The sequence below is a fragment of the Arvicanthis niloticus genome, chromosome 13 (genome assembly GCF_011762505.2).
Source record: "Arvicanthis niloticus isolate mArvNil1 chromosome 13, mArvNil1.pat.X, whole genome shotgun sequence".
Classification (NCBI taxonomy): Eukaryota; Metazoa; Chordata; class Mammalia; order Rodentia; family Muridae; genus Arvicanthis; species Arvicanthis niloticus.
Window position 1 is genome coordinate 59,399,624 of NC_047670.1, and position 121,896 is coordinate 59,521,519.

General features: G+C 51.1%; 2 protein-coding genes and 1 non-coding gene across 10 annotated transcripts; all 3 read left to right on the forward strand.

Moving 5' to 3' along the window:
- The first annotated feature begins 12,272 nt into the window (after positions 1-12,272).
- On the forward strand, positions 12,273-51,894 carry Prr5 (proline rich 5). 4 transcript variants are annotated; one of them, XM_076911787.1, is made up of 9 exons: positions 12,273-12,317; positions 30,098-30,217; positions 36,586-36,666; positions 41,730-41,778; positions 42,024-42,081; positions 47,335-47,426; positions 47,800-47,940; positions 49,574-49,709; positions 50,974-51,894. In XM_076911787.1, exons 2-9 carry the CDS (start codon positions 30,108-30,110, stop codon positions 51,441-51,443), a joined length of 1,137 nt encoding a protein of 378 aa, XP_076767902.1. In that variant the 5' UTR covers positions 12,273-12,317; positions 30,098-30,107; the 3' UTR covers positions 51,444-51,894. The 4 variants fall into 4 exon arrangements, with proteins under 4 accessions (XP_076767902.1, XP_076767903.1, XP_034373230.1 ...); XM_076911788.1 differs by lacking the exon at positions 12,273-12,317 and adding an exon at positions 18,490-18,700; XM_034517339.2 differs by lacking the exon at positions 12,273-12,317 and having other exon boundaries at positions 29,873-30,217; positions 47,800-47,931.
- Positions 51,895-58,428: 6,534 nt separating this feature from the next.
- On the forward strand, positions 58,429-58,575 carry LOC117719416 (small nucleolar RNA SNORA48). The gene has a single exon (XR_004608152.1). It is a non-coding gene; the product is annotated as a small nucleolar RNA SNORA48 (small nucleolar RNA).
- Positions 58,576-66,261: 7,686 nt separating this feature from the next.
- Positions 66,262-112,621, forward strand: Arhgap8 (Rho GTPase activating protein 8). Of its 5 annotated transcripts, none has more exons than XR_013103398.1 (12): positions 66,262-66,409; positions 79,638-79,779; positions 89,378-89,465; positions 89,774-89,905; positions 92,200-92,286; positions 97,227-97,325; positions 97,915-98,025; positions 106,626-106,699; positions 107,252-107,329; positions 108,070-108,198; positions 110,304-110,540; positions 112,191-112,236. XR_013103398.1 is itself a non-coding variant. In XM_076911783.1 (12 exons), the coding sequence occupies exons 1-12, from the start codon at positions 66,404-66,406 to the stop codon at positions 112,485-112,487; spliced, it is 1,347 nt and encodes a 448-aa protein (XP_076767898.1). In that variant the 5' UTR covers positions 66,264-66,403; the 3' UTR covers positions 112,488-112,621. The 5 variants fall into 5 exon arrangements, 4 of the variants coding, with proteins under 4 accessions (XP_076767898.1, XP_076767899.1, XP_034373228.1 ...); XM_076911783.1 differs by having other exon boundaries at positions 66,264-66,409; positions 110,437-110,540; positions 112,191-112,621; XM_076911784.1 differs by lacking the exon at positions 66,262-66,409 and adding an exon at positions 66,543-66,587 and having other exon boundaries at positions 110,437-110,540; positions 112,191-112,621.
- The last annotated feature ends 9,275 nt before the right edge of the window (positions 112,622-121,896 follow it).

The window sequence follows — 121,896 nt, forward strand, 5'->3', positions numbered from 1 at the left end:
CTGTAATGCTAAATCCCATTTCCCAAGGTCTGGTTGCCTCAAGATGAGTGAATTCCCACATATGTCAGCTTTTGTGGTACAAACCTTGCTCGTTAATTTAAAACTATTGGTTATGAAGATGCCTACAGCCTGTAGCTGGGCAGAAGAGAGGTAGGCAGCACTTCGCTTCCCAGGCTTGGTGGCTGAGGCAGAGACCATGAGGAAAGGGAAGAGAAGAAGGAAGAAGGCATCATGAGGTAGGTAGATTGTGAGCACATGGCCATGAGGCCAGCCTGGAGTAGGAACAGTTCAGGCAGAACATGACAAGTGATATCTTGGGATTATTTACAGAGAAGTAGAGAAAAATAACACAGAGGGTTGCTATCTGCTCAGCTCTAATGCTTTAAGACTTACTGTAAACATAAAGAAAGGTTTTGAGTCTTTTGAGATCAGAGTTGGGTTAGAAACTCCCAAATATACCACAACAGACAGACACCCAACATAGGCACAGTTATCAATAAGGAGAACCCTGGAGTGTCATCTTGAAGGAAACAGCTGGAATCCTCAAGTGAGGACAGCAATAAAGACATCTTCAGACCACCTCTCAGGACCAGAGCCAAGGAAGTGGTGCTAGAACTGCCCCTTCCCTGGGATATTTCACTGTGCAAACATCCTGGGCCTACTTTGATTCTTCCTCTGTTTAAATCTAGACCTGTTTCAGAACTCCAAAGACTGGGAATCCTCTTCATTCCTCTTCCCAGTGTGGCCACAATGAATAAACCTCTCTGCTTTTTAGGACTGTTGGTCTCTTTAATTGGTAATTTGAAAAGGAAAGGGCAGGTCTAGCCTGTAGCACTAGAGCTCAGGATTTTTCCCTAAAAACTTCAGTTATATTAGGTAGTTCGTTAAACATTAGTAAGCTTGTAAATCATTAAGAATTGGGGCTGGGGAGGTGGCTCAGAGGTTAAGAGCACTTGCTGCTCCCGTAGAAGACACACATTTAGTTCTCATTATCCATAATGGGTACCTGACAAATGCATATAACTCCAGCTTCATGGGAATTGACACTATCATCTGGATTCTTAGAGTCCTACACATGTGTAGGCACATTTAATTAAAAATAATAAAGATGAAAGTAAATCATTAAAAGAACATACAGAAAAGATTGCTGTCTAAACACAAGCTTTCTGGTAAAGAAGCAGGATGTACCTTCCTGCCCCCTCCTTTAAGAGTTCCATCCCCAAGCAGTGCATAAACCAAGTGTGGGGTTCACACCAGTAATCTTCGGCCTTGGGAAGCTGGAGGTAAGAAGATCTGGAGTTCAGGATCATCCTTGGCTCCCCAAGGAGTTCTAGACCAGTCTTGGATACATAAGACTCTTCTCAAAAGGAGTTAGAGGCACAGGAGAGGTGGGTTTATGTTTAAGAGCACTGACTGCTCTTGCAAAAGACTGGGGTTTAGGTCATAGCACCACATAACAGCTCACAATTTTCTCTAACTCCAGTTCCAGGGGATCTGACACCCTCTTCTGTCCGCCACAGGCACCAGACACACATGTGGTACAGACATACATGCAGGCAAAACACTCATACACATAAAATTTTATATATACATACACATACAAACACATGTACACACACACACACACATGCACACATATTTTTAAATGAAAATGGCAGAGCATGGGGATGTACACCTTTGAACCCAGAACTTAGGAGATAGAAACAGACAGATCGGGCTAGAGAGATAGCTTAGTGGTTAAGAGCACTGGCTGCTCTTCCAGGGGTCCTGAGTTCAATTCCCAGCAACCACATGGTGGCTCACAACCATCTGTAATGGGATCGGATGCCCTCTTCTGATGTGTCTGAAGACAGTTACAGTGTACTCATATAAATAAAATAAATCTTAAAAAGAAAGAAAGAGCCGGGTGGTGGTGGCACACGCCTTTAATCCCAGCACTTGGGAGGCAGAGGCAGGCAGATTTCTTAGTTTGAGGTCAGCCTGGTCTACAGAGTGAGTTCCAGGACAGCCAGGACTACACAGAGAAACCCTGTCTTGAAAACAAACAAACAAACAAACAAAAAAACAAAAAAAAACAAAAAAAAAAAAAAAAAGGAAGGAAGGAAGGAAGGAAGGAAGGAGACAGACAGATCCCTATGAGTTTGTGGCCAGCCTGATCTATCTAGTGAGTTCTAGGTCACCCAAGCTTACCTAGTAAGATCCTGTCTCAGAAAATAAACAAACAAACAAACAACATTTAAATGCCACATTTCTTTGGGACCTCTAAGACAATGAGTGCTAAGAAATGGTACAAGGAACAAGGATGAAGTTCCAAAGAAGATCAGGCAAAGCCCCAGGAACTCCAGATCTGGGCAAGACTCATCCATCTAGGAGACCAAGCAAAGGCTTTGGATGAAGAGCTAACCAGCTGTGAAGACACACAGGCTGTCAAGGTAGATGGAGGTCTGGGGGTTTCCTCGTGGGGCATCTCCTTCCCCATCCCCGAGTTTTAAACAGTGCAGTGGCGGAGGGTAAGCTGGGATCTGGGGTTAAGAAACAGAGCTTTCTTACAGGGCTATGAGTTTTCATGCTCTTAGATTCCAGGAATCTGCTCAGTCTAAAGGTGAAGAATCCAGTGTAGTGACCTCCTTGATCACATGGCCAGCTCAGCCCTTTTGTGGCAGGGCTGGGGAGGGCTGACTGAGGAGAGGAAGCTCCACTCAGAGGAGAGCCCAGGCTGATCAAAGTCTTTATCTGGCTCAACTTGGCTCACCTAACCCTGACCATCAAGTGGACATAGTAGCCTCTACAATAAACTAGGTAAAGGAGAGGCAGGGGACCCAGAGGTCAAAGTCAGCCTGAGCTACATGTGACCCTATCCCAAGAAATCAAAATAGAGTACCCCCTTCTCTGGTTTTTCAAGACAGGGTTTCTCTTGTAGCCTTGGCTGGCCTGGACAGGCAGATCTCTGAGTTCAAGGCTAGCCTGGTCTATAGAGTGAGTTCCAGGACAACCAGGGCTACAGAGAAAACTCCTGTCTTGAAAAAAGGAAAGAAAGAATCCTAGGGTTACAGATAGATAACCATCTAAGCCACCACACAGAATATATAAGCCATCATGCAGAATCTATAGCCTTTTGAGGGTCTCAAGCAACCCATGATGGCTTTGATTTTGTTCTATAATCAAGAATGACCTTGAGTTCCTGGTCAGTGCTGGGACCCTATCCGGTTTTTTTGCCATGCTGTGGGTGGAACTCGGGGCTTTGTGTGTACTAGACAAGGGTTCTACCAGCTGAGCTACAGCCTCAGTCTCAGAATAAAAATTTTTTTAAAAGAACAAATGTCTTAAATAGATGCAAAAATAATAATCCTCAAACAAATTGGGAAAGAAGGGGTACCCCACCAGTCGGTAAAGAAATTCCAAGAACATATAAAGCAACACAGTAAATCGGAAGCTCAAGTCTTTCTCTAGCAGCCAGGCATAAGACATGGATTTCGGCTCTCCCCACTTCCGTCCTGGTTGATCCGGAAGCACTAAACAGTCTGTATGTTGCTCCTGTAGGAAACCTAGAGTCTCTCTACAGGGCCCTAGCTCTGTGGAGAAAGCACAGAATGGACGCATTGAAAGGTCTGGGATGTTGACGGCAGGCCGGCAGCAGGCTCTCCAAGAAGCCAGCTATCTCAGGGCAACTGCGCCTGTGCTGACTCTACATGGAAACCTGAAAGCAGCCGCTGAGGACAGATTGCTGGCAAGATGCCTGACCACAGCCTTCGTCACTAATCCCACCCAGGGCACAGGATGTGGATGAGGGGGGTGGGGGGGTGGGGAGTGTCGGCTGCCTGCCGGGCTTTCAGAGTGCACACGGAGGAAGGAGCTGGCTGGGAGCAAAATGTCTCAGCTTAGACTCCTTTACCCCCAAGTTCTATGTCTTGGGGTTCCGAAGGAACAGTTGCCAGCCAGAGTTGTTATCATGGTGATGAAGGAAAGGCACCCACCCTGGGTCCTTGGGACCAGGGACTTGAGAGGTGGATTTGGCCTACCCCGGAAATCCCTAGGTCCTGATCTCCTCATCCTCTCAGGCTCCTCTGTGGGGACTCAGGGTGTATACTCAAGTTACAAGGTCCTGGTAGGGCAGCTGGGAACTGCAGGATGACACTTTCCCAGGAACTATAAATCTGTGATCCAGCTGTTGAGGGAGATGCTCCCTCAGGTCCCTGGTGGACAGAAGTAACCCAACTTCTGTGGTAGCAGTTCCCAACTTGGGGGTGGGGATGGGGGTGGGGGCTTAGCAGATATCCTGCATATCAGATATTTCCGTTACAAATCGTAACATTACCAAAATTACGGTTATGTAACTTTAAGTTAAGCAGCAACGAAATAATTTTACCGTTGGGGAATCATCCCAATCTGAGGAGGAACTACATTAAAAGGTCACAGCATTAGGAAAGTTGAGAACCACCGCACAGGCGTCCAACATCACAACCTTGATCACAGCAACTGGCGGAATTAGCGTCTAGGCCTTGCTCGCCCTGACCTGCAAACTCTTCAGAACAACTGGGAGTCCTGCATCCCAACCCCAGCTCCCCAGCTGCTAGGCCTCCCTGTGGGCTTATTCCTCAAGTTAAGGTCTGGGCCCTGGCAGCCCCCCCACCCCCACCCCAACAAGCCAAGCTCGGCAAACTGTCCTCCACAAGCCAATTAAAGACAAGTAACAAGCAGAGAGGAGAAAACAGGAAGTTTATTCAACGCGGCCACATTGGGAAGGTGAACAAAGAGGCTCAGAGCCTGCCTCCTGTTCAAGTGTCCTAACGAGACATTCAGGCTGACATACAGAGGAAGAGGTGTACATACCCAAGCAGTCCTGGTCCAAGTGGGGACCTGTCCATCATCATTGTCTGCGACTAGTCTCTTCTGCAAGGTGGTCTGATAAATTATGAGGACCACGCAGAAGCTCTTCCTAAGAGGCAAGCTCCTCCTCGGGCCAGCTCCAAGAGTCAGCTTTTCTTCTTTTCCCAGCATGTAATACCTGGGAATATCCCAGTATCATAGGGTGCATCAGCTGGGCGGGGGGAGGGGGGGGAGTGGCACATGAGGCTGTTCAGAATAGTTTTATCCCTGACAGATTGTCACAGGCTCAAGGGTAGAAGTGAAGGCAACAAGGAAGCCTTCAGAAGTCCTGGGCCCCTGAGGAGTTGCTCAAAACATGACATTTGGCTTGTGTTAGAAAGAAGCTTCCTGGTACAAGTTCATCTGGGTGCAGTTCATTCAGCTGCACCCAGATTCTATCTATTCAGGATAGAGCCATGTTGCTAAAAATTCTTCACTGGAGGAAATATGTGAATAGTATCTATCTCCCCTCCTCATAAGGCCCCAATGACAAGCATGGGTGTGTGAAGCACAGGGGACCCCACCACATCCCCATTGGGTGGTCTACACTCAACACGGCTGATAGATGGGAGCCACTCTATGTTTGTGAAGAGGGAACATCTTCCCCTTGTGTCCTGACTCTTTGGTTTTTTGGGATTGTGTTTGTCAACTTGGCATACACTAGGGTCGTCTTGGATGAGGGAGCCACAATTAGGAAAATGCCTCCATCAAACTGGCCTGGAGACACGTCTGTCAGACATTTTCTTGATTGATGGTTGATGTGGGAGGGCCCAGACCTCTGTAGGTGCAGCCACCTCAGGCAGGTGGTCCCAAGGTTGTATAAAAAATGCAGGATGAGAGAGCCATGGAGAGCAAGCTAGTAAGCAGCTCCATGGTCCTGCTTCAGTTCCTGCCTCCTGGTTCCTGCCCTGCCCTCCCCTCATGGTGGACCACAAGTGTAAGCTGAAATATACCCTTTCCTCTCCAAGTTGTTCTTTAGGTTATGGTATTTATCCCATCAATAGAAACCTAACCAGGACAGAAACTGGCTCCAGGATCATGGGGTACTGCTGTGACAGACCTCGCTGTGTTGTTCTGGGGAGGACTGTGTTGTGTTGGGAAGGACCGTGTAAGTGTTTAGAACTCTGAGTTAGAAAAGTCATTCAGGGCACAGAAATTACTGGGAGCTTGCAATTGAAAGCAATGTGGATGGCAGAGGCCTGACTGCCAAGTATTCCAGGGAAGGCTAAGAGTCCCTCAGAGAGTCGTCTACTGGGGCTATTCATATGATATATTTGACTTAAGCATCTGCTGTTTTAGACCAGAAAGATGGCCCAGTGGTTAAGATCACAGCTACTCTTCCAGAAGACCATGGTTCAATTCTCAGCACCTACATGGTGCCTAACAAATGATCTGTAACTCTGGTTCCAGGGAATCCAGTGCCCTCTTCTGGTCTCAGAGGGTACTGCATACATGTGGCACAGACATGCAAGCAAAACTGAAAAATGAAAATAAATAAATCAGAGAGAGAGAGAGAGAGAGAGAGAGAGAGAGAGAGAGAGAGAGATTGATTTTCTGGTTAGCTGAAGTTGAAGAATCAGCCACAATTAACAAGAGACCAGAGTGCCCTATTCTTCCTTGGCCTGTATACTCTAGACCCTTCCTGAGATCCCGAGGGCGCATGCAGTTTGGGTAGAATTGCATACAAGCAGCTGGATACTTGCCCTATCTTTTTAGAATGGCAACAGTCAACAAGCCTGACTATGATGATCTTTTGCAAGCAGACACAGCTGTTCTTATGGAAGCGGTGGTTCTCTTACTCAGAGGATGCTGCTCTGTCTCCAGAGCCCAAGGAAGAGCCCAAAAGTTTCAGAGAGACACAGCTAGAGGTTTTTCTGGCCTGGAAGCAGAAGGTGGAGTCTCTGACCTGGCTAACTCTGGGATTCTTCTTCCTCCCACGGGTCCTTTGCTCCTCTCACCAATATGGGTCTGGCGCACAGGTGAGATATGCAAATGTGGAGCACACGTGTGAGGGATAGGTGCAAGGCACGGGCATGAAGCATCCACACAGTGCCCAGGTGAGATACACAGGTGCAGGAGACAGGCCTGGGGCACAGGTGTGGAAGACACATCTAGGTCACAGGTGTGAGGAACAGATGTGAAGCACAGATGCAAGGCACAGGTGTGGAGGACAATTACAGGTGTGAGGCACAGCTGCGGGGACACACGTGCAAAGGGCAAGCATGATGCACAGGTGCAGGAGGGCACAGGTGCTATGCTCAAGCATGAACACCAGTGATGTCTCTGTTAGCCTGCAGGGCACCATCATTCAGCAGGCTTCCCCCCCAACCCTTCCACCCCCGCCGCCCCAAGCATCTACCACACAGTCTGCAGACACACAGCTGAAAGGCTGCTTTCAAGGACTTTCCATTCTAGGAGAGGGGGAGGGAAAGTGCATCTCAATAGCTGCTCCTCTCATCATGCTCCAGAACTCACAGCCGTGGCTGCATGTCCTGGACTCAGTTAGCCAGCCCTTCCCCCCCCCCCCAACCCCCGCACATAAAGAAAGCCCAAACCAAACCCAGCAAGTGGGACAACAGTCAAGACTCAGAGGTTCAAACGCAGAGGTCATGTAGAGCAAGAAGGGTTTGCACAGACTCCTTCCTCACCAAGCCTTAACCCTTCCCTTCTTCAGATCCCAGCATGCTGCACGGCAGCTGCCGTTGCATCTCAGACCCTAAGTGTCGAGGAGGGATTCCCCAACTGGAAGGAGACCAGGCGGTTGTCTTCCTGATGCAAGAGGAGCACTTCCTGGAGAGAGACACCTGGGCCTGGTGGGTTCCAGTCCTCCCACTGGGTACTGGGGACACTTGGGAAGTCAGCCATGCTTTCCCTTGGTCCTTTAAATGTGTGTGACATTTAAATAGCATCTAAGCACCAAAAGAAGGGGGCCCAGTTGATCTCCCCAACTGCTGAGTTCTTGATGGGAGGCCACAAGTCAGGACAGCCAGTGTCCAGTCCAGGTTAAGTCTTGTGTTCAGGCTGCTCCTACCAATGGGCACACTTTGGGGACTCAAAGCACTGAATTTGGCCTCTGGAGACTATCATCAGGACCACATCCCTTCAGTGGCTCTGAGGGAGACGTCTCTTAGGTCCTCTGTCAGCTACTCGAGACACCCCCAGTCTAGCCCATCATAGCCCCTCCTCTCTGTTGTGTTGTTCTCCTCTATGTGGGTCCCTGGTGATAGCCTTGGTCCCAGTGTGTTGATCTGAGCCAGAAGTCCCATCTCAAAATCCCTGGGCACAGTCACTAAGTCCCTTCCACCATGAGGACTATGTCAGGTCACAGGGACTGAAATGAGAAACATCTCTGGGAGAAGATATGACAGCCTGGAACGGAGTGTGGCCTAGCAAGTCTCCCACACTGCTGAGCTTGTCTCCCTGACCTCAGCACACGCCAGTCCACAGGCTTACAACCACCTCACAGAGGACCAAAGGCCTCACTGGCCAGATGGGGTAATAACAGACCCCCCAGAACACTCTCCACCCCTGAGGCTGTGGAGGAAGTAAGGAGAAGGATGTTTTGCACATGAGTTACGGTACACCACACAAGGCTCAGGAGGTAGAGTTCCAGGCCAGTCACAACTATGTAGTCTCTCTCTGTCTCTGTCTCTGTCTCTGTCTCTCTGTCTCTCTCTCTTTCTCTCTCTCTCTCTCTCTCTCACACACACACAGACAGAGAAAGAGACAGGCAGAGAGAGACAGAGAGTCACAATATATTTCCTTCACACACAGGCAATGAACAAACTTAAAGACTTCTCCATTCCTCAACCATCCAATAAACAGAAGAAAATAAACTGCTAAGATCCACAGATGCTGTTGCCTCTTCCAAGGAACAAAGCCTGTGGATCAGAGTGAATGGACCCCTAAGGAAGGAACTATACTTGGCCGAAGGACCTGCACTGTGTGCTGCTTACACTAAGAGTAAAGTAAGAAATAGAGCAGACACGCGGGGCTCTGGTGCAGCTTGGTGGGTAGCGTTTGCCTAGCATGAGCAAGGCCCTGAGTTCTATCCCCAGTGCAACATAACCCTGGTGTGGTGGCACACACACAATTCCAGCCATGGGGAGATGGAGTCAGGAAAGCTGCAAGTTCAAGATCACCCTCAGTTATGTAAGGAGCTGAGTCGAGCCTGGGATGCAGAATAGGGTCTCAAAAAAGTAAATAAATAGCCAAATGCACATCTGTAATTCCAGCACTTGAAAGCAAGTGCACATCTGTAATTCCAGCACTTGAAAGACAGACCCAGGAGGAGCTCTGTAAGTCCGAAGCCACCCTACAGGCCCAGTCAGGGCGATATAGTGAGATTTTGTCTCAAAAAAAGAACAACAAAAATAAAACAAAATGAAATAAACAAACCGAGAAGAATAAACAGAGCCGCATTAATATACTACAGTGTCCTCCTGAAGCACCGGTGAGGAGGGGGAGAGGTGACTCTCATGGTGGATAAAGATGGAAATGGCAAAGCCACCTGGAACACAGTTGGGTGTCTCCTCACACCCTTAGCATACACACACTACAGAACCCAGCAGTCCTACTCCTGGGCCCGTTCCCAGACAAATGAAAACATATGTTCACACGAAAACCTATATGTTTTGCACTAGAAACTAGAAACAATCCAGCTGTCCTTCAGCAAGGGATTGGCTACATACACTGTGCGTGCCCATCCCTTGGAAGGCAATTCCAAAATCAAGAGAAGAGGCAGGATTTTGATACCTGAACCCCGTTGGAAGGAAGGCAAAGAAGACTGCTGACTCAGCAACCTCACACGTGTTGGATGGAGCGTTTTCTTTTACAGTTTTATTTGTATCGCAGTGGAGGAGGACAAGCCAGAGCCAAGGCCCACGTGTGGAGGATTACCTTTGAGGAAGTGGACTCTCTCCTTCCATTTTATTTCAAGGCCGAGTCTCTCTTGTGTCTGCCCCAAGGCTGTAGTACTCCAGGTTAGCTGGCCTGTGAATTTACTGTTGGCTGTGTGAGTGTTGGGGTTGCAGATCCATCCTGACTCCGTGCCTGAGGATAGAACTCAGGTCTGCAGGCTTGTGCGGCGAGCGCTGGTGAGCCATCTCCCTGACCCAGTATGTAGCATCTCTGAGATGACAAGTTTTGGAAATGGAGAAAAGGAAAGAGACAAGGATGTAAGACAACACAGGGTGTCAGTATGGTGACCAACTAAACACATGCGCCACCACAGCCCAGCCTATTTGTTTATTTGTTTAACTGGGTCTCATGTAACCTACCTGGCCTTGAATTTTGTAGCCAAAAATGACCTCTAACTCTTAATCCTCCTGCCTCTAATTCCCAAGTGCTGAGATTACGTAAAGGTGTGTACCAACATGCCCAGTTAATCTCTCTCTTTTTTTAAAAATTTATTTCATATATGTGAGTACACTGTCACTGTCTTCAGACACACCAGAAAAGGGCATCAGATCCCATTATAGATGGTTGTGAGCCACCATGTGGTTGCTGGGAATTGAACTCAGGACCTCCGGAAGAGCAGATGGTGCTCTTAACCACTGAGCCATCTTTCCTGCCCCTCTTTTTTTTTTTTTTTTTTTTTTTTTAACATTTATTTTTAACATGGTGCCCTGGTGGAGGTCAAAAGATAACTTATAAGGTTGGTTCTCTTTTTCTACTATGTGGGTCTTAAGGCTCAACCTCAGGGCCATCAGGCAGGATGCCGCCTTCACTGTTGAGCCGCGGTACCAGCTCTGTATTCTTTTTTCTAATATTTCTTTGTTTTTATTTTTTATGTATATGACTGTTTTGCCCATGTGTATACGTGTGCACCACACGTGTGCCTGGAGAAGAAGCCATCAGACCCTCCTGGAACTGAAGTACCATCAGTTGTGAGCCTCTGTGTGGGTGCTTGTAACGGAACCCAGGTCTTCTGCAAGAGCAGCCAGTGCTGTTAACTGCTGAGCCGTCGTCTCCCTAGGCCCCTGTATTATTTCTTATAACTTCATGTTATATCTGCAATATGCTCAAAATTTAAGAAAATTTAACTTGAGCCAGGCCTTTAATCCAAGCACTTTGAAGGCAAAGGCAGGCAGATCTCTGTGAGTTTCTGGCCAGGGCTGCTAGAGAGTTCCACGCCAGTCAGGGCTATGTAAGGAAAGGAAAAGGGACGTTTAATTTAAAAATGAGATGGTGGGCGTATGTGGTCACACACCAGAGGCCTACTGGATGGTCCAGTGCCACCATAACCTTCTGCTTTCATGTTCCTCTAACACCTCAGGGACCCCAGCTAGCACCCTTCAAACAATCAGCTCAGACTAGATGCCTCATGAGAACATGCTAACCCCAGGTTTTGGTGCAGCCTGCCCTCTGCCGGGTATACCTTCCCTCAGGGAGTCTGCCTCATTCCTGGACTGTATGGACCCCTGGCTCTCCTCTGGATTTGACTGGGTCAACTCCCCTGGGTGGTGGAGTGTAGCCACCAGGAGGGCTGACACCTTAACTGTCATCAGTGAACACTACTTCTGAGCCTAAACATTTTCACTTCAGATGAGCAAATGATGGGAGAAAAAAGGTGTGTGTGTGTGTGAGTGTGGACACAGATCGGCACAACTGCATTCTAGAACTTTCAAACCATCTGTATACACACACGCACGCAGACATACACACACACATATACAATTACCAGCGATGGTCATCTGCACTGAGTCTCATGCTAGGAAGCCTGGAGCCTGGATAGGCTTCCTGCCTGGGAAGTCCTGGTCCTGGAATGACCTTTTCACCTCTTGCCACCGCATCAGAAAAGGAGAGTGGGAGTCGGGTGAATTTGGGTGTTAGACATGTATTGGTCTGAGCATTGGATATTCCCACAAGATTAGTTCTTCAGCTGCAAACTGGGAATGACACAGAGCTCTGGCCCACCAGAAACTGAGCTGGGCCCCGGGGTTGGAGGTGGGGACAAGATAGTGTTTCTCTTCTAACCAAGGGGATATTGGTGCAGCTCAGGTCGCTACAAGCTTTAAGAATCTTAGCCGGGATATTGGCGAATTTCCCAGAGATTCGGGACAAGAACTGAGTCTGTCAGATTTTTTTTTCTCATACCTGAAAGCTTTCGGTGGGCATTTAAGGACCACCAAGGGATTTGTTCTGGGAGTTCTGGCCCAAGGGTGACTCCAGGAGCCTCCTACAGGGAGGGTGGGACATACAGCTTGCGCAATGCACGCAGTAGTATACAAGGAGGGGTCGCGCTGCCGAGATGATGGGCGTGTCCGCAGCCCCTCGAGCCTCCCAATTCTGCTAGCTGGAGACAGAGCCTCTGCGGGCTGGGCGGGGTCTCGCAGGGGCACTGGCTCCGCGGGCGTGGTCTCTGGTGGGCGTGGCCTCCGCAATCCCTCCCCCAGGCTGTCCAAGCTCTGCGCGGTGGAGGCGGCTGCGGCGGCTGCACGGGGACCGAGGTGAGCTGCGATCGGTTCTCGAGGCGGGGCGGGAGGGAGGGTCCCGGGCTCGGAAGAGGGGGCTGCACACGCTTTCGCAGTAGGCGAGACCCGGGCGGCGCCGCGAGTGCATGTGTGCGTGTGTGCGTGAGTGCCGCCGAGCGTCCGGAGGTGGGATAGGGGTGGGGGCGACCTCTAGGCAGAAACGGCCCTTAGAGGAGTATGCATCTCCGTCAGCCTCCCGGGATATTCCTGGTTCGTCCCTCAGAGGCCCCTGCCCCGCCCCCTTCTCTTGGTGTCTGAGTTTCTCTCCATCTCTGTGGGTGGGTCTCGCTGGGATCAGTCCAGCCTTCTGTCCAGCCGCCTGGCCATCCTATCACCCTCCCTCCATCATGATCCTCCTCAATGCCTCCTCATTATCGAAGTCTGCCCCTCCCTCTCCATCATCCCCCTTAATAGAGCAAACAAAGATGGTTGAGGGAGGGGGACCCTTGTTTCCAAGCTGTTCCTGGCTCAGACTGTGTCCCCCACACCCTCTGGCCTCTGGCCTCTGCCCTGGGCCTTCAGTCACCTCCTGGCATGGAGCTGGATGAGAGCAGGAGACTCATCCCACACAGGTAGAGGCCCCAGGGTGGGAGCACTTAAGGATCTGTCACTCTCCCTGCCCATTGACAGGTAGGGCCGGACACCTGGGAGATTAGCCCGGCCAGGGTCTGAGCCAGTGACCAAATCACATGATTCCTCCATGCCTTCCCATATGAGCAGCAGAGCCTAATGCTTTCCAAGATTCCCTTTGCCAGAGCCAGGGTGAGAAGAAAGCACAGAATTGCTGGAGGGTCTCTGGCCTTGCAGGCCCCAGAAGGCAAACTCCCTCCTGTCTCCTGAGCCTCCATATCCCTGTCAGGCATGAGTAGGAGTGACACTGTGAGGGGCTGTGGAGACTGTGACTTGACAAGGAAGTGGAGGGACTGGGGATATGCTTGGCTGAGAGAGTGGTTGCACCTGCCTCATGTCCAGGATCCCAAAGGCCTTGGGCCTATTTCCTGGCCTGCATTCAGAGAAGCCCCATCTCCCTGTGGCCACTTGCCAGGGCTCACCCTAAAGAATCTCTCCTAGGAGAGGCTAGGAGCTGTCCTAGTCAGATCACTGGGCATCCTCTTTGAAGATGCTTGATTCATAGGATGCAGGCTCTTGGGCTGCTTCTGGGGCCCTAGGCATATGCATTTGTCTCGCAGTCCCTCAGCTCTGTTCTGGCGCATGTTCAGGTGTGAGCCTCACTGAGAGAAGGCTGGCTAACAATGGTTCACCTTCAAGAAAGGTCCCAAGGCTTGGCTGTGTTTCTGAATTAGCCATTGCTCTCTGTGAACCTGAGTCCCCTTGCCAGAGGTTATGATCTCCTGAGTGGTCCTCTTGCCGAGTCTAGTATCCATGGCTCTTTGTTGAATTGTAGGTCACAGGTTGCTATGAAGCCAAGTCTGCCTGAACCAACTCCAAGGCCCAATGCTGAGTGAGTGAGTGAGTGAGTGGCTCTAGGGGAGTCTCTGATCCTTGGTCCCTCAGCTAAAAACTAAGAGTTGGCATTTCTGCCCATACTGGGTACCCCAGGAGGATCTACCGATGTACACAGAATGAGGCTGTAGCAGCCCCGGGGTGGGTGGCATTTGTTTTCGGGATAACTGTGTTAATGGAGGATGATGGGGACAGTTGTATTTCCTCACCAGCAGGGAAAGTGTTTGTGCAGTCGCTGCTTGGCAAATGGCTTTTGTTTCTAATGGATAGCTTGAATGGCCTGGGCTGCCTGGGTGGAAATGCCTGGGGAGGAAGAGCGGCCACTCTGTGTGATGCCAGCTTCTGTGAGCAAGGAAGGGCCTGGAGGGGTGGCAGGAGAGCTGCCTAGAGAACTCCCCCATCCAGTCAGGGAGTCAGACCCGGGCCCTCTCTAGATACCCACATTCAGCGCACTCCTGTCCTCACAGAACACACATAAGACCCCCATGGAAAGACAGGAAAGTGATTCTTAACCACTTTCCCCAGCCTGCAGATGGCTGTAGGGACGGGGGTGGGGGTGGGGGGGTTGGGACTGAGACCTCACAGAGGGAGCCAGGCACATGTGACAAGTGGATGGAGAGATGGAGGTCCAGATGAGGGTGACAGTGGTCCCCTGGGTTACACAACAGGGCCTGGGGATCCTGCCGTGTAGTAGAGGACACAGGGACCAGTCACTCCCCCATTTAGAGGCAGGAGAGAGAAAGCAGAGGCTTGCCAAGAATGAGGTGGTGGCTCCTTAAAGACAATGTAACAATGTTCTCTTTTAACCACATTCCTCTTTATGTCTCAAAACTGGATCTGGATGGGGGACTTTCTAAGAGACAGTATCTCCGCTGGTATCAGCTCAATTAGTGGAATGCCTTGCCTCGAGTTCACAAGGTCCTGGGTTCGAGCCTCAGCACCACATAAATTAGGCACGATGGTGCATACTTGTAATCCCGGCACTGAGGATGGGGAGGCAGAATGATCGGAACTCCAAGGTCATTTTCAGCTCTGTAGTGAGTTTCAGACCAGACTGAGCTAGAGACTCAGACCTTGTCTCAAGAGGGGGAATGGGATGATGGAGACATTTCATTGTTTTCCATGCTGGCCTTGAACTCCGGGGCTCGGCGTTGGAGTGCTAGGCCGCCCATGCACACCACCGCAGCCAGAACAGACAGTGACTTGAGAGTTTTGGAGTCATGTTTTTAGGGATCTTGGGAAACCTAAACTCGGCAGCTTTATAGTCACTGCTGTCCTCTGCCTTCAGACCCTCAGGCCCAGGAAGAGAAGCCTATGAGATGAGGGCACAAGGGGAAACCCAGAGCCACCTGCTCCAGAAAGCCGCCTGACCCCTGTGAGCAATGATTCTCTCCTCTGCTTCATGACAGTGGGAACAGACAGTGTGGGGCTAAGTAGAGCCTCTGGCCCGGCTGCCAGGGTTCTAATCTGTGCGCCTTTGCTAGCCCAGCGGCCTTGGCAAATTTCCCAGCCTCTAGCTGCCTCCTGCTTTGTCTATCAGATGATGAAAATGGTCACCGCATGCCTTATGTGTCATCGTGAGAATTAGAGGGTAGCCCCAGCCAGGGGGGTTCTCTGCTGGTGAGGTAGAAGGAGGACTCTGGGAGTGGGATTGGGGTGACCCTGTTGTAGTGAAGCCATCTTACAGAACTGTGAGGTTGGGCTCTTGTGGCAGTGTAGACTCCAGGGAAGCCATCCAGGCCCAAGCTGTTGTGTCATTGTAGTGGCATCAGCACTGAGGTGACTGAAGGGATCCAGGTGAGGAAGGAACAGGTACACCCACTCAGTAGAGTGCAAGGAACCTTTAGCGATCCTGTGCCATCTGTAACCACCCCAGAAGAGAGGGGCCTTACTGCCTTGAGCCTACTGACATCTCTGTATTGGCACATGTGGAGAGAGGACAGGGCAAGGCTCCTTATTAGAAGATGGTTCCACAGGCATGCAGAGACCTTGCTCCGCTTGGTCCTCCTCCAAAGCCTGGCTCACCCTAAATGAACAGGTACCCCTGTGTCTTGATCATCTCCTCTAGGCTAGGCCCTGTGGGAGCTTCCCTGGCCTCTGTCTACTCTCCCAGCAGCCCAGGAGGTTATTGTGGTTGTGCCCAGTTAGCATATGGGTAGACTGAGGCCCAGGACCAGCAAGAAAAAGGGCCAGGGCTCAGACCTGGGTCTCTGTAGTCAGCCACTTGACACTTGCCATATTGGTTTGCTTGAAGATAAGGACAAGAAGCCTTACCATCAGAGGCTACCATGTGGGCTCCCTGGATCCTGGCATCAGTTGCGGGCATTTATTTTTTTCTAGAAGGTTCTCAGAGTTTGCTTGCTGGACTGGTTGGCGGCTGTCATAAAATTTTAAAATCATTTTGTCCAGCAGAATGAATGAACCTGCACTCAGAGAACAGTCCCAGAGGAAGACACAAGAGCGCACCCAGCCTGGAAGACAGTCCCCTTAGCTTTAGATTCGAGTTCCAGGCCTGGTTCCACCCTGGACACCCTCTTTGAGTTTGAGAAGTTCTTACTGGCTATGCCTCTGTTTTCTCCGTGTAAAACAAGCTTTCTACCCTGTGTGGCTGCAGAGAGTGTGGTGGAAACAGCTTGCAGTACTGACAGCCAGCATAACCGGTCTTGGCTGTAGGAACACTTTAGAAAGGCAAATCACAGGCACACCGACCTGCCTCCATGTTGCCCTCTGTAGATCCTACAAGGTTGTACTATAGTGACCCATTGTACAGATGAACACGGGGCAGTGAGGTCAGTATCTACATCCAGGGTCAGGTAGCCATGTGACAGTCTGACTCAGATGAACCGAAAGCCACCCACCACGGCTACCTCTTAGAGAGACATGGCGCCTGCTCAAGTATTCCAGTTGGGAGGGAGCTGACTCCCCTAAGATTGTCAGTCTAGGACTTGGATAGTGGTGGTCACAGCTGTGACTGTACCAGGAGGAGATAGAACATGGCTCTGGTCCTGGTGTGTGGGCGGGGCCGGGGAGGCTCCTCCCACTTGTGTCATTCACAGCTGTATCCATCCTGCCTCTCTTCAGCTAGGCCTGAGACAGAGGGAGATGCCAACAAGGAGAGTTAGTAGGATGTGCTCACGGACCCTCTGGTGGGCCAGTCCTTTGTCACCCGTGACACCAGCCTAGTCATGCTGCACAAGGCCTGGAAGGAGACTCCAGCCCCATTTGCTCACACCCTCAGACCAGTGCCATTATTGTGAGAGTTTGGGTTTTGTTTTCAGAACTGGGTCTTACTCTGTAACCCAGGCTGGCCTGGAACTCACTATATAACCCAAGCTGACCTCAATGTCTCAGCAATCCTCCTGCCTCAGACTCTCATGTGGTCGAATTATGGGTGAGCACTACCATGCCCATCTTCTGGTCCCTCCCTCCCTTCCTTTCTTTCTTTCTTTTTTCCCTTCTTTTCTTTGTCTGTCTGTCTCTTTTTCCAGATAAGATTTCTCTGTGCAGCCCTGGCTGTCCTGGAACTCTTTCTCTGTAGACCTGTCCTTGAACTCAGAAATCCACCTGCCTCTGCATCCCAAGTGCTGGGACTAAAGGCATGTGCCACCACTGCCTAGCATGGCCTTTTCCCCTCAATAAATCCTGGAGAGGGGTGGTGTCTACAGTGCCCAGCCCACATAGGTCACCAGGCGACACCTAAGTGTGTGTCCCGCTTTTTCAGATGGTGTCATTCCAGCTTCTTCCCTGTCTTTAGACAATACCCAGCTCCCAGCTCATACCATGCCTGAGTTCTTATCCAGGCAACACCCTGCATCAAGCACATCCTGTATGTCACACACCCCTTTGTAGGGTCCCCATGTCACAGAGATGTGACAGTCCTCTGCATCTCAGGCTCTGCCTAATGAGAACCCAGAACACTGCATCTCAGAGGCCTTGGGAGGAGTGAGCTGGGATGTCATGGAAGGTGCCTGCTGTCACCCTGAATTATACTGGCTATAGCCTTTCTAACGTACTTGTCCCTGCAAGAAGGGACTGGGTCTTACATTCTGTGACCACCCAACTCAATGCAGTTTCCCAGCTGGAGTGAGCCTCCGTGTGGACAAGGCCACACTGCATTCAAACAACCTCATCTTGTCTCCCATCACTGGGGAACCTTAAGTCCATTGTAGAGCCAGGTTCCAAAATAGGCTTTCCCAGGATTACATGACAAGAAGGGACATCCAGGAAGGCTTCCTGAAGGAGGTGGCTGGCACTGAGTCAGCAGGATGGCAGGGTTGAGTCTGGCTCAACCTAGGTAGAGTGAAGAAGGGGGGGCTTCATGTGAGGGGCGTGGCCAAACCTACCATCAGCACGGTTAAGTGGGGTATAGACATTGTGGGGTTGGTTGTGTGCTGAACTGTGCTGAGATGCCCTGAAGTCATCTTGGGTCAGAAGTGACAGGAGCTGTCCAGTCACACTCCCTGACACCGGCTATCCGAACCACTTCAGGCCTGGACAGGAAGGGGTGTACTTTAGGCTTCAAGGCTACGAGCAACCGCCTGGGACCTGCTCCGTAAGCATGATAAAATATTTATCAGGAACCAAGCAGCTGGGCTTCCCTGCGCAGACTGCCATGGGCAGCTCCCACCGAAGCTGGCTGCACCCTCGCCAAGTTCCGCTGAGTCACAGCCTGCGAGCCCTCTGCCCAGCCCGCCTGCTTGCTGTCCTGTGGCCACGTGAATTCCTCATAATATGTAAGCCATTGGGTAGCCCCACGACCAGGGCACCAAGCACAGTGAATGCTGAGCCAACATCAGACCTCTCTGGACTGTGCAGGCCTTGGCCAAGGTCACAGGTAGACAGGCCGAGGATACCCCTTCCCTCGCCCACCCTGCAGCCTCTGGCTCCTGAGCAAGGTAGGTTTTCTGCCTCTTTAGCATGGGGACACTGAGTCTGAGTGGAGGTAGGATGGGTCAGGTCTCTCAAGAGCTGGTGGTCAGAGGAGTTTTGACATTTGTCTGACCCTGAGTCGGTCTCTGAGAAGTCTGAGTACTGGGACTTTACGTTTGAATCAGCAACAACAAAAACAGCGGCAGATGGTACCTTCCTTCTGCTGCTCGGGGTGCGAGAGCGCAGGCTGCTGAGTCTTTTGCTCATCCATTCATAAAACAGTCTGTCTGCCCTGGCCGGCAGTCTAGCTTCTGTCATATGTGTGTGCGCTGTGCTGTGTGACCTTGGGTAGGTTGCTCCACCTCTCTGATGCTCATAACTCCTTCATGTCCTTCATGTCTTTTATATCCCTGAGGCCGGCTGGGCCCCAATGGGCATTTGGAAAGGCTGCATTTTCCAGAAAAGCCCTGGCACAGCCTGAAGTAGGCTTGCCAGGTGGTAGACCAGAGGCTTGAGGACAGAACTCGCTGGGCCGGATGTAAGTGTCTCTGAGGTTGTCAAGTTCCCTGGGGAAAATCTGTGGTCCCTGGAACTGCTGCCACAACATCTGGGGATAGACCAGGGCCACACCAGCCACTAGCGGGGACCCAGTGGGCTGCCAAACCAGGGCCACACCCCAGTTCTGGCCAGGCCATCATGCCTCTGGCTGCCTTTGGTGTCTGCTAACCCCATTCCTGCCTGCTCAGTTGCCCCTTGTAGGCCTCCTCCTGCAGCTGCAGCTTCTTGCTGCTCCTCCTTCAGAAGGGACCTGTGTCTTCAAGCTCCTGTGGGAAGTTGTTCTGTTCTGCAGGGCTTTTCTGGCTATCTGTGCACAGACAGACAGACAGTCACACACACACACACACACACACACACACACACACACACACTCCCAGCCATGTGTCCCAGTGCCTTCCCATGTCAGCCATGGAGTCCTTCTCCTGGCCCCGAAAAGTGCTTGCAACAGCACTTCTGTGCCTGCTCAGGACTCTGTGTGAAAGCTCCTGCATCTTAGAAGTTCATCAGGGGTGCCTAAAGTGTCTGTTAGGTGAAGACAGGGAGTGCAAGTGGCAGATGTCCAGTGAACCCTGTCTTGTCTGTCTGTCTGTCTGTCTGTGCAGATCTCAGCAAATAGCCTCTGTTTGCCTGGCTTTCAAAGGCAGTGGAAGATGGGGGACTGGGGGAGGATAAAGGCATCTGGGCCTGGCAGACAAGTAGGGCCCAGGGCAGGAGACACCTTGCCTTAAGTCCAGGGGGCAGGCCCAGTGTTGTCCACTCTAAGAAGCAGGCAGAGAACCGGAAGGCTGGGCTGTCACACTGCTAATAGTGGCTGACACATATGCACAGCCAGGCGTGGAAAAGGATGACATGGGAATGCTCTGATGGGGCTAAAGCTTTCTCTGGAGGTTCCTTTCTCTTTTATCTTCTGCTTTTGAAAAGCATTCTAAGGTTCCTTCAGTGACTTTGTATGCATTGAAAGTCCTGTGACAAACCTTGAATTCAGTGGCCACAAGGTCATTTGGGGACACAACCTGATGAGACTCTGGCTGACCACAGTCTGATGGCAGAGGCCGGCAAGCCCGTCTGTTAGGTTAGGTTCACCAGACACAGCCTGACAGGAGAAGCTGGGCAGACAGTCTGATGGAGGAAGCTACCCACCAGGCAATCTGATAAGGGAGGTTTGTTGATAGTCTGACGGAGCCTAATGGCTTGCCAATGTGTCCCTGCTGGTGAATTCCTCGAGCAACAATCCGCAGAGCTGGGCATTCCTCCCAGCATTCACATAAGGGACTTGTGCCTGTCACTTCTAGGTGTCTAATATTTGAGAGGTACACAGCTGAGAGCCAGCTCCCCTCCAGTCAGGCTCCCAGGAGCCTTGTGCTTTGCAGAACACACACGCAGTAGGTATGGGATGCTCTGTTTGCAGCTCTGGGGAGGCGAGGGCCTGATTTAGCTAGCCTGCTTCAGCAATAGAGCCCGTGGGGCGAACTCCAGGAACACTGAGCTGCTTGGGGGAGAGCACTGAGCTGTGCAGTCAAATGTAATGGCAATAGCAGGCATTTGGCCAGAAGGTGGCAGCCTAGTGCAAGGTGTGTAACCGCCTGCCCTCCCCAGCCCTCTCCAGACACTCTGATAAAGTGGGTCAGGGCAGAGGATGAGAGGCAGCAAAATGGAGACCACCTCGCTGTGGTTACTGAGCAGCCCCATCTGGTCCAGGTGGGGTTGTGCTTTTCTTCACTTGGCAGCTCTGGGCCTCAGAATTACCCGGCCTCTGGTCTTTGGAGGCCAGCATGTACAGCACAGGAGACCCACTGAGGGCCACTGCCTTTAGAACCTACCTTCTAAGCTGGAGCCTGGCTCCTCTCGTGGGGGAGTGGCACTACTGGATTCCCACAGCATCTGAGCAGTAGTGGCAGGTATACCCAAGTGAGTGTGCCTCATGGAGATGTACTCCAAGTGGGGGAAATAAGGGCAATGTAGCACTGAGCGCCCTGGCGTGCCACCCTGGGATGCCATCCTCAGAGCAAGCACCCTAGAGATACCACCCTGAGACTGAGCAACATGGGGCTTTACCCTCAGAGTGAATTCTATAGGTCTCCACTGTCAGTGAACACCATGTGAGTTCCACCCTTTGAGTGAGCACCGAGGGGGCTTTACCCTTAGAGGGAGCACCATAGGGCTGCACCCTCAGAGGGTGAACCATGGGGATTTCACCCTCAGAGTGGACATTTTAGGGGTTCCACCCTCGAGGGAGCACTGTGGGAACCCCACCCTCACAGGAAGTACTTGGGGGTCTCCACTCTCAGAATGAACACTGTAGGGGTTCCACCCTCAGAGGGCGCACCATGGGGCTCCACCCTCAGAGGGAGCACTGTAGGGCTGAACATAGAAGCATTTCCTGAAATACTTTCTCAGAAGAGCAGGAAAGGTAGCACCGGCCAAGATGTCCGGGGGACAAGGAGCAAAGCACATCCCGTGGAGGGAGGGCAGTGAAGGGGAGAGAAGGCCATGTGACCAGTGACCAAGAGGACAAAGAAGAGTCATATGACAGTGGAGACAAGTGGAGAAGGGTTTTGGCATGAAGAAGTCCTGCCCTGCAGGGAGCAGAGTAGACCCTGGCCATTTATAACCCATCTCAGCATCCAGGAGCCCCAGCCCAAGATTCTGGCAAAGCCGGTGGGGAGGAGGAATGAAGAGGGTGGAATTAGGTCAAGGAGTCAGAGGGCTTCTGCCAGAAGGGAGCCTGACATCTGGGCAAGCTGGAGCCAGCGGTAACAGAGGTAGGCAGGTTAGCTGCAATGTGTGCCAAGGTGCATGAGTTCACACACACACACACACACACACACACACACACACACACACACACAGTAAACCAAGGTAATAAAAATGTTTACGTTAGGATGAGCTAAGGACAAGGCTTACCCACATTGACCCCAGGCTGAGTCCTTCTCTCCTTGGAATCCCAGGACTCTCCAAGGAGGCCCAGCTGGCCTGGGCAGAATGGAAAGCATGGTCTAGACAAGAGTAGAAGGATCTGGAAAAAGGCCCTCAGCTCAGTATTTCCACGCTGGGCTTAGACTCACAGGGTTAAAATTGCCAGGACAGGCTTAGGAAATGATTGTGGCTCACCTGATACCACTTGAGACAAGAGAAGTCCTGAGTTTGAAGCCTCCCAGCCAGGGCTACATATTGAGTTCCAGCCTAGCCCGGGCTACACTGTGAGACCATGTTTCATTTTTAAAAAATTTATCTTACTTTTATTTATGTGTGTAAGAGCATGTGTTTGCAGGTGTTCACAGAGGCCAATAGGGGGGCTCTGATCCCCTAGACTTACAGTCAGTTATAAGTTGTTTGTCCGCCCCCCCCATGTGGGTGCTGAACTATCTTTTACAAGATCATTGAGAACTCTTAACTGCTGAGCCTTCTTTCTAGCTCCCCTGCAAAACGATGTAAACACATACCTAATTAAGCAGTCCTGGCCAAGGTGTAGCCTGGGTGACCCCTGTCCAGGTTCTATTTGGCAGGGAGGTCCCAAGTTATTCCCGCTACGTGGGCACTGATCTGATTCCCATAAGACAATCCCATAAGACACTCCCAGTCCAGCATGTAGCCTGGCCACTCTAGAAGAGTGTTGGGGGGCGGGGTACCCTGTCCCTTGTATCTCGGCAGTTCACCATTGCTTGGGGTTGTTTCTGTCCCTTGTCATAAAGATTTTTGTCTCTCAGTGTTGTTGGGATCCAACGTGACTGCAGGCTTAGGACAATGATTGGAGACCTGTAGGGCCTTTCAGGGTCTGGAACAGGACATTGTAAAAGTTGACTACATCTGCCTTGGTTGTTCGTTGTGCCTTTAGCCTTGAAAGATGCTAAGGGAACAGGTAAAGCTTTTAGACAGACAACCCTTGAGTGACTGATATGTCTAACCACAGAGGTAAGAGCAGGTGACCCAGAGTGAAGGAAACAGACAAAATGAATCGAGGCACGCTGTGCTTTCAGTTTGCCTTTAAATGCCTTGGTTGGACCAGAGAGAGCCTGTGTGGTACGCTTTTCATCCAACGTAGCTTTCAGGTGCGAAGACACTTTCCTGACATCAATGGTTATGCTCAAAACAGAACCAAAACAAAAACATAGCCACGGAGAGGTGGAGCCAAAGAGAGATCACCAGGCTGTGCCTTGACCAGGACTGATTAACTATCAAATTGTTTTGCAGGACAGAGCCTGGAAAATGCTAGGTGGGAAGCAGGAGTGATTCTGAGGGCCCAGAAGGATGGAGACCAGGGCCTGGAGGGCTAAAGGGAGGAAGCAGAACCCAGAGAATGGAGGCTGGGCCCTGCTTGGGGTCCTGAATGCGGGGCTTTGGAATTTGGAGTTTTTCAGAGACACAGCACCTAATCTGAGGACTAGGCAGGCAGGGCAGGGACCCATTTGGAGGGGACCAGGGATCAAAGCCAGTGGCAGGGAGGAGTTGAGCCCAGAGGTGTTGCTGTTCCCTATAAAAGCTCTGGGGAGCAGTAGAGAGCCAGGGCCCCCCAGAGCCCCACCCACATTGCCCAGGCAGCAGTGGTAGGCCCAGCTGTCCTCAGATGAGTTCCAGTCTTGCTACCTGATATTAGAGAAGCTGGAGACAGGAATTGCAGAGTCAGTCCTGGCCCCGCCTCTCACCAGCCTGTGATCCGGTTGTGACGTCAGGATTTGGAACCTTAGCTGGGCCTCAGTGGCCTGGGCTGGATATAGCAGGTATCTGGTAAATGTTGGTGCTTCTCCTGATCTTGATGCCTGGGTCCGATGGGGGCCTCACCCTCCAGGGAGTCTCTCCTTCACGGAGATTTTGAAGGAGCCACGTTTTGATTCCTGGGTTTGTCCCCGCCCCTCTTTACCATGTGACATGACCCTTGCCCCAGCTCAGGGATATTTGATCAGAAGAGTTTTCCTCAGATAATAATTTCTTGGGTGTAGAAGTCCAGTCTTACTACCTGGTATTAGGGAAGCTTGGGTGGATACCACCCTCAAAAGCAGTACCCTTCTCTGGGAGGCCCTGGCTGGCTCTTTGGGCTTCAACCAGGAAGTAAAGGTTACGGGCCAAGAGTTGGTTCTCCCCGTTCCTATCGCCCACGTTGGCTCTGGATCCCTGACAGGCAACAGCTCTTCCTCCCTGGCAGGGCTAGGTGCAAGGTTCAGACAGCAGAAGAGTAAATGAACTCTCTCCATTCAGATCTTCTACCACGCCTGTGCACTCTGTCTGGGCTGTTCTTGGGTCGCACCAGCAGGAGCTGATTCCAAAGTCACTCATTCTTTCCAAGAACGCTTCTAAGGGAAAGCTACTGTCCATGAGGAGAGCACAGAGCAGGAAGGCAAGCTGGCAACCTGCAGGTCACTGCTGCTGGTGTGTGGGCCTTCATCCACAGAGTGGGGATGAGCCTCACAGGCACCCACATGAAACAGGAGCTGAGGCTGCAATGCCTTTGGCAGGGCTGGATCTCCTTAAGGGAATCCAAGTACCAACTCTGCCACTCCAAGTTTCAGCTCCAAAGGGAACCTCACTGTCCCCGGGCACTGAGTGATAACAGATCAGCACCAAGGTTCTAAAACTGTCCCGAAGAACCTTTGGAAACTGATGTCTAAGACCTGCACAGATGGGAAACTTTTGGAGGGAGAGTCTCTTGGGGTCCCATGGATGAGGTGAGGTTGTTGGAGACAAGGGATCTCTGCTGGTCAGAATTCCACAGCAGTCAGAAGTATAGGAGGGGAGGATTTAACACAGGGATCAGGACTAGCTGGAGGGGGGTTGTCCCGTGTCAGGAAGACCTGAGGGAAGGTAGCATGAAGTGAAGAGGCAGATGCCATAGTGTGTTGCGTCTCACACTGATAGACACCTGTCCTGCCCCAAGTGCTGACTGGTCAGCTGGCCTTGCAGTGCAGGAAGAAGAGCCCTCCAAGGCCCTAGCCTAGTCTTGCCCTATGGTGACAGGCTCACCCAGCTTCTGCATCCCAGCCTCAATGTCCTTTCCACTGTCCTCTATAATAGGAGCAGTTGCCAAGCTCCTGGTGTGACCCCATGACCTTGTGATTGTCCTGGTCCACTCTCCTCTGCACACCAAGGAAGGGATGAGACATGGCCCAGGGGCACAGGCCAGAGAGACAGAGCGAGGCACATGCCTGAGCTACCTACTAGTCCTTTCCTGGGTATCTGGGACCCCAGGGTAAGGAGTCTACACACCAACTGTGCCACAGGCTGCTAGAGATATGATGCCAGTCAGCTTTGGGGAACTGCCAGACCTTGCCAACAGGGAGCATAATGGCCTCTTCTGGAGTAGATGACCCTTGGGAGGAGAGCCTAGGGAGAGTGCATTGTGGCTGGTAGGTGACAGTGAGTGGGCTGGAGCTGCTTCTCTTCTGATCATCATCAGGAGGGCAGGCTCCAGCTAGAGCCCTGCCACTAACCCGTTCTGATTTTGAACATGTGCCCCAGCCTCCCTTATCCCCTGTTTCTCTGTTGTAACATGAGACCCCCTCACCTCCAGGGAGCACCACAGCCTTGGGAGCACCACAGCCTTGGGAGCACCAGATGGGGTAGTATGTTTAAGCCCTGCCTCTCTGCCCTGTTTCTTGTCCTTCCCACCCCAGGCAAGGATCCCTTCTTCACTCCGCAATCCTTCAAATAAGTTCTCTGTCCCCTTTGATTGACATGGGAAAAGAGAGGGTGAAGCCACATTGTGATCTCGACTAGACATCAGGGGTTGGGGGTTGAGAGTACTGTGCCCTGAAAATGAACCACCTGGACCCAGCCCCTCCGTACTTTCATACCCCATGAGTCAGAGAGGACTGTGGGGGGGGTGTAGTCACCACTCCCCAAGGGCTTCAGTTTCTATCTTTATTGACCCTCAAATTCCGAGATGCTGCTCATCTTCCAGATGTGTTCACTGAGTCCCTTAGAGGTCAGCTGACCTGGTAACAAAACCAGATGGACCTCCATCCTGGCTGCTCACTTAGAGCTCACTCCAAGAAGGATGGTCCCAATGCTCTTTGAGTCTCCCTTGGTGGCCAGTATCCTGCCTCAAGTCTCTTGCTGGCCAGGTGGGGGTTCGATGAAACCTGGGTCCTGTGGGAGAAGATTGTGGTTCTGAGATAGAAACAAACACTGGCAGCTTGGGGGATGCTCGAATGAGTCCACTTGTCTCCCTTGTCCTTAGCGAATAATCTTAGACACAGGTGATTCTCTCTAAGACCACTTCTAAAACAACTGTTCAATCCTTGATCCAGGGACCAAACCCAGAGATGCCCATCAGTGACCAGAGGACCCAGCGGGGCACACAAAGCCCCTACACCTGCTTATGGGGGTCATAACTGTACCAAGAAATGTCTAGGAATTCTTCCAAACAATGGCTGTTCTCTTTTGGTTTGTTGGGATTTCTGACACTTCATGTCACAGGAACAAATAGGAGTGCTGCTCCCCAGCTCCTCAGTTGTCTTCGCTGAGAAATCAATCGGAACAGCTTGGTTTCTTCCCAGACTCTGCCTTGGATTTCTGGACCCAGAGAGCTCTGCCCTTTGTTGCCTACCACCAACACTCACACCCAGCAGCACCCAGCAGCCTACCACCAGCCCCAACACCCGGCGGCATGGCACCCCCGCGTCTCTGTCGCACTTCTACATTGGGCTGTGGGTGTAGCCAGTGTTCGTCTGTGCTGGGGCGGGGACAGCTCATTTCTTCACTCTCTGGAGATGTTGTCTTTTTTTTTTTTTTTTTTTTTTTTTTTCTTTTCCTTTCTTTGAGACACGGTCTATAATTGAGACAGAGTCTATAATTCGCTATGGGGCCCAGGCTGGCTGCAAACTCAAGGCAATATCCTCCTGTCTCAACCTTCCAACAACCCAGATTACAAACAAGCACCCCTACACTTGGCCCTAGAGATGTCTCATAGCCACACGCCCCACTCTGGATATTATTTGTTCTGCTTTTAGCCCCTTCCTTCCATAGGAGCCCCCTGCAGCTCCCTTCTTCCTTCCTTTCCTGCGTCGTCTCCCTCACCTACCAGCCTTCTCTCTTCCTCTGGTTGCTCAGACTGCCTCCCTGTGCCCATCCGGCCACTCCTGCCAGACGGGCAGCCAGGGGTCAGTTCTGCCCCTTGTCCTGCCCAACTGTGCTGGATACAGGGTCAGGCCTCTCTGAGGGGCCAAGGGTTTTGCTGCAGTGACACCGGTGGCTGAGAAATGGCAGCCTCATGTCTCTAATGTCGGCATCTTAGTTTTCACCAATATGACCTAAAATATGAGATGGATAGATCTAGCTATTCCTATGGCGTAGCTGCTGTGTGCTATGCATAGGAGATGTAGGTATGAATAAGTTCTGGCTCCTGGCTCCGATAGACAATGTAAGGAAAGCCAGATTAAGACTAAACAAGGACAGGGGCAATCAGAGAAGCAGGAGATGACCCTTCAACTTTGATCTCTACTGAATGGTGTTCTGCAGAGCAGGAAGGCGTGCAGGTTTTGAAAGCATCTCAAGGACTGGGTGCCTTGGGCTTGCTCTTTGGCACAGTGAGAACTCAGGAGGGCAGTGTGTGTCATGGCCAGCTCCAGCTATTATTTGTGAGGGCAACGGGTATCACTCAGAGAGAGTGGTCAGAAAGGGTCTGTAGTCCAGGTTAGAGTGCTAAGGATCGAGGATGGGGCCACGGTGGGTAGAGTCAAGAGGAGGGTCTAGTACATGTATCCGTCCTTTCTTATTTAAAATTTTGATTGTGTGTACGAGTGTGTGTATCTGAATGTGGGCTTGTGGATTTCTGTGCAGTGCTCAAAAAGTCCAGAAGAGTGTTCTGGATTCCCAGAGCTGGAGTTACAGGTAGTCTGTGAACTGCCATATGCTAGTGTCTCCTCTGTGAGAGCAGTACAAAGCCATCCCTCCAGCCTGAGGGTTAAGGTTGCGATTTTATGTTGGTGGGCATTCATACCTATCCTGACGCACATAGAGTTTATAGGCAGGAACTGGACATACCTGATGCAGAATGAAAAACCCCAGGGCCTAGACTGGGTGTCCTGAAGGGATAGAGAGAAACCAAGGATTTGTGGCCTTCACTTTCCACACAGGAAACAAGCCTTTGAGAAGTGACTCACCCAATGCTACAGCTGCTCCAGGGGTGGAGAGCACCCAGCCAGGACTTCCAAGGCTAGTAATACGGAACAGTGACAGCATCCTTCCCCCCACCCCTGGCCATACTGATCACCACTGCACCCCAGCATTGGCTGGTGGGTCAGTAAATCACTTTGGATTTTCATCTAGGTATTTTTAAGATAGGAAATCCGTGTCCAGCTGTGACAGTGTCCTGTGTGTGTTAGTATGGCTGGAAAATGTCCAAGCTGGCTTCCTCCTGCTTCCTTGAGCAGAGCTCCTAGTCAGTATGACCGGTGTTCCATCGTTGGTTAAGCCTTGTACATCGATCTGAGTGAGTGATCTCTACACCCCCACCTGAATGCCGCATCCTCCCAGACCTGGGTTCTTTGGCATGGTTTAGAAAGCTGGTGCCTACCATTGTCACCTCCACCCTTGCTAGGAGACTGATGAATTCATCTGCTGTTGACCCCTAAGTCAGGTCCTCACTATGGCCCTTGACTGAAGGAGGCAGGGGGAGCCCAGTCCTTCCCTGGCTGCCATTTCACTGTAGGTTGAGTGGCCTTCGGCTCTGTGAGAGTTCTTGTGAACAAGGCGTTGTCTGTTTGATCACCGCCTCCTAAGACAGGCATGTGGTGTCCAGTACACAGTAGCTGCTTAGGAAATGCTGATGATTGGAGTTGAACCGTGAGTCTGCTCTCCTGCGAAGTCACCTGGGGCTGTGCTTGGAAGTGGCAGGCAAGTGGGAGTGGGACTCCCAGATCTTGGTTGAAGGAGGCTGTGTGTCAGGGACTGGGGCACTGTGTGTTCATGAGCCTTGGTCCAGCTTGCCATGTTCTGGTGGCAGAACCCTAGAGAGATTATTTTGCCCTGGGTGCCCTACAACATCCCCAACAGGTAGAATTAATATTTATCTCAATGCCCCAGGGCTGTCCTGTCCTAGGATCATTTTGCCTTGTGCCTAAGTCACAAGGATTGAGGAGACACTCTGACTTCTACCATATAAGGGGATCTAAGAGTCAGGGGTTATGTCCTCTGTTCCTTCAACGCTCAGTGCAACAACCCCTCTGGCCAGTCAATCATTCAAGGTACCTGCCTGAGAGGACCCTAGTCCCTGGCCCCTCCCCCGAGAAAAGGCTCTAGGACAGCCTTGTTCAGGCTAGATTCAGGTGGGGTGGGACCGATGGCTGAGGCACCCGGCTGAAAGCTTTGATCCGCAGTGGGAGGAGCTTGTGTCCACGTGAAGGGGTCTGGATGGATCTCTGTGGGCACAGCCTTTTCTCCTGGGGTGGGAGACTGGAGAGGGAGTGAGTTCAGGAGACATTAATGGGAGCCTATGAGTCCCTGTGCATGGTGTGTGTGTGACCACAGTGTGCCGGGTGGACAGTTGGAGTTGAACTGCCCTGTGGCTCCTGTGTAGTGGCTTCGGAAGGGAAGATGGGAGGCGGCTGAGAGCAAACCCCTTGAGCTGGCCCTTTGGCCGCTGAGGGCTCCAAGACGCCGGCCCCGCCTTCCCAACGAGAGACCACGCCCACTCTGGCCCCGCCCAGAGGGAGGCCCCGCCCCCGGCCTGCTTTTGCGCTCCGAGCGCTCCACGCTGCGCCGCCGCGAGCAATGGTTCACAGGGCCCAGCGCTGGGCGTGCAGCCCCGGGCGGGGGCGCAGGGCCGGGGCGGGACCCCACGGGGTCGCCGGGCTTGCTGCTAGCAGCGGACTATCGTCGTAGGGGGACGCGGGGCGCGCGTGGGCCGGGGTGAGCATGAGGACTCTCCGCAGGTTGAAGTTCATGAGTTCGCCCAGCCTCAGTGACCTGGGCAAGAGGGAGCCGGGCGCGGCGGGTGCGGACGAGCGGGGCACGCAGCAGCGCCGGGCCTGCGCCAACGCCACCTGGAACAGGTAAGGCGCGCAGCCTGGAGCGGCGTGGCCGGGGACCGCACCGCGCCACTTTGCGCTCAGCTCGACCCGCCGCCGGGCCGCGCGCGGGGAGGGAAGTGAGTGTAACGTGTCGGCGGCTCGAGCCCACGATCGCTCCCCGGGGGCGGGAGGCGGGGAGCAGGAGGCCTCTGAGCCCCCACTCGCAGGGGCGCACTTGAACCTCGTGGGCCCCCGGCGGGGCGCCGCTGCACTTCCTGTATGCGTGTCGGGCCCTCGGCGCGGGGTGGGCGGTGGCTTTCCCAGAGTTGGACCCCGGGCCTCCCAGCTGTCCGCGGGGGTGCGCCAGCTGCCAGACATTCCTTACCGGACCCTTCCGGAGGCCCATCCAGGACCAGCCGGGCGTGGGAAGCCCCTCCCCCAGCTGTGCTCTCAACCAGAGTCACAGATAGTTCTTTTAGCCGAGTTCCCCGGTGGGTCTCCTCTTGGCCGTTCCAAAAAAAAAAAAAAAAAAAAGTATTTCCACCCAAAGTAAAATACGGATCGATCGAGGGAGTGTGAGGCAGGCTGTTGAGAGAGGGCCGTGGATGCTGGCTCTCCACTCCACCCCTCCACCTGGCAGTGAAATCCTGCCAGGTGCTTCACCCTCTGGTCTGCCACTAGGGACACGGCTGTCACTTGGACACATGTCTTCTGTTCATCTGGTCCGAGAGCAACCCTGAGCCACCCGGCTGCCAGCTGGGACCCTAACTTCCACCCTCCACTAAGCTGCAGCCTGCTTGAGAGCTGAGATTACCTGCCTCAGTTTCCCTCTGTCCTGGGCCTACACAAGTCTCCTCATTGGGCTGGGAGCAGAACTGTGAGAAAAGGAAGACTCCTTTTGCCCCAGAACTGCTCACCACTGTCTTCATCTCCTTCCTTGTCTCTGGCCAGGGTTTAGTTGGAGCCATGCTAACTTTTGGCTCAGATTTCAACTCCACTTCTCTGCAGTGTGCCCCTAAGCAGTTTGCTTTCCATCTCTGGTCCTTGGTTTCTGTATCAATAATATGGGTGAATGACTGTTGTTGGAATAAATGTGAAGGTGTGTAATAGGCTGTGAGCATGATTTCTGGCACACAGTAGGTCCCCTGGAACTCAGAACTCAAGTGTAGGCACATTCAGAGAGTAGTGTCTAGGAAGTTACTAGAAGCAGTTTTGTGGGGACCCCTTCACCTCATTGGGGGGGGGAGCCTCTGGTTCAGAGGGCTTAGCTCCACGGTACCACCTGTCCTGGCTGTGAGATTTACGCTTTGTCAGAGCTCTGGGAGGGGGAGGCTTGCAAGGAGAGATCATCCAAGCCCTCCAAAGGTTTTTTCTTTGGTGGCCTGTCAAACTACAGAGGCTTGAAGTCGGCTCCTACTTGAACTGCTCCCCTCTCCCCAGCCTTTGGGTCAGAGGCTCCCCCTGCCTGGGGAAGCAGGCTCTAGCTGTGTTCTGTGCTCCAATCCTGGGCCAGCCTGTTCCGGGTCCTCACCATCCTAGCCAACAAGGGAGGTTTTATGCTCCCATCCCAGCTGAGAGATCCAGGGTCACCCAAAGCACCCAGGACCCATACTGTACAGCATTGCATGGCTTGAGTCCCGATACCCTCCATTGTACACAGGTAAGTGAAGGGACTGGAGATGGTGGCCCAGAGTCCCCTCACAGCCCCAGCTTCTACCTCTTTCTGCTCCCTTTCTAGTGCCTGCAAAGGCTCCAGGACATCAACCCTGAGCAGGGTCAGGACAGCTGTGCCAGCCTCCTGTGTTCTGGCTAGTCCTCCAAGATATGGTCCTCATTCTTCATCTCAAGACCTTTGCAGCGCTAAAGAGGCTTGTTTCCCAGTCAGATTGGAAGCTTTAGCTTTACACGAGGGACTGTCCACCCTGCCGCAGTGTGGGTACAACCCTCAAATTCAGTGCCCAGCTATTGCTATGTCCTAAGATAGTCCACACACACACTTATTCATTCATTCATTCATTCATTCATTTTCTCCATGTTGGCTTGACCAGCCTGAGATCTTAGTTTAGGAGCAAGCAGCCTGCTCAGAGCTAGAGACCCCAGACCAAGTCAGAAGGTAAACAAGGGACTATCAGAGGGGGAGAGAATTGCTGGTGGCTTAGCACCTGGAGGAAGTAGAACAGGGAACACTGGACTGCTGGCCACTTGGCCTACCCCGTGTTATCCATGTCTGCTAGGTGTGTGGGAACATGGGAAGCTCTCTGAAAGAGGCATGGCGGTGCTGTCCTATCCCCTACAAACTACGTGGATTCTGGAGCTGTCTCCAGAGACCTTCTGCTGCCTTCCCAGAGCTCAAAGGCATAACAGGCCTCCCCACCTGGCTTAACAGCTCCCTCCTGCCAGGGAGATGCTCTACTGTCCCCTAGCTCTCACCCCTAGAGGCTTCAGAAAAACTTCCAAAGCTAGCCAGCATCCACAATAGACCTAAGGGGAACACATGAGGGAATCCTAGCCTTCTGAGCCTTCACTCAGCCAGTACCTTGTCTGTCCCCCAGCAGGTGGAGGCCCTGAGCAGGCAGGAGCAGGGAAAAGTGTACCCCAAGGTGCACCACCCCTGCAAAGCAAGATGTGCGCCCCTGTCCTCCTCCCAATGGGCTGTTTTTCTCCATGTCCATAATGAGAGTAAGGACATGAGGGAAGGAGGTGACCAGGACGTTACCTGACAGCAGTGTCTGGAATCTGAACCAGGCCTGCCAGGGAGCCCAGTGTGCAGGGATGCCTCTGAGTTCCTGTCCCAGCTGGGGCACAGGGGAGCAAGCCTTGGTGATTAAAGCTGTATTTCCAGGGCTGATGGCCCTAACTCAGATGGGAACAAGGAACAGCAGGGCCATCTGGAACCTTAGGTGGGTTTTGGCACATGTGTTATACACATGAGAAAACTGGGGTTCAGAGAGATGCAGGAATTACGTATACCCTAAAGCCCACCTAGGCCTGAGCCAAAGCTTTCACGCTAGAGTCCTGGGGTTCCTGGCCCTCACTCACCTTGCCTTCATGCTCTGCCCTGGGGCCCCGTCTGAGATTGGGCCCCTCCCCATTCTCCCTCTCTCCAAGTAGCTGACAGGTTTTTTTTGGCTTGGTTTGGTTTTGGTTTTGGCTGTTTGTTTGGACTTTGGAAAGCCCACAGAGGTAGGGAGGAGAATCAAAAGGAGCAGGGTCTAACCTGTGTGTCCTGAAGGGTGGGAACAGGAGGACTGTAAGCCAGTGCCTCTATAACTGGGGTCCCCACCACATGTTGGTGTTTACAACACTGAAGAGACCACAGATAGTGGGTGGTCCATGGGTTGGATGTGGCCCAGACGTCCTGGAGTGTCCGTCCCTGAAAGGTCCCCAGAAGGCGGGCACTGAGTGCATTCAGCTCTTTGGGGTTAGCAGAACAGTGACCCCAAAGTGTCCCTGCCCTAGTTCTCAGCCTGTGGATGTGGGCTTTCCTGTGGCTAGGAGACTTTGCAGATGTGGTTATATTTACAGTTGCTGAGCTGAGGTGATGGCCCAGCCTGTAGGTGCCTTTGTGTGGTCACAGAATTTGTGAAGGATGGGACAAGTCAGAGAAGGAGCTGACGCCTAGCATCCTGTCTTGCTGTCCTTAAAGACAAGAGAGAACCTGGAGCCAAGGGACTCAGGTGCTTCTAGAAACCAGACAAGGTAGAACATAGCACGCAGGGCCACCCTCAGAGGCAGCCATGCTGAGTGAAAGATGTGAGGGCAGATTTGGCTTTTGTTGGACTGAGTGGTTTTACAGTAGTGAGATATTCATCTCGGTTCCTCTTCTTCCCTACTTGGTGTTAAGGACCAACCTTTGTCTCTGAGCACTAAGAACCAGGTCTGAGGTGCAGGCATGGCCACCTGTCTTGTAGCTTCCAGGGTACATTAAGGAAGGCCCCCAGCAAATAAGAAACATGTTATTTCCATGTCCGTGGATGCCTCTAGGGGACTCCAGAGCAGGCCAGGAATCTGGGAAAGATGGTGTTCTTGCCCCTTCCTACAGGAATCTCAGACTCTTGGTGAAATTGTTCATCCTTAGTGGAACCAAGACTGGCCTTCAGAGACCTGCCCTTCCTCTCAGGACTAGGCAGCCCTCCTCTGGTGGCAGCCTGTCTCAGGCTGAGCTGCTTGCTGTTGGACCCGGCTTCTGCTTCGCCCTGTGCCCACCCAATGAGGTCATACATGCTGCGGGGCCAGGAGCTGGCCTGCCTGCACAGAGAGCCTTGTTTTCTAGTAGATGTTAGAGGCCAGAGAGAGGTGGGGCTTTACACCTGAGGATGCCCTCCCCTGGCCTCACCCGGAAGTCCCTCCACTTCCTGTGGTTTCCTGGGGACCATCTGCAGATGTCCTGACTGGACTTGCCACACTGGCCGGGAGGCTGTGGCTGAGAAAGGCAGGGTTCACTTCTGTGTTTCAGGATGATAAATCACATGGGGTCCTCTGGTCCTCTCCTTCCTCTCTCCAAGTAGCTGACAGGTTTTGATTTTTGTGGGTTTTTTTTTTTTTTCATTTTTTTGTTTGTTTTTTGTTGTTTGTTTGTGGTTTATCATCATCATCATCATCATTATTATTATTACCATTTTGGACTTCAGAAAGCCCATGGAGCCTCACAGAACGAGGAAGAATAAAAAGGAACAGGGTTTATCCCCAAGGATGGGATGAGGGGCCTGTAAGCCAGTGTCTCCTTTCAATTCTGGTCCTGCTGAATAGATGTGTCCCTTGGCCTCTCTAAGCCTTAGTGTCTTGTTCTGTAATTGAGGTTTGATTGTCCCCACCAAATGTTGGCGTTTAAAACACTGAGAGACCACATGGGTGGTCCATGGGTTGGGTGTGGCCCAGGTGTTCCTGAGTATCTGTCAGGCAGCTAGAGCAGCACACAGACCCAGGCCTGCCCCTCAGGCTGCCCATCAGACTGGAGTCAGTGCAGGGCTTAGGGTGTGTGTGGGAGGGGCCTCAGCCTGGACCAGCCCAGGAGATGATCAGCTGGCTGTGAGGTGGTGAGGTGAGGCTTCGGGCTGTTGGCTTGGCCATGGCAGCCTAGGGTAGGGCAGGAGAGGAGAGTAGTTAAGTAGCCACCTTTACGGCCGGCGTGATTCACACCATTGACCACCCAAGGAGGCCAGCCTTGGGTAGGAGGGCTTCCAGGGCACCAGTACGATTGTACTTCAGGCCACAGGGAGCCAGGGAGGTAGTGTCAGGGTGTCTCTCCGGAAGGTATAATGGAAGAAGGACAAACTGAACCTTGAAAACCGGAACCATTCTAGATCTCCACTGTCTCCTCTGATGGAGTCCTGGGCTCCCCAGAGCATGTGTCACCCCATAGCCCCAATCTGTGCTTATGGACGAGGGCTCTCCAGAATGGTAGGAAAGTTCTCAGGTATCATTGTGAGCCAAGTTCAAGGGAAGGATAAACAGTGGCTAGATCTTCGTAAGGACAGCCAGCAGTGGAGAAAGGTTAGTCCACTGATCACACTGGCTAAGCCTGTTCTGCGTTAATGTAGACTCTACAGGCTCGGTGGAGTTGTAACCTGGAAGAAGGGACTGAATAAATGGCAGAGCAATGGAGATAGCCATGCAGAAGAAAGGGATGTGCAAATGTCCTGGGGCTGGCAGCAGCTTCCCTAAGTGCCTGGATAAGCACCAGGAGCCTTGAGTGCCGTGGGGCTCAGCTTAGGGGCTCTCTGCAGTTCATGCAGGGCTTGAACTTCCTGCAGTTCTCATGGGACCAAACCCAATCTCTCACCTGATATATGAATAATAAAGTTTTATTGGTATACATTCCCACATGTCTAACTTCACGGCATTGAAGCAGATAGCCGAATAGCTGTAGGAGGCTGAGTAGTCCTCAGACTTTTAACAGCTGACCCTCTGGCCCTTTGGAGAAAAGTGTTTGCAGCTTCCTGCTTCAGAGAGTTTTAATCAGCAGAGCCTGGACAGGGTCAGCCTCACTGTTAACATTCCTCTGCCCCAGGGAAGAGGCTGTGGGGGCTGGGACCCCAGTGGCTCATGGGACCTCCGCTGTGGGACTAGAAGCATTGGGGAGTGGAGGCAAAGTCAGGACCTGGACACAAGGGAAGCAAAGAGAGAAGAGATGCAGAAGGCCCCCAATGTCTGGCCCAGCTGGGAGGAATTAAGAACATGCAGGAAGGAAGGGAAGTTCAGCCCAGGTTGGACTACAGGGTCTGCAGGATGCCTGGCAGGTTCCGGTGGGCCAGAGTTTGTGTCAGGAGCCCAGACCTGGAGTTGCAGCAGGGTGTGGGCATGCCTATGATTTCAGGAGGGGCTGAGTGGGACTGGATGGGACTGGATAGGTGGGAGGAGGCATACAAGACCCAATGCCTCTGGGTGACCACTTTCCTTTCTGCCCACAGTATCCATAACGGCGTGATCGCTGTCTTCCAGCGCAAGGGGCTGCCCGACCAGGAGCTCTTCATCCTCAACGAGGGTGTCCGGTGAGTGTAAACCAGTCCTCCCTGGGAAACCCATCTGTGAGGCTGAGGGTGGAGGAAGGAGGCCCCACACCCCAGTCTCCTGGGGCCGCCCTTCTAGGGTCAGCAGGGTGGAACTTGGACAGTGGCTTGATAATGTTCACATTCCCTGCTGCCCGGTGAATTACAGAGGATATTTACTCTGTCAAAGAGGAAGGGCCCACCTGCTTAATGACCCACTGCCATTCCGGAAACAGTCCAGCCATGAACACCCCTCATTTCCTTTGACTAGCTGGGAACCAGGTCGTGAAGCAGCTGAGGACAGAGGAGCCCTCTCAGACTACAGCTGTAGACCAAGCCACTGTGGCTTTGAGAGAGTTTGCAGTCAGCTTTTAGAATGGAAGAGAGTGGTCAAGCTACCTCCCCCGGGGTCACACAGCTGACAGTGGATCCTTTTCAGTCTCTGCTATTAACCTCCAGGCCTGACCCAGAGCACCCTGTCCCCAGATCCAAAGTATATCTGTAGAAGTCGACAGAGAATCTTCCATTTGCTGGTGAAGGCAAGGTCTAAGGGATAATAGGACAGGGGTCAACCATACCATACCTACCTGAAAGGACCCTTATGTGGGTAAACTGAGGCCCAGGGTACAAAGGTACTGGGAACAGCATGGAGTGAGGTGCCTCCGAAGTCCCTGTGCTTGTCGCTGTTAACGGTCACCCACTGCTCACAGTGCATCCGTGAGCCTAAGAAACCTATTTTATAACAAATCTAAACAATCTACTGGCCAGTCCGTGGTTAGCCAGTGAAGAGCTCTGAGCTGGCTGGCATGAGTGAGAGAGGCCCAGGTTCTGACCCTAGTATCACATACAAGAAGAGAATCTTCTGGGTGCAGAGGGCACCCACGTCTTTAAATCCATAAAGTAGGTGGAGCCCAGGAGTGTGTACTTCCTTTGGCCTTTCTGCTTCTGACTGGCACCTCTTCTCTAAGAGGCCTTAGGGGCTACCCTGCTCCCTGAGATGGATTGGGGGGCAAGGTTTAGAGGATTCATTCTGTGTCCTAGCACCTGACTAGAAAGCAGGGTGATGGGAGATGCTGACTTCAGGGACATAAGACGATCTTGGGACAGCTGCTTTTTCACCAGTGCAAAACAAAACACCAGGCATCCTCAAATGATAGCCGTGGGCTTTCTCAGGGAAGTTTGCTTAAGCACGCACTGAGTGATTGCTATGCCTTTAAGTTTTCCGCTCACCACAGCCCTTGGGTCCATGCCTTTGTGTCTGTATTTTATAGATGGTCACTAGCTGCCAGTTGAGTGGTTTGGTGGCTGAGCTAGAACCCTGGTCCCAGCTCCAGGGTCCATGGCCATTCAGAACTGTCCCTTCCTACTGTAGTTCTCTTCCATGAATGGCCACATTAAATTACCTAGGTCTAGGTCTGGGGATGTGGCTCAGTCGCTGGAGTGTTTGCTGAGTGAACATGAAACCTGAGTTCCAAGCCTGATGCTACATCGATGGTTCATTCCTATAATCCCAGCACTGGGGAGGTAGAGGCAGGAAGATCAGGAGTTCAAGGTCATCCTTAGCTATATATTGAGTTTAAGGTCATCCAGACATATTTGAGACCCTGCCAGAAACAAAAAGTAGCTAGGTCTGATTGTGCTTCTTACGCATAGCTGGTCATTGGCTTTGCTGCAGGGAGGGAATCCATGGATGGAACCACTGATGGCTGCGTTCAAAAGTTCTCCACCATTACCATAGTAGGGGCTAGTTAGTGACACAGACAGTGTGTCAGCTGTATCTAGGTGGGGACAGTTAGTCACAACTGAAGACTGCATTGCTCTTCTCTCTTTATATGTGTATGAATGTGCATACACATGTATATAGAGCCTTGTGTGGTTTGGTCACATCCCCAGGCACTTCTACTATGAGATAATCACAGAGTGTCCCTTCCTAAACCCAGACAGTAGATCCAACTGCGAGCCTGCGGTACAGAGTGTAGCCTGCCCCTGTGCTCCCTGGTCACCTGTGGGCCGGTCACTGTCCTGAGCACTAGTCTACTGTGACTTCATGCTATGTGTTATGGACAAGGTACAGAGGTACTCAGTGGTGTGGATTTCCAGGTCCGTGGTGCACCTGCTCAGCCACTGCCCTTAACAGACCTGCTGTAATGCATATGGCTATGTGCATTGATTCACATGCAGTTCATATACCATAAAATGCCCTGGTCAGTATTGAGTGTGCTCCTGTGGTTGTGTGGTTGTCACCAAGCATCCAGTTCATTTTGCATCACTGCCAAAGAGTCCCCCCACCTTTTACAGCCCATCACTCAGCCCAGCCTGGCTCTTCCAGACAATTCATACGAATGGCATTTCATGCCAGCATGCAGCTGTTCCCTTCATGCTTGTGAGGTCCAGCTGTGTTGGAGCCTGGATTTGTGATAACATTGATTTTTGCTCCATCTGATCACCTGTGTGGCTTGTGGCTGTGGTGAGTGCCGGATCCTACGGATGTGAGCATCCTTGTACAAAGGTTTGGGAGTTTTCCTTTAGTTCTGGGTTTTGCTTTTGTTATCTTGTTTGTTTATTATTTTGAAACGGGGTCTCAATATGCATCATTGACTTGATCTCTCTGTTTAGCCAGTGCTGACCTTGAACTTACAGAGATCCCCCTGCCTCTGTCTCCTGAGTGCTGGGATTAGACATGTGCCACTGGTTGTAGTTTTGATTCTGAAAAGTGGTTCTGAAGACCTCTGTAACCTGGCCTAGCATTGTCTTGAGATCCTCCTGCCTCAGCCTTCAGCCAGGATTGTAGATGTATGCCCAGATTCAGTGTTCAAGATTTTGCATAGACGTGTGATGTGGTTTCTCTTAGTGTATGTCCAGGTCTGTTGAGGGCTTGGGTTTCTTTTGGGGGAGGCTCCCCACTTCCCACAGAGTGAGCAGCAAGGGAGGCCCCAGCCTCTCACTACATTTCTTTCTGGCTGAGAGTCTCACAGAACTGGGTGCCACCGTGGCTCTCTGTGGCTTTGGTTGTCATTTCTTAGTGACTAACAGTGCCAGGCATCTTCTGGGTGCTTGCTGGCTGCTCACGCATCGTCTTTGGAGAAGCATCGGCTCTCGTCCTCGGCCACATATCATTGAGGAGTCTTCGCCGTAAGTTGGCCAGTTTGTAATGTTTCCTGGTCTAGCCTGTGTCTCAAGCCTGCAGCCATTGGACCATATGCTTCTGGTCAGTTTCTCGTCTCTGACCCCTTCACCTTCTCCTTGGCTTTCTTCAGAGCATAGAGGGTTGACTGCTGAGAAAGGCTGATTGTCTTCCCCCTCTTTCTTTTTGTAGTGATCCTCCTGCCTCTGCCTGGAGTGCTGGCATTACAGCTGGCACCACCATGTCTGGCTAGGTTACCATTTTTAATCTACCTAGTCCAGACTAGGGATCCAACTTTGGGTTCCCTGACCTGACTCTGACCACATCGTCTGCCTCCCCAATTTTAGCTTCTCCTTCTGAAGACTGATCACTGTGAGTTCAAGACCAGCCTAGGCCCCATAGTGAGTTGGGAGGGCAGCCTGGGCTGTGTAGCAAGACCCTGTCTAACTTGAGTGGATGAACAAGCCTCACAGGAAAGGCTCTGCGGCATCACTTGTGGGAGTAGCTTCTCAGCACGCCGCTGTCTTTCATGGTTCATATGAGATTCAGTAAATTGCCCGAGTCAGCACTTTGTGTCTGTTTGGACTGACGGAGACTGTGTTCTGAGCATGTCCAAGGTGGACCCGGCCATACTGTTGCAATCGTTAGCTGGAGTGGGTGCATCTTTGGCTTTTTGAGGCAGGGTCTCTTGTAGCTCAGACTGGCCTACAAACTATGTATAGCCAAGGATGACCGCAGACTCCTGACAGATGTGGGCCACGACACCCTGTTAGGTCATATATTTTGGATGTAAGCATCTTCAGCTTTGGTGCATGTGTGGGAGCAGCACCCTCCCCACCTGGCAGTCCTCACCTTTGCCGCTCGCTGCTGGTCACTTTCTCTTTTTCTTACGTTGTACGTTTGTGTTTGGTTTGCAGTTTTATCCCTTATATGTTTCCAGTTCCTTTGTGGCTTGGCCTTATCTTTGTTGTTTGCAGTTCTGGTGACTGACCCCAGGGCTTTGTATATGCAAGGCCTCCTCCATCCTGATTGGTGGTTGAGTTTGGCATTTCCTTCAAAGCTACTCTGTGATTGGTCTTGGCCGTTTGTCCTTCCTTCAGTTCACACACAACCCAGCACTGACTCCACCATCTCCCTGTCTCCCAGTAACAACCCCCTCCCCAAGATGCTTTATAAAACTAGGCAAACCAGGTGCTGGAAAAGCGGCTCAGTGGTAGAGCATTTGCCTGCATATACAAAGCTCTGGGGTCAGTTCATCTTCAAACCCAGGCATTAATAGGGAGTAAACAGGAAGTGGGGCCTGTCCCCAGTGACTTCCTCTATCAAGTCTCACAACCTCTCCCAAACAGTGCCACCATCTGGGGACCTAGTGTTCAAGTATCTGAGCCCGTGGGGGACATCTTCATCCAAACGCTCACAGTGGCTGTACTTCTTCAGGATGGGATCAGGGTGGGAAATGACTCCACTAGAGGCGGGCAGCACTGTTCACAAAGTAGAGATTGCCATGTTAATCTGTGAGCTGCTCAGGCCTCCACTATATAAGGGAGCTCCAGTCAGTGCCTGTCACTGGCTCTATGAAGACTCAAGTTGGTGCATATAATAAAAGGAAGGGAAGCCACTTAGGAAAGGGAGTCCCTGCTGGCTGTAGGATTCAGGCAGGCAGATGACAGATGGAGCCCAGTGTTGCAGGGCCAAGCCTGTAGGTGTCTGCTTGAGGAAGAGAAGATGTATGGTCCCATTGGGACCGTCAGACTTCTCTTCTGTGAGATGCACAGAGGAGATCCCTAGTGAGCCAGCCACTCTGTGGGTCATAGAGGGAAAATAATCTCTTGAGCCACTTGTGTTGCTGTGCTGAGCAGGTTGGTCCCTGGCTGCCCGGATGTTTCTAGACTTCCCCAGTACTGCATGACCTCAACTTGTTCTCATCTGCCCTCCTCCACAGGCAGCTGCTGAAGACAGAGCTGGGGTCCTTCTTCACTGAGTACCTGCAGGTGCGTGGGCTTTGCCACAGAGGAAGGCTTGCTCTGTCTCTCAGAGGAGGTCTCCATAGTTATATGACCTGTGACAGCCCGGGCAGGCTCAAGGCTGGCCTCTCAGGGTGGATGGAGTTTTGACTGTCTGGCAGTAGGGTGGGCCTCATGTCTTGGCTGCTTGTTGGTGAACTCCTGGGAGTCCTGGGGATCAGACCATCCTGGAGTAGCTACAGGTCAGTGATGGCACCTCTGTTTGCTTTCAGAACCAGCTGCTCACAAAGGGCATGGTGATCCTTCGTGACAAGATACGTTTCTATGAGGGTGAGTCTCAGGGCTGAATGTAGCCGGTCTGGCTGTGACATGGTGTGGTTGTTGTTCTGGGACAGTGGCATGGCAGATGCTGGGAGGGAGGGGGCTCTCTGGTTAAGATGACTGGAAAGGAAGGAAACAGCATTGGGCAACAGGACTGAGGTCTGGATTGGGAGGGGACCTTGGAGAGAGTCTGTCCCCTTGAGAGCCCAGGAGGGCTGTGCAACCCCAGGGAGAGGTGCCCTGATTCATCTTACTGCTCACAGGGACTGTGCCCTCAGCTTTTAATCACTGCAACCAAACCAGCACTTTAAGGGGGTGTCTTAGTTTCATTTCTGTTGGTGTGATAAAGCACAGTGCAAACAGCAACTTAGAGGAAGAGAGGATTGTGCTTACAATTCCCGGGCACAGGCCTGATAGCAGAGATAACAAGGTGGGAATTTGTACAGGCACGGTCAAGATCAGAGATGAACACGTGCATGCTGCTTTCTGCTGTGCTAAACTCTTTCTTATACAGCAGAGGAGACCTTGCCTAGGAATTGGTGCCGCCCACAGTGGGCTGGGTGTTCCCATATCAATTAACAGTCAAGGCAGTGCTTAGGCATGCCCATAATCCCAGCCTGATCTAGATAATTCCTGACTGAGCTCTTGCTGTGTGATTGTTGGTTTTGTTAAGCTGGTAACATTAATTGCAAAGGTAACCATTGGAAAGGGAAAAGGCTTATTTCGGTTCACAGGGTCAGAGGTCCCTGGACACTTGACCTCGTCATGTTGAGCCTGGCTTGAAACCAAAGTCATGTCAGAGAAATATGGGTTAGCAAAGCTCTTCACCAGCTTTGTGAACAGCTTCTGTGGTCAGGAAGCAGAGAGACAGGAAGAGACCAGAGGCCGAGCATACCTTTCATAGGTACTCCCGAGGTCCATTAGTTGTATTTCTTGTTGCCATGACAAAAGCAGCTTAAGGAGGGTATATTTTGCTCAGTTACAGTCCATCATGGCGGGGAAAGCATAGCAGCAGAAACTTGAGGAGACAGGTCACATCACACCCACAGCGAGAAAACAGAGAGATGAGTGCTGCTCTCAGCCCACCAACTTTTCACTCAGCCCAGGGCCCCAGCATATGGAATCAAGGGCAAGTCCACTCTCCTCAGTTAATCCAGTCTAGAAACTTCTTCATATACATACCCAGAGAAGGTGATTCTAAATCCTGTCAGGCCGACAGTCAATACTAACCATCACAGCACAGCCCACCATATTCCACCAAGGCTCACCTCCCAAGGCACATTCAGCTCTGAACTGATGGGTCTGTCCAGTGATGCAGCCAGCACCCTGCCCTCATAAGCCAAGCACCTCCACAGCTCCACTGGCTGTGGACAAAGCCATCAACACGTGAGCTATTTAGGGGCTACTTTATATCCAGACTGGATATAAGGAATATCAGGATATAAGGTATAACAGGAGCCTCATTTTATTGCCTGAGAGATACCATCTTGAGTCTGAATATCCAAAGACCAGAGAACTAGCTTAGGCAAAAGGTCATTGTCCAGGGACAGCAGAGGCAGTCGTAGCACAGCCACACTGCAGGGAGATTGGAGCCTTGCTGTGATGCCGGGGCACCCCTAGTTCTTTCTCAGGCCCCACAGTTCCAGCAAGCCTCTCCGCCTGGCTCAGCCCTCATCATAGGGCAAAGGGCTTTGACCTCCTGGTCCCAGCATCTCAGGCCCCTGGTGTCTGTGGTCTTGAGGTCCCAGAAGGGGCTTGGCACTACGGCAAGGCTGTTGTCTAGAGGACTTTGCAAATGTCTACTGTGTGCCAGGCCCTGTGCTGACTTGGATCCCATAAGCATTTGATGAGCACCTGCTATACACCACGTCCTGGACTAGCTTCAATAGACGAGCGTTTTATGTGCACCTACTTTCTGTACACTAGGCCCTGTGCTGGCTTCAGGCTGTGAGTGTTCCACAAACATCTACTGTGTGTCCAGGCTTCATTCTGCCTAAGGGCTTTATGAACCTTTGCTGAGTACCTCTCATGGGATGTTCTCCACTAGGTTATGTCCTGGTTGGTTTGCTTCTGCTGACCAGGTGGGTAGCCCAGCAGCCCTGGAAGGAGGCACATGCTCAGTCTTGCTTGGGCCACACTGGATACATGGCTGCCCAAGTATTGAGTAGGTGACTGGCTTTCTGGAGCCTACTCAAGTCACTCGCTACTCCAGGTGTCTCCTCCAAGTGCTGGACCCTAGGCAAATGGCTGTCAGCCCACTTCAGAGGGTGAGAGGCTGAGGCCTGGAGTCCTGCCTCACTCCAAAGGGTCCCCTCCTCCCCACTTCCCCATCATCTTCCTACATGAGGCAGGCCCAGACAGGAATGAGAACAGTGGGTGTGGGCAGGAGGCCCAGGCAGCCAAGGTCCAGGGGGCGTCCTAGTAGCCAAGCCCCTGGATGGCGCTGTGAATGTTTGGCACCTGAGGGAAGAGGCCTCCCACACCCTCCTGGCCCGCCTGACTCAGCACATTCCCTGAGGTGCCTCCCACTAACACAGCCCAGGGGAGCCGGGTCCTGGGAGAAGGGCAGCTTTGTGTGGAACCTCATGACTGTGAGACAGGGCCTCCCAAGGAAAGGGAAAAGGATGCCTTGCTTTTTAATGTCCAACCTCTAGGCCCAGGGAAAGCTGCAAGCTCCAGGCACATGTGAAGACACCATGGGTATCACATACTGCAGCCTCCCTCCCCTCCGGGCCCACTTCTTACTACTGTAGTAAAGAACGAACTATGTCCACGAAGGGCCCCCAGGGGAGTCTCTGGGGACCTGGAGATGGAAAAGATACAGGCCTTACCCTGCAGGGACTGAGACATAAACCACATGTTGACAGGCTAGTGTGACGAATATCAGGTAAAGGGAAACTGAGGAAGGAAGGAAGGGTGGCGGTAGCAGTCCCTCAATATGGTCTCCAAGAGTGGTCTGCACAGGAGCTTGTCCATCCCATTCAGCTACATACCCTGGCCTGTGGGTCAGCCATCTCGTCCCCCCACCATCTCATAAAGTCTGCTTCCTTCAATCCTGGAAGCTGGCTTTACCTTCAGCCCATAGCTGCTGGAGGGGACGGATACATGGAGTCAGATGGTAGCCTCAAAGGGGCCATCCAGTGAGACCTCTGCCACCATTTCCCAAACTAAGTGATTTCTGGAGTCAGGAGGCAGCTAGAGTGGGAGAATCTGCAGGAGAACAGCCTGGCACCTCACAAAAGGTCACCTAGGAGGCCACAGGGGTCCGCTGCTGCCACTGAGGCTTCTGTCTGCATTTTCTCACCCACGAGCCAAACTCTGTGGCCGATGTGTGTTCGTACCCTGCACACACCCCTCCATTCCTGGCTGGCTGTGCAGATGCTTCAGCCCCCTGCTAGACAACCTTCGTCATTTCTCTGTGGTTGTCACTGTCCCTGAAGCCTTCCCTGCATGCCTGTGGACTGGAGCTGCACCCCCTGGCTCCCCTGTTGGTTCTTAGCACCCTGAGGTTGAATAAAGGAGAGACTGACATCCAGTTGAAAGCCATCGTGGGGCCTCAGCCTGACCCTTCACCAAAGCTTTCTGCTCCACCTCTGACTGGGGCCCAGTCAGGGTACACACATTCACTGCCTGCGTCAGACCAGCAACAAACACAGGGTACCTTGTCATCAAGCCCTGGGGACTTATTCTGTCTCCACACAGAGGGTGCCACTAGGTCTGGCTGAAAGAACTTTCTGGGGCTCCACTACAGCCACAGAGCAAGGCTTCAGCCCTTGTCCGTGTGTCTGACAGTAGCCTCCGCTGACCCCACTCCCAGGCACACAGCCCAGTCCACAGTCCCAGGCAAGAACCCGGCCAGGGACCAGGCTATCCTTCCGGGTCTCTGACAGCACACAGCTCCAGCTGGGGCCTGGATTCTGTGTTTTACAACATCTGCTTTTCTGTGGTGTGTCCGCCCTATGGGCTAGAGGACGACCTTCACTTGGTGGCACACAGCCCTGGCCGGCGCCCAGGGCCACCCCACAGCCAGCCAGGACTGAACAGCCTTTCTTCCTGTATGATGGCAGGAACTGAAGGGACTTTGTGTTCAGGCAGGGCTCAGAGGGTCTGTGAGCATCCGCCTGCCCCGGGCATTCCCGCAGTCTCCTTGCCCCTGGAACCAGGTGTGGGCCACCCGGGAATGTTAGAGCTGTCCGCCAGCAGACAGCCGTAGGCGGCCACACACAGAGGCCAGCCTGCTCCTAGGGCCAGCTCTCTGTTTCCCACATCCTCGCTCTACACGGACCTAGGGCTTTCCATGAGGGAAAGTACACATACTGGAAAGCCAGGCAAAGGCCTCACAGGCTTTCTTGTTCCCATAGAAACACGGAGACAGGCAGGCAGGCTAGCCAACAGTCAAGGACCCTTCCCTCCTTGCTCAGACTCATGGCACGGGAGTCCTATGGGACACATGGCTGGGCCTGTTTACGCCTAGACCCAGTGGCCGTTTGTCTCAGCTATCTACCCTCGTGACAAGTTCCTAAGTCTGCAAGCCACAGAGTCATCTTAGGCCACCTACCTGCCCCATTCCCCAACAACTACCCACCTGGTAGTCAGGTGGTGCCACCCAGCCTGAGGCCAGCCAAGTTTCTACATCTTATCCAAGCTCCAGTTTCCCACACAGCGGCTGCTTTTCGTTCTAGGGAAGGTAGGGGTGGGTGTCACATGCCCAACATGTGCCTGAGAAGCCAGCTAAAACATCAGACAACTACAGGAAGTCCTCCCAGCCAATCCTCTGTCCCACCTCCCACAAGCAGGGTGAGACGTTGTGACTAGGGCCCTCATGAGAGGGAGCCAGAGACTGTAGCCTGGGTCACTGACCCTAGAGGCCACCCTTTACTTGTTGCCTTTCCCAAGGCTGTTCGATGTCCTGCTTCCCTGCTGTATAATAGTGGGTATCTGGAGCCATTGGGGGCTTGGCTGTCCCCAGGGCCCAATGTCTCAACCCAGGGTTCTATAAATGGATGGATGGTTGGGAACTGGTAGGCTGATGAGGGGTCTGAGAGGCATGCCCAAGGCAGGACAGGATCCAGCTGCTAACACTCAGATTGTAGGCCTTATCATGTTCCCTCTTCACAGGGCTCAGTGGCAGAGCACTGTGCTATGTGGGGGGCTGGGGAGGCTATCTCAGTGCACCTCCCACCCTTCCTTAGCTTCCTGCCCTGGGTGGGTGTGTCTGCTACTGTGTTCAGGTCATGCTGTAATGGCTCCTTGCACTCACAGGACAGAAGCTGCTGGACTCACTGGCGGAGACCTGGGATTTCTTCTTCAGTGATGTGCTACCAACCCTGCAAGCCATCTTCTACCCTGTGCAGGTGTGTTCTGGCTGGGTGCGTGGGAGTAAGGGGACCGGGGGGCATAGGACGACTCTAGTAGGAAGCAGGACTCCAGCCCTGACGACCCCTCTGTACTGACCCAGGCTGTCGCTTGCAGACCAGCTTAGCCTAGCATGTGACTCCTCAGGGCCTGGAAGGCCTGGAGTGGGGAAGCCTACTGGCAAAGACCTGCTCTGCAGGGTAGAGAAAACCCTGATGAGGCTACAGGGAATCTGTGTCTTTAGGGCAGGGAGGGAGAATGGGGGAAGGGTGGGTGTCACTGGGCCCTTGCCCACATCCCACCCGTGACCTGTGGTAGAGAGAGAAAACGGTAACAGCAACGTGGCCAGCTTGTCTCTTCCTGTGTCCACAGGGCAAGGAGCCATCGGTGCGCCAGCTCGCCCTGCTACACTTCCGGAACACCATCACCCTCAGCGTGAAGCTGGAGGACGCACTGGCCCGCTCTCACGCACGCGTTCCCCCTGCCATCGCACAGATGCTGCTGGTACTGCAGGTGGGACGAGGGTTTCTGGTACTGCAGGACCAACGGGGGCAGGGAGCGGGCAAGTGAGGCTTTGGGGCTGGGATGCAAACCATATCCATGAATTACCAAACCATGAATTATTTATTCATTGTGGCAACTGGCTTCTGTAGGCTTGATCAGTTACCAGGGCTGGGCCCCCACACACCCACACCCAACCCCACTCCTGCACATGAGTGTGCACTTGAGTGCACACACACACACACACACACACACACACACACACACACACACACACACTCCAAGTGTTCCAGGCACTTGGTACAGATGGACTTCATCAACACAGCTAGCTCTGGAGAAAGGAATAGTGGCCAGCTAGTATGGCTGGATTTAAGGGACTTTCCTCAGTACTGAAGAGGGTTGGGCCACCAGCAAGCACATATACCCTACATCTCATACATCCCCTTACTGTGCCAGTTCACCATACAGAGTTCTCACAACCTACAGTCCTGCAGGACTTTTGAGGTACCATCAACTGCCTCATCTGACTGACAGGAAGACTTTACTGTTGGGGGATTGTGCTCCCGCCAGGATTCTCATAAGCACCAAAAGCCCTGTTGTCAGTCCTTTTGAGTTAGGGTTTGTGGGCTCAGGCCTAGGGGCCGAAGGAAATGGCAAAGGGTTCATAGGAAGGGACGGGCTGCACTGTAGGAGTTGCAGGGTCCAGGGGTTACCTTGGGCCAGAGGCTTATGTCACCTTGGAATGAAGCCAAGTACAAGCCTGTGAGTGGGATTTCCATAGACTGCATTTAGTCTGGCAGGGTGAGTGTGAAGGGAATAGGGAGAGTAGGAGAGACAGGTCTCTGTGGTGCTGGGCCCTGGGATTCCATTGGAGGTGATCAAGGCCAGAGCAGTGCTGCCCCCTGCTGGCCAGTGTACCTCCTGCCGCTTTCCAGCTATGCTTGCAGAGTTGCACACAGCCTCCACACCATACCGGTGCCACCTGCCACCTCTCCCCAGACTGAGTGGCTTTGCTCTATGAGCCTGTGTCCTGACCTCACCTTGGTCCCCAGGTGAATCCAGCCCCCACTGTTTTAAGTCTTGAGTTGCTTTGAGGTCACAACTGCTAGTCAGTGTGTATTAAGGACCTACTGTGTGCCCCTGACTTACTCCTATGATCACAGCACCTGCTAGGGGTCCAAATGGGTGCTGGTCACACTAAGCAGCCACATGTGAGTTAATATGGATGACCCAGTCCTCTTATTTCTTCCTTGTACTGTGGGCAGGGGAGATGTGACTTCATAAATTTACAGAAGTGGCATGGGCAGGATGTGGTGCCACACACTTGCAATCCCAGCCTATAAGAGTCAGAGGCAGGAGGACCTCACATTGAAGGCAGCCAAGGATACACAATGAGACTTTATCTCAAAAAGATCATGGGCTGGCGGCCTAGCTCACCTGGCTAGCAGTCTTTCCTGGGTAGTACCAACTGTCTCTCAAAGGACCTCCCAGGGCCCCCAGCATACCAGGGCTCAGCAACTTTAGTGTAAATCACCTCATGTGGCTGTAAGGGAGCCCAGCCTCCTGCCTGGGACTCCACCTAGGGAAGGTAGGGGAGAGACAAGCTCCTGCTGGACCAGAGTGAGTGACTTCCATTCCCTTACAGGGAGTACATGAGTCCAGGGGTGTGACCGAAGACTACCTGCGCCTCGAGACATTGATCCAGAAGGTGGTGTCTCCATACCTGGGTACCTATGGCCTCTACTCCAATGAAGGGCCCTGTACCCATTCCTGTATCCTCGGTAGGTACTGCCTGGGGCTGTGGCTGGGGTGACAGTGTTGGCAAAACCAGGATCCCACAGGGACCAGCTATAGTCACACAGAAAATCTGTCCCATGTACCTGTCTGGCCTTGTTGTGTGTAGACCTGGACTCCCAGGGTAGAGGGAGGCGGGGATCGGAGGGTATTGGGCAATCCCCAGAACAGTAATGGCTCCCCACAGAGACCTGCCATGCAGAGAGCCTCCACCATCCCCAAGATGTCATACCTGTGCAGGCTCAGGGAGAGATACAGTGAAAGTAGGCCCTAGAGAGCCTGCTGGGCTCCTCAAAAGCCTGCCATGTTCTCTCAGTTCATTCAACAATGTCACCTGGGCACTTGCTGTGTACCAGCCCAGGCCCAGCGCCCAAGCTCAGCCTTCCTTCATAGCTTTGGTCGAGCAGGAAAGATGATGGGTCAGTGAACCCCATGGTGATCACTGGGCTGCAGAAGCGGATGCAGACTGGATCATAGGAACAGGCCAGACAGGGTCACTTGGAAGGCTCCCCATCATCTGGGCTGCTACCTAAGGTGTAAAGCCCTAGTACTGGGTGTCTTCCAGCTCAAACAAGTTAGAACTGGGGAACTTCACACCTCCCAGGACCTGTTTGGCTGTAGACAGCAGATACCTGGCAACCAAAAAGGCAACCATTCCAGATCCGGAGCTTGAACTCAGGAGCGCCACCCCATGGACACTGTTAGGCATTGCAGGGTCCTGCATGGAATTTCTACATGGCCAATGGAATGTGGCTCTGTCCTCACTCTACACAGCCAGTGAAGCCTGTAAATAGCTGCGTCATAGCACTGCCTCGTCCTGCAGCTCCTCCATGCTGGCTTGTGCCCTGGGTGCCCAGTCTTATCTAGGAAAGCACTGGTGCCTAAGATCCATAGGCTCCCACAGGTGAGGAAAATGAGACACGAACCCATGAGTGACATGGGGTCATTCATATTAAGAATGGTGTCACTGACAGCTTACAGATGAACCTGGGCAACTGAGGACCCACTGCCTGTTCAGGCCAAGGATGGGAATGTTAAAGTTCTCCAGCTAAGGCAGGAGGCTTGTTCCCTTCCCTAGCAGGCAGGCTGGGCTGGTTCAGAACTGGCGGCCACTGAGCCTTTTATTGGGTGGCCCTTTTGTGGATTTGATGCTTGACCAGAAGCCTCTGCCCAAAGGTGGGACTTGGATGCTCAGAGAACACGTGGGCCAGCAGCCACCATCCTAGTGTATGACTCTGTCTGTTTTTGCAGAGAAACGGTTCCTACGGCGCTCCCGCTCTGGGGATATCCTAGCCAAGAATCCAGTGGTGCGCTCCAAAAGCTACAACACCCCCCTGCTCAATCCTGTGGCCGAGCACGAAGCAGAAGGCACGGCGGCCGGTGGCACAAGCATCCGCAGACACTCAGTCTCTGAGATGACATCTTGTCCGGAGCCCCAAGGCTTTGTGGACACGCCTGGCCAGGGCCCTTCGGGGACCTTCAGGTCTTCTCCAACACCCCACTCAGGGCCTTGCTCCAGCAGACTATACACCCCTGTCCATTCTCCCGAACAGGGCCCAGGCCATGGCTCCCCGCCCACCTCCAGCCCTGAGACACTTGTGGACCAGATCCTGGAGTCTGTGGACTCAGACTCTGAAGGGATATTCATTGACTTTGGGCGGGGTAGTCGCTCCAGTGTGTCTGACTTTGAGGCAACAGGCGGTCGGCCGAGTGTTGTTTGATGGCCTGGGGTTAGTTCATGTTTTTACTGCCCCTGTGTGTTTGCGTGTCTGTGTGTGAGAGAGACTTGTTACTCTTTCTTAGCCTTGCCAGCCCCTCCCCCCCCCCCCCCCGTCACTTCCTCAAGTCACTTTATACTCCTAGTCTGTTGGAAAATCCACCCAACTCCCCCTGCTCACCCCTGGACTGATTGGGATACCCAGTCAGCACCACCCAGCCGCATACACCACCACCTGGGGAATGGGGTCACCATGTGCCCCCCTGCCTGCCCCACCCTTGGTGCCCACACTTACCCAGGAAAATGTGAAACCAGTGGGCTGTGCCTATGCCGGCCCAGCCTGGCCTCCGTAGTGACGGGACTCAAGGCTCAGTCAGGCCTGCCTGCCTGCCTCCCTCTGCCCTGGGTGGCCACAGAACAGGAAGGCATGAAATAAAGTTACGGCTCCAGGCGCCTGTCTGCCCCCTGGTGTCCTTCTGGGACCCCCACCTCCCTGACCTCTCTTGTTGGGTGCATTCCCAGGCTGGGACCAAGGCCGCTTGTTCTCAGGTCCAGTGTTGCTATGTCATCTTGAGGGAAGGGCCTCGAAGGCACATACGGAAGGCCTGAGACCTTAATGGATGATGCTGAGGTATAAGACAAACCCGTAAGTCCCAGGTCCTAGCCCCAGACATTGGCATTGAGCTGACGTAGCCAGGGAGTGGAGGGGTCACAAGACCTACTCATCTTGTTCTTTGTTGAGGTTGCTGAAGACCCTGGCCGGGTGGGAGGGGCAGCCCAGCTTTCCCAGAGTCTGAGGGTAGTCAGCACCTCCCTGGTCCACAAATGGGTTGGTCCCACTGCCTGTCCTTGGTAAATGGTGTTCTTGGGTGTTGGCAGGGTTGTTTCAGGCCTGCACTGGCCCAGCAGCATAGCCTAACAAGCCATGCCTGAAGTAGGCCTGTTTAAAGAGCCAGAGGGAGTGTGATCCTCCTGGGCCACATGCTGATCCCCTTTGAAGGACCACAGATCCTTCAAAGCACTCAGGTCTTAAGTGATTGTCCGCTGAGAATGAGAAAGCAGACAGACCCAGGGGCAGGATGGCCAGATCTGGTCTGGAAATAGGACAGGAAGCAGCTACTTTGTGCTTATGGGCCCATGGGATCTGCTGGAGATAAAGGATGGAAGGGCTCCCCTCAACACCAGGGTGGGAGCCTGTTCCAGCCAGAGCTGGCCTGCCTGAGCTTCAGTGTTGCCTCTAAGAGCACATGATCACCTCACAGGATGTCTTAGTATTACTGTGCTGTGATGAAGAAGTCAAGGCAAGAACCTGGAGGCAGGAGCTGATTGATGGGGAGGCCATGGGATTGATGCTTGCACTCCATGGCTTGCTCAGCCTGTTCCCTTTGTTTTGTGGGTTTTTTTTTTTTCTTTCTCTCTCCCCCACCCCCCGAGACAGGGTTTCTCTGTGTAGCCCTGGCTGTACCTGGAACTCACTCTGTAGACCAGGCTGGCCTCAAACTCAGAAATCCACCTGCCTCTGCCTCCCAAGTGCTGGGATTAAAGGCGTGCGCCACCACTGCCCGCCCTGGCAGTTCTGGATGGAACTCACCATGTAGACTAGGCTGGCCTCCAACTCATGGAGATCCGCCTGCCTTGCCTCCTGAGTGCTAGCTAGGATTAGAGGCTGGCACCATCACACCAGATCCAACCTGTATTCATATAAAACCCAGGACCACCAGCCCAGGGATGACCCCACCCACAATGGGCTTGGCCCCCACACATCAAACAGCAATTAAGAAAATGCCCTACAGGCTTGCCTGCAGACCTAGCTTATGAAGCATTCTGTCAATTGAGGTTCCCTCATCTCAGAGAACTGTAGTCTTTGTCAAACCGACAGAAAACTGGCCTGCACACAAAGCTTTGGAAAAGTGGCCCCAGGGACCTGGGGGAGCAAGAGCCACTCCAGGCTCGAAATATGCAGGGTATCAGGTGGGAACCTGAGTCTGGGGAGAATGCTCAAGTTCCTAGCTAGAAGCTAGCAGCATTAGGCTCTCAGGGAAGCAAGGTAGGCCTGGGACCTGGCTAAGCTCTGCCACCCCGACCCCCTCAGCACTATCAAAGTCATCACCAACCCTCACTCATCTGGAACCCTTCTGAGAGGTGGAAGTGGAATTATGGGTAGAGGGTTCTGCTGTGTCAGCGGCTCAACCGTAAGCAGAATGAGCAGTGTTAACCAGGTGTGCTAGGGTTCTCTGGGGCGGTGGTTCTCAACCTTCCTAATGCTGTGACCCTTTAATACAGTTTCTCATAGTGTGGTGACCCGACCCCCCCAATCATGAAATTATCTCATTGCTACTTCATAACTTTAATTTAGCTACCGTTATGAATCATAATGGAAATAACTGGTATGAAGGATGTCTGATATGTGACCCCTGTGAAAGGGTCACTCGGCCTCCAAAGGAGTCACAACCCACAGGTTGAGATACACCAGAGGAACAGAAGTGACAGCATATATAGAAGAAGTAGGCTCTAATGTGAGAGAAGGAATGGGCTTGCCAGCAAGAGTGAAGGCAAGCAGGCAAAGAGAACAAGCTTCCTTCCTCCATGTCCCATACCTAGGTACTACCAGAAGGTGTGGCCCAGGTTAAAGGTGGAACTTCCCACCTTAAAAGATCCAGATTAAAAGTGGGTCTTCTCATTTCAAGTAATTTAATTAAGAAAAAAAAAATCCCTCATAATTGTACACAGCCGTTAGGTTTTAGTTAACTTCAGTTGTTAGTCAAATTGACAACCAAAAATAGCCCGTCACACCAGGTGTACAGAGACAGGGCGCACCAGGATGTGACATGCAAACACGTTGTTGGGGTGCCCCACCCACTCCTTGAAGGAGCTGTGAGCTAGGCAGCCCAAATTTCTGCTTTGTGAGCCTGGGGGGGGGGGGGTGCTGGCTAAAATGAGTTGTTTCATGGTTTGTAGCCCCTCCCCCCTCTTTCCAGGCAGCTCCATCTTTCTTCCACTGAGCTCCCAGCTCTGTCCCAGTGCCTGGCTTGTGTCCTATTAGTTACGAGATCAGCATGGGCATGGGAAGCCCAGTGTGTGTGGGGTGGGGGAGGGGAGCCCCTCTCAGTGTCCTAGGCTGATTCCATGATCACCTCCCGCTGCAGCCCCAGCCCCGCATGCGTGTTTCTGCCACACGTAGGGTTGGGAGGCACATGCTTGTCACAATTGACAAGCCCCACTGACTGATCAGAGGTTCCAGTACACAGGTAAAGCATGGGCTCTCTATGAGCCCACGCACTGCCAACTGTCATGAAGTGACACTAGGCCCTACCTATTGGCCATCGGCTCTGAGCCCTAATCCACCCTCCTGTGTATGGGGGGGGGAGGGGAATATAGGGAGCCCACGGGAAACAGCTGTTAGGAATTTTTAATTTTTTTTGTAATGTTGATTGGGGTATGATGGTACTCGCCTTTAATCCCAATGCTTGAGAGACCAAGACAGGTGGATCTCTGTGAGTTCGTGGACAGCCTGGTCTACATAGCCAGTTCTAAGCCAGCTCGAGTGACATGACGAAAATGTCCCAAAACAATGATAAAATGACATTGGAATCATGTATTCAACTAGAGTGATCCCTGGTGTCTAACAGCGGTTTGGTGGTTTCCATAACATTCCATCTCCAGGGCTCTTGTCTTGTTCTGTGCTAACTCCCAAAGGCTTCTGGGAAATTCTTCTGCAGAGAAGATGCTGTCATGGCCTTTTAAAAACTTATGGAGAAATGTGTGTCCATCTTTCTTAACATGGATGGCGGGTCATTTGAGATGTCAGTGAGCCCTGGAAACACACTATCAGGATAGGGTTCACCACTAGCAAGCCAAGCCCTCAGCTCTGCCCCGATCACTAGACTGTGCTGATGCAGATGCTGTACTTGAGGCTGAAGATGTGGGTCAGTGGGTAGAGCGCTTGCTTAGTATGCACAAGGCCCTGGGTTTGATCACACTGTGACTCCCATCTAATCCCGGCACTCAAAACGAGGGTCAGAGTTCAAAGTCATCCTTAGCTACATAGTGATTCTGAGGCTAGCCTGGACTACGTGGACCCTGACCTTTTTGTTTTGTTTTGAGACAAGGTCTCACTATATATCACTCATGGCCTGGAACTCTCACTATGTAGACCAGGCTGGCTTCTAAGTCACAGAGACCTCCCCCCGACCCCCTGCCGCCTCTGCCACTTGAGTGCTGGGATTAAAGGTGTGTGCCACTATTGCCTACTGAACCTCGGTGGGTGTTTGTTTGTTTGTTTGTTTGTTTTTAATCACTTTTCCATCCAGTTATCAGACACCTGGGCTTTATCCTCTGCTGCTTAGAGGCAGAGATGGCCCAAGGTTATGAGCCTCAGCATAGCTAATGGGAATCTGAGGTCCTCTGTGGCCTCGCGTGGGGCCCTGGTTAGTGTTAGTGTGAGAACTGTGTTTCCTGTTTGGCCTCTCCCTTGTACCCACAGGTCCTAGGACCCAGCAGGCCCTAGGAGCTTTTTACCTAGACTCCTCTGTCCCCACCCTGTCCCAAGTCCAGTCACCATACTTTCTGTGGCTCCTGCACCCAACCCTCAGCAGACTGGCCCAGATGTCACAGACATAGGGATTAAGGAACAGTGTCCCTTTGTCCCAGCTCTGTGCTGTCCCCCAGTGCCCTTGGAGATGAAGGCCACTGTGGTGGTAAAAGTCATTCCTTCACAGAGGTGTGTTTGCCTCCCCACTGGCTCCCTCATGAACATGTTCTCAGGTCACAGGATTATTACCTCCTTACTGCCCTTCCCAACGGTCTACCTGCCTATGGCTTTAGCTCTTGAAGTTCCCAGGCCCTGTGTCTGTGCCACAGCACAGGGAGAGGAGAAAACTGGGCCCCACCATTACTCTCAAACCTTAGAAACTTCTTTCAAGGACTTGGCAGCCTGATTCCTGAATCTGCAGGGCTCTTCCCACCCACACTGTGCGAAGCCTGTCTGTCCTTTCTCTACAATGACACGAGGACATTGGCTGAAGTCTCAGCACCGTTCACACATACTATCCCCCCTCCCACACACACATGTTCACATACACATGAACAAATCTATATAACCCACCACCCCGCACACACACACATACATGTGTATATACTCACCTACTCACAGTACATGTTCACACTTGCCTGTACACACAGCCCTGGAAGGGGTGGCCTCCTGGCCCTCGCCTGGGGGGTAGGTATAGAGAGGTCTATGACTTCTCAGCTCACTCCTGTTTTCCCAGAGTACCCTCATTGCTTCTGGGCACCACTGTCTGACCGAAGATTCAGGAAAGCGCTACTCCAGGCCTCTAGGCTCTGCCTATGTTTGCCAGGCCCTGGGCCTCAGGCAGCTTGGAGAGTACAAAAGGGACAGAGGCTGGGGCATTGCATTAACTGGTTTTTGTTTGTTTGTTTGTTTTTGTTTTGTTTTGTTTTGTTTCTTGAGACAGGGTCTTGGCTGTCCTGGAACTCTTTAGACCAGACTAGCCTTAGACTCAGACATCCTCCTTCCTCCGCCTCCTGACTGCTGGGATCAAAGGCATGTGCCGCCACCACCCTGCATTCTTCTTACATTCATTCTTACATTCCACAGGCTGCAAGTACCAAGGGGCCAGGAATGGAGTGTGATAAGGTCTGATCCTATGCTCAAGTGGTAAAAGAAGAAGGGCTAGAAAAGGAAACAGAGAAGGATGGGGGTGAAGGAGGAGGATTCATGTGCCTCACCCTCACTGTGGCATGCATGGCCTGCCAGGTGTGTGTTTCCCTACACCTTTGTGAAAGACATTTGCTTGGGGAGTGGGAGAGGGAATCAACACTCAGGAGGCAGAGGAAGAAGGATGTCTGAGTTTAAGGCCAGCCTGGTCTACAGAGATCCACAAGTTTTTTGGTGCATTTCTTTCTAAGGCGTGCTGCAGTTTCTTGCAGCTTCTGCGGACTCAGGCTGATTGGCAGAGGTGATGTCAGCTGAGACAGACGTATGTGCTGAGGCAAGACTGGTGGAAGACGAGTGATGTTTGGAGGGTAAAAATAGGATTCAACGGACGGTGATGGAAGCTGAGCCAGGCTTGCTTACAGAGCCAGCTGTGCGATGCTTGTTGGTTTTGAGTTTTCGCTGATCTTCGCTTCGCTGAGAGAGGCACAGCTGAGAACTTCTCCTGGTGTCCCTCCTGGTCCCTCCTGTTGACTTGTGCTGACGCTGAGGCCGACTGTCTCTGCTAGGTTGTGCCAGCGCTGCTGATTCATGTCTACTGAAGTGGACTGCATGCAGGTGTTTCTGTGAAGTGTTTGCGAATGAATTGAGCTGACCCTGCTGACCTGTGAACTAAACTGTTGATTTCCAAGGAACCTTTCTAAACAGGTCTACTTCTCCCCTACCTTTCTTTTCCACTACCTCTGGTGGGTAGTAGAATCATTAAATCAAAAATCATTAAAAATAGGGTTTTTTTTTAAAAAAATTATAGGGTACTGTCATTTTTGGAGTGTGTGATCTGAGTATACATGAATCTTTCCAGGACTCCAGAAGCTTGTGGGGTTCCCAGATAGAGAGAAAGCTGATGGAGGAGTACTACACGGTGTTCATCTATCCTCAATACCCCTCTTAGGGACAGCCAGTACCACTGGCATGAATCAAAGATGGCTACCAGGCATCTGGTGAGATAGCAAGCAGGCCAAACAGCCTCAGTTTCTCCATTTGAAGCAAGGATCTTTGCGGATATGATATCATGTTCTGGTGACTTTTCTCTGCTTCTCTGTGCCTGTGACTCAAATATAGAGCAGGGCTGTAGGGTTATAAAGCCATACGAATAGCCACTGCAGATAGGTCCTTAGTGGGCTTTGACCTTCAGGCAATAAGATCTCAATACTAAACCACAGGCTTTGCCCCCCTTCCCCTTATTGATGGATATGTTTGTAGAGACAGCAAACCAACTCTAACCAGCTGTAAAGGGCTATAAAAATGTAAAATATGCCCCCTGGCAATGGGCAAAGAGACACTTTGCTGGTGGTGGTATTCTTCTATCAGTGAGGGTCAGAGCAGATGGCAGTCCTTTGTTTATCCTAGCTTGATGCCTCTGGCTTGGGGGCCAAAACTGTCTTATGCATAAGACACATACAAATCAAATCAAATCCAGGCAGAGCAGCTCAGGAAGAGAAAGACAGAGAACTGTGGACAGCCATGCCACTCCGACCTGCCCTCCAGTGCAGGCCACAGGTGGGTCATAGACAGCTGCTACCATACCACACAGCAAAGATAGAGGATGTCACCCAGGGGTCCACCAGCCATGGGGCCAGCCTGCAGCAGGAGCCACCACAATAAGCAAGTATGTGGTAGTCACATGGAGAGAAAGAAAAATGGAGCAGCCTGAGCACTATGAAGAGAGATGGAACTGGAGACTCGAGGGTGGAGAGGAGGGCCCTGTTATAAGTGGCCAGCCCTGCCACCTGGGGCCAGGGTGAGGTCCCAGCCCAAGCTGCTACTGAGGGCCATGTCTGAGTCTCTGGCTACACACTGGCAGGGGTTGGTGTCGATGTTGGTGGCTCATATTATCACGTGAATGTCCAGGGCCTGTGCACAACCAGCACTGCCCTGTGTTGGATGTATTCCTCTGGAGAACTGGCCCTGTCTCTTACTAGGCCCTGCACCTCGATGAGGCAGCACAGTGGAGCTGGTCCTGGTGACTGGGGTAAGGGAGAACCAGCTCCGAGGATAGAGCGAGGGAGAGGTGGTCCAACCATTCATCGCTGTGTGGTGGCAAGGGTGTTGGGGTGATACTCTCGCCTGCCCCTCACCACCTGCATCAGTCAGGAGCACTGGTCCTGAGGTCGCGAGCGTGGTGAGCTGACCCTGTCCCTTGCTTGCCACAGCACTCGGGAGAACAGACTTTGCTCCTTGTATGGGCAGCACTGTAGAGCTGGCCCTGGCTGAGGAGGTGCAGGTGAGCTGGCCCCTTGGGCAAAAGCATGGGAGAGAAGACCCTGCCACTTGTCTGGTGTGAGGTGTCGTGGGTATGAGGGTGATGCCCTCTTCTCTCCCCAACCCCCTTTGCTATCTGCAGTTGCCAGAGAAGCTTATTCTGGGGTCATGAGAACAGAAGAGCTAACCCTGTTCCCTCACTAGCTGTAGCACTTAGGTGAGTGGGGGTCCTGTAGCTTACCTGGGCAATACAATGGAATTTTCCATGGTGGTAAAGGTCCTGTGAGCCACCCCTGAGGGCAAGAGAGTGGAAGAGCTGACCCTGCCTCCTGTTCATGCTCCTAATTGGACAAGTGCTGGAGAGCTCACCCTGGTTGTGTTGATAAGGGGAGAGCTGGCTCAGCTACCACCCAGGCCCAGATCCAGGGCTCTGAATTGCCCCACCCTAAAAGCTATATCATCTTCGAATGGTTGGGAATGCATGGAAGGGCCAGTCCTGCTATTCAAGGCTGCAGGATCTCCATGACCCAGGACAACAACAGGATAACTGGAGGAGCCCCAATTCTGTGACGTCAACATTGATGATGTCACAGAAGCCAGAGACTTCAAACCAGACCAATGATTCATTGCAATGAACCTTTGCAAGTAAAGATGTGTGGACAGAGGGGTGTGTGCTAGAACACTGTGACATGCTAGAGCTTCCATGGCAAGATGTTTTATATGCTTTTTGTTTGTTTGGGTATTTTATTTTGGAGTGGAGGTTGCAAAGTCGAAGGGCAGATAATGAAGGGTGGAGGAGAAGAACGGGACTGAGGTGCATGATGTGAAACAAAGAATCAATGAAAAGTTAAAAAAGAAAAAAAAAAAAACAAAGTAAAGAATCATACACATTATCTGCAGAAAGGTAGGCAATGCTGATTGGAGCTTTTCCAAGTTGCCAGGAGTGGGGAGCCAGGGACAGTATCCAAAACCACCCCACATAGCAGAGTGGGCCTTAAGGGCAAAGCAATGACTGTTACAGCAACCCACAGGAGACTCCACCCCGAAGGCGAATCCACATCCTAGGAGACACCCACCCAATGGGGAGACTACCCCACAGGAGACTCCCATTGCACTGATCCAAGACCAACAGCCACAGCAGTCAGGTCCAGAAGGTCCCAGGTCATCCTGTAGCCATTGTGTACACACCCCTATCATCACCGCAGACGTCTCTGCAAACACCACAGCCAGCAGATCTGAGAGAGGCAAGAAGGGTGGTTCAGTTCAACTCAGTAGCAGGTGTTGGTTCACACTTCGAGAGTCTGACCTTGAGTGATTTATTTTAGGTATATTTAAGCACAATTTGGTGAAAAGTTGCCTGGCGATAATGAACTCAATCCTGTGTGCACAAAAAAAGCTTGGGACATGACTAACTACATCGAGACTCTTTGTAAAGTCCAAGTGACATATTCCGTAAGATATTAACTGAGAAAGCAGGCTCAAGATAAGGGTCTTTAGGAAGAAAGCTAGACCACACAAATAGCACAAAGGTCACCAGGCTATGAACAATGTCTGCTCCCAGCCAGACATTTTTCTGGCTAGAAAACAGGTTATATATCAATCTCTTTGAAGAGACAACTGTGTGTTTAACATTCCTGGTTTCCCTAGTGTGTGTATGTGAGCACAAGGACCTGCATGCCTCCTACACACACACACACACACACAGAGACAGAGAGAGAGAGAGAGAGAGAGAGAGAGAGAGAGAGAGAGAGAGAGAGAGAGAGACTGGACACAGTGGTCCTAGTGACACAAGGTTTTCCCAGTTAGCTCTCTCTCTTAGAGTGTACCCCATCATGGCAGAGCCTGTCACTGTCCATGTCCTGATGAAAAGGAGCCTGAGTTAGCTAGTCACTGTCCATCCATGAGGGTGTCTGGTTAGTTTTATGTCAACTTGACACAAGCTAGTGTCTTCTGAGAAAAGGGAACCTCGATTGGGAAAATGCCCCTACTAGATTGAATTTTGTGGGCAAGCCTGTAGGCCTTTTTTTTTTTTTTTTTGGATTGGTGATTGGTTTGGGAGGGCCCAGGCAACTGTGGGTGGTGCCACTTCTGCACAGGTGGTCCTGGGTGGTATAAGAAAGCAAGCTGAGCAAGCCACGAGGAGCAAGCCAGTAAGCAGTTTCCTCTGTGGTGTCTGCATCAGTTTCTGCCCCCAGGTAACTGCCTAGAGTTCCAGTTCTGACCTCCCTGCTCCCTGATGGATTGTGATCAGCATCTGTGCACTGAAACAGATCCTTTTCTTCCCAAGTTGCTTTTGGTCATGGTGGTTACCACAGCAAGAGAAACGTAACTAAGACAGAGGTCTACCAGGTGGGGACTCTTTGATAACAGGCAGTTGAAGAGCTGGGGTGCCAGCCTGGGACACCAGTGGCCGTGCCTCTGTCAAGCAGGTATGAAGTTCCTAAAAAGACGCTCTACCTATAAGGCTGAGTTAGTTACTGATTGGGAAGAGGTTGGAATGTTGCAGATCCAGAACCAAGTTATCTGGTGCTATCTCTAACCCCTTGTTAGTCATTCATTGCCCTCCTCTTATGACTATCCCATGAGACCTGTCAGGATGTGTTAAGAGATCCCTCTCCTCCCGTAACCTAAAAGCTAAGAATGTCATCAGACAGCAACTGAGGTCTGAGCAATGCTTACCCACCTTTGTGGAACTTGCCTAGCTGATGTTCCCACTATTGTATTTGAAAAGTTGATTTATGACTTTCTTTGTTCTGTCACTGTAAGAACTTCATGCAACCATACCACGTTGACTCCACACCACTCATATTTGGCTCCAGAATAAGTGCTTATTCCCTTTGAGGTAATAACTGTTTGAGTCAGTTATATCCAGACACAGGGCCACTCCACTGGGAATGTAAAAGGTTTCCACACTGGGCCATAGTGTCCCATGAACACAGCGGAGAAAACACCAGGGTTCCTCCGTGTGATGTCAGAACACCCTCTGTTCTGAAACAGGAGCATGACACTGTCTTTATACTGGGCTACAGGCAGAAAGCAGACCCTTAATCGGTGGGTTACAGTGGCTTGGCCAGCAGAGGGAGTGGCTGGGGGACGCCCAGATTCCTTTCTGCCTGCCTGTCCCCATGCGTCAGCAGCACGGAAGTGCAGGTTTCCTGGAAGATTGCAGCTCCTGCAGCTGGCTGGGCGAGCCACTGAGGAGAATACAAACAGGAAATCCAGGACCCAGCTGGTGGCGGGGTCTTTCTCCTGTCTCCAGCGATCCACCCAGGCATGCTCCTTAACTTAGAACTTGTTGCTTGGGGGGTAAAAAAAAAAAAAGAAGCCTCCGACTTCATAAACATCTGCAAGAACAAATTTAATAAAGCCAGTAGTAACATCGTTCCGAGGTAGCTCTTCGTTTCCCATTATTGCCCTTCGTGTTTTATTGTGCGGCCTTTGAAATGCAGAGTTATTGTTACAGAAGCAGAAGGGAAAGGCCAACCGGCTGATGACTGCAGAAGAGAGAAAGGGAAGGGCGCCTGGTGTGCAGCTCCTTTCAGGGTCTCTGCCCTTTTGCGTCAATGGTAGTACACACGCAACTGTGTTCCTACCCATTGAAAGGTTGTCCTCTGACCTCTACACACACCCTGGCACACGTGTGCCACCGTAGCATAGCATCAATCAATCAATCAATCAATCAATTGAAAGAATTAAGCCCTTTTCCCCCTTCCTGTCACCCTGAATCCTCTGTGAGAAGGAAGCCGTTAGGTGTTTATCATATCCAAGTTGGCTGACAGGCCCACCTGCCAAGATGATTGCCAATTGTCTTTGAAGAAGGAGGCAGCTGTGAGGATCCTGAGGGAATTCGGAGGAAATTGCCCCACTACCCTACTGTCCAGAGGCAGTCCTACTATGTGCAGGAGCACTGAGCAAGCAGCCTCACACTGGCCTCTGCTTGGCACAGGTCACCGTTGCCCCTTTCTATGAACACATATTTAGTGATTTCATGGTTATCTTCAGCAAAACCGGGGACCAGTCTTATCTGCGTGACCCACCCGTGTGTGTGTGTGTGTGTGTGTGTGTGTGTGTGTGTGTGTGTGTGTGTGTGATGGTTATTCTTGGTTGTCAACTTGACCATCTAGAATTAACTCTTGTGGATGTCAGTTGGACTAATCTGGAAATAACTAAAATCCAAAGGGCCGGATTTTTTTGTTGTTTAATTATTTTTTATTTTATATTTATTGGTGCTTTGGCTGCATGTATGTCTGTATGAGGGTGTCAGAGCCCCTGGAACTGGAGTTACAAACAGGTGTGAGCTTCATGTGGGAGCTGGGACTTGAACCTGGGTCCTCTGGAAGACCAGCCAGTGCTCTTAACTGCTGAGCCATCTCTCTAGCCCCAGGGGTTTTGTTTGTTTGTTTTTTTTTAATTAATTAATTCATTTGAATGGGAAGACCCATTTTTAATACAGATCGTTCGAGGTAGGAAGAAGATCTACCTTTGATTTGGACCCCAACTTCTGGTAGGAGCCTATGAAAAGGACAAGGAAGAAGAAAGCCTGCTCTCTTTGCCTGTTTGCTCTGGCTGGCCAGGCCATTTCGTCACTGGCTTTAGAGCTTCTTTGGGATTCTAGTGTACACTGAAGACCAGCTGAAACGTCAACTTCATGGACTGAGTAACTACTGGATTGTTGGACCTTCTGTCAGCAAATAGCCATTGTTGGACTAATTAGACCACAGCCTGTAAACCACTCTAAGTGCCCTTCATACACACACACACACACACACACACACACACACTCTATCAATCTTCTTCCTCTAGAGAACCCTGAATAATACAGTGTATCTTAGACTCAGTCAACCAGAGGTCTCCTCTGGGATAATCCCACCCCCACCCCTGTACTGCTAGCATTGTCAGAGGGCAACAATTTGGCAACTTGGATAAAAAGCCAGAGCAGTGGCAGCATAGCTTTCTCTGCATACATAGCTTTCTGGGCATGTGCAAGACACCAGTTTCAATCTTTGGTCTTGTGGGGGGGAGGTGGGTGGTAAAAAAAAAAAAAAAAAGTTTATTTTCCACCAGGATGCTCTCAAACGACCATAGCCGGTTCCGGTTTTGGTGCCTGCAGCTAAACTAAGGGAGACCACAGGCAGGCTTGATCCAGGGAATGAACAGTGTTAACCACAGACTCAAGCCCTTGCCTCATCCTAGGCCTAGATCTCACCATGGTGACCAGATGGCTAGTGATGTCAGGTCAGAACACACTGCCCCCAAACATAGCCCTTTGGGAAAACTGATACAGGATGGAGCTGTGATAGTTTAAAGGGTTAAGATTCAAACTCTGAGATGCTTGTGGGCATGGCTGTGGGGGTGCATCCAGAGAAGTTTGACTGGGGGGAGGGGGTTGATTTTCCCCAGTTTATTACAGTTAGGCCATAGATAATCTTTTGCCTTTCTTTTATATCCCTCCATGACTAATACCTTTCCTAAAACCCAAGCATGAAAATACACAACGTGCCGGTCTCTCTGGATCCTTCTTCCTTGTGAAGTTCCTCCATATCCTGTAAAACTTGCGTGCGGTGGGACTGAAGAGATGGCTCTGTGACTAAGCACACTGGCTGCTCATGCAGACGGACCTAGATTCAGTGGCCAGCATCCAAATGGCAGCTCTTGACCCTGCCCTCTGTAACTCCAGTTCCAGGGGATCAGATGCCCTCTTCTGACCTCCAAGGGCACTGCATGCATGTGGTATGTGAACATACATGAAGGCAAAACACCCACACACATGAAATAAAAATAAAACGAAGAACATTAAGAATCTTACACGAAGAAATCGTGCATGCTGCCTGCTCGTTAAGCTGTCTTCTGTTGTAGGGGCTTCAGCTGTGTGCTCGGCAAGGATGGCAGGGAGGCTTTCCGTTCTCACTAAGCATCCACAGTGAGCCAAGCTTTCCCCATTGGGGTGGAGGTGGGAGACGCAGCAAACTATATTTTATCTTCCCCTCCATCCAGCAAGGTCCAGCAGATCCACTGGAGGAGCCTGCCCTCCGTGGTAGCCTGTGATGCTTGGCTGAGACCCAGTTATTTCCGGAAGCTGGGGGTGGTGGCTTATGTTGATTGTCCCCTGAAGTCACAGCACCTTCCAGAGGTGAGTGATGTCAATACTGCCTTAACTGCTCTACAAATGGTCCTCAGGGCCATGTTCCCTTCATGCAGGGTAGCTGGGTTGTGGAGCTGCCTCGTCTATTGGGGAAGGGTCGAGTGGAGTTCTGCCTGAGGATCATCAGAAAGGGGCCCCTGACCCTGTGTGGAGTCAGATGGGCCTGTGAGGAGAGAGGCCAGATCACCAACTTGATCCACTCCCCACCGTATCCCCGCTTTCTGAGCCCCCTGCCTTCCTTCTGACCCGGGTTCAGTCCCCTTTGGGTCCCCAGGGTTAGCATATGGGACAGTGACATACTTTGTAGGAGCTATTGGGGATGGAGAGTGAATCACACATAGAGTATGAGGACTCAAGGGTTTGGACTCCATCATTGGAAAAATGAGATGAGGAGGAGGGAGGGGTTGGGAGCCCGTGAGTGTGCCCCAGCATAGGCTGGGTATCCAACAGAAAGCTAGGAGCCTGAGCTTGGGGTTAGGGTGAGAGCTGAGATCATCAAGGTGGTAGGTTGGTGGACAGCAAGTGGATGCAAGAAATGAGGTGTAGCAGAAGTACACGCTCTGGTAAAGCCACCTACGTGCCTCCACCTCTGGTCTGCTCTCCCTAGGACACCAAGGCCTCCTTGTGCCTGGAGGCAAGTCATGGGGTGTGGGAGTGACTGGTTCTGAGCCTCCAGTCCAGCTTCGTGCATCGTCGAAGGGCTGGAGACTCAGAAGGGCAGGGACAGCGACACACTGATACCCCAAGGGCAGAGGCAGCAGTCAGAGAGCCCTGTACCCGCACCTAGGTAACGCTTAGGGGAGCGGGTCGGACGCTCGGGGACGCCGGCTGTGTTTTCCAACTCAGCACAAATCTCCGGTTTCCCGGCTCACCAAGCGCATCTCAAATGCGGGTAAGTATGAGGGGTGGTAGCGGGTGAGGAGGCGGCACAGGGGCAGTGTCCCTCAGCTCCCTCCCGCCTAGAGCTAGAACCACCTACCCTGGTCCCTCCCACCCTGGAGACTCGGAGCTGTGCGCTCTCCGACGTTGGGCGGGGCCTGTCGGGGAGGGGCCTGCCCGGGGCCGGCCAGGTGAGTGGCTGGAGTTGCGGAGACCAGGTGAGGTGCTCGGTGGTCCGGTGAGTCCCCCGCTTGGGGACCTGCTCGAGTAGGAGGGCGCGGTTCCTGTCCCTGGCCCCGGCCTCTTCCCGCCCCAACTTCTCCTGGGTGTTCCTCCCCTCTCCACCTTGTCCCTGCTTTCTGTTCCCCCTGCCCTCCTTCTGACCCGGGTTCTGACCCCTTTGGGCCCCCGGGGTTAGCACATGCAGTAGCCCCTTGGCTCCCTCACCAAACCTGAGCTCATCATGGTGGCATCATTCCCGCCTAACAGGTGGTAACACTGAGGTCGGGGCGGATGCTGAAGATGCACTTGGGGCCCGAGGCTGGGGTCTGTCTGGTCACCTTGTCACACTGGGAGCAACTCCCAGGATTTATAGGCCGCAGGCCTGGGAAGTCCCCACTTAGGTAAAAGCAGGCTGCCGCGGGCTTCTTTCGCTTTCCCAAACTTGGCAAAGGCCTCCCGAGAATTCAAGAATTCTTAGGAGGGAGGTGCAGTCAGTGTAGCCTCCGGGGCCCTGCTAGGGGAACTGCGGAGGCCACTGGGGGGAGGGGTGGCATTCCTTCCTTCTTTTGGCTGGTGTGGGAAAAGGGCCTGGCGGTCCCAGGTTCTGCTCTGGGACTAGCAGATTCTAGTGCGCGCGCTGTTAGCCAGAGTCAGGGCGAACTTGGGTCGAGGTGAGAACTCAGTTCGCCTCAACAGTTTGGAAAGTAGGCAATCTTTACTGGCCTCGGTCGTTTCAGGATATGTATATGAATTTCTTGTAGAACGCCCTTCAGGTAACTGGAAGTCTGAGCCCAGCTGTTCCCAGAGGTCAAGTCAGCCTCTTGTCTGTTCCTAGCACTCAGGAGCCCAGAATCAGCTCTCAATGATCGAAGCCAGGGGTTGTGGGGACTTTCCTGGAGGAGGCTGCAGTAGAACTCGAAGATGGGGTGGGAGATAAGCAGGAGGGTGTGGCCGGTATTTTGGTAGGTGGTCCAGAAGAGGTCGAGATGGGCGTGTCCCGGGTATGTGCTTGTATCAGCTCACAGTAAAGCGCAACTTTGGAGAACTGTGTAAGGTTGGGGTTTCCTGTCAATGATGGGCATAGAGGTGGCCTCCGTTAAAGAGAACAGCAGTTAGTAGAACCTCTGCCTAGCATACACAAAACCCTGGGTTTGTTTCCCTGCAACACATAAACTAGGTGTGTGGTGTCCTGAGGCTGTAATCCCAGAACTTTTTTTTTTTTTTTTTATCAGATTAAGGATAGAAAACCATCTATGGCTACAGAGTGAGTTTGAAGCCAGCCTCAGTGTGTGAAACCTTGTCTCTAATAATAAACCAAAATATATAACAGGGTAGCTAAGAGCTGTCACCTAGGGGTGCCTGACCCTAGACTTTAACCACAAAGAAAACCATCTACCCTGATACCTCAATCACCCTCATCTCACTGATGGAGGAAATTGAGGCACTGGTCACATGACAGGTAAAGCTTCCAGGGAGTTTTGGAAGAGCTTGATTTTGTTTTTCTCTTTCTTTCTTTCTTTCTTTCTTTCTTTCTCTCTTTCTTCCTTTCTTTGTTTTGGAGACGGGTTTCATTATTTAGCCCAGGCTGGTTTTAAACTCAAGGTAATCCTCCTGCCTCAACCTTTCAAAAGCTGACGTTGCAAAATGAACCACTACACCTAGTCTGATTACTGGGTTTTGAACCAGTCACTTTCCTCTGTATCTGCCAAGTGTTCTGGTGGCTCACCCATCCTTCTTCCCAAGCCCAGCCCTTTCTAGCAGAGGTCAAATCATCCTCACATGCTGATTGCCTGGATTCTCAGTCACCCCAGCCTCCTGAGATGGTAGTGGCACTGCCCACTTCTACAGATGAGGAAACAGAGGCAGGGGAATCATGGTCTTAGTGTTGGCAAATGGAAAGTCAGGCTCGGCACCTGCCTTTGTGGGAGTAGGTTGTTGGAGATGTTTGGAAGCCCCTCAGCAACTGCCTGCTCTTCCCGAAGTCTGCTGCAAGAGGCAGACAAATAGGCATCCCTACACTCTCACCCTCAATAGCCTGAGAAAGTTCCGGAAGACCTCACCTCTGGCAAACCTGAGGTCCATGGCTTCCACTTAAAAGGGAATTTCAGGACACAGGGAAACAGGGTCGAAGTTTAGTTAAAGATAGAAAGGAAAGTGCTCAAGAAAAGGAAAACAACACAAGAGGAGGCTTCCCAATGAGAAGAATCAAGGTCTGGAGAGATGCCACAGCCCTTAACAGCATCCATTGCTCTTACACAGAACCTGGGTCCAGCACCCAGGTAGTGGCTCACAACCACCTGTAACTCCAGTTCCAGGGAATCCGACACCCTCTTCTGACCTTGGTGGGATTGTACAAGCAAAACACCTGTATTTGTAAAATAAGATAAATAAATCTAAAAAATAAATTAAAAAGACTTTTTTTTAAAAAAAGATTTTATTTTAAATGTGTGTGTGTGTGTGTGTGTGTGTGTGTGTGTGTGTGTGTGTGTGTATGGGGAGGGAGCGTGTGTGTGCACAGGAGTACAGGTTCCTGTGGAGACCATAAGAGGGTGTTAGATCCCCTGGAGCTGGGTTCCAATTAGTTGTGAACTACCTGAGGTGGGTGCTGGGAACTGGGCTTGGGTCCTCTGCCATCTCTCCAGTCCCTCAATGACTCTTGTTGATGTTTGGAGACAAGGTCTCTTTATGTAGCCCTGACTGTCCTGGAACTTGGGTTAGGTTGGCCTTGAACTCACAGAGATCTTCTTGTCTCTTGCTTTCTGAGTGCTGGGATTAAAGCACCACCATGACTGTCCTCTAAAAAGATAATTTTTACATAAATGTTAAGCACTGTGGTCAAAAGAATAAAGAGGATCTAAGGAGAGAATTAAGATATAGCCAAGCATGGGTATAGGCTTCTCAAGGGAAGATGAATAAATACCTTAGAATCAGCCATACACACCATCTTAATGTGACTTACAGGTGACATCTCAGAAGGTTGCTAAGAATCTCCCCTCCTATTTTTTTTCCTCTCTCTCTTTGCTCAGTAAAATTACGGGTGGCTCTGGAGGTGGGTGGTATTCTAATAAAGTTAAATCAAGTACCACTAAGGTTGCACAAGGGTCTTGGGGTGTGTTTTCCTGTAAATGGGATTTCAGGTGAAAAACCCTAGAAAGTCAAAGGTTTTGAGCTAGGAATAGAGACCTTAAGCAGGTATCAAACAGGTTAGAATTCTGTTTCTCATCTGGGAAGAAGCCTCAGGGGTAAAGGCACCTTTTTCTTTTCAAGACTAAAAAATTTTCCCTGCCTATTTATTCTGTGTCACAGACGTTAGCATGGTGATATAAATAAGTTTTCTGTCTCATGCTGAAACTCAACTTCCCCTGCTATTTGGTTGAATCTGATGCTTGAGGAAGAAGTCCCGCAGGTATCCAGTGACCTTGTGGGTGGCTGCTGTGGATGGCTTGGATCTGGACCACTATGTGGGACTTCTGGCTGCCTGTTCTATCCAGGTTTCTGGGTTCCTGGAAGCAGGCTGGGTAGGTGGCTCTCCCTAAGTCAGTTCTTTGGATCCCTGTCTTCTCAGCTCTGCCACAGGCATCGTAAGGCCATCTAAAGCTTGGAGGATAATATGTGTGTTCAGTGGAGGCAGTGCAGTGGTTAATAGCTGGGAATAGGGACTGTTACAGGCTGTGTGACCTTGAGTCAATTACTAGCCACTCTGTGCGTTGGTTTCCTCGTCTGTGAATTTTCTTTCTTTCTTTCTTTCTTTCTTTCTTTCTTTCTTTCTTTCTTTCTTTTTTTTTTTGTTTTTGTTTTTTTTTCACGACAGGGTTTCTCTGTGTAGTTCTGGCTATCCTGGAACTCACTCTATAGACCAGGCTGGCCTCGAACTCAGAAATCCGCCTGCCTCTGCCTCCCAAGTGCTGGGATTAAAGACGTGCACCACCATCGCGCAGCACCTGTGAATTTTCATACTTGTGATAGTTTTCATAAGCTCAACCCAAGGAGTGGCACTATTAGGAGGTGTGGCCCTGTTGGAGTGGGTGTGGCCTTGTTGAAGTAGGCGTGTCACTGTTGGTGTGGGCTTTAAGACCCTCATCATAGCTTCCTGGAAGTCAGTATTCTACTAGCAGCCTTCAGATGAAGATGTAGAACTCTCAGCTCCTCCTGCACCATGCCTGCCTGGATGCTGCCGTGTTTCCCTGCCTTGATGATTATAGACTGAACCTCTGAACCTGTAAGCCAGCCCCGATTAAGTGTTGTTCTTATAAGAGTTGTCTTGGCTATGGTGTCTGTTCACAGCAGTAAAACTCTAAGTCAATACTCTACAGTCATGGAGAGGCCAAAATGAGTAGATTTTTTGCGAATGTCTCAAACCAGTCACACAGCTTTGTGAGTGATCATGTTAGCAGTCACTCTGTGGCCTTTGGGAGCAAGCCTAGGTATTGAGTGAATTTGTATGTTGCAGATCCTTCCCTGATGAAGAACAGCCAGTTCCATCTTAGGAGCAAGAAATGACCTTTCAGCTGGAAGGGGCAGGAGCCAGGGACTCTCCTGGTTAGGAACTGGTTAGGCCAGTCTGGATTCTGGAGACTTCTAGGAGTCACCTTGCCCTTCTGACTTCACTGGAGGGACTGGGTGCCTGGGCTGGGGTTTGTAAATTGAAACCCTGGAGTCCCAGGATAAGCTCCGTGTGTGTGTGTGTGTGTGTGTGTGTGTGTGTGTGTGTGTGTGTGTATCCTTGTGTGTACATGTGTGTGTGTGTGTGATAGTAGGTTTTATTTCTCCATCTTTAAAAAGATTTGTTTTATGTTTTTTTTCCGTGTGTGTGTGTGTGTGTGTGTGTGTGTGTACACTGTTGATCAGAACCCTCAGAGACCAGAATAGGGCATCAGATCCTTAGAACTGGAGTTCCAGGCAGTTGTAGGCTACCTGATATAGGTGTTGGGAGCCGAGTCCAGGTCCTTGAAAGAGCTGGAGCTCCCAAACATTGAGCCATCTCTGCAGCCCCCCATGTATCCATTTTGGAAAAAAATCTGTTTTATTTTTTATTTTTTTATTACACATATGTGTGTATACCTGTGTATCTTTATATGTGGGTTTGTGCACATATGTACATGCAGGTGCCCAGGGAGGCCAGAGGAGTCTTGGATCCCCTGGAGTTGGAGATGGCTGTGAACGACTCTAGGAATTGAACTTCAATCCTCTATAACAGCAGTATTCCTAACTACTTAGCCATTTCTCCAGCCCCATTTAACTACTAAAGATTTATTTATTTTTATTTTATGTGTAAGAGTGTTTTGCTTTTTGCTATATGTCTGTGTGCCGTGTGTGTGTGTGTGTGTGTGTGTGTGTGTGTGTGTGTGTGTGTGCGCGCGCGTAGTGCCCCAGAGGCCAGAAGAGGGTGTCAGATCCCCTGGAACTAAAGTAGATTTATGGATGGTTCTAACTCCTGTTAAACGTGGGAAGGTCAGCGTAGAACTGTTGGGCCCCTGAGAATCCCATCTGAGCTCCCAGGCTGCAGACTTGAATCCAGACTGGACTTCAGCCAGTGATGATGGTTGAAGCTGATTATTACCATGTATCCCTTACCTGGTGCGGGACTGTGCGTTCTAGGTAACAAGGACACTTTGTGCAAAGGTCAGAGATGGTCACAGCGTGGTGTTTGAAGAGTGCCCGAGGTCCATGCGGCTAAAGGAAAAGGGAATGGGTGGAAGTGTTCCGTCTTGTTTTCTGGAGGGCAGCATTGGGTTGGGGGGGGGGGGCGGCTTCAGGAAGCTATCCATGTAAAGAAAGTTGAAACAGGAAACATCGGGTAGGCATTGTGAAGTCAAGTGCTAGGGTCTGGGTGTGGGGTGTGTGTGTTCTGATGATTTTTTATTCTTAACTCAACATACCTAAGATCACCTGGAAAGAGGAGACTTCAATTGAGGAATTTCCCAGGTCAGACCGGATTGTGCAGCCACGTCTGTGAAGGACTGTATTGGTTCATGATTTGCATAGGAGGGTTCAGCCCGCATCCCCATCCCGAGGCAGGTGGTGTTAGCATTTTGTCTAAGCTCCGCCCCACAGCTACCTGGCAACAGCCAGGTGTACCTGACTCACTATAAAAGGGGCTGCTTGCTCCCTCCACTCTCTCTTGCTCTGGCTCCCACTCTGTCCCCTCTCCCCTTCCCCCTTCTCTCTCCATGTGCTCACAGCCAACATCTGCTTCTCTATTCCTCTCCTCTTCTCTCCTCTCCTCTCCTCTCCTCTCCTCTCCTCTCCTCTCCTCTTCTTTCTCTCTCTCCTCTCTCTCTCTCTCTCTCTCTCTCTCTCTCTCTCTCTCTCTCCTCTCTCCGCATTTCTCTGTCTCTACTACCCTCTCAACTCCCCTCCCCATGCCCTGAATAAACTCTGTTCTATACTGGTGGTGTGGCTAGTCCCTCAGGCAGAAGGGATTCCTCAGCATGAGCCTGCAGAGGCACCCCTTTCCCCACACCTGAGGACACCTCCACCAAACATACCCCCTCCTCTCTTTATCTTTTTATAAACACACCGAGTGGGCCTGGGTTATATAAAAAACCTCGCAGCTGAGCGTGAGCAAGCCAGTGAGCAGCTTCAAGTCCTGCTTGCACGTTTCTGCCCTGATTTCCCTCAAAGATGAACTCTGACCTGGAAGTGTAAGATGAAACAATCCCTTTCCTCAAAGTTGCTCCTGGTCAGAGTGTTTTATCGCAGCAACAGAAGAACAAACTGAAACAGGGATGTTGGAGCCTGAGACTGGTCATTGAGGGTGAGATCTGGGGTTCAGCGTCCTCTGGGGAGGGTAGAAGGCCAGGGCCCCAGTCCAGCACTGAACACGGGTGGTGGGAATTGTGACAGAGGTACCAGCTATCCCCAAATGGTGATAGGAGGGGCCCCAGACTGTGAGAGTGAGGCTGGACAAAGAGGGACCTTGAACTGGCTCCTGCCCAGTCAGCCACATGGACTTTACCCACCCCCCATCCCACTCCACCCCCAGTCTCACCTGGATCTGGATTCTGGTGACTCTACATCTTCCCCTGGACAAGTAAGGAGTCTGTGTGTGTCTCCCTCCACCCTCAGGGACCGTGTGGTGTTGGTGGTATTGAATGGGCCATGAGAAGGTTTGTGGCCACAAGCGTAGCTGAGACAAAAAATGGCCCCTGACTGTGGCTCATGCCTCTTTTTTTCTGAGCCTTGAAGGGTTAGGCATGGTGGCATGGGGCCCCTCTCCTGAATTCGGAGAGAGCCTGGAGGTGTGCACATCCCCTGAGCTCTTTATCTGTGTGTCCCACCTCCCCCACCACGGGCTGCGCTGCTTAAGGTAAACCCTGCATTAATTTGCCCGAAGTAAGTAGGTACTCATTTGTAGCTACTGCATTAAGATAATTGCTATAAGGGTCTGTTTGTGTAATATGCAAACACATTTTGACAGCAACAAACCATTTTGCTGTGAATTATAAATAGACCCCTTGGGTGGTTTGGAATCTGTTTTGCATAGCACGCCTGCTGCTGGATCGCCTGTTCTGGTCTTTGGCGCTGATGACTACGGAAGGAAGCTCTTCTCAGCCTCCCCCAATGGCTCCCCCAGGAATAAGTCCCCTCATGGGGGAGACTCTGGAGTTCAAGTGGAGGCAGTGGACACAGGCAGAGCCAGGAAGGCTGGGGGACAGGACTCAGGCTCAGAAGCTCTGAGGCAGGACAAAGGGTCTGTTTACAGTGTGACTTGTCACTCTGGTATTTATGAGGGGCCTTGACTATGCTGGCCCTGCATAGAGTATGGGGGTGGGTGTGCTCTTGAGCCCCTGTGAAACTTTACTCCACCAAGGGTGAGCAGAGAGCTGTGACTTTCTGGACTGACCGTCCTGTGGGAACGGGAGAGTTCTCCAGAGGGAGCAAGGTGGAGAGGGCCCAGACAGTGCCTGCAGCCAGGGCTGAAACAAGATTTTTAAAAATGTACCTTGGCAGGAGCGGGCTGGGAAGGGTGCGTGCTGTGAGTGAAACTTGAGTTTAGGTCTCCAGCACCAGGTTAAAAGCTGGGTGTGGTCATGCACCTGCAAATCCCGCCTTAGGGAGAGGGGCAGACACAGGAGGATCTCTGGGGCTTGCTATCTGGCAACCTAGCTTGGGGTTCAGTGAGAGACCCTGTCTCTATAGAGTAAGGCAGAGGCAGACAGGACAGCAAATGTCTTCCTCTGGCCTCCATGTTTGCGTGGCTATACAACCACATGCAACATACATATACATACACATGTGTGTGTGTGTGTGTATGTGTGTGTGTGTGTGTGTGTGTGTTTGGAGTGGTATGTCTCTGCGGAAGAGCAATTTCCTAGCATATGCTTGGTCCTGGAGTGTGTGTGTGTGTGAGCATGTGTGTTTGTGTGTGTGTGATATTATATATCATCATCTTCATCATCACCGTCATCATTGTCATCATCATCATTTTCTTTACATATTGAGCTCTTCTCATGGTCCAGAACACCAGGAGTCAGGTGCTGCTGAGAGCCGTGTAGGATGCTGGGAGAGCCTTGCTTTAATTCCCATTCAATGGCTGCAGTGGAAAGGGGGCACCTGGTGCTCCCCAGCAAACTGCTTCCTGGTAGTGTTGCAGGGCTGACTATGCACACTTCAGAACAAAAATATATCTGGCCTGTGCCAAGGGATAAAGACTGAGCTTGGAGAGGGAAGGGATCCAAGTGTTGGTTGGCTAAAGCAGAGGACGGGGAAAACGAAGCCTTGCTGCTTCAGGGGCCATGACTGTGGGCTATGCACAGATACTTGGGCCTGTGGATGGCATGAAGCCTGGCCTCTCAGCCATTACCGGTTCCTGGCCAGCTGCCTCAGGGTGTGTGTGTCCTGAGCTGTGGGCTCTGAGGGCCAAGTTCCTTCACTGGCTTTTGTAATAGAGTTTCCCTTTAAGGTGTAGCCACAGGGTCCCAGCCTGGGTGTCATCCCACACCAACTAGGTCCCCTGTGAGCTACTTTCCAGTGGGGATGGTTTTGGATTTGAGGAGTGCTGAAGAGAAGAGGGGGTGGTGGAGCCTGGCATTGGTGTTCTGCACCCTGCCAGGGAGGCAAACCTGATCCTGGGTATGCATCTGGGGCCTGGGCCAGCGGCTCCCCAGCTCAGAGCCTCAGCATCTCAAGTTAGATGTGGAAAAATACTGATGCAGACCTGGGGAGGCTGAGGGTGAGGCTGCCACAGGGTCCAGTCTCTATGTGATGTACAGAAGGGCTGAAGGGCTGAGCCATTGACACTGGTGTAGGAAGGAATGTCACGGACAGGACTAGGAGGTAGGTGGTCCAGAATTACAGGTGCTTTAGTCAGGCTCCGTGTGTCTCTATGTCTGATGCAGGTGTGAGCTATGTAGAAGGGATGCTGGGACACACAAGGCCCTTCTCTTCTTATCTCCTCTGAGCATCATACCCGGCCCTCTCCTGGGACCTTTGCCTCCTCTGTTCCTCCCCAACTCTGGATGCCCTTCTTTCAGGATCTCCTGCCAACGTTGTCCTGGCAGCTCCAGGAACTTGGCAGTAAGTTTAGCAACCGCTCTGCCTGCCTGTCTGACCACCCAGATGGGGCCACACAGGCCAGGGCCACACAGCAGCATGGTGACAGAGTCCTTCCCAGGGTACAGATGGCAAGGGCTTCAGTGAAGGAGAAGGAACAGCATGGGGGGAGGGGGAAGAGTGTGTGGCAACTGGACAAGAAAACTAGAAATGTCACTGTTAACATGAGAGAAGCTGCAATTAGGGACAACAGGGTTCTAAGGACCTCTGGTTAGAGGTGACTAGCTTAACAACACCCCTGCAGGGGGCTTCAGCAGAGAGAACTCATTCACCTGGTGGAGAGTATGCAGAAGCACAAAGCCTAGAGTCACGGGCTTCCTGTCCTGGGCACTGACCTGTTATGCAGCACAGAGCATTGATATACACAGAGATCAGTTCTTCCCGTGGCACGGTGGTTAAGATGGGGGCTTCCCCTCCGTCACTACTTCCAGCTCTTGCTAGATATTTCTTAGGTATTTCTGTAGCCTGAAGACGGAGAGGGGTGTGTTTTTGTTTTGAGACAGAGTCTTGCTGGATTCCCAGGTTGGCCTCACACTCACTAATCAGTACGATGTCACCAAGTATACGTATCCCCTAGCCGTAGTGCTAACAAGTTTCGTACCTTAGCCTAGAGGGGTCTAACCTCCCTGCTCATCAGAGCACGGAGCTGCTGAGGTGCCTGGAGTGATGTCTCCTGGCTGCGGTTTTAGGTGCACATTTGTATTTGAAGACATGGACTTTGTCAGCTCTACTGTGTTTCAGTCAGTGAAATGATGTCTGTCTGTCTGTCTGTCTCTGTCTCTCCCTCCCCGCGCCCCCCCCCTCCCTCTCTTTCTGTGTGTGTGTATCAGATGTCAGTGTCTAGTGTCTTCCTCAGGCACTCTCTACCCTGTTTTCTGAGACAAGGTCTGTCACGGAGCTTGGAACTTACTGATTCCACTAGCCTGGCTGGCCAGTGAGCCCCAGGGCCCCTTCTGAGCCATCTCTGCAGTGCGGGGTTGCAAGTATGTGCTAATGTGTTTTGCTGTTTTACTCGGGTACTAGAGGAGCTGGGCTTGAGTCCTCGTGCATATAAACCAAGTACCTTACTCACCAGGCCGTATCAGAAGCCCCATAGTTCTTTGGTATACAAGGGAAGACTCTTTGTCGCCCTTAAAGCTTGATTTTTTACTAATTCTAATTGTCAACCCGAGGGAGGCTTTTGTTTGGTTTGGTTTTTCAAGACGGAGTTTCTCTGTGCAGCTCTGGCAGTCCTGGAACTCACTCTGTAGACCAGGCTGGCCTCAAATTCAGAATTCAGAGATCCGCCTGCCTCTGCCTCCCAAGTGCTGGGATTAAAGGCGTGTGCCACCACTGCCCGGCTCTACCAGAGTTTTTAGATGCTTCACAGGACAGATACTAAAAAGGTGGCTTGATGCTTGTTAAAACATGTGAAATAAAGATTTTTTTAAATTGGCTTATTTAAATGTTATAAATATGAGTGTTTTGTCTGTGTGTGCACCTGTGTATGTGTATATGTGTGTGTGTGTATGTGTGTGTATGTGTGTGTACATGTGCATGTATGTTGGGTGTTCACATGAGAGCTGTTCACTTTGCCTGCTGGCCAGAAGCCCTTTCACTGCAGAACTGTGCCTGGACTGTAGGTCTCACACCTATCTGTGGGCTTTTTCCTATTGAGCACCTCATGGGAGGAGTGGCAGAATCGGGCTTGTGCTTTTGACAAGCTCTGTTCCTGCATGTTTGAGGGAGACTCAACTCCCTTCTGCACAGCATTCAGCAGCAGCAGGTGGTACTTTCTAGTGTTTTAGCTCTCAGGCTTGGGTGCCTGCTCTCAACAGGCTTGGGTGCCTGCTCTCAACAGTGTGTGTCTGGATCCCAGCCCTTGGGACCAGTCAGTGTTACAGCTCTCAGGCCTGAGTGTCTGGATCCCAGCCCCCCACAGAGTCTGGTGTTCTTTTCTCAGCCTGGCTGTCTGAGACTCTGAGCCTTTGACGGCTCCCTGGAGTTCTTCTAGCAACCGAGGCCCTCGTTTTTCAGCAGATCTCCACAGCTCCTGCCTCCAACCACACATGGTTTTATTGCTCCTGCCCTAGCTTCTGGAAATCGCCATCTGTGCTTTGTTGTTTGGTTGGTTATTTTGTTGTTGTTGTTATTGTTTATTTGTTTTTTGTTTTCTTATGAGAAAGTATATCACTACATAGCGCTGGCCGACTGGGAACTTGCTAGGTAGACCAGGCTGGCCTTGAACTCACAGGTAGCTGTCTGCCTGTGGCTCCCAAGTACTGAGATTAAAGGCATGAGCCACCACACAGAGCTTCAGATGCCCGCTTCTTGCTATCCCATTGACACGGCTGCTATTGCCACCACCTCCCTTTCTTCCTGTTGTCTGCTCAGCGGCCTCTACCTACAACTCAAACCAGACAAGACCCCAGTATGGAGAAGGGTGATGGGCAGGAAGTCCCGCCCCTAGCTAAGGAACTGTTGTCAATTGATAGTTGCTAGGAGGAGAGTCAGGGTTTTGTTTTTTGTCTTTAAGAATATAGCCCCAGGTAAGTGGACCATGCTCCATCGGAAGGCCATAATCTGAGAATATATGGGCAGCACAAATTTGACTTTCGTGTGTTTAGAAAAAGAAAACAGAAGACAGGAAGTTGGGTGGAGTGGGAGGCAGGGGTGGATCTGGGAGAAGTGGAGGAGGAATGTGACCAAGATCAAAACACATTGTATGAAAGAACTCATAAAAATGAAGAGGAAACGATCAGAACTGAGCAAGCAATGAACACCAGAGAGACGCCTTTAATGGCCCCACACTGCAGTACCAGGGGCAACACAGGAAACTGTCTTTCTCAACACAGGGATTCCTTCACCTAGCCTATTTATATAGATGGAGCAGAACAGTGGCTTGGAGAGTCTGGCAAGGACATCTTTAACAAATGGGGCAGGCCTTCATTCAAACTCTGCACCAGTCAAGAGCCTTCTGCTGGGTTGCCAGGGGAAGCGCTTACCCTCAGGTCTGGGTAGAAATGGCTTCAGGGTCATGCAGGGTTCACTGAGGCTGTGACCAGCAGAAATCCAGGGGCAGGGTATTGAGGTCAGTGTGGCTGGCCCTGAGCTTCAGGAGACAGAGTTGGGCTTCCACAGCAAGAAGCTGCAGTTGCCACAGGGTTTCCTGAAGGCCCTGCATAGCTCAGAGCAGCAGCCTGCTGGCTATTTGGCACATAATAGTGGGGGGCACCAAGGAAGGGTCTCACAGCCAGCAGGTAGGGAGTCAACGTCCCTCTGACTCTCAATGTTCTCAGATTAAAACAAAAAATACCCCTGAGAAAGGATGGCTACAACAAAGGCTAGCTATCAATGGTCTATCAATAAATAGTATTTGACAGTGATTTGTCATGCTTAGTTCCTGTTCAGGTGCCTTAGAGAGTGATAAGTCCCCCTAACCTAGCTTGACTCCTAACTCCCTTTAATCCCTGTGTCTCCAACAGAGCTACAGAGACAAGGAAGGAGCAGCCACACTGGGGGCCACAGGAGGGCCCTCAGTGGTGTCCATGGCTGGCCTGGACCCCACATTGAGCACAAGTCACCCATTCTATGATGTGGCCAGACACGGCATTCTGCAGGTGGCAGGTAGGTTAACTATCTGGCTGGTTCCCAAGACTGATCAATATAGTTTTTAGGGGCTTGCAAGGTAGTGGGCTGTCACAGGCTGCCCCTCTCTATCTGGGCTACCGAAATGAAGACAATAATGAGAACAAGAGGACCCACCAGTGTTCCCAGACAGCAACACCAATGGCATCTGTGTCTCAAGTGCTGTCTGAGCTGCTCCGGGTAGTTCCCTACCTTAAGTGGATGACATCATTAAGTGAGGACGCTATGCTGTGTCTCAGCCACAGCAACAGACATCCGTAAAAGCTCATATTGTAAGCATCCTGCTCTCACAGGGTGTCAGGAGTCAGGACAACGTTCTTCTTCCTAGAATTCAGGCCTGCGGACCTCTCAGCATGCACTTAGAGCCCGACTCTAAGTCCCTGCACCAGCTGTCATCATTGGCTCTTCCTTCTAAGGAGCTAGGATCCTATCGAGGTAGCGGACAAGAAGTACTGTCCTCAGATAATTGAAAACCCCAGAAACAGGAGTAAAGAGTGTCCTGGAACCTGATGAGTGTAGGAGGAACATAAAACGGCTAGGACAAACGGCACTTGGTTGTTGGAAGGTTTTGGTGTCCTTTTTAGAAAGCTTTAGACTTAGGAAGGAGGGATGCTAGATCAAACATAGAGGACATGGATCCACATATCACATATCAACCGAAGAGAGGAAGGAAATGGTCACTTAAAGAATGTATGTATCGGGCAGTGGTGGCGCGCGCCTTTAATCCCAGCACTTGGGTGGCAGAGGCAGGCGGATTTCTGAGTTCCAGGACAGCCTGGTCTACAGAGTGAGTTCCAGGACAGCCAGGACTACACAGAGAAACCCTGTCTCAAACAACAAAACAAACAAACAAACAAAAATTATGTATGAGTACTCTGTCAATCTCTTCAGACATACCAGAAGAGAGCATCGGATCCCATTACAGATGGTTGTGAGCCACCATGTGGTTGCTAGGAATTGAACTCAGGACCTCTGGAAGAGCAACCAGTGCTCTTAACCGTGGAGTCATCTCTCCAGCCCCCCTATTAAATGCTTCTGATTTGGCAAATATTTATAAATAGAATCCTTTAGTGCACATTTAGTCTCAGCACATGAGAGACAGAGGCAGGCAGATCTCTGTGAGTTTCAGGGCAGCCAGGGCTACATAAAGAAACTCTACCCGCCCTAAAAAAATAAAAATAAAAACAAACACCCATAAAATGAACAAACAAAAAGCAAAAGAAAACAAACAAACAAACAAACAAAAAAAAAAAACCCAAAGAAACAAACAAAAACAAAAAACAGGAAAAAAAAACCACCGAATTTATCTTTTACTTTATGTTTATAAGCATTTTACCTTCCTGTATATCTGTGTACCACATATGTGCCTGATACTCTCAAAGGCCAGAAGAGGATGCTGGATTTCCTGGGACTGGAGTTATAGATGATCGTGAGACCTTATATAGATGCTAGGATCCAAACCCAGTTGTTCTGCAAAAGTAGCCAGGTGCTCTGCCAGATGGCTCTTAACCTAAGCCATGTCTCCAGCCCCAGGACCCATGTGGTTTTCTTAAAGCTTTTCAACACTTTGTGTGTGTGTGTGTGTGTGTGTGTGTGTGTGTGTGTGTGTGTGTGTGTGTGGTGTATGCGTGCCTGTGTCACCCACACATGTGTATGTGTGGTGTGTCTGTGTGGATGTATGTGTGCACATATGTACAAACGCACACATATGTGCTTGTATGTACATGTGTGTATGGGTGTGTGCATTTTGAGACAGGGTCTCTGACTGAATTCAGAGCTTACTAATTGGCTAGACTGGCCAGCCAGCCTTCTCTGGGGATCCACTTGTCTCTGCTTCCTCAGAGTTAGGATTATACATACTTGCCATCATACAAAACTTAGATTCTGAGTAATAACATTAGAGTATTGCTAAGTTTAGAGACTTGAAAATTTAGGAACCAGGAAGTCTGTGTGTGGCCAACCTGCACACGTGTCTCTTGGACATTTGAAAAGCATGTGTACTTTTCACTGTTGGGTGTGATGTTGTGTCTTTCAGTGAGGTTAGGTTGGTTAGTGATGCTGTCATTCAGATTTTCTGCATCCTTTTCCTGCTCTGTGTCTACCTAGCACAAGAATTTCTAAGCTCTGAAAATTGGACTTAGTTTAAAAATAAAAGGTGGACATTTGTCCCTTTGATTCTGTCCATCTTTGCTCCTTCTGGGTTTTTTATTTTTCTGTCTTAATTTTACCTATTATTGTTGTTAGGCTGTGTGCATGTCACAGTGTGCGCACGAGACCAGAGGACAGCTTTGTGGAATTGATTCTCTCCTCTTTATGTGGGCTCTGGGATTCGAACTCATGTCATCAGGCTTGCACACGAACTTGTTACCTGCTGAGCCATGCCCCTGGCCCCAGAAGAAAGAGCAGAGATCCAACCTTTCTGCTGCAGAGTTGTTTTGAGAAACAACTGGACCATAGCCCAGCTGGACCAGGAGCTGACTGAGGCTGGGGATGACCTTAAACCTCTGATGCTCCTGTTCCAGAGCCTCTGGAGCAGCCAAAATGGCTGTCCTGTATACCACCACCTCAGGTGAAGAAGGTGCTGGGGAGCTGAACCCAGGGTCTTTGGTGTGCTAGGAGGGTACCCTACCTACTAAGCCACATACCAGGCTTATTCTGTTTTTTGAGATAGGGTCTCACTATGCTAGCCTCCACCTGAGTGTCTCTCTGCCTCAGCTGCTTGAGTGCTGGATTGTCCGTGCGTACCCATCCTGGTCCCTGCCCTGTGTGTGAGGTTTTGTGATGAGTGTACATACTCGGGGTTGTTCTGTCTGCATGATGTGCTGTTAGTAAGTCCCCTTTATACCTTTTAATACTTGTCTTTTTTGTTTGGTTGTTTTTGAGGTACGATCTCATGTAGCTCAGGTTGGCCACAAACTTACTAGACAGCCAGGATGACCTCAGACTCCTCTTTCTGCTTCTTCCAGATGCTGGGATCACAGGCACACACCTCCACACCTATCTTCCCCTTGCCTTAGAGTGTGACCTTCCTGACCAGGGCCTCCATATAGCTGTCTCATTCTGGGAGCTGGCAGATGTGCCTCTCCATTCTTTCTCTTCCCACCTGAGGGCCCACATATACCTCTACAGAACATGCCCAGGGTCTTTTAGAGATGGAGACAGAATGGGAAGCCCATTCTCAGGGCCTTGTAGGGTACGGTGAGGAGTCTACACTTGGCCATGTTAGCTCCAAGGCCACAACCAACTTTGTGATTGACAGTTACTCTTTTGCTGAGGAGGAGAGTGCTGAAGGCAGGGGTGTGTGAGTGTGTGTCCGTGTGTGTGTCTGTGTGTACCTATGTGTGTGTATGTGAATATGTGTGTGGTGTGTGTGTGTCCACATGTGTGTGTGTCTCCCTCTCTGTGTATGTGCGTATGTGAGTATTTGCATGTGAGTGCAGATGTCCACAAGCTAAAGGCATCCGATACCCTGGAATTGAAGTTACAGGTGGTTGTGAGCTACCCAACATGTACTAGGAGCTGAACATAGGTTGTCTGCAAGAGCAGAAAAGGCTCTTAACCATTAAGCCTTCTCTAGCCCAAAGGATGGTTTTAAAGTGTTAAGCTGGAGGCTGAGCTGAGCTTCTGGACTGAGGATGGGATCCTTATAGTGTGGGTAAGATCTCTGGTGTGTGAATTGACACTTTAAGAGAAGTGGCTTGTCTTTTTAGGCCTCTGTCCCACCTGGTCTGCTGGCAGATGCCCCAGAGCTGGCTTCATTCACCATGGGATGTCCCTGTGGTTTATTATGTGTCCTTCAGTGTCACTAAGGGGCTGCCCTAGCTTAATTTCTATTGCTCTGATAAATACCATGGTCAAAAGCAGCGCAAGGAGGACAGGGCTTATTGTAGCTTATAGGCTAGAGTCCAGGATGCAGAGAGGTCAGGGCAAGAGCCTGGAAGCAGGAACTGGAGCCGAGGCCATGGAGGAACACTGCTTGGTCCTTCTGCCCATTTGGTCCGATCATCATAATGTCGTCAGTATAGTGGATCAGTATGATAATTTTGTGTAAGAGATGAAGATTCCCTGGAAGTAAGGTATGACACAGGACTGGAGAATTAGTGTACCCTTGTGGTATAACTGTAAAAGTGTGAGAACAAAGAGCTCCTGGAGGTCCTCGCGACATTTGCTAGATCAATAGATGCATACCGTGTACCAGGATATATGTAAATCTGTACAATCAAGGACACTATGTCTGGAATTGAAGTCACTACTTGATTAAGTTCCGATAGTCAGCTGTCATTCTCCGTGATCTGTCTGTGGGAGTCACCACCCCTACACCTTCCAATTTCTTGAGGGTGGCACTAATTTCTGTAATTCCTCCTGGGATACAATATTGTCTTTGGTTTACTAATTTCTTTGATAAAGGCAACTCCAATGGCCTTCATTTAGCCTTTCCTACCCTCACCCCATGTGTCAGGGAACCAACGTGGGAGTTCTGCCAACTTCTAAGTATATCATCCCAGTTGGGTGTTCTGGAACTGGGGAAATTACCACAGATGAATTTGGGGACCCACTGGACCTATTATGAATAAGGCTTTAGCCAAACTCCATTGATCACTTGACTTTCATATGCCTCTGCTTTTAACTGGAAGGCTTATTTGGGGGAAGAATTTTTAAAAACCAGTTTCCTAGGAGTGTCTGGAAGGAAAGGGACAGAGAGAGAGAGAGAGAGAGAGAGAGAGAGAGAGAGAGAGAGAGTGTTATGGGGTTTCTCCTGGCCTCTGAGTATAGAAACTTTTTTGTTTGGAGCACTCGAGGACAGGTTTTGTGCCTCCTGGGCTGGGCCAAGACACCGTATCCCCAGCCTGCAGGAGTAGCATCTCCTCCTGGCTTCTCCTGAGCTGAGGCATTGCAGCCATCAAGGAACACTGACTAAGCGATCTTGAGATCAGGCAAAGGGAGAAGGAGGAAGAGGCCACCAAAAAGAGGGTGTTGCTAAAGAGACTGGACATCACAGGTGGTGGCATGGGGCTGCAGGGGAGGGGGGACAGATACTCTCTGGTGCAGGGAAGCAGAGGATGGTGGGAGACACAGATGGTGGCTGTTCTGTGGGACCCAGGCTTTGTGTGTGTGGAGAGGCCTTCAGACTGATGCTATAGCCCGATGAGTCTAATCTGACTGTGTGATTGACAGTTATCTTTTCTTGCTGAGGATGAGAGTGCTGATGGCAGGGGTGTGTGAGTGTGTGTCCATGTGTGTGTGTGTGTCTCTCTGTGTGTGTATCTATGTGTATGTATGTGTATATGTGTGTGTCCATATGTGTGTGTGTCTCCCTCTGTGTGTGTATCTATGTGTATGTATGTGTATATGTGTGTGTCCACATGTGTGTGTGTCTCCCTCTGTGTGTGTGTATCTATGTGTATGTATGTATATATATGTGTGGTTTATGTCCACATGTGTGTGTGTGTCTCCTTCTGTGTGTGTGTGTGTGTGAATATTTGCATGTGAGTAGAGAAATGCCCCTTGGGTTCTGACCTTGCTGGGCCAACTTAACTCTCTTGTGCCATTTAATCATGGTGTCTTTTGGAATGGTCATACTGTGACTCAGAACTTTACCTGAGGGATTGGTGGCCCTCGGATGTGGGCCACAGTTGGCATTGGTACCCAGTGGCCCAGGCAAGAGGACCCACTTTGGAAAAGTCCCTGTTTTCTGCTGTTGTGCTGAGAGCCCCTGCCAGACAGGGGAGGTGACTGTGTTGTGTGTTAGAGCACAGATCTCTGAATAAGCAGAGGCCTAGCCACAGTTCTTAAGGAGAGGGAAGTGAATGGATACTGCATCTGCAAGCAGATTGTTCTGGAATCTTAAATACCAGCCAGGCTCTGGAGCTTCTCAGAGGAGGAGCGATGTGGTGCTGTACATAACAAGCAGCTTTGCCAGGCACAGAGGTGGGACTCAAAGCCCACCCGTGCCCACACAGCGAGTGCATGTGATCCTGGTTTATTCTGATTCATTATCTTTCTAGGCGTGTGTTCCTCCGGCCTGCATCACGTTTGGGGGAGCAGGGGAGGAGAAACCCTGAGCATGGCTATAAATACTTTTTTAAAACACAAGTTAGTTTAAGAGGGGTCTCCTTGTAGAATCGGGCTTTCATTTTCTTCCAGGACCTGTCCTACAAGCAAGCAAGCAAGCAAGCAAGCAAGCAAGCAAGCAAGCAAGCAAGCAATCACAGATGATCAGGGCTTCAGGGAAGGAGATGGGCAGCAGCCCCCAAGGGGGCTGCAGGGCTCTCCTCAGGCTTCTCAGGGAAGAGCAGGGCTGTAGACATCCAGCCTGCTGGGTCCCCTGGGGTGAGGCCAGGCAAAAGGAGAAGGAGGAAGAGGCCACCAGAGGAGCCTGGAGATCATAGGTGGCGGCATGGGGCTGCAGGGTAGGGAGGACAGAGGTCTCTGATGCAGGGAAGCAGATGATGGTGGGAGACACAGATGGTGGCTGTTCTGTGGGACTCAGGCTTTGTGTGTGTGGAGAGAGCTGCAGACTGATGCTCAGGTTTAGTGAGCAGCAAGGGGCTGCCGCCATGTGTCCTGGTATACCTGAGACAGGATGAGGGATAGAAGAGACATCCTGAGTTCTAAATAGAGACACATGTGTCCTTCCTTCTGAGAGTCGAGATAGAGGTAACTAACCTGAGGTGCAGTGTCCCCCTCAGGAGGGGACAGGCTCAGCCACATCACAGTGGCACCTACATAGCTCTGGCCTTTGGATCTCTAGACACTGTAAGATAAGTAACACAACAGATTGCATTATTTCTCTTGTTGGTCTATGCAAACTACACATGAATCTATTTCCCTTCACCAAGTTCTGTTTCCTAAGACCCTCTGGAATACAGAGAAACTAAGATTATGGACCCAAGTGACAGGTAACTACCTAGGGCTGCTGGAACAGAGGGCCCCCATCTAAGGAGCTTCTAACAGCAGATATTCAGTCTCATGGTTCTGGGGTTCAGAAGTGAGAACCCAGGGTGTGGTGGGCTGGTTACTCCTGTAGGCGCTGAGGAAATCCACCCCAACCTTCCCAGCATTCTTTGCTCTTCCTGGGGTTCCTTTGTACCTCTTGGCCTTTGCCTGTCCCCACACTGCCCACCTCCCCTGCCCCATGACTGTGTTCTCTCCTAAACCAGTTCTCTCCCACCTCTTTGTTCTAAATCCAAGATGGCCCCATCTTGAACTTTAACCTACTTAAATCTGTGATGAGCCTGTTTGCAAATAAGGTCACATTTAGGGGCCCTAGGAAGTCGTGAGTTGGTTTTTGGGCAAGGGAACAGTATTGAGCCCAAAGCCGCCTCCGTAACGCCTTTCCCTAATGTCTATACGAGATGTCCACTCAAGGGCAGCACTGCCCACTGCATCGTGACACAAGTGCAATGACCAGCATGGTGGCTTCTCAACACGTGTCACTGCTGAACCCGAAGTGTGTATAGAGAATACCCTGAGGTGCCCATGGCAGTCCGCAGCCCTCCACATACTGTAACCCCATAACACACGTCTGGCTTCTCAGTCCTGCTTTCTCGACATGTGCATGGGGTGGTGTGTTCACAGATGTGGAGCACAGTGTGGGAGGCCAGGGGGCAGCAGCTCGGTTAGAACGACAGGTGTGTTTGCAGGTCAGGGGACTCAGGAGGGGTGACATCCATGGCTGAGGCAGGAGGATGCCTTCTATGAAATGAAGCCAGGTGTGGTAGCACATGCCTGCACTTCTAGTGCTTGGAAGCAGGTAGGAGTTCCAGAGATTCCAGGGGATGCAGCCCAGCATTGCCACCAGAAACCTGGGGACAACTTCTCCTTGGAACCTCCGCTATGGTAAAGCTAGGTAATTTTGTTTTATTTATTTATTTATTTTTTGATACAGTAACTATGTAGCTCTGGCTGCCCTGGAATTCATTCTGTAGACCAGGCTGGCCCCAAATTCACTAAGAATTAACAGGAAGAACAAAAAGGACCTCAGGCTGAGGGCCTCTCTCCCTTCCTCTGTCCTCTTGATTTTTTTTCTGCTCATCCTGCCTCAGGAGGATCTCCCATTCCAGGCCAGCCTTATTGCAATTCAGGCCTTGTTGCAAAGAGGTGAGCTGAGATGGTTCAGTGAGTCAGGGTGCCTACCGTCAAGGCTGAATTTGATCCTAGGCCCCACATTGGTGGAAGGAAAGAACCAAGTGCCAGTTGTCACAGGTCTCACACACACACACACACACACACACACCATCACAAGTCACACACATACTGTCACAAGTCACATACACCCCTGTCACAAGTCTCTCTCTCTTATACACACACACACACACACACACACACACACACACACACACTCACACTCTGAGAAATCGTAAGAGAGACCCAGAGCTATAAATGAAGACCCCATCAGCCAGGTCTCTTCTGCTTTTGATCCCTGGGGAGCTGGTCTCTTTCTTGTGTCCTGGTCCTCAGCACATGTCCCAGCTGTGCTCCCCTGTGTCCTGTGTTACCTGTGATAAAGTGTGAGGGCAGAGCTGTATGAGGAACAAAGCCCCAGGGATCCAGCTTGCAGGAGCTGTGAACAGAGGCTGCTGGTCCTCAGCATGATATGACATTAGTCCTGACCCTAAGTCTTCCAGTGTGCACACTGGGTTCCATAGAGACAGAAGGAAGGTCCGCCCACGGGGCTCACAGCCTGTGGAGTAACATATGCAGCATTTGGGACCTCAGCAGTTACCTTCCCTCTGGAGAGAGGCCGTGTGGTCTCTAGCTCACTAAGTGTCACTTACTATATGCCTGGCGTGAGCCTGGACTCGGGATGGGCCTTCAAGTCCACATGAGAGCCATCTGAAAGGACTCCTGTCACCAAGGCTACCATGGCTGCCACCAGTACCAGTTGTTTGCTTCTTTCCTAGCCAGCAGAGCTGTATGTACCTCTCTGAAGCTGAAGACCTTCCCCTGTCCTGTGTACAAGGAGGCCAGAGGCTTCCGATCCAGTGGCTGTTGCCAGTCCTCAGAACACGTTTGTTCCTAAGGCCTAATGGCAGTCTTGTGTGCTAAGAGCGGATCACAGCACAGGGTGACTTGGCCTCCTATGTGGTCCTGTCCCATTCAGGGACAACTGGTCCCTGACCCCTCTGGCTTTCTCCAAGACTCAGAGTCCTAGGAGAATACTAAGGGACACTTTTGTAAGAAAGAGGCATCTGTATCCTGTACTTGAAGTCAAATGTGGCTAAAATTAAACCCACCCATGGGACCTGGCATCCATGGGACCTGGTGCCCATGGAACCTGGCACCCATGGGACCTGGTGCCCATGGGACCTGGCGCCCGTGGGACATGCCACCTGCGGGACCTGGCACTGGTGACTTAACCTGGTAGCTCCAGTGTTCCCTCTGTTAAATGGGAGTGATGCGACAGTAGGAAGGTTTTCTCAGGAAGTGTATATGTCACCTACCTCCCCTGGGTGTCGCCTGAGCCCCAGTCCTAGGCATCCCAGCCGTTGCTCAGTCTGGCCTCCTCTGGCCACCATGACTTAGGACTGAGGAAGTCCAGCCCAGTGGCTGAAGGCTCACACCTTTGTTCCTCCAGGGGATGACCGCCAAGGGAGACGCATCTTCACTTTCAGCTGCTGCCGGTTGCCACCGTTGCATCAGCTCAACCACCAGCGTTTGCTTGAGTAAGTACTACTCTGTTCTCTGAAGCACGCATCTGCCTCCCAACGTGGTCATCTTGGTCTCCATTTCCAGTGAGGCCTTTGGTAGCTGTATGACCTAGGGTCAGTGAGGTAATACCTCACTTGAACTTCAGGTGTCACCTATGGGACAAGGAGAGTCTCCACATGGTCCTGGATATGACCTGAGTGAGCATGGCCAGCTCCTGACCCCTGCTGGCTGACCGTGGTGGCTTCTGTTTCATGGATGTTAGTAAATCACAGTGTAGAGCTAACAACTGTCCTGAAGGAACCCTGTGTCTTGTGCCCTCCAGGTATCTGAAGTACACACTGGACCAGCATGTGGAGAATGACTATACTATTGTCTACTTTCACTATGGCCTCAGTAGCCAGAACAAACCATCGCTAGGCTGGCTCCAGAATGCTTACAAGGAGTTTGACCGGAAGTGCGTACAAGGGGGACACAAGGTTGGGAGGCACACAGGGACTGAATGGGGGTGGAGAGGGGCCATGGGCTATGCAGTGGGTATGGACAGATGCTAACGCCTCATTTTAGTGATGGAGCGAGTCCATTTGGGAGAAGGCTACAGAATCTCAACACTTCTGTCCTATTGCTGGAGGCAGAAGCGTCTAAGGTAACTAGAGGATTAGCAACTGGGCAAAAGGCAGTGATTATTATGTTTGGGTTTTTGAGACAGGTTCTCACTGTGTAGCCCTGCCTGGCCTGGAACTCTCTATGGAGACCAAACCTCTATCTTTTAAGGGTTAGGATTAAAGGAATGTGCCACCATACCTAGCAGGCCACTGGTTTTTGAAGGGTGACAAGTGAGAGGTCACATCTGCAGATAGAGGAGGCCACCTATATCCAATGTGAACAGCCGTTCACATGTATCCTGAAGGACATCAGAGAACACGGCTGTCCCTGCATAGGGATGGAGTACTTTCTGGCTTCCTGCTCTCTTACCCTGGGGTCAGTGGTGCTAGGTAGAGGTTGGAGAGAGAGACAGCCAGTGGTCTTCAGATTGGAGGAGCTGAACCTTCCTGCTTTTTTCCCACTCTTGGCCGGATCTGGTGGGGCATGCTTGAAATCCCAGCACCCTAGAGACGAAGGCAGGAGGACCAGAGTTCAAGGCCATCCTAGGCCACATGAGGTTGAGGCCAGCCTGGGCTACATTTGGCCATGTTTCAAGAATAAAACCCAATTTAATAAAGATTTCCTCCACTCTCTAAGAAAAGCAGGTGGGGGCAGGGAATGGGAATTTTTATCTTGGCTCCAAAGAAACAAAACAAGTGGGTGCTTTAGGCACAGAAACTATCCAAGACTGATGATAGGTGGAGGAAAATGAGCTGGCTGTCCCTAGAAGCCTGCACCTGGGATTCTGGCTCTGATTTGTTCTGGGAGAGCCTTCAGATGCCTGTGCTATGCTCTGGAGGAACCCCACGGGCCTCCTTGTTATCTCCCTCCAAGGCTACACCTGCTAAGGGTCCACTCCTTACACAGCCTGACTCCAGGAGCGCTTGCCCTGTTTGAGGCTTCTCATGAGACCGGCTCCCTCTTCAGTGGATGTGGAGTAGCTTCAAGCTCTCTCACCTTGTGAGATGTGATTCAAATAGTGCTCCAGTCACAGGGCCTCAGCATCAGATCTCCAGATGCCACTGGTGGCCTTGCGCTTTTGGCTTTGCAATCTCTGCCGAGGGGCTGGATGGCAACGGGGCACTGGCCAGCACTGACACGTAGGACATGTCCTCTCCTCTCACTTACATCACCTGGGACACATGACTTGGTGTGTCATTTAGTGGTGTACGTGTAAGAAATAAGTCAGTGAAGGAAGAGGAAAGAACAGACTCAGTTCAACTTCAAAGTGACAAGAGCAGACCTTGCTGGTCTGAGCTTGCTAGTCTGAGATGTTAGTGTCCTCGTGCCTTGTGGCTTGGAGCTAAGAGTACAGGAAAACACTGTACAGGATCTGAGAGTCAGTTTTTTACTGATGAGGGCTCTGGGCAGGTTTAATAGCTTTCATTCTGAAAGTGCCAACTAGGCACTTTCAGAAGATGGCCTTTCATCCATCTTCTGCACCCATGAGAATATCCTTAGCTACGGGCTCCACTTCATTCATGTGCAGTGTAAATGATGCAGTGGGCGGGACAAGGCAGAGGGATCAGAGCGCTCTTGTGTGTGTGTGCATCCGCTGGCACGTGTGCGCATGCACGCGTTCAAGCCAGAGGTCAATCTCAACTGTCATTCCTTCTTAGGCACCGTCCACCCTGTTTGTTGAGACAGAGTCTATCATTTGTTTAGAACTTGCCCTGTAGGCTGGCTGGCCACGGATCCTCCTGTCTCTGCCTCCCCGGCACTGAGATTTCAAGCACCTGCCACCACACCCCAGCTTTCCTTACACGGGTTCTAGGGTTCCCCAGACACTTTACCAGCTGAGCCATCTTCCCATCTCCTTCTCTTTTTGGTTTTGTTTCACAATAGGGTCTCACTGTGTATCCCTAGCTGGCACTCTCTACATAGACCAAGCTGGCCTCGAACTCACAGAGCTCCACCTGGTTCTGCCTCTCAGATCCTGGGATTAAAGGCGTGTTTCCTTCAACTCAGTTCCTTCCGAGTTTTAATCCATGTCCTTTAGCTTGCTGAGATATGGATTTTCTGAGGCTCTGGCCTGCTGGGCAGTCATTCAGTGTGGAGTGCGGCAGAGTTCAGGGACTTGAAATCACCTCACCTTTCCCTCCTCAGGTACAAGAAGAACCTGAAGGCGCTGTATGTTGTGCATCCCACTAGCCTCATCAAAGCACTGTGGAGCATCTTCAAGCCCCTCATCAGGTGAGCATGTACCCTGTAGACCCTCACACCACCATCTCTGGGGTGCACCTCTCTTGGAGGGCTCCATGCAGGTCTGCCTCTGAGGCATCTATAGGATATCATGAGGGGGGTCACATGACTGCCCAGATCATGCACTAAGGCTCTCTGAATTTGTGGACAGGTATGCTGCCCCATGACATTGTTGTCACAGCTAGTATTTTAAATACACCGTGACCTGAATGCCCACTTTTTTTTTTTTTTTTTTTTTTTTTTTTGGTTTTTTGAGACAGGGTTTCTCTGTGTAGCCCTGGTTGTCCTGGAACTCACTCTGTAGACCAGGCTGGCCTCGAACTCAGAAATCCACCTGCCTCTGCCTCCCAAGTGCTGGGATTAAAGGTGTGTGCCACCACCGCCCGGCTGAATGCCCACTTTCTACCTCTGTATCTTGGTTCCCAAGGTCACTGTCCAGTTCACAAAGCCCAGGAAGGGCTCCAGTTTACACAGCAGGGTAACTGTAAATGCAGAGGCTGGAACCCAGGCACACGGGCTCTCACTTTTGGCGAATGACCAGGGACAGCCTGTTCCCTACAGCTGGGTATGATATAGCGAGGAAGCTCAGTGCCCAAGTGTTCTCGTAGACTTGGTCCTGTGGGTGTGGACACTCCACAACAGGCCTCAGTGCCTCGGTATCCACCCCATCTTGGTGCAGACAGTTCACCCTGTGAGGTGCTGTCTCTATCGTCTGCTGGTATACTCTGTGTGACTCGCCCATGGCCATGTTTCAGACTTCTCTGGAGCAGGAGAAGGCACAGACTTTTTCTGGAAACTCAGGATGGGTAGCCCAAGCCCATGGGCTAGCCTTTTACTCCCTGCATTTGAGCAAACAGCCCAGAAACGTGGGGACTTCTGTCAGCTCTTCCCAAGCCAGGACTCTTTCTCATTGGACAGTGATTTCTCTGACAGTACCAGGAAGAGCAAGGACAGTAAAACCTGGCTCTGCTGAGACCCCAGGGACGTCTTCATTTCCTCTACATTTAGCCATAAATCAGGCACAAACTGTCCCCAGCCACACATGGTGAGTGGGTGAGCTTCATCAGGAAAGCCTAGTATTTGCACAGGGCAGGTTGGGACACTCAAGTGAAGGAACACATTCAGAGAGGAAGTGGCAGCATCTTTCCTGGTCAGCCAGGAGGACTCAGGAGGGTTTTCAGGAGGAGCATTCTAGTGCAGGGAGGGCACACACATAATGGGTGGACACTCTTTGCTGGACATGGCCCTCGAAACCTTTGCTGCCTCTTCCCCCATCATATCCCCCCGACCCCACCCATTTGTTGATATCTACCTACAGTGGCTCAGAAGTCCACAACCAAGAGGGAGGTTCATGTTGTGCCCTGTGTGTAGGTGAGAAAGTAGGACAGAGACAGGGCTGGGCATCACATCCTCTCTCCCCACTCCCCCTCTGTGCATGGAAAACTCCCATCCTCCTGCATCCCCACCTCCTACCTGCCTCCTTGAGGGCTCAGCTGTGTGTCTTACCATGCTGAGTTCTCAGGTCTCCATCTCTCAGACACAGCCACACTGTTGGTAATCAGACCCCTCTTCACTGGACAATGAGTGACCCTAAAGGTCATTCGGGTCCCAGAGCCTGCAAATCTGTCACGTTCCACAGCACAAGGGTTATGCAGATGAGATTAAGCTGACAGAAGACAACTTGGGATGTTCTCCCCGGCTCTCTCGGGCTTTCAGGGTGAGCAATGGGGTCCTTAATGGGTAGCCTTTCCTGCACTGTCAGGAGAGAAGCTCAAAGGTGCCGCACTGCTGGCTTTGAGGATGGAAGCAAGAGTCCCACACCAAGGGTCACAGGCACCTTTAAGAACTAGAAGAATTAAGGGGCCCACAGCCCTGCTCTTTCCCACTGACCTGAACCCACGGAGGGGATGCTGTTGCCATTTTAAGTTGTTTCTTTTGCCCTGGGTCCCTGACAGCTGCCTGGAGACCATGCATCTATATCCTAGGACCCCAGAACCCCACTAGTACATGCTCTTGAATGTCTGCCTGCATCAATGTGATCAATGTGTGTGCTTACGCCACACATTTCTACTTGGTGTGTGCTTGTTTGCATTCACTCAAGTATACACACACACACACACACACACACACACACACACACACACACACGTGCGCGCACACTCCATCAGTGGCTCCTGGAAAGTGCTGCTGCCCTGCCTCACCTCAAGCCTCACCCCACACTGCAGCTGGCCTACAGCTCAATGTGCCTTCCCCACTGCCCTCATGTTCTATGGAATGTGGCATGCACCACCAGGCCTGGTTTACTCTAGAATGTCTTTAACTCTCCTTTTGGGATTGAATTATCTCTTCAATCAGTGTTATATACACCAAACCATCTTATGTAGGCAACCATGTCCTCTCTACTTCCAAACAGGGGTGGTCGGTGCTCTGAGAGGCCATACAGTTTCCACAGCTGTGCCAGGGAAATGTTAGTGATCCCCGCCCCCTCCAAAAAATAGACAGGAGCCGATCAGATACAACTCACAGCAGGACCTTTATTCTATTCGAGCTAGCTTGCCCCCACCACCACCACCATACCACTGTCACGCAGGATGGTTTTGGTGGTGGGGGAGCCCCGAATGTCTATCAGGGCAAGGCTTTATAGTAAGCAGCAAGCAGGAAGCACGTGTGCAAGCATCTAATTGGACAGCTATTGTGGCCTTTAACATGATTGGCTGGTGCTGGGAGTTGTACCATAAATTTAGTTTCTGCTCCCTTCTGCATTGGTGGTTGTTAGTTAAGGGGATGAGCTTGTAACCTGGGGTGCAGGTTTGTTGGAGGAATAACCTAGAGACACTGTTGAGGGTGTAACCTGGAAACTCTGGTCTTGCTGAGGATTGGCCTAGAGACTGGAGCTAGGCTCAGGTTTTGTTGGGGGTCAACTTGGAAACTAATGTTAGGTACCAGCCTGTTAGTTTGAACCTGAGTTCAAACTTAGGTCAGGTTCTCTAAAAAGGAGTCTGAATTTAAAAGATTTGACATCTCAACACAGCTTGTGAAGGACTCTGGACTGGGATGTAACAACAGACTGAAACCAGAACACAGGATGAAGTGTGTACTCACATAGACTTGAGTTGAATCCTGAATTATTGTCCTGACTCAGTCTCTTCTGGCAGCTGTGGGTGTGGCACAAATCTCTCATGCCTGTGCTGGAATTCCTGACTGAGCTGCCCAAGTACCACCCCCCAGCAGGGTAACAGCCCAGACGGGTCATGTCTACTTACCCTCACTAATCCTAGGGTCCAGCGGGTGCCTGGCTTACAGAAATCATGAGGCAGCTACAGAGAGAAAGGTGGTGTGTGGCTCCTGAGTGGGCAGGAGTGACATGGGAAGTCCCCAGAGTGCTGAAGCAGCTGTCACTGTCTAGAAAGGACAGCTAGGACCTTAGTAGGCTCAGTGGGCTCTTCCTGTCCACACACAAACAAAAAACATTGATAGCATTTCATACCCCAGAGGAAACTTTAATGTCCCCAGAGCAGGGGCTAAACTGTCCCTGATTTGTCTGTTATCTGAATGGATAGGAGGTGAGGACATCCCACAAGACCTGTCCCAACCCCTTCCTCAGGGCCCAGGGCCCAAGTTCTTCCACAGCTGCGATTCCTGGCAGCACCCTTGCAATCCTTGAAGGCTACCTTGCTTGTGGCTGGAATCTGATCCACTCTTGTCCACAAGAGGGAGCCAGTGCACAGGCCTTGACCTCCTTTAGGGTATGGGAGGGAAGTGGTTAGGCCACAGCTGGCGTTGGACCCAGAATTCTACTCTGCTCATTTGGGTGTCCCATCTATCAAATCCCTGCAGCCTTGTTTTTTTCAGGCAGTGGTAAGTTGGATAATCTTATTTTCACATTATCTACAATGTGGAGAACACACAGGTTGTTCTAACTGCAGCAGAGTCTGGCTTTGCCTTTTCTGCAAAATTCTGCAGAATGGCCCAAGTCCAGAGTCTATCAGTGGGACCCAGGCCTTGGCAGGCCAAGTGCCTTGTCCAGGATCCCAGGGAGAGAACAGAAAGGTTGGTAGAGGCTGTTCTGTCTCCCCGTGACCTTCTGAGACACCTCTGGACAGTCTCCCAAGGTCCCTGCCCTTTGGTCTCTCAGGGAGAGGAGATGGCCCAACACAAAAATCATCACTCACCTCGGACCATAGTGACCCCAGACTTGCAAGCTTGGTTCACTGGCCCTCTGAGCTGGCACGTAGTTATGGTCAGTATCAAGGTCAACCTGGCAGTATTGACAATCCCATGGGAAAGGGACCTCTGGGTGTGTCTGTGAGGGGTTGTCCTATTAATTGAAGTGGGAAGACTTGCACCCTATGGGCGGAACCATTCCCTAGGCAGCAGATCCTGGGTCGTGTAAAGGGAGAGCAGTAGTATACATGTGCACATTCTCTGCTGGCCTGAACAGAAGGTGACCCGCTGCTTCGAGCAACTCCTACCTTGACGTCACTGCCATGATGGAGTGTGGCTTGAACTTTGAGCTGAAATAAGTCTTTCCCCCTTAAGTTGTCTTTGTCTGAGTATTTTATCACAGCGACAGAAAAAGAAACTAAGACACATACATCCGCTCCATATAGAAAGGAGCCTCTATGCTGTGTGCTCTATGTAAATTCACAGCCAGTTCAAAGCCGAGGCATAATTATTTTATACAGGTGAGCCTCTAGGGCCTTTACTGTATTCTGGATCTCAGTGCATGCCCTGTCTTTTGTTTGTTTGTTGGGGGCGGGGGTGGGGTGGGGTTCAAGACGGGGTTTGTCTGTTCAACAGTTTGGCTGATCAGGAACTCTGTAGAGCAGGCTGGCCTTGAACTCACAGAGAACCATCTGCCCCTGCCTTCTGAGTGCTGGGATTAAAGACATGCCCCTCAACGTTTTACACTCTTGCTTCTCCTTCCTCAGTCACAAGTTTGGGAAAAAAGTCACCTACTGCAGCAACCTGCTTGAGCTCCGAGAACACCTTCAGTGTGACCAGCTGCTCATCCCCCCGGAAGTAGTGCGGTGAGGGTCTGCCCCCTCCCCCAGCCCCTCCCCCCTCCCCCACCCCCCTATTCTCCCCCGCATGGCTCTGGGGTCCAGTATCTTCGCACATGAGGGAGAGCAAGCCACGAAGGCTGCATATAGTGCAAGTACAAACTGATTAAAAACACATCCAGGCACGGGGTTTGCCGTTCTGCTTCTGAGCCGGATATGAAAGGGGTTCCCTGGTGTGCTGATGAGCGTGTGTGGAATGAAATGTTCCAGGAGTGGCAGGCGCAGGGGCTTGGGAAGACAGCTAGCAGCGTTCCATTCAGCTCCTGCTGAATGCCTCACTGAGTGTCTGGCAAGCCGGAACGCAGGGTCAATGAGCAGAGACACCCTGGCTTCAGGTGTTGGGTGCCAGGCAGGCCAGCTCCAGTGACTCCTGAGACTCATCTTCACTTCTCTCTGAGGATGCAGCACCCTGCCCAGGATGCCCGAAACTTACAGAGATAGGACATGTGGGTTTCCTATCGATGCTGTTGGGGCTGTCTCCACATAGCACTTGGAGATGACTTCCATGGCTAAGGCTGTCCCTCTGTGAGGTGACACTCTCCTGTTGTGTCCATAGGTATGATGAGAAGCTGCAAAACCTGCACAAAGGCCAGCTGCCCCCGCCCACCAAGACGCCACCACCTCGGCCGCCCCTGCCCACCCAGCAGTTTGGCGTCAGCCTGCAATAGTAAGTGAAGGATAGTTACCCTGCTCTCCTGAGCAGTGGGAGCCCTCTCTGTCCAGGGAGGTTGCCCCAGGCCTCTGCCTCCTGCCTATAGGAGCAATAAAGGGTCAAGTCCCCTCTGAGTCTGAGTGCCCACTGCTCCACCTGTGCCTAGGCAGAGGACAAGAGATTCTTGGTCACCCTTCAGGTCTGGCTCCCTGCTCTTTGTGCCTCTCCTGTCATCTTCCAAGTGAGACATACTCATGGGACTTTGATCTTTGGTGGGTCTGTCATTTCCTACCTGTTTTCTAGGCCAGCTTCATTCCCATGCATCTTGGGCCCCTCCTCCAGAAGCCTTCCCCGGTACCCCATCACACAGCACCCCATAGCTACCGCCAATCCAAGTTCCTCAACCTCTGGGTCATGAGTTTGTCCCTCTTTGGGGGTTTCATGCCCAGGTAGTAGCCCTGGCCAACACAAATCCAAGGCAATGTTTTATCCTAAAGCAGTTGGAGCTGCCAGGCCGCCCACAGCACACTGAGGAAGAGCTGGGCACTTAGTTAACCGCTTTGTGTTAGAAACTTGCACGAGGTTTGATGTTCACTTAAAGCTCTGGCCGCCTTAAAGGTCCATGAGGAGCTGGGAACCCTGGGAAGAGTTTAAGGGAAATCTGTTGGGGATTTGTTTGTCCCTGTCCTTCCTGGGCTACCAGGACAGGATTCCTCATGTTCTCATGTGGACTCTGAGATAAGACCCATCCAAATGCTCTCACGGTCTGCAGTGCGTGTGTAGAAAACAAAATATGCCCAGTGGATGTCGCATCCTAAGTCCCAGTACCCGTGGTTGCAATTGGCTTGCAGGAAGAACTTTGCAGACATGAGCAGGATCTTGAGATGGGGGCTATCTGGGACATCTTGGTGAGCCCAGGTTAGCCCCTTAGGGTTGTATAAGCAAGAGTCTGTGAAGCTGTCTGAGTATATCCCGGAGCCTCCAGGTACCAGCCCTGCACCTACTCTGGATTTACGTTGTAATGTAATTCGGGGTGTTGTTTTAAGCTAATTCGTTATCACAGCCATCGGAGAGCAGCTCGAGGTGGTGAGAAGGCTGTTGCATGGTTCTGTACCTGTCAGCTAGGGAGGTGTGATAAAGCGGTGTTCCCTGAGAGGATGGAGCTGGATGTGTCTGCAGGGGAGGAGGGGAGCATCCCGGGATAACACAAAGAGCACTGTTGTTCCATGTGTCTCCCCGGCTCCGCACTATTTGATGGAGCTTTCTGTTGTGACGGGCGTGGTCTGCTGGACCAACTCCAGGTTGAGTGAGCACATGGCTACTTCCTGTCTTAACACCTTCAGTAGCACCTGTGCCTGCTCTTACTGGGTCACACAGTACCTCCCCACCCAACCACACGTTCTCAGAGAGAAAATATGGTGAAATAGTTTGCCCCCAAAACTAGAGCACAAACTTGCCACTAGAGAGTACATTCCTTTTCACGGATTATGAAAGTTTGTTGCTGTCACTCCCTGGTGGTCCACACATCATAGACTCTCCCTACCACCACCCCAAAGGCAGGAGAGAGCAGGTGCCTGCAGTAACTGCAATCACCTCTAGGGGTCGCTGTTGAGAGCTCATCGCTCGGGCACCAGGTCATCAAGAGACAGTTTTCAGAATGTTTCCCAGACCTCTCTGCGCCTTTCCTGTCTCTATGGTTCTGCTGCCAATATCCCTAGTGGTTCTTCCATTCAGAGCTCCTACTAATGGCTCCTACTAAAGGCTTCAGACATGCTATCTGATGGCCCGTCATATCCTGCAGAGCTATCTCGGTTTTCTATAACAGGGCTGGGAGTGCTTGTCACTAGGCCAGAGCATGCTGTATTTCACCATATACTGTGATATGCCATCCGCCTGTGATGCAGCGACATATCTGGGGTTCACTGGGCTCACTAGCCAGCTGGCCTAACCTAATCAACACCTAGTGGGCCAGTGAAGAATGACATCCAGGTTGTCCTTAAGTTGTTCCTCATACTCACAAGCACACACACACACCCATTTGAAAACAGAAAACAAGAATAACGTGCAGATTTGTACATTGTGCCTGCAACTGAGCTTCGCGATTGGGAACTGTTGGTGGCTGTCATTGGTCTTGCAGTTCTACTGTGTGGCTGAGTTTGCGGGGAAGGCTTGGTTTTTGTTTTATTTTATGTGTGTGGGTGTTTTGCCTGTGTATGTGTGTGTGTGTGTTTGTGTACCGTGTATGAGTCTGCTTCCCATAGAGGCCAGAAGAGAATGTCAGATTGCCTGTAACCAGAGTTATACAGATGGCTGTGAGATGCCATGTAGGTGCTGGGAATCAAACCTGTGTCCTCTACAAGAATAGACGTGCTTGTAACTGCTGAGCCATCTCTCCAGCCCCTGAGAGGGGGCTATTTTTGTTCACCTCAGATGGGAGAGATTGACAGACTAAGCAGGGGGTTCTGCCTAAGTCTAGTCTGCAGAATGCATTGATGGAGTCATTCATGGGAGCATAGGTGATTCAGGCAGCTGCATCACTGAGAAGCCCCACACCCCAGCATTCCGGGAGCCCCCTGTGGATTTGTAGACAGCCAGCTCCAAGAGGCTCCCCTTCCTAGCAGTAGCTCACTGGTTTAATATAACCTCATACAAGCCTCCTGTGTCTTGTAAGTTTCTGGTGATCGTCATGAGCCTTGTGAATTTCCCTCCTCCCTCTCCCCTTTCCTCCCCACTCCAGGAGGAGATGAGTCTTTATGAAGCAAACAGCTGCACAACCAGGCCACCAGGGACACCTTTGGTGACTTGAGCACTTGCAGGGTATGTTGACACAGAGTTATCAGTGGACAGGAGGCTGCTGGGACTGTCACATTGCTAGAGTTATTTCTGTTCCAGGACCAGTTATTGATTTTAACAATCAATACATAGAACAAACAGGGGGAGCTGGGGTGCAGCTGGGTGTTAGAGCGCTTGCTTACCTAGTGTGTGTTACCACTGCAGCCACTCCAACACCACACAGGAAAATCCACTTCATTATCTCTTTAGGGAAGAGCAAGCAACGTCAGATGCCTTTGAGTACATTCCGGGCATGCCACTTTAAGACATAATCTGTGTGATTGCTTCTTTAAATTAATATTTTATGCTGTCTCATTGCCAATGACTATAATAAAATGGCAATAAACGTATTAAATAAAGCACCAGATATGTAATTTGTTTGGACTGTGGATGAATGGAAGACATTAAAATTCATAACCAAAGCCTATGCGCCAATGTTAATTTGCTGATTTAAGTTCACGACAGAAAGCCATCCCTTGGAATGAGCCGCTTAAGCCAACAGAGGAAGGCAAAGTCAGGGAGTCAGAGATCTCCTGGCTGAGCCAGGACTGGGAGGCACTTGCTTAGCATGTGCAAAGCCCTGGATGCCATCCCAGCACTGCAGAAATAAAGGGGGCTTGCTTGCCATCCTCAGGGAGGGAGGGAAGAAAGGTGTGAGTCTCCTCTGAGTGCCTGTGGGTCTGGGAAAAGAGGTGGACCAAGCTCTCCAGGTTTGGGAAGTCCGGGCTGCTGACTTTACACATCCCAGTTTCTTTCTCTATGTCTAGGGATGAGCTACTGCCGTCCTCACTAACCCTGCCCAAGAGCCTTGTAACCATGGGCCTTGCCACAGAACATGTAGAATATGTACCTTCACTAGCCCCTCCTCCAGGAAGTCTTCCCTGATGGCTCCACACAAACTGGGATGTGTGAGCCTTCTCCTCCCTGACACCCCTCTCCACTTCCTCCACCTGCCTCTCAGAGCGGGATTTAGTATCCAGATACAGGACTGACCTACATGTGCACCTAGAAACCGACCAGGCCTGGATTATTGGGTAAGCTTTCCCTTTTCTAAGTGTGCAGTGTTGTGTGGGTTAGGCTTATCACACCCATGGGCAACGGCTACCATTGTCTCATCCCAGAACATCCCGACCCCATGTGTGGCCTTTCTTGCCTCACAGCCCCTCACAGACACGAGCTCACTTTCCATCTCCAGATTCTAGACATTTCAAGTAAATGGAACCACACCACATGTGGCTACTTTTTAGCTGGATCTGCCTGGAGTCATTCTGGGGCTCATACCAGATTCTGTTCGTTCTCTGGCAATTACTGAACCTGTTGCTTGTTTCTGCTTATTCCTTATTGTGTACAATGGTAGTCTGAAAATTCACATGCAAGATTGTGAGTTTCTGGGTTTTCTGTTCTCTTGGGTCTACAGCTAGAGGGCAAATCACCTGCTTCCCTGGTGCGGGGATTATAAGCACCTTCACCTGCCTGGCTTTTTATGTGGTTCCAGGGCTTAAACTCCAGGCCTGTGTGCTTGCTTGTATGTTGGGCGCTTTACCTGTGCACCACCCTCCAAGCCCTGCGTCATGCTTTGTTGATGGCCCGAGAGTATCTGACCTGCTGCCTTGTGACTGACCTAGTGGTGGGGAGTGGGCTGCCCTGGACCCTGGTTCTGTGCTGTGTGTGTTGGCCTAACTTACCGAGTCCGCAGGCTGTGATACAAGCATCCCTGAAAGCCAGTGGGTCAGATGGAACTGTTCTTCCCAGCAGGGCAAGAGGCATATGGGTCACAGGCTCCAACCACATGAGTAGACCTGGACATTCTCTCTAATGAGTTCCTTCTGGTGAAGCATATAGGCAGGAAACCCCTCATGCTTTTTCCTCTCATGTGCTCCATCCCCCTTTGTCATATTATGGTATGTGAGAAGTCTTGGCCAGGAGCCCAGCAGATGTAGGGACCCCTTGACTTGAATGTCCTGCCTCCAGAACTATAAGAAAGAACTGTATTTTATTTATAAGTGGCACAGCGTCAGGGATATTTTGTTATAGCAATAGAATAAGAAATAGGCTCTCTACCTCGGTAGAGTTTCAAGACAATTATGAAGCCATTTCTAATTGCCCATCCAGAGAGGGCTGACTCTGCCAATATGAAGCCCCACATTTCTGAGCCCTGCTGTCCTGTAACTTCCCAGCTCCCTCACTGACTCCAGATGCCTCAACTCAAAAAACAAGCTGTAGTCTGTGCCTTTTGTGCATATGCTTTTAATCCCAGAACCCAGGAGGCAAAGGCAGGCAGGGTGGAATTCTGTGAGTTCAAGGCCAGCTTACTCTACATAGTGAGTTTAAGGACAGCCATGGCTATATAGAGAGGCCCTGTCTCAAAAAAATGTGTGTGTGTTAGATATTATAATATATATCATATATACATTATGTGTATATGTGTGAGTTTATAGTACCCTTGGGACCTAGTAACGGGCATCAGACCCCGCCCACACACACACACACACAGTTGGAGTTATAAACAGCTGTGAGCCTCTAAGTAGGAGAGTGTATACTATTAACCCCTGAGCCACCTCTTAGCCTGATTTCAACCCTGCAGGTACCCACTTCAGGCAGTGTGACTTACTGTAAAACAGTTTACCTCTGAGCCTCGGTTTCTCCTCAATAAAAATAGGGATGAAATATTGCTGCCACCAGACACATGAGGCATAGCAGCGACTACCAGTCCATCGGCACTGTCCAGCTGCCGTGGCATCTGGGACCTCCCTGGCTGACCCTGTGGCCAAGGGGCTTTGTGGGCGCTGTGGCCATTCCTCCTTGTCTTGGGGATTAGACAACTATTTCAGAGGTCTGGCATAGGCTCGGGAGACAATGACTGTCTTGGAGGGCTGGAGAAGCTAGCGCCCTGGGACAGACCCAGACACTCATACTGCCTACCAACAGCCAACCACTTTCATTGCACTGGCTCCCCTCCCCAGCCCACACTTCCCTGTTTGTGCATTCATCACACGCAAGGCATGCAAAAGTAGGAAAAGCCTGCTCTGACTGATGCCAAGCCCTTCTCCCAGGAGACAGGTGGGGCTTTTATGAGCAGAGCCTCCCCAGGCCCTTCCAGGCAGATGGCTGGACATTGCTGTCTCCCAGGCTGCTTCGGAGGGTGCCCTTGGCCCTTCAGTTCAGGGGATGTATTTAATGTGCCCTAAGCATCTTTACAAAGACCTGACCCTACCCAGTGCCATTGAGGTACTCAGGAGGGACATGGTGTGACATTCCCCCATTGCCCTGGGCATACCTGCCCAGGCAGGAAGTGAGTGGGGTCCATCTGCTCTCCTGCCTGGGATAATTATTCTCAGCACTGGCTTTACAAGTCCATGGAACAAGCCTCTCTCTGGGCCACCAAGTAGAGTCTTGGGACTGGGTGGGGGGTGTTTACAGAGTCTCAGAACGGGGGGTGCCCTGCATTTAGCATCGACTTCTGGTCAGGTCCCTGGTTGCTGTGAACCCTGACAGATAGAGGCAGAGTACCACTCCTTAGATCCACAGACTAGTGGACCCAAGACTTTGGAAAACTTTCTCCCCTAATGGAGCCTGGGTTTTCTCCACCAACAGAGGAGGTGGCGTTGAATGGTCCCAAAGTCTTTGCCCACCCAAAGATCTGCTTTTAGATCTGCTTTTATGCAGCAAAGTGCATCGAGGCACCAGGCAAAGGGGTCTTTAGCGGCTCAGCCTTGTCCCGCATGCTGAGCAGGACTCTCCAGGAATGATGGACAGCCTGTTCTTTTCTGTGTGACCTGGACAGTCACCACAGCTTGCCGGGTCCACTTGTTTCCCTCTGCCATGGGCCACGAGTGTTCCACTTGGGGACACCACTCAGTCCTGGCATGAGAATGATTCCTATTATTGATACTATATTGCCTTCCTGCTTAATAATACTCCTGCATCCCCAGAGGGGTTGTCAGCACCCGTACTTTCCAAAACTGGGAGACTGGGGCTCAGGAGGGTACAGGACTGTCTGGCAAGAGCACAGCTCTGGGGAAGGCTGGCACGGGCCATCAGGCTCCCTAGAAAGCAGCGGTGTGGCTCCTGCTGTCCTGTTCCTACCTCCCCAGGGATACCCTCCTCCCTGACAGCTGACAGCTAGGAAGTTGACATGGGACAGCCTAGGAGGGTCCTATCCATCCCTGGGCCTCTCCAGAGGCAGGGTCAGTCTCATGGTGACTGTTCAGGGTCCTATGCGTGTGTGTTTAGCAGAGAGAAAGATCTCCTTGGAACCAAACCACAAACAGAGCCAGGATGCATGGAGAGCATTGCTTCTGTGACATGAGCATTGCATGTTGAACTGAGCCAAGTGTTTAAGGTCTGTCCCTAACATCCCAGGGCAGCCTGCATGGGGACAGAGCAGGTTTTGCTGACTGCTTGCACAGTAATAGGATTACCTTGAAGGACATTACATGTATGTTAGTTACCCTGATGATAGGAGGCCTGGAGACAAGGCTTCCAATCACATCCGCTTAATGGAAGGGAAATGGGGGCTCAGGGAGGTCAGTGCTGGGTTTAGCTGGCAGAACCAGGGTCGCCAGGTACACTCCATTTTGGCTCTGCACTCAATTGAGCAAGTCAGGTAACCAATCTGTGCCTCAGTTTCCCCATTCAAGTTCCAGTCAGCCTAAAGCATTCGTCTCACTTTCATGAAACAGAATAGGCGCTTTCTGTATTTATATCTGTCCTTATATCCAGTGTCCGTAACCCACTTTCCCCTTCAGGGGACCCTGAAGGCCTTCCCTGCAGTTTTGGGCCTAGACTCGCAAGCAGCAAATATGTATCAGTCAGCTGTCACTGGTGATGCTGTGTAACAAGTAGTCCCACTCCGAGCATGTTATAGCAATAAGCATTCTTTGCTGGGTTCCAGGAAGTGTGTGAAGCAGCTGGGGTTCAACTCATTTTGTGTATCTTATTATTATGCAGACCAGAGGAGTGGCCTCCACCTGGGACATCTGTTCTCCCTGGGGAATGGGGCCGGAGCAAGTATGGTCCAGTCAGGGGGGGTCACACAAAACGTGTGTATTGTGTCTGCTTATGTCCCACAGCAGCTTGTGTGGGCCAGCCCATGGCCGGTGCACAGAGAGGCAACTGCCCTGCAAGTGATGCTGACACAGAAACACTTATCCTAAGACAGTGTTGCTCCCTGCTCTGAGGTCCCCAGGCAGCACTAGATGCTGAGGATTCAGACTCTGCATCCTTCCATCTGTCTGCTGTTGCCGTATCTCAGGGCCCGTGTTTTTATCACGTACTTCTGCTTCATTTTATTTTTTTTCGAGACAGGGTCTCTCTGTAGTCTTGGCTGTCCTGGAACTCACTATGTAGACCAGGATCCGCCTGCCTCTGTCTCTCAAGTGCTGGGATTTAAAGGCATGTGTCACCAGGCCCAGCAAATACTTTTTAAAATTAAATGAGCACTTAGTCTAGTCTACTGGGTCCATACTCACTGTTAGATATTCGTCTGTCTTCTTGATTGTAATAATTTTTTGTCTGGCAAGCTTCTACTCATCCCTCAAAACCCTGCCTTGAAGTAGATTCCAGCATTCCTCCACACCATATTATGGGTGGGGTTTCGGCACTCTGTTGTCCTTCCAAAGTTTGGACACTCATGGCTGCTTCATGGAGGCTGAAGCTGTGTCTCTCCACGGAGACTCCTTGATGTTGTGTCTTCTCTGGAATGGGGAATCTGAGAGCCTTCCCCTGCCCATGCCTGCCATCAAGGTCTGGAATGAATAAGCCAGTACATTCTTCTCCCTCAGCCTCAGAGACAAAAATCAAGGTGAACTCATCCCTCCTGTGCTGCGTTGGACAGTGACATATCTGAGAGAAAAAGGTAAGGAGCTGCCTCTGGCTGGGACACTCAAAGGGGCTTCATTTCAGCTCCCAAACACCCCAAAAGTGTATGAGTGCATATGCCCTGTGGCTTGGAAGTCAGAAACAAGCATTGCAGGTGCAAAGGCCCTGTGGTCACCTGGGTATGTGTGCATGAGTGTGGGTCTGTGGGAAAGCTAGGAAGGAGAGGCAGGAGTTACTAAAAGGCTGCCCAGTGTCCCCATGTGCTGTTCTTGGGCCCAACTTCCTCTCCTGGCTGTGAAGCCAGCAGAGGCCTGCCAGGGAGGCAGCCAACTGGTGATGTCGGATAGAAGAAAGGCTGAGTATTTTCTCCAGGGTCACAAAGCTGCTAGGAGGCAGGGGCAACTGGTCCCAGGCCTGTGTGTTTCTACACACCCTTCTCTTAGAGCAGGAGGGAGGGACTGGAGTTGGGACATCAGATGGAAAAGCCTGACCTGTCGCTACAGGAGGTTGATGCCACAGACAGGGGAGTCAGAACCTTGAGAAGCCCAGAGTACAGGGATCTGAGGTGTTCAGTCTCTTCTTCCTGTAGGACTGCACACTGAGGGCCTGTTCCGGAGATCAGCCAGCGCCCAGACTGTCCGCCAGGTGCAGCGGCTCTATGATCAAGGTGATGCCCCAGGCCCCTACCTCATGACAGATTTCCAATTGCCATCCCCTTAGTCCTCAGGTGTAACTCCATACCAACCTAACCCCAGAAACAGATCTGGGTGGGGCTGCAGCCCAGGAACCCTAACCACTGCAGAAGGAAGGGTCCTGTGTCCAGACTCCAGCCTGCTAGGCCAGGTGCTCTCATTGCCTACACGCCTTCTCCACTGACACCAGGTAGCCACAAGGTTCGAACTAACACTGCGAGGTAGGGAAATCAATCATCTTATGGTTTTCCGAGGCAGGCCCCACCCTGCAAGCAGAGAGCTGACATCTGAGTTGGGAGCACCCCCAAAATAACACTAAGCAAGCAGCTGTCTTGCTCCCAGGGTCACTTGCTCTTTAGCTCTGCCTGATCCAACCACCCCTTCCTGTGATTGCATGCCCATTCATCAAACAGTAACCCCCCACCCCACATGACCCAGAGTCCTGTGTGTGCAGCCCCAGAGCCAAGGCCCAGACCTTAGAGTTCAAACCTCCATCAACAGCAAAACCACAGGGAACCATAGCTGAATCCGTGGGCACCCTAAAAGAGGGATACAATAGCAGTAAGAGGGAAGCTGGTGGGGAAAAGCACCCCAAAATTCAGGTGGTGACCGAGGCATCTCAGAGGCACGTGACTGTGTCCTATACCTCCTCCTCAAGTTCCTGAGCCATGGGCTGAGTGAGGTGTTTAAACACCACATCTTGTCCTGTGTTCAGGGAAGCCTGTGAACTTTGATGATTATGGAGACATGCACCTCCCAGCCGTGATCCTGAAGACATTTCTTCGAGAGCTGCCCCAGCCGCTGCTGACCTTCCAAGCCTACGAGCAGATTCTCGGGATCACCAGTATGTACCCGCTTGAACCCTGGCCTCAGAGTGTCCCGGGTCAGCCTTGGTCTCAGCTGAGGCAGTGTCCACCCAACCTTGGTCCCTGTGGGTGAACAGAGAGGAGCATGGACCCACCCCTCTATTCATTCAGTAAGGCTGTAGGCTTAGCCATGTTGTCCATGGAGTGGAGGAGGGGAACCCTAGCTTGACTGGTGGTCCTACCCAGGTGGCTGCGTTTCTCCTTCGAGTGAAGTGTGCAGGCCCTTCCTGGGAGCCCTGCGGAAGACAAGAGCTTCTTGAAGGCTATAGTCTCCACAGAGGCTGGTGAGCCCTCTCCAGGGTATTTAAGAGAGTCATTGCACCAGTCTGGAGCTGATTGTATCTCAAGTTGTGGCTTTTCCCAGTCGCCAGTTAGTTGTGCGACTTGGGGCAAGTCATGCGGCTCCTCTGAGCCACTTCCCTCTCATGCATTCTCTGGGGCTCAGTGGATGGAGCCTCCATTCTCCTGGATCCCATCCCCAGCACTGAATAAAGTAGGCATGGGGTTATATAGACGTAACTCCAGCACTTGGATGGTAGAGGTAGGAAGTTCAGGTCATCCATGGCTCAAAACAAGTGACACCGTGCTCAGCTGACTGCTGTCAGAATCAGTGTCGCGGCATTCGGCTGCTCTGCCTGCTTCCCGGGGAGGGGTTCAGAGAGACCACCATGATCGCCAAGGCGCCCTGCATCCCTCCCATGTCCTCTCTGTGACTATCATTCTAAAAAGGGGAGCCTGACGCTGTATCATCCGCAGCCCAGGGCTGGCGGCCCCTTCTTTCCCTGGAAATGTGAATCCCAGGCATCTCCTCGTCCACTGAGATTACTGAAGCAACCAGCTCAGTTCTTCAAGACGATGGCTTTTATTAGAAAGCCCTCCAGCTTTTCATAGACAGGAATCCACAGGCTCAGTGGAAGGACCGTGTGATGGGTCAGAGGCTGGGGACTCAGGAAGAAGGTCACCTGTGTGCACCCACATCTCAGGGAGCTGTGTAAATGCTTGTTTATGGGTGAGATTTTTGTGTTTTAGTTTGTTTTTTTTTTTTTTTTTTTTTTTTTGTGTGTGTGTTTTGTTTTGTTTTTGAGACACGGTTTCTCTGTGTAGCCCCAGCTGTCCTGGAACTCATTCTGTAGATCAGGCTGGCCTTAAATTCAGTGATCCATCTGCCTTCCTCTGCCTCCCAAGTGCTGGGATTAAAGGTGTGTGCCACCACCTGGCTCCTGGGTGATTTTAAGTGCTTCAGCTGGAACCACTGAGCAACTTGGCTCTGTTTCTTTTTTAAAACTGGTCTCAGAAATAGTCTCATTATGGAGTCCAGACTGACCTTGAACTTACAATCCTTCTGCCTCAGCCTCCAATTGCTGGGATCACAGGATTCTGCAGTCACACTTGATTTTAGTTTCGTTTTTACTCCAAGGCTATAGCTCAAATGGAGGATCTAAGGATGAAGATTAGTTGGGAGGGTGTTTGCCGAGCAAGCACAGAGTGCTTCATCCCCATCGCTGCATAAACCAGGCAACGAGGCATCCGGCTGTAATCCCATCACTTGGGAAACGGAGGCGGGAGGCTTAGGAGTTCAAGGGTATCCTTAGCTACATAGTAAGTTTGAGGTCAGTCTGGGACGTAGGAGAACCTGTCTCAAAACTCAAATGGAGGGCAACCAAGGGAACTGAGAGTCCTTCATGCCCACACCGAAAGTGGGATTTTTCCCAGGCACAGCACAGTGGTCTATGTACACTGAGAATCATAGGTGCATTTGTCTTAGAGGAGGCCAGAGAGTAAACGCTGAGCCTTCCCCAGCCACGGCAGCTGCTGGCTCCATCCTTATAGCCCACAAGTAGCCCCAGGCAACGTGTCAACACACAGCCATGGTTGTGTTCAAGTAAAATATTACCGAGAGCTGGCATGGTAGTGCACGCTTCTAAAGCCGGCACTTGGGAGGTAGAAAGAACAAACAAAACCATTATTAAGAGAAACTTACTGAGCCGGGCCAGATGTGAACTGCCTGCCGTCTGTGTGTAGATTACTGGCCCTGGACTAGCCGTTTGCTGTTTGCTGAGTGACTCACTGCCCTGCTTCCCAGCAGGCCGAAGTTTCTGTAGCCATCACACAGAGGAGGAAGGAGCCAGGCAGAAGTACTAGGGTCTGAGCAGAGTCACATGGCCAGGCTGTCCTTGGGACTGTGTTACCCAGCCAGCAGCCTCATGCCATTGCAGGTGTGGAGAGCAGCCTGCGGGTGACCCACTGCCGCCTGATCCTGCGGAGCCTCCCAGAACACAACTATGCTGTCCTCCGCTACCTCATGGGCTTCCTGCATGAGGTAAGTGTGGCTAGCTGCCTCCCAGGAGAAGGCAGGCCAACCCCAAGACTGGGCCTAGGGACCTCTTGACAGCAGTCCCTGCACAGACCGGTCCTGTTCGCCTCAGGTCCAAAGTCACAGCCAACTCTATTCTATAACTGCTAAAGGACTTCCCTCAAGGCCCAGCCAGGCTCCTCTGAGAAGCTCGACAGTCTGATGCAATGCTCAGGGATGAGAGCCAGGAGGGGCAGAGGGGATAGTGTGTTGTATGACGTCACATTCTTGACTTTCCATATGTGGTGTATATGTGTGTACATGTTCATGTGTGTGTGCATGGATGAACATGTATGAGTGTACATGTGGAGGTCAAAGGTCAGTGTCAGAGGTCTTCCTCATTCGTTCTCATTTTTTGGTGACAAAGACTCTTACAGACCTGGAGCACATTTATTCAGTCAGCCATTATCAGGTGGTCAGTGAGCAGTGCGATCCTGGGATCTGCCTGTCTTTATACTCCCGTACTCCAGTGCCCAGATTAAAGGCATGTACCACCACACTCATTTTTTTGTGGCTCCCGGGAATTGAACCCAGGTCCTGTGGCACATACTTTAGCTACTGAGCCATCTCCCCAATGGCCCTTTACTGTACCCCCACATTCACAAGCAATACTGTCTCTTGCTGTTGCCTGGTTACTTTTCATGCAAGCAGGGATGCGCTCAGGCTCTCTTACTGGAGAAGGGGTTCTCTGTGAGCTGGTCTTGTTCCCATACAAGGACCCAGCAGCAGGTCTTCTTTGCCCTTGGGGCTGTTTCCTTATCTAGAAAGTGGGGAATATGGAATCCTACTTATCCAGGTGGCTGTGTCAGCCAGGAGGATGGGAGCCCCCAATGTAGAAAGCACTTTTCTCCCACTACCGTACCCAGGACCTGAGCTCAATTCCCCAACCACATCACAGAAGCCAGAGGGTGTCTGGTTTAGATCTTCAGTGCTGGGTACCCCACCTCAGCCCAGTCTGCCAAAGTGGAGGAGATGCTGATGGGGTACTCAGGATAGCCTAGATGGTAGAATCAGAGGGTCCCCACAGAATCAAGGCCAAAACCTTTTACAGATGGGAAAACTGAGAAACTGAGACCCCACCCAAGTGGAGATGTGGCCACACAGGATTTTGATACTGGCTGAGGTCTCTATTCCAGAATTCTTTTATTTACTTGTTCATTTATTATGTGTGTGTGTGAGCGCTCATGTATGGCTATGCGTGTGTACACGTGCTACAGCATGCACACATGGAGGTCAGAATACAGCTTGCAGGAGCAGGTTCTCTCAGGCCACGGATTGCTGGGTCCCTCAGATTTCTAGACTCTTCAGAAGTTACTGTTACCCACTGAGCATTCTCAGTGATTCTATTGGTTCTTGAGATGGGGTCTTTCACTGGCCTGAAACTGTGCATGGATTATTCTGGGGTTCAAACTCAACCTGGTGTGGCAAGCTCTTATTAATCAGCACCACCTCCCCAGCTCACCCCGTCCCCTTCCAGAGCTCTTTCCACCACACTGGCCCCTCAGGGGTCTGGATGGAATCCAGAACTCTCTCTCCACACCAGTCTCCCTTGGAGGTGAGGATGGAGTCCAGACTGCCTATTCCCCGGGGGTTCATTTCTTGGGTTTCCTCCTCCAGGTGTCTCTGGAGAGCATTTCAAACAAGATGAGCAGCTCTAACCTGGCGTGTGTGTTTGGGCTGAACTTGATCTGGCCATCTCAGGGGGTGGCTTCCCTGAGCGCCCTGGTACCTCTGAACTTGTTCACAGAGCTGCTGATTGAGTACTATGACAAAGTCTTCAGTGCCCAGGAGGCCCCTAGGGAGCAAACCCGGGACACTGTGGAAATGCAACAGGCTGGCCCTGTTGCCAAAGAATTCACAAAGACGGCTACTCCCCAGGCCTCACCATACCTGTCGAGCCTCCGTATCCCCTGACTAACTGGGGACACCTCAAGATGGAGATTGGAGCTGCTCCCTTCCAATCGATGCATCTGTATACCTGTTTGTCTTATGAACTTACTGTCTTTAAGAAGACACAGCAATTAAATGAACCCAGAACTTTCTAGTAAGGATTTTGTGCTTCTGATTATTGGGTCCATCACATATGCCTGAAATGGTATGCATGCATGAGGGCAACTCTTCTGAACCATAACTAAAGGGAAATGTCGATTTGTTGGCAAGGGGCCTGCAGCAGTCACTGTTGGCTGCGGTTCTGTGTGACAGGCCGCCCAACTCTGCGAATCACACAGCTGTAGACTGGCCACAGTTCCTAGGTTACCTGACAGTTCAAGGGTCCTTGGGGACACACATGTCCAGGGCTGGGCTGGCTATCATATGGGAAGATTCAGCTGTCTGGCCAATTACTCCTATCCTCCAGCAGGGGGCATGGTGTCTTGGGCAGAGGTGCTGCACACGGTTTGTGTGATCTTTGAGATCGTGGACAGCAATGCTCAGGTCCTGGGTAGAGAAGGATGTCCACTGCCAAGCCCGTTGGCCACGGGGAAAGACAAGCATAATTGACACTTCCGAACAGGAATGGAACTGCCGTTTGGCATCCAGCCAGCTAGAGGGCTCCAGGTTTCTTGGCCTCAGACAGACTGTCCCCTCAGGGGTGTAGAATGGGACCTTTACATCATCAAATACAGTGCAGCAAAGTCCCCTACAGAAAGTTCCATACGTTATTCTGATTGGACAAGCTTCAGTCACGTGCCCATCCTGGACCAATCACTGTGGCCAGAGGATGCACCGCAGGGCTAGGCTTGGATCACAGGCTTCCTCCCGGAATGGGGTCATTCACGTCTAACAGCCACCGCTAGGAGAGCCAGGTGCCAGCTACCTTCACACTCTGTTGCAGGCAGAAGGGGATGGATGCTGAGGACAAAAACTCACCCCAGATAGTTGTTATTTCCTCCAGGCCTGGATGGGAGCTGCCCCATCTCAGCAAGTTTGGTCTTTCTGTCTGATTCTTGCCTGAGTGTGGAGCAGGGAAAGCTGAATGCTTAAAACATGAGAGTTGTTAGTGATTTGGAGGGGAAGTTACTCAGTCCTGCAGTTCTGGAGGGCAGGCTTGTAGATGACAGTGTATCACATCACAGAAAGGCCTGACACTGATAGATTTTGGAGATTAAAGTAGATTTTGTCTTCCTGGTGACCATCTCTTCTGGTCAACACTGTCACTCCTCTGCTGGCAGCCTAAAGTGGCCCTCAGCTGAAGTATCCTGAAAGCAAATGCCATGCCTGTGTTCAGGAGCTTGAGCCTGGCCCGACCCTGGTGTTGAGAAAGTCCTTGATGCCCTTGGCTGATTCTCTACACCTCCTCCTCTGGCCCCTAACCAAGCTCCAGTCGCATGTGTCAGGGGCCCCACTACCCACCCATCATGCTTTGTGTAGTGTGTTCTCTGCTTTCTGCTGCTCTGTCTTTCCTGGTCACCCGAGGCCACATGGATTCTGGGCTTCATGACATTGATGGCTGCTGCTGCTTCTTCCTCTTCTTCCTCTTCTTCTACTTCCTCCTCCTCCTCTTCTCCTCTCCTTGTTCTCATTCTCCACCCCTCCCCCTCCTCCTTCCCACCTCCCCGTCCTCCTCCTTCTCTTCTCCCCCCTCTCCCCCTCCTCCTCACGCTCCTCTTCCAGTATCCTATAAAGCCTTTCTTTTTCCTCTTGTTTCTCTTACTTTGCTTTCTTCATTTCTTTTTTATTTCCTTTTATTTTCCTTCCTGTTCTCTTTTCTTTCTCTCTATCCCTCACTTTCCTTCTCTCTCCCCTTTCTTTCTTCCTCTCCATTTCCCTCCTCTTTCTCCTCCCTCTACCCTCCCTTTCTTCTTTCTAATAACCCCAACCCTTCCTCTCTGACCCCAAACAGTCAAACAAAGTGGGCTTCCAGCATGGCTCAGTATGGCCCCTGAGGCAGCCAGCCCCCTTGTCCTGGTCGTAGCCTCTGGAAAGGCCACTATGTGTCTGCGCCATCCCCCTCCATGGTGTCTGCGCTCACAGAATGCTGAATAACCCCAAAGGGTCTCAGAGTTCCGCTGCCAGGGAGAAAGAAAGAAAGAAAAATGATGGCTCCCTTAAGAGCCCGCCATTGTGAGCCCCGAATTAACTATGACATTAAATCAAGCCTCATGCATTATGCAGTGGGGTTTACAGGGAAATGCGTGTCTGTGAAATATATGTTTCAAATTTCCTGACTTGGAGAGGTGCCCCAAGATGGTCTCCTGCCGATCCTTTGATAACAGTTTCTCTTCACAATTGGTAATTGTGGAATCCCAGCCCAGCGCTGCGTGGCCCTGTCACCTTCCCGTGTCTCAGTACAATTTCCTGATCGTTCCCACAGCAAAAGAAAGTGATTATGGCGGTCACATGTAGGAAGCACATGACATGTCCCAGCTTAAAACAATGCCAACAGAGCCTGCATAAGGACTCCAGAGTGTCCCCATCGCCTGGACACACGGGACACATAGATTATCCAAGCATTCAGTTTTGCAGAGATGACAGAGATTTCCAGTGACTGCAGAGGTTCGGCAGGCTGCACAGAACTTGTGGTTGACATTCACAGAAAGAATGAATTCACAGAACGAACCACAGATACCTCCTCAGGCCCACGCATGTTATGGTTCGTGATGGCGGGAGATGTCTGGGAAGGAAAATGGGAGTCAGAAAATAAAAGTCACTCATTGGTGAGTGAAGCACAGAGTGCTGCAGACACTGAGAGAACACTCAGGGAGCTTTGGAAATCAGCACTTTGTCTAGGAATGACCTGGAAGGGGACCAGAGCATTGTTGCACATAGATGCAGCTGGCTTGGCCATGAGGAAGAGCAGATAAGTCGAATTGTGTCACCAGCGTGACTGAAGAGTAGCCTGCGTTTAATATGGCCAGAACTGACCTGTGTGTGTTGACTTAGATCACAGTTTACCTGGTGACCATCCGTGCTCGTCAGCACTGTCACACCTCTGTGGTACGTAAACTGGCAGAAATACGTTGCCCAAGGTCACCTCTGCAAGCCCACGCCAGCTCATCGCTGAATGGTTTCATAGACACTGAAGCAGAAGTAGTTATTACAGACTGAATGGTGGGTGGTGAGGGGTGGCTCAGTGGGTAAAGGAGCTTGCCAGCAAGCCTGGTGCCTGGAGTTTAGTACCTGGGACTCACACGGTGGAAGGAAAGAACTGCCTCTCACAAGTTGTCCTCTGACCTCCACATGTGCACATGGCATGTGGGTCCCCCCACACAGGTACACAGACTCACACCCTGTTCCCCCACACTAAACAGAAAAAAGTAACTGAGGGGAGTGGGTGAAGAGAACAGGCCTTGGTGGTAGAGCACTTGTTTAGCATGTGCAAGGTCCTGGGTTTCAGCCTTCAGTGCTTGAGGAAGAAGGGAGAAAGTCACATAGAGGTGTGGGGAGGGCGCAAAGTGTGAAGCCGTAACCAAGCTGATCCCCTTCCACAGAACATCATACTCAACAACAGAGGGGTGTGTGCTATTCCTAAGTGTGCAGGATGCAGCTGCCAATGTAGACCAGAGTCTGGGTCATAAGACAAGCCCTGGTAAATTAAGGGAGTTAAAATCAAGCAAAGACCACAACAGAATAAAATTAATTCTGAAAATCAATGACATCTAAGGGGGAAGAATCCAAGTATATGGAAATGTTTTAAAAAATATACACAAATCAGTGCATTAAAGACAGCGTCGGAATGGAAGCCTGGCCTAGTTCTGTTGACAGTTTTAAAGACTTTGTTGTTAATCATGTGTGTGCATGTGCATCCGTGGCAGGGTGTGTGCAGACGAGTGTAGGTGTCTGAGGAGGCCTAGAAGGGTGTTGGGTTACCTGGAGACGAATTACAGGTAGCTGCATGGGATGAATGCTGGGAACTGAATGTGGTGAGTCCTTTGTCAGGGCAGCAAGTGCCTTTCACTGCTGAGCCATCTCTCTAGCCACACCTTTTATTAGAGGTAGAGTTTCTCACTGGTCAGTTAGGCTGGGTTGGTTGGCCAGCAAGTCCCAGAGTTCTGTCTGTTTGCTTCCTCAGTACTAGGATTACAAGAAAGTGCCACAATGTCTCCTCCTCCTCTTCCTCCTCTTCTTCCTCCTCTTCCTCCTCCTCTTCCTCCTCCTCTTCCTTCTCCTCTTCTTCCTCCTCTTCCTCCTCCTCTTCCTCTTCTCCTTTTCCTCCTCTTCCTCTTTCTCCTCCTCCCCCTTTTCCTCCTCCTCCTCTTCACCTCCTCTTCCTCCTCCTCCTTTTTGGCATGGGTTCCGGGGCTCAAGCTTAGGCCCTCTGGCTTCTATGGCAAGCACTTTGCTGACTGAGCTAGCTCCCCAGCTCCCAAGAAAATAATTTGAATTCACACTCAAAATAAGCTAAAGACACGCTAATGTCACAACATATCAACATTCATGAAGCGTTAAAGCACAGTCTCCAGGGAGAGCTAAAAGCTTGTCGGAGAAAAACAAAAGAAAAGATCCAAAAGCAATGACTGGGGCTGCGCCAGAGCAAAGAGTCAGAGGAGGGAGATAAAAGCTAACAGAAATGTGGACTGCGAAGTGTGTCCCAGTTTTCTTTCTTTCTTTCTTTCTTTCTTTCTTTCTTTCTTTCTTTCCTTCCTTCCTTTCTTTCTTTCTTTCTTTCTTTCTTTCTTTCTTTCTTTCTTTCTTCTCTCCTTCCCTCCCTCCCTTCCTCTTTTTCTGACACAGAGTCTTACTATGTAGTCTTGGTTGTCCTGGAACCTACTATATAGACCAGAATAACCTTGAGTTCAAAGATCTGCCTGCTCTTGCCTTCCAATGTTAGGATTAAAGACGAAAACCAACACTCTGGGTCCTTAGCTTGTCTTCTATGACTCTGATGAACCCTGCGACCAAAAGCAACTTGTGGAAGAAAGGGTTCATTTGGCTTACGTACCCCAACCACAGTTGATTATTGAGGGAAGTCAAAAGGCAGGACCCTGCAGACAGGAAGTGGAGCAGAGACCAGAGAATAACACGGCTCTCTGGATTGCAGCTCAAGGCTCGCTCAGCTTGCTTTCTTAAACAACCCAGTAGCATCTGCCCACGCGTGGTATCATCCACAGTGAGCTGAACTCTCTCACTTCAATCCGTAATCAAGAAAATGCCCCACAGACTTACACTCAAGCAATCTGATGGGGAGATTTTTCTCAGCTGAGATTCCCTTTTTCAGTGGGTTCTCAACCTTCCTAATGCTGCGACCCTTTAATACAGTTCCTCATGATGACCCGCCCCCAACCACAAAATTATTTTTGTTGCCACTTCATAACTGTAATTTTGAATCATAATGCAAATACCTATGTTTTCTGATGGCTTTAAGAGACCCCTGTGAAAGGGTTGCTCAACCTACAGGTTGAGTCTAGCAGTTAGAGTCAAGCTGGTGTCAACTTGACAACCAACAACCAAGACAAGAAGTAACCAGCCCAAGCTGGTTGTGGCGGCACATGTGCAATTTTAGCCCTTGGGAAGCTGGGGCGGGAGGATTGCAAGTTCTGGGTCAGCATGGGCTATATATAAGGTGACCCTATCTCAAAGAAAAAAAAAAAGAAGAAACCAGGACTGATGTCTAGCTCATCACCAGAGCCCTTAGCTTGCCCTGGGTTCCATTGTCAGTACCCAAAGCAAACAAGACCAATAAGTCAATAACAGACACGAGAATATAAACAAATTCAAAAGTCAGTCAGTCCCTCACGTAAATACATGCACTTACAAACCCCTTGATAGACAATAGATCGGGATGAGAGGAAGCACAAATTAAGAAAGAAAAGGTGCTTATTGCTTTGGAGTGTGTGGAGAGGGAAAAGATCATCAAACCGTCACCAACAGTTTTACACTAAAATCGGCCTAAGTGATAATTCCTTGAATAACTCAATGTATTGGAACTGACAGCAGAGCAGACTATCCCAACAGCCCCGTGTATTAAACATATTGAAATGTTAGATGGAAATATCTTCTTGCAAATGAAACTCTTGCACCAGACAGTTTCAATAGCACAGTCTAACAAAAAAAAAAAAAAAAAAAAAAAAAAAAAAAGACCGTTTTGGGAAACAAGGGGCATGTTTCTGAATTATTTAGTATTACGGTGTCTGAGGCGTCAGGAAGACAAGCAGGAATGTACCATTCCTCTCGGAAGCATCAGTACAGTACACCTAATAACAGCACATCAAATGGGGCGATGGAAGGGACGCTGTGCCTCAAGCAAGTAGGGCTTATCCCTAGAATTTAAACTTGGGTCACACGTGCAGAATCTGGCAACACTCACATGATTTAAAAAGCATGGTATACGCCCTTGAAAAAAAATTTAAAAATGATCGTGATTTAAAAACAAACAGCTTACAGGGTGGCAAGAGGGCTCACCAGTTAAAAGCAACTGAGGCGCTTGCAGAAACTTAAGTTGGTTTCCAGTATCCGTACTGGGCAGCTCATAACTACCTATAACTTCAGCCATGGGATCTGACACACTCTTCTAGCCTCTACAGGCATCCTAAACTCATGTGTCACACACGCACACGCACACGCACGCACTAAAACCCAAGGCAAACAGAAGAGAATTCCTATCTATCATACTGTTGACTATCAACTTGATGTGATCTGTCTTGAATGGGTAGCACCTTTCAGTGGTTAGGGACCAGATACAAGGATATCCAAGGGAAAAGCGTATGTTTCCTTTTGCCTGCCTTGGCCTCTTGCTGGTGAGGGCTGCTGTAATCCTCCACTGAGGTCAGAACCCAGCTTCTTGAGCCTTCCAAGCCAAATGAACACCAGTGGAATCCTCCAGGCCTTTGGCACCGAGTTGAGACTGCTGAGGTGTCCAGCCTCATGGACTGAGCTACTGAATTCCCAGCCTGTCCCATGTGACACAGTCTCTGTGCGACTATCCAGCCTATATACCCTGTAAGTCAATGTAATGAACCTTAAATGTGCATTCATTCTGACTGTTCTGTTCCTCTAGAGAACCCCGACTAACACAATACTTACGGTGACATACTTGAAACTTTATCCTTAATGGAAGATACCAAGTTTCACCTCTTCCATTTCATACTGGACTAGACATCCAGCTACTGTAGGAGTCAAGAGAAGTGAGCTACAGATAAGGAGGGTGTTTGACAGGCATGGTGGCACTCACCTTTATCCCAGCACTTGGGAAGAAGAGGTAGGAGATCCTCGTAGTGAGTTCCAGACCTGCCAGAGCTACATAGTGAGACTTGTGTCAAAACCAAAACAGACAGATAGGCAGAAAAGAAGGAAGGAAGGACGGAAGGAAGGAGGGAGGGAGGAAGAAGGAAGGAAGGACAGAAGGAAGGAAGGAAGGAGGAGGAAGGTAGAAGCAGCTTGAAAATGCTGTTTGGTTTGGGCATAAGTAGGAATGTGTTAGGCAACTGTTAGAGTGTGCAGGGAGATTTGGTGGTTTTTCAGAGTGCAAGCCACTCAGGAAAGTGTGGCTACAGAGAGATCCAAAAAGGAAAAATCGAAGACAAGGATTTGGCAGACGTCAAGGTAGAATCCATTCTCTAATTGACACCCTAAGGCTGTGAGAGTCTCCGAGATCAGGACAACCTCGAAGAACTTCCTTCACCAAACTGGGTTTCTGATCCTATTGGGGAGGGCCTGGCTGCAGCCCCTAAAGGGCTAGAGATGCTAGCCAGAGATGGTCCCTAGTCACTGTAAGCTGCAGATAGTTAAGGCAGAGGAGGTGTGTAGGTAGAATTTGGGCTATATATGACATCTATTTATTTTTATTTTTTGAGATGGAATGCCATCATATAACCCTGGCTGGCCTGGCACATGCTATGTAGATCAGGCTGACCTCACACTGACAGAGTTCCATCTGCTTCTGCCTCCCTAATACTGGGTTAAAGTGCCTAGCAGTAAATACTTTAAAAACACACATGATGGCTGAGGCTATAGCACAATTGGTAATGTCTTACCAGCATGTACAAAGTCATGGACTTGATCACAGTACCACACGAACCAGATGTACTAGCAAACACCCTCAATGCTAGTTCTCAGGGGGTAGAGGCAGGAGGATCAGAAGACCAAGGCTATCCTTAACTACCAAGTGAGTCAGAGGCCAGCCTAGGCTACAGGAGACCCTGTCTTGTGAAGAAAAGAAAAAGAGAATTAAACCAAGCAGTCAAAGCCTCCGTGTTTTGCGCAGCGAAGATATTCTGCCTGCCTGTGGTCAAGAGCTTCAACCTGGAAACCCCACCTCCATCCCCTCTCACTTTGAAGTGTTGCCACTCTGTCCTTTACTACCTTAACCACAGCCTCAGATCCTTGAGTCACTGGGTCAGGAGCTGTATGTGCAGGGTTGGTTCAGTGACTTCTGGCTGTCACACAAGGGCCATGAGCTGCCCTGTGCCCAGAAGGTAGAGCACAGGGTATAGTCACAGCCCTGCTAAACCAGCCCCTTGGCTGCACAAGCTTGTGTTAGATGAGGTTCCAGTGCTCTGAAAGGAGCTCTGATGTCCCCGCCCCCGCCCGCCTGCCCAGCAGCAGGAGACAGGCAACCCTGGGCCAGCAGCTTTGTTCTCAAGCCCCTTTGTCTTGCAGCAGATTGATTATAATAGGGGGTCTTGATTCTCAACTTGGTCAAGCTGAGAAACACCTCAGAATTGAGTAGAGCTCACCCAGGGTAAGTCTGTGAAGGTGTGGGCAGAGCCATTTAACTGTGAAAGTGAGTACTGCCATGTCTGCAGGCTGGGGAAAGAAAAGGTCATGGATGGGGATATGGCTCAGGTTAAGAATGTTTACTGCTCTCAAAGAAGACCTGGGTTCAGTTTTCAGCACCCACATAGCAGCTCACAACTGCCTGTGACTCCAGTTCCAGGGGACCTGATTCCTCTCCTGACTTCCAAGGGCTCCTACACACATATGGTGCACACACACATACTCAGGTACACACACACACACACACACACACACACACACACACACACAAAGGGATAGTTAGCACACAAGTATATCTCCCGACCCCCATGTACCTTTTCCCTGTATCTCTTTCTCCTGGCCACTCTGGTGTGCACTGCTCTGCCCAGTCAGTCCTTCCACCACCCACCATGAGAGACTAAAACCTTAGAAAGTTCGAGCTGAAAGTAAATCTTCCCCCCTAACACACTAATAAACTCTTGTCTTCCTGATGGAGAAAGCACTTGTCACAGTGACACAGTTGACAGGTTTACCATCGATGGGTGTGAAGATCATGGGATCAGGGGTGACTGGCAGGGTACTGTTGGGGAAGGAGCCAGCTCAGTGGAGCCTGTGCTGTATCTGAGATGTCCTTCAGTGACGTCAGTCTGGGGTGGTTACCAGTGTACATACAGGAATTGAAAGGACAGCT

Coding starts and splice junctions, on each gene's coding strand:
- Prr5 (XM_034517338.2), top strand. CDS start 30,081: ATGAGGACTCTCCGCAGGTTGAAGTTCATGAGTTCGCCCAGCCTCAGT. Junction 30,218..36,585: donor GCCAACGCCACCTGGAACAG/GTAAGGCGCGCA, acceptor TTCTGCCCACAG/TATCCATAACGGCGTGATCG. Junction 42,082..47,334: donor CAAGATACGTTTCTATGAGG/GTGAGTCTCAGG, acceptor TTGCACTCACAG/GACAGAAGCTGCTGGACTCA.
- Arhgap8 (XM_076911783.1), top strand. Junction 98,026..106,625: donor TTTGGCGTCAGCCTGCAATA/GTAAGTGAAGGA, acceptor CTTCTCCCTCAG/CCTCAGAGACAAAAATCAAG. Junction 108,199..110,436: donor GCAGATTCTCGGGATCACCA/GTATGTACCCGC, acceptor ATGCCATTGCAG/GTGTGGAGAGCAGCCTGCGG.